This window comes from Rhinoderma darwinii, chromosome 4 (assembly GCF_050947455.1).
Source record: "Rhinoderma darwinii isolate aRhiDar2 chromosome 4, aRhiDar2.hap1, whole genome shotgun sequence".
Taxonomy (NCBI): domain Eukaryota; kingdom Metazoa; phylum Chordata; class Amphibia; order Anura; family Rhinodermatidae; genus Rhinoderma; species Rhinoderma darwinii.
The window spans coordinates 358,937,627-359,081,805 of NC_134690.1; the positions used below are offsets into that span (position 1 = coordinate 358,937,627).

At 42.5% G+C, this 144,179-nt stretch overlaps 1 protein-coding gene across 1 annotated transcript; it reads right to left on the reverse strand.

Moving 5' to 3' along the window:
• Positions 1–4,077: 4,077 nt before the first annotated feature.
• On the reverse strand, positions 4,078–89,781 carry XPO1 (exportin 1). The gene is made up of 25 exons (XM_075863009.1): positions 89,244–89,781; positions 47,291–47,422; positions 43,113–43,214; positions 30,588–30,660; positions 30,334–30,395; positions 29,955–29,999; positions 29,658–29,839; positions 25,561–25,609; positions 24,609–24,728; positions 24,384–24,512; positions 24,087–24,245; positions 23,724–23,921; positions 23,449–23,587; positions 22,995–23,176; positions 22,718–22,874; positions 22,460–22,623; positions 21,419–21,553; positions 19,132–19,315; positions 18,301–18,407; positions 16,516–16,710; positions 10,992–11,160; positions 9,480–9,614; positions 8,647–8,806; positions 5,650–5,746; positions 4,078–5,108 (listed from the first exon to the last, which is right to left on the reverse strand). The coding sequence occupies exons 2-25, from the start codon at positions 47,414–47,416 to the stop codon at positions 4,962–4,964; spliced, it is 3,216 nt and encodes a 1,071-aa protein (XP_075719124.1). The 5' UTR covers positions 47,417–47,422; positions 89,244–89,781; the 3' UTR covers positions 4,078–4,961.
• Positions 89,782–144,179: the final 54,398 nt, after the last annotated feature.

Here is a 144,179-nt window from a genome sequence, read left to right on the forward strand (position 1 = left end):
TTTCTGTGAATAGGAGATGTTCCAGGTAATCAGCTGAGAATAAGGTATAAAGCCTGCTGGAAAGTGTGACACCAAGTTCAAATACAGTGTACCCAGTAACTACACATTGTCTAGGTGCCCTGTCCAGTGGGACAGAGAAGTTTTTCTTATATAAAGGTGTTTGTTTGATGTCATTTAAGGGCCTGCCATTATTATTGTATGTACTTAGAACAACATTTATAGTGTATGCGGATGATGTTATCACCAGATTAGTATTTATTTTAACAATTGACAAGGGTTGGGGGTCCCCGGCCAGTGCCAGTAAATATGAACTAAAAGACTTTTAGTATGATGAACTCCATCACCGAATTGCGGCAGGCGCAGCCTGAGCCAGTACAACGCATTTATCATGAACTGACGGCAGTGTCACAATTCTAAGCAGCCGCCCAGACAAGTAACCTGCCAGAGGAAGAGGATAGATACGGAGGGCTTGTGGTAGTCACAATAAAACTACACTTATCAGTCTACGTGGTATCTCACCCCAGGCTCACAGCATGAGGTGCTATGTACAGCCCGGTGACGTATACTAAAAGACAGTGTCTGAAAGATGAGAAGGACCAAACCAAGTCCTGATGACAGCAGAAAGATCAAAGTAAAGACCAAAGACCTGAGTGAATCCGTCAGCAGTATCAAGTATTTTAATAAGTGATCAGGTGGAGGATAGTAATAAATCCCCCACTGGACACCACCGTGCAGTCTGACTCCACAGAAGACAGGAGAAGAAGAGGATGATGATGATGTACAGGACCGGCAATGAACTGATGGGACCCAAAACCTGAGGGTAATCGCATGAGATTGGCGATAGCATTATATTATTAGTGGAGGCCCTATTGTTTATGTTGTCTGAGGTTTATAATGTGTGTAAATATGCCGCGGCACTGCAAATTACAATCTGAGGAGTTTTATGTGGAGGTGTGAGGTGAAGGTCACTGGTTGTTGTCACTCATATGTAAGAAGTACATGGCAGCAATGACAGCCCGGAGGTTATGTTACCTGGGTGTCTTTAGGTTTGGGGAAGATGCTGCCCATGACCTGTTATATCTGCAGGGGTAGAAGTCCCATTAGGACAGTAAGTGACAGTGCGACAATTATTACCATTAATAAAATGTAGACTGAATTATATATATATATATATATATATATATATATTACAACCAGCAGCGGTTTGTAGATTATACCAAGACAACCATCCTGTGTCCTGAGGAGAATAGGGAAAGTTAGGACCACTCCGAAACCTTGGAAGTTCAGGAACAAAGGGGGGGGGGGGTACTCATAAGGAGTAGCTCGTCTCAAGCTGGTGAAGAAATCCAAAACCCCTACCCGCCTGGTTCGAGTGGTCAGTGGTAGGTTGATAGGCAAGACTCAGGGATAGAGTAATAATATTTTTAGGGGGGACTGTCAGGGATCATTACCATGTATATTATTTGCAAAAATATGATCCTTGCATAGATATATATATATATATATCTCTACCGGTATATTACACAAAGAACTGGAATGTAACAAAATGGACCATGTATCAGGAACACGCCTATGGAGGCACCGCCCCTGGAATGCAAGAGGAGTGTACAGTAGAACTTACAGCTGAGGCGCCAATGGGGCTTAAGCACATCCCACATCTCTAGGGAGGGAACTTGTGTTTCTTTCTTTGTTCAATAAAAAGTTTAGTTCTTACTTCCTACTTGACTGAGGGAGGATGTATACCAACTTGTCTCCTGGTATATTTTCTCCATGCATGCCCTCAGATTCCAACTTACGGAGGTGGTTATTCAGTGTGAAATAACAGGGAAAACCTGAAACGTCAGATTTGAAAAAGGAGGCTGTCAGGAAGGTCAAAAGTGGCTAAAGAGAGGAGGGGTTTATGGAGCAGGGAAAGCGCTGAAAGGGTGTGAGGGAAATCTGGGGATGTTCTACAGAGACTGGTGCAGGGCAACTAGATGTCTACAGTTCATTATCACCAATCTGCAACTAATTTAAAAAAAGTTAGCCAAGAATGTTTAAGTTTGTTTTTTAAATCATTATCCCTTTGTTGCCACCAATTTAGATCTGTTACCATATTTGCTGTTATCTTACCTTTTTCCTCCCACATTAATAAAATAAAAAAAAGCCCTCTAAGGCCCCACGCACACGGCGATAATTTTGGTCCGCAATTATGTACCGTAATTGCGGATCAAAGTACAGACCCATTCATTTCTATTGCCCATGGACACCTTCCCGTATATTTATGGGAAAGTGTCTGGGCTGTAGAAAGCATCCGCAAAAAATAGGACGTCCTATTTTTGGGATTTTACAGACTGTGCTCCCATACTTTATAATGGGAGCATGGCCCACAAATGAGGGTGACTGTCCGGAATCACGGACCGGGACTACGCCCATGTGCAGGGGGCCTAAGGCTGGCAACATTGTTTGTTGCAGACTTTTTTGCAGTTTAAGTTCTTCCTTTACATTTTCCATTCCTTTTAATCCACTCCCGGCTATCACATGAAATACTGCACCAAAATCTTTTTTTGGAGACTTGGGGGTGGGAGTTATGAAGCATTCTGCAACTTTTTTTCTATGCCAGAAAACTGGCGTAATTTGTGGAAGAAAAAAAAAAACCAGACTTTTTTTTTTATGCCAAAATTGTCAAACAGTGGGTGGGGCTTAGCAAAAGGAGGGGCTCCACAGCTCAGAAAATTGGATTTGATTTTCTGGTGCACCACCAGAGTTGTGCCGAATTTATTAAGAGGGGTGTGCCTCTTAATAAATTAGGTGCATCTTACTTACATTTTCTTTGGATTAAGGCTGGCATACGAAACACCAGTCTTAATAAAAACACCCCCCCATGTGTGTTTCTAGCCTATTAAATAATAATAAGTTAGGCCCCATGATCACAACTGGATTTTCATCTAAAAAAAAAAAAAAAAAAAAAAAAAAAGAAGGCTGCAAACTAGGTCACCAATATTTTGCATAGCAATGCTTCAGTCTACATCTGTAGGCGTCTATATTTACAGAAGCACCCATAGGCTTCTATGGGATAGTCTGTGCCGTACATACGTACCCCATTAGGGTCAGGAATCTGTACAGTGCTGCACAATAGGTTAGTGCTATATAAGAATTAAAAAAAACAAGAATTGTATAAAATGTTAAAATTCCAGCAGCTGAGCTTTCAGCAGCACCTAAGGAGCTATTGTTTCATGGTTATGGAAATCAGTGGTGGTCTAAAGTTGCTTAATCAAAAATTGTGACCTTCTGGCATGAATATGTAGTGACAGAAGATTGAGTTTTTATTAACACCCAAAAAAAAATCAAGTATGTGTGCTTCTCCTGTACATCTTTATTTTATTTATTTTTTTAAGATCAAAAAGCTCAATGGAAACTGAAACAGTCATAAGGAAATATTAGAAAAATATCCCCCCTCGAGTCACACACCAATCCTCAGTTTGATCTGACATACCATAGCAAATCCCCCCATATCTGTTGTAAAATGGGCCACGTCATTTGTCAGGGGGAGAGAACGGGAAAAAGTTAAAGATAAGCTCTTCCTTTTTGCTCTATAAACAGAGGAAAGATTCACATTGAGATGCCATAAAGTTTTCTCCCGTTTTGTACTGACTGGATCAGATTCGGTTATTGGCCCTAAAATATGGCTTTTGCATGGATCTGTATTATCAGCTGAGTAAGTGTGTAAAATGGTCTATAAATCCAGACATCAATTTAAAAAAATTTAATTAAATGCATTATGAATATAAAAGTATAATTCCTTTATACCTGTATAAATAGAACATGGATTATGAGGTATTCTGGTTAATTCAAAAGTCATAGAAAAGTATTATATATAAATATATATATACACACACACACACACACACACACGATCCAGTTTCTCTCTTTTTCTTGATAAAATAGTGTAGATAAAATGTATTACCACTGCATTTGTAAGGTAAAAGGTTTCAATTGTATATGTTGCCGTTAATTTCATTAAATAAAATTACAACTCCCAAAATTGGTATATGCAGTAAATATATAGTATTTCTCGGTTTCAGAAACGACAAGAAATAAATGTAAACCAAGTTTATTTTGCTTTTTAAGTAGTAGTGTTCTTAAAGCACTACAGCATGGTAAACAATGTAAATTAGTACAAGTCATCTCAAAAGCCAGAGTTTTATGAGTTGTTAAAAAGATGCAAGCCTACTCTAACAGGATAAATATTTATTTTTTTTTTTAACCATTTCACTTCTCGTTAATGAAGGCTCACAAATGAGCAACACTCCTCATTGAGGAAAACAAAAAGCTGTTGTCGACAAAGCGACAGCACACACACAAAAACAAAAAAAATGTGTAAAAATAACTAACTGTACTGTGTTCCCATACTTTCCAAAGTTGCTTTACAATGGGATGATATGCACATGATCTTGCTGCAAAAGTCTATCCAACTTGATGTATTTAGTCTAACACACTTTAACTCAAAATAATCCTGCTCATTTTACAGAGAATGCAGCAATGCCTTACTTGTCTCCCAAAGTTGATTTTGATTTCCATGACATTCCTTCTATGCTGCATTACCCACTAGAGAGAAAACTCAATCAAAAACGTGGATATTCTATAGGGGAGAAGGAATCTTTTGCAGCAATAAACTTGTATTAAATAAATTTGACCGCCCTTAACCCCACAGCCACAAAACGGGGAGAGTAATTTTTATGTATAAAAAAAGCCTTAATTCTTTATGTCATGCAAACCTAAAGATGACCAAAGCTTTAAACAATGGAAGGATATTTCACAGAAAATCTGTTATACAAAAAACGAATAAGAAAAAAAGGGGCACTAGGTGACAATTTACAAATTGGCATCGTTTTGGTCAAGAATCAAAGTGATGTTTTCCTGAACAAAACTGATGTTCAGCAGGAGGAGGGAAAGTAACGGCATAACTTGGCTTCTAAAATCTAATCACACATTTCTTCAGGAATCTCATGTGGGTTAAGTATGCCAGGAACGGACATCTGAAGTCTGTGTTTCTCTTCTTGGGCTTGCCGAAGGGCAGTTTCCCTTTCTTCCAGAAACAGGTCGGAAGTATCTTCTCCAGCATACTCCTGTGTTGGAAATCACAAGAACATCATTCAGGTTGTAAGTGTGGATATATATCAGGATAAATTATTATAAACATAATGTGCAACTTCATATTGAATATAGAAAACCTAACAAAAAATACTTAAATCAAAACCTATATACAAACACGACAGGTTTTTAAATATATATAAAAAAATAAAAATCTTTATTTGATCATACATTATAAAATATACATAAGTGAGTTAGAGCCAACAAGAACTTCACAAAACAGGAGGTGGATGACCTGGATGTGCAGACTGTGTCAAGGGCGTATGTATGTATGTATGTATGTATGTATGTATGTATGTATGTATGTATGTACTATACAAGTGTACCTATAAAGGCACAATTATCCCCTATGTAATAGATACAAAAAAAAACAATCATCCAATACATATACAGTATAATGTTCAAAATAACCCATGCCAAGAAGGATCAGTCCCAGGACACCACCACAGACTGTAGAACCACAGACCACGAAAGGACACTGAATTCCAAGTGAGTAATCTACACAAAAGCGCTTACCTTAATTTGTACAAGAAAGTCCCTAAGGTGTTCTTTAAATGCAGGAATATCCTGATTTAAACTGAAGAGGCCAGTCACAAAAAGTTTAACTTGTGCACTAAGGAGAGAAAAATCCACATTAGCCCAATACAATTTAAATCACAATATACAATATAAAAGTATTCCAATATACATTCTTTTATATTCCTGTCCCCTCCAAGCCCCCGCCCTCCCACATTCCCATACAAGGAATAACCCAATGTAGTATCTGGGTTTACTTGTCTGTTATGTGATACGAAGCAATACCTATCCCTTAATGTTGCCTCACTGTTAGAGAATGCAGAAAATACCCCTTAGATATGGGTCTCCATTACTTTTGATCAATATTTTCAAGACAATCCCCCCCCTCTTAATGTGCATTTTAAGGTTTCCCCCAAACCTCTTTTCATAGGCTGCTCAGGTTTTGAGAGCTATTTGTGGCACGGAGGTCAGATTTGCTCTTCACACTTTACGAGTAGCTAAGACCAGTGGTGGGTTATCATCTCCTACTATGTACAATTATTTCCCTGCAGCTTAACTGGTCTATGCCCATTAGCGGCTGGATTTGAATATGAACAATGCTGCCACAGCTTTGGCAGGAGGGCCAGTGGGTTCATATGAAGACCTGATTTATTCCAATATAACCCTGGGTTTCCCTCTGCTTCTCCTTTAGAAGTGGTGGTGGTGAAGCTGGATAGATTGTTTATCGTGTGTCACTCAAAGCCCCCTCTGTGGGACAATTATACTCCCTTCTAGATATGTTTGGGGAAAATGCTGATCAACTAATTAAAGATGGCATGGGGTTTCTTTCATTTACTAATCCCAAACGCAATGTTCTCTCTGTATTTACAACGAAGGCAGTGTTTAAGCACAATTTGCCATCTTGAATCCCTCTCAATGTCTTTCCTTAGGACACCAGACTTGGCCAAGCCACTCCCGAGATGTTAGGACTTTTTGTACTAGGTTTCTAATACTCTAAGGCCTCATTCACACGGCAGGGTTTCCCGGCCGGGTGCCGGCCGTTCATAATCGGCCGGCACCCAGCTGCATTAGGAATAATAGACCCCTAATGGGGCTATTCACATGACCGATTTTTTGACGGCCGGGAAATCCGGCCGTCAAAAAATAGGACATGCTCTATCTTCGCCCGGGTACCCGGCCCCCATAGAAGTCTATGGGGCCGGGTATTACACGGCCATCACCGAAATGTGTTCCGAGTGATGGCCGGGTTTCCCGGCGCTTGCACTCTATCTCCTCCTCCTCACAGCGCAGAGTGCATGTGAGGAGGAGGAGTTGATGCCATTCTGACGAATGGCATCGCTGCACACGGTGTGGCAGGGCCGGGGTGTACAGCAGTTCGAAGGGAGCGCTGCGCTGGCTCCCGTCCCCTGCTTGTTTTCCTGGCCCGGCGACACCTTCGATGGCGCCGCTAGTAGCAGCAGCTGCTGCGGCTGCTACTACTGCAGCGACGCCACTATAGCAGAGCGGGGAGGTATCTCCCCGCTCTGCTAGCCGCACTTTAGCTCCTTGAAGGAGCGGAATCCCCGTGTTTTCGGGGATTCCGCTCCTGGACAGAGCGCTTTATGTCTCTGTCCATATCTGGGCAGTGACATCAGGGGAAACTCCTGAAGCAGAATCCCCGAACACATCGGGATTCCCCTTCAGGAGTTGCCGCTGATGTCACTGTCCGGATCTGCCCGGCACGGATGCATAACTTTATGCAAACCGGCCGGGCAAAACGGCCGAATTTACCGGCCGACACTTGGGCTCGGGAACGACCCGGTCGTGTGAATCCCGCCTTAGCCTCTTCACACAGCATTATTTTGACTAGTATATTGGGAAGCCAAAACCAGGAGTGAAATATAAACAGAAAACCGTATAATAGAAACGTTTGTAACTCTTCCGTGTTTTGACCCAATACTTGTTTTGGCTAACAAAGACAAACAAAATACTGCTGTGACAGAGTGGCTTTTGTGATAGCCTATGGGGGAGGGGGGGTGTTCACACAGCGTTATTTTGTCAGGCAGCACAAAATTGTGCTCAAAACGTCTTCAGGAATTTTTTGAAGCAGATTTTTCTTGCCTCCCATTGATTTAAATGGCAGGTCAAAGGCGGAGCGAAAGGGCATGGCACTTTTTTCCCCCGCAAGCAACCAAAAGCCGCTCGGAGGAAAAAAGAAAATTTAGTAATTTTTTTCCACTGGTAAATTTTCAGAATGGTGTGGAAGTCGGAGGATCAGCCTAATCTCACTTACTGGAAATAAATCATAAACTCTTACATTCCAATGTATAAACAGTTATATATAAGTGAGGCAACTGGCTGCTGAAGATTTTACCACTGCTGTCTGCAATAGGGAACTGGGAACAATAAGCCAGGACCCCTTTATTATTCATTTTCAGGTTTAGGGTTTAATGTGCAAATGAAGTGGCATAAATGGATCTCTACATATATTATCAAAGAATAGGTGATATGGTCCTAACTATTTAACATCCTCTACACGGTTTTCCTTATAGCTCAATAATAATGTTAGGGGTGACCTGTAGATTAGGGAGTTTTGATAGATATTGGAAAGTTTGTATGTAACTAAAGAAATCAAAAGAATTTTTGTTTCCTGTATTACTTCATTGGCATAATTAATTGGCATCGGACGGTAAACTTTTTGCATGAAAAGCTCAATAGGCTTCGTGTAAAGCTGTCCTGTAACGCTAGGACATCTACACGAGGGCAGGTTTAACAGCTCTTACTGGGGCATCAGGTAACTGCAACACAGGGTGCTCCTGAAGTTCAGATTTTTTTTTTTAAAAAGAAAAATACATTATACAGTGAAAACTCTCCAAAAGACCACCTCTTTGAGAAGCCCACCCCCTTATCCAGACCAAATTTCTTGTGAAAGATCCAGTTCCAATGTATATTATGCATAATGGAAATCTTGCTTTAGTTTCCTTGGACCACAGTAGTGTTACACATTAAATTACTTACTCTTGCAAATGAGGAAATGCAGATTTTAGAAGATTGGCCACATATTCCTGAATAAATACTTGGTTATTAGGTGGGGTTGCAGGATTCAATGGTGCATTTATCTTTCCTTCCTCTACCAAGTTAAACATGTATGCCAGAATTGAAGCATGCATTGTTAAACCTACGAAAAAATAACAGACGTTTTATTTAACGCTACAATACTTTTGCATAACAAAGTAACAGGTCTTGAAAAAAGTGAGGAATTAAAGCAAAGTATTTGAATGTTTCGTATGGCCATATTCACACATTCAGGATTTCATGAAATTTGTGGACATTCTACTTCAAATGCCAGTTAATGGGGTATTTTATACCCTAATTCACATGCAAAAGAAAAAAAAAACAAAAAACCTGTTTTGAATGATGACCGCTCTGCAGATTTTACAATCTGCAGCATGTGCTTTATTTGTATGGATTTTGGATAGAAAAGCAGCGGATTAGCTCAATTGAATTACAATGGGGTTAAACCACTGGCACATCTGTGGCAGAAATACAGGCATCGGCCTCTTATTTCTGCCATTTATGGAAAATCCTGAGCGTGTGAACATAGCCTAACTTTTCAGTACTACATGCTGAACACCAAGACCATTTGCACTGCAATGTACATTACATAAACATGCAGCTACAACTAGGGATTTAATGGTAACTGAAGATCTCACTTGGCAGCAGGAAACTTCAAATCATTCCATTCCAGACTCTGCAGTCATGCTAATGGTGGTAAGTCTTGCAATGGCACACACACACACTTCTAATTTGAATGTAAGGTAAAAGCATACAAATGTACATAAAATACTTACCAGCTGTATGAGAGGTATCGGTCACGACAGAAAAGATGTGCTGTAATATATCGCAGAAGTATGTTTGATAGAAACTCTGTGCCGCAGCTTCCTCCTGAGCAACATTCTGCAGTAAAGTGTAAAGGATCTGTAATCCTGAAAATGACAATGACTAAGTAAGAAAAATATCCAATTGTTTAATGCGTACCTAACTTTTCAGAATAAGTTGGTGTGTTTACATGAGGAATAACACTATTTATGGCCATTATAGGACTTATGTGCCATTATTTAGCTCGGATTCCCAGCAGTCTGAACTAGTGGTTGGAGCCCAACGGTTATCATGTCTTCTATACACTGCACAGAGATAGAAAAGGAGAATCCTGCTCTCCTATCACATATACTGAAGCTGCAGCCACATAGAGATTATACAGCAGTAATCCAGTACTGGGGTGACAGAAATCTTACCAACAGTCTGTCTTGCTCTGCTCCCTCCCTCTACATTGATTTGTATGCAGCATGTCTGTTGCTGACTCACTCTGCTCCCTCCTCCTGTTCCCCCTCCCCTCTCCATAAACTTGCATGGACAGGCAGTGAAGTCACACTCCCATCTCACCTTCTGCAGCCAGGGAAAAACTTTGCTTGACAGAGGGGATGGACAGCAAATTACAAGAAGGGAAACAGGTGGCAGTAATTTCATACAACATTTGCATGGATAAAACAACTACATTTCATCGATAGTCTCCAAGTACATGATTCTCTACGGGACTGAGATTATTGAGCGCTGTACTCTGATATTTCCGTCATTCCCAAACTGAATATATGGAGCAGTAGTTTGCTCCCGTGGTTCCAGTCAAACTGGTGACATGGATCTCTCGTTCTCATGATTGCTGGGTGGTGCCAGTGGTCAGACCCGCAGCAACCTACATTTATCAACTATCCTGTAGATAGGTGAAATATTTCTCATGGGACAACCCCTTTGATAAGGAATTTCAACAACACAAGAAAGTAGACGTTTGAAGAATTCAGGTTCAAAAGAAAATAATGTAAATGCAGGCAGCACAATTCTTCATCAATCTATCACAAATATGGGTATAAGTCAATGCCCCTTTCCAGAATGCCTTTTTAGGACAGTTCATACCTACACTTGTGACTTGAAAGCTTATCCAGCTGGAATTAGAAACAATGAAGGTCTTGAATTAACAAAATAGTATCAATCTAAAAATGTCACTTTGTCTAATTATTATGCAACATAAAAACTGTATAAAAAGCAACTGCCGAGTCAAGATCAGGTAAAATATTAAGGGCATATTCACATGTCGCAATACTGTGATTTTTGCCAGAATTTATATCAAATTAGTTGCAAAAACTGGGATAGGACCACGATGTGTAAACAGACCCTAAAAGTGATCCGGTGGTCTAGAGATCATTGTTACAGAACTTGCAGAGGTGTTGTGTTGGAAGCCACAATAAAACCACTTATGCTAAAAGAAGACTAAAGAGTGAGAGGAGAGGTTTGATGTGATCTTTACATACCTGTGTCTGCAACGTTTCGCATTGTGTGTTTGAAAGCCCAGATTATGGAGTCCAAAACCAGCTTAAACTGTGCTGGGGGAATGGCCAAGAATGCAGGGAAACAATGCGAATTTACAGCTTGTAAGAGCAAGAAGAAGTTTGTCCGGTGATCTGGATATTCCTCAAAGTCCTGGACAGAATATATAAAAAAAATATATGATAATTTAAAGTTCTGTTCGCTTTTGCGCTAGCATTTCCATTATTCTGTTCCTTCATAGAAACAGAACAACGAAAATAATGGAAGCGCTAGATCAGTCACATGACAGTATTCAAAGATGGAAACTAGTCTAACTATGCATTATATGTACACATGCAAAATGTGGCTATTCTCCAGGACATTTTTCATCTAGGCACAAATCACAAAGCATTTTTTTCCTGCCGATTTTGACACTGAAACCGCTTTGGAATCAGAGGCAAAATAATTCCCCAAACTTCCCTTTATTTATTTCAATAAGTGTTCCTTTTTGCAGGTGGTTTTGATCCGCTGATGAAGAAAAAATAAATAAAGCGCCATGCCCTATCTTGGGGCGGATTGCGCTTGTGAATTTTATTGAAGGCAATGGGGAGGCGGAAAAATATGCATAGTCCGTTCGGAGCAATTTTTGACGCAGTTTTTAAATGAATTTAAAAAAAAATCAAAACCCGCATTAAGTTTTTGTGTCTGACAAAAGGATTTTCAGATTTCATTTAAATGAATCTTAAATTACTATATAAATCAAATTCTTATATTTAGATTTTTCAAGATATTAGTTTGCTATGAGTGAATGACACCTTGATTTATCTTTCAGTAAATACTTGTATGGCACATGAAAAGTGGATTTTTTTTCACTACACACAATTCATGGGAGACAAGGGCAGAACGTAGGCATATGAGGGTTAAAAAAAAAAAAAAAAGAAGGTTGTAATCCCTCCTACAATATATTTCTCATTCAGTCTTTCCGGTAAGCACTGACTAAAAGTGTGCAAAGAAGGCATCCGCCTTGCATCCCTGAAGCGCAGAAGCCTGATGGCACTCAGCCCAGGAAACTACAACTACACTAGTGGAGTGAGCCAAAATCCCAAAGAGGGGGGTTCCCTTCCAATGACCTGGTAGGCCTCACCAATAGCAAAGAGAATCGAGCAGGCGAGTGTAGCCTTAGAGGCCGTCAGACCCTTCCATGGAGTGTCTGGGACGATAAACAAAGAATCCGACCTGCGGAAAGAAGCAGTGAGGGAGATTTAAACCTGCAATGTGTAAAAAACATCCAGGTTGTGAAGAAAACGCTCCCTCAGACGAACTGGACTCAGACAAAAAGACAGTAGTGCAATATCTCCATTTAGGTGAAAGAAGGCGTTCACCTTGGACAAGGAGGGAGGGGGCTGTAAAGAGAACCACCTTATCCTGATTAAGAGCCAAGAACAGGTTTTTACAACTACCGGGAAAACCAAAATTTCAGGAGAGAAGGTGCAGAGAGATCTCTGGTAGAGGCTCAAATGAAGCAAATTATAAAACATCCAGAACCAAGTTGGCAGTCCCATGGAGGATCCCGGGATCAATAAGGGGGCAGAGTGAGCAACCCTCTGCAAAATAAAGTTGGATCAGATTTAGAGGTCAATGGACAAGAGAATTGTGGAAATCCCTTTGGCCTTAATCTATCTGCGAAGCCAGGGCAGAAGAGGGAATAGGTACAAGAGACTGAAGCAAACCCACAAAGGCACTAGGGCGTCGAGGCATACGCCTCGGACTCCAAGCTTGGTTGAATGAGCAAGGGGGACCTTGTGATTAAATTTGCACACCACCAAGTCCATGTTCAGCATGGCTCACCTGGAGCAAATCTGGTTGAAAACCAGGTGAGAGAGAGAGACTACACTCAGTCGACCCTTGGTAGCCTGGAAGGTCGAAGGAAGGTCTGTTCTTCAAGATTGCTGTCTGGTGGACAAAGGAGCGGTGAACCGACGAAACGGCGTAAAAACCAGTACTTCTGGCGTAAGTGACAGCTCTTTCTGCCTGTAGCTCGAGATGATCGACTCCTGCGAATGGAAGAACAGTTTAAGGGTTGTTTAGAAGCTGTGTCTATAGATCAGCACTTGAGCCAAGCCATTCTTTCGGATGGCGATGATGGAAGCAATAGCATGGGCTACTAGTTGTCCAACATCCAGAGATGCTTCACACAGAAATTTTGTCGCGCTAGACAGTTGGTGAGAGTTCCACCAGTTCCTCCTGAAAGAATGCCATGGCGGAGTGGTCTGGTCCACTCGTTGGAAGCCCTGCTGTTTCAAGCGAAAGCAAAATTTGGGCACAGGGTGAAGCCTGCAGCCTCAAAGGAATACCTAGGGATGGAATAAGAACAAAACTTGACAGCAGTCCAGTGGATAGATGATGCATCCACCATCGGTATGATGGTTGTCCTGGCCAAGCAGGAGACAAGGGGGTCCACCACTGTTGATTTAGACCATTCTGAAGAGACGTCCTCCGGAAAGGGATACAGAACAGTTTAGGTTGGCGGAAGAATTATTCTGGTGAAAGAAGGTTTCACCTCAAAGAGACTGTTCCACATCCAGCTCTGATTAGGAATCAAAAACCTCTCCTTCTGACAAAGCCTCTCTGGGGGGGATGGGACATAGGGGGGTAGCTGCAGCTCAAATTTGGCCCCTACATCACTAGGCGTGGGCAAAACTGCGGCGTGGCAGAGACGCTTAGTTAGGGGGCCGGCATGTATTGCACAGAGAAGTAGGTTGACCACATGAAAACCTGGCACTGTATTTAGTGCAGGCGTAAAAACCAGTAATGGTTGGTGGGGAGGTGGGTCTCCTTACCCCTCTGCTCCAGGTCCATTTTTGTTGCTCCCAATTTAGAGACCAGCAAGGGCATTCCCTCAGGTGAGGCGGGACACAGATGGGAAGCCGTAGAAAAGAGGTGCCCCTGAGGCTGGTGGGCGACAGAGGAGCTTATGCTCTTGTCTTCATTGGCAGGCGGACAGCAGCGCAGTGGGGTTGACACTGAGCCCACCTTCCCACCTAAAGTGGAAAAAAATAAACAAACATAAAAAAACCCTGACAATCTGCTGAACCAGCAGGAACATCTGACTCCTATGGACAGAGCAAACACTGAATAAGCCCAGTGTCTGTTGGTGGGGTATATCCTGTAGGACAGGCTAGCACTTTTAAATCTTCGTGTCAGGCCTCCTAGTGACAAAAATAATATACCCATGGTCTGTCCTCTCAATGATCCGAACGAGAACAAAATATTCTAGATCATACTTTTAGAACTCTACGTTTTGCCATTCCTCTTATGTTTAACAGCTATTTAAACATTTGAAGTAAAATTTTTATTTTACAAAACAGCTTTGATTTAACAGCTTTTACATAGGTTTTTATTAAAAACATTTTTTACTTTAAGATACAGCTTTTATGTATCCAGTATACATAGACGGCAAGATACAGATTCTAAGCTGAACACGTCAGGTCTGCAGGCCTCAGTGAGCACTGGTCCTGCGTGTCAGACACGCACGATCCACCGGTTATCGCTCACATAAGTTCATGAAACTAGATGTGATAGATCGTTGGATCCAACCAGTGCCCACCGAAGCAGTCAGTCCTGCAGACGTGATTCGGCCCAGACCGCAAGATAGAGCGAGCGAGATATATTGCTGTATCTCTAGATCGATATAGATGATATCTCCATCTCATAGAAGCTTTATCTCTAAATGTTAAAAACAATAGTTTTTTTTTTTTTTTTTACTAAAAACCTATTTAAAAGTTGCTCAAAATCACATTATATACTGGTTATAAAACCAACTTCAAAAAGGTTTACATAGCCTTTGTCAGTATGTGTAATACCCAGTTGTCAATGTATTCATAAATTTTAGAATGAACAGAGAAACGGCACAACGTAGTTTTAAGTGACCTAGAACTATTTTACGGGGAATACAAAGACATGTCAGGAGACCGATCCTCTAACCCCTTAATATCGAAGGTATTTGAAAACTTTAATGACCCAGCAATTTAAAGTTTCCATCGCCGCATTGAAAGATCTATAAAACTTTTTTTTTATGTTTCTGTCGACAGACGTATAAGGACTTGTTTTTTGCGTGACAAGTTGTATTTTTAAAATAGCACCATTTTGGGGTACTTCTAATTTATTGCTTAACTTTTATGAACTTATTTGGTGGGGTAATTGTGAAAAACGCCTGAAATTTCACCACTCGTGTCTGAGGGTATGTACGCACGACTTATGTTCGGCCGAAAAATCGGAAGCAGACATCAAACATCTGCCCATGTAAATACGGTGTTCTGTTCCAGTGGGGTGTTTTTTTACATGGCCGTTGCGAAAAGGTCCACGTAAAAGAAACCTCCGCAAAAAAATGCATGTCACTTCGAGCCGTTTTGGGAGCAGTTCTTCGTTGACTATTGAAAAACCGCTCCAAAAACGTCCGGAAAAAATGCAAGTTGCCCAAAAAAAACCTTCTGAAAACCAGGAGTTGTTTTCCTTTGAAAACTCCGTATTTTCAAATGTTTTTTTTAGTAAGCGCGTGCATATACCCTTAAATTTACACCGATTACCGTGTTGCCCAAATAACTTTATTTAGCAGGTCGTTACGATTGCGCCAACAGCAAATTTATCTCTTTTTTTTACACAGTAAACGCTTTCTAAATGTTTTTGTGTCGCCATATCAGAAGAAAAATAGTTATGGCTCTGAAGACCGCTGTATGAGGGCTTTTTTTGCGTGACTACTTGTAGTTTTTATTGGTACTATTTTGGAGTACATGCGACTTTTTGATCACTTATCAAATTGTTTTGAAAGCACGATTCACAGAAAATAGCAATTCTGGCATGTATTTTATTTTTCACGCCGTTCACCGTGCGGGTTAAATAATGCAATAGTTTTATAGTTGGGGTCGTTACAGACGGGGGGAGGGGGGTTATCAAATATGTAACTTATTTCATAAGAATTTTTGTAAGGGGAAAAAGTGGGTTTTCAATGTATTTTTTTTTACGTGGAACTTCTTTTTTTGGTTCATTATAAAACGTTATTACATTTTTTTTTAGTCCCACTGGGGGACTTTACTATGCGATCTTTTGATCGCTTTATAATACACTGCAATACTTCTGTATTGCAGTGTATTATGCCTGTCGAGGTAAGCGGGTGTGCCGGTGGGGTGAGGGGAAACCCCTTCGCACAAAAAACACTCCAATGCAGCGGTCGCCATGGACTGCCACATCCGAGGGGTTAAATATGATCGGAGACCACTGGTAGTGGTCTCTGATCGTTGCCCTGAAGCTCAAAGCTGATAGCAACAGCCTGGGCTTCAGGAGCACTCTGCCCGATGCGGGAACATTTTTGAAGTGCCGACGTGAAAAGGCTATGTGCCGGTTGTTAAGGCAAGAGTGGTAATAACTAGCTTGGCAAGCTCATTTAGTAACAAAAAAAAAACAAAACACCAGTTACATAAAAAGAAACATAGCTGTTGAAAAAAAAACAAAAAAGAAACAAACTTTATTTACCTTGTTGATCATATTTAACGTGCATTCAAAAACAGCGTCAAATATTTGAGGTATTTCAGCTGTAATATGGCCTCCGAGCTTGTTTACAATAGTAGCCATTGTGCTAAGTACTTCAGGCTCCCTGGCAGCAGGAACATTTCTCTGGTAATCAATAAGAACAGCATCCAACAAAGGGGGGACAAAGTTTTCTCCAACCTTAGTACAAGAAAAAAACAAAACAAAAAACCCCCACACATTTAAAAACAGTTCAGTTTGACAGAAATTCTTGCCTACTGAAATAATGAAAATGGTTATGCTAAATCATTAGTGAAACATTGTATAGTGCATTATCTCTGAAACAGTTTACTTCTACAAATAGAAGGGAGAGCAACTTTTCATGCAAACCGGGTGGATTGAGTAAGACAAATCTATACTTGTGTATTCTTTTCAGGGTGCCCATATACACATTGTGCTCGTACACCATGTTCAAGCCGTGCAGTCAAAGACCCCATGACAACGCCGCTGCTCATATGGGCAACCTTAGGACACGGGAGGTGTGTATGTGTTTGGGGAGGGGGTTATATCAAGCCTGTCATAGGACACATCAATTTACAGGATGGAAAATGGAGCTAACGTATTAAGATAAAATACATCATATACATTTGTCGCAACATGCTAGGCATGTAAAGCACTTTTCTCTGTTAAAGAGTCACTGTCACCTCTCCCGACACATCTTTTAGTAACTACTTCCCATAAAACAATTCTGGAATACATTTTCTTACAACTCTGCGTTGTGCCATTCCTCTATTATTCCTCCTAGAAATGTATTAAAATGACAACTGGGTGTTACCATTTAACTTGTCAAAGTGGTGTGTCCCGACATAGTCAGAATGTCAGCAGTAATGGGAGAGTGTCAATATGTGTAACGACACCCAGTTTTCAATTTATTCATAAATTTCTAGCAGGTATAAAAGAAGCACGACAACGCAGAAATCGAAGAAAAGATGCCCCAGAATTGTTATTTCATGGGCAAAACAATTATTTACGAAAACAGACATTGAGGAGATGACCGGTACTCTTCAAGCAACGTCGTGGCTGGTGTACATGAACATTAATATGTTGAAGAAATAAATAAAATAAGTCTGCTTAGCCATTTCCCTATTTCTCTCTAAAAGGGAGTATAAAATGAATATATTTAGCGCAGTATTTATTCTATTGTTTAGCGCAATTTGTGACTAGCAATGACCCCCATAGTATCAATGAGCATGCTCTCAGAAGCTTTAGTAGACTTTAACCAATTTGATTACATGAAACACGTCTGAGGTTATAACAAAAGTAAACAGTGTAAGGCTTTGCTCACATCTGCGTTGGGGTCCCGTTCTGACGTTCCGTCTGAGGTTTCCGTCAGAACGGGACCCTGAGCAGACACAAACGGACACTGATGGAAACCGGAGGTTTCCTTTCCATCACCATTGATATCAATGGTGACGGATCCGGTGCCCATGGTTTCCGTTTGTGTCTGTTGTGCACCGGACTCGTCGCTTTGCCAGAAGCAATAGCGTAGTCGACTATTGCTTTTGCTTCCGGCAAAACGACGGGTCCGGTGCACAACACAAACGGAAACCACGGGCACGTGCTCAGTCACTATTGAAATCAATGGTGATAAAAACAGAAACATCTGGTTTCCGTCTGTGTCCATTTGTGTCTGCTCAGGGTCCCGTTGCGACGGAATGTCAGAACGGAACCCCAACGCAGATGTGAACGAAGCCTTGTGGGTGCACGACACATGGAAATATAAACACTTACCATTTGGGGGTCATTCGACCTGCTCACCCAGCCAGAAATCAGTTTTAAAGTTTCTTTTTTAACTGTTCTCATACTGCGTATCAAAGGTTGCTTTGTGACCATTTCACCTGCAACAAAAGAATTTTTTATTTTTTTTTAATTAAACGCAAAAAGGATGATCTCCATTTCTAATGTGTTAGGTTGGGTTCACATCAGCGTCGTGCTTCCGTTCGACCTTTCCATCAGAGGAACCGATGAACGGAAAGCTAAACTGAAACCATAGCTTTTCGTTTGCATTACCATTGATTTCAATGCTAATGCTTCTGTTGCAATTTGATTGCGTTCCGTAAGGTTTCCTTTTTTTTTTTTTTTTAACCGGCAACAATAGCGCATATGACTACACTATTGTTTCCGTAGAAAACAAACATTATGTAACGGAAACCAATTGCAACGGATGCATTCCTATTGGAATCAATGGTAATGCAAACGGAAGCTATGGTTTCCGTTCATCGGACGGAAAGGTCGAACGAAACCCATGAACGGAAGCCCGACACTATTGTGAACAGACCCTTAGGCCAAGTTCACACAAAGTGGCGTGAAACAGCCTCCAAAATCCACATGTGTTACATGAAGATTTTGGTGAAGGGTAAATTCGCTCAATTTCTGCAACAGATTGGGCATGCTGCGGATCTGAAAATCAGCAGCATGCCTAGAAACCACTATGGTTTGTTAAAACCCATTCACTTAATTGTAATGTCTTTTGTTGCAGAATTTTTGTGGATTCCGCAACAAATGCGCGATGTGTGAACATAGTCTTGGATTCCCATCAGATTAAAAATTGATCATGCTTACCATTTGCTTGAATAGCTGCAGAAATATTTTCACTTAGGCACTTGTACACATTTAACATATCCAAGTAAATTCTTCCAAGTTGAATAACAAAAGGGTGACCGACTGCTTTACATGCCCTTACATTTGTTTTTAAAATGCTGCCAAGTTGTTTTACGGTTTCTGGATCTTTCAAGATATCAACATTCTATGAAAAAATAAAATAAAAATTAGTTGCGGACTTTAGGGCTTCCACAATTTGTTCAATGAAAATGACAACACAAACTAGTAAGAGTACTCACACGGTGCGATTTTGTGAGCAAGCGGCCAAAAACTGGACCGAAAAACGCATGCGGTTTTACGGTGATGTGTGCTAACCGCAAAATAGCAGTAAAAACACATGCATTTCTCAGTGCGGGTTTCAGTCGCGCAGAAAACACGCGCACTGTGTGAATACACACTAAGCCCAAACGCACACAATGCGTATTACGTGCGGATTTGCCACGCAGATTTCCTGCAGCAAATCCACAGCTCAATACAGTACCAGCAAAGTAAATGAGTTCAAATAAGCTCATCTAAACGTTGCAGAATGTTTCCGCACGTAAAGTGACCTGCGGTGCGTATTTTAAAATCAGCCGTTTCCGTCTAAGAATTGGATCGGGCAAGTTTATAAAAACGCACCAAAATTCGCAACATAAAATCAGCGCCTGTTTCCGCATCAAAATGCAAATGACGCACCATTAAAATTACCTGTGGTTTTGATGCAGATTTTCTGCACCAAATTACGCAGCGTGTGCACGTAGCCTAAGAGATGGCAATGCTAAAGATGGAATTGTTAAAAAGTATAATTAAAAATTAGCAAAGTTGTGGCGTTTTTTCCCCCGCGTTGTAGATGCCTTGAGTCTAAATCCACACATACAGCATTTTGCCATGGCGGTTTTTGATGCGTCCAGACGTTACATTGTCTATAGTGAAATATAAAATGCAGTACATACAACTGAATTTTGGTTTGTGGCGCTTCCATTGATTTTTTTTGTCAGTGGTGTTCTTATTCAAAAAAAACACAGCATGCTCTGGGTGTGGCATTTTTATCATAAGGTTCTCTATAGAACATTAAAAACAAATTGGAAATAAAGTATGTACAAATGTAAAAAAAAAAACGCCAAAAACCGGCATAAAAAAATGCGGTTACATGTTAAGCATTAAACCCTTGAATTTAAAGAGGACAGCGTCATACATTAGACATTACACCGCCAAAAGTGAAAAGAAAGTCACCTCCCATTTGGCAAGTTTAGCCAAATTAGCATATTTAGAAAAATGCACATAAAACTTTGCAAATAAGTTTTTGAAAACCGCCTTGAAAAAATAAAATAAAAAACACTATCAGTGTAATAGCGCCTAGTTAGGAGATAGGGAATTAATAAACTAGTGACAGATCCTCTTTAACCGCTTTACAAGTGACTGATATACAAGTCACGAGTGGGTGGCTAGTTCGCGCATCGTGACTGATCTATTCATATTCGATATATTGGAGCCAGCGCTGGGTTACTTTGGCAGGCGAGGAAATAAAGGCCCACCTACCCCTTAAAAAAAAAAAAGGAAAACACCACACATGCTGGTGGGCTTGCATTTTTTTTTGCATCAACACCAAATCTAATTTTTAATAAAAACAAATCAATATTATATGTACTCGAAAATGGTACCACAAACTAAAACACCATGCAAACAACCCATCATATGGCTATATCTGCGGGGGAGAAAAAAAAAAAGTTATGGCTCAGATTGAAGAGACCAAACTGACTTTTCTATAACGGAGCAAAAGTACTAAAGCCCCCCCCCCAAAACACACCAAGTTATAAACAATTAGATTTATGCAAATGACTGTTAAGACAACTGGGCGTGTTTTTACTTTACCAATTGGGCGTTGTACAGAGAAGTGTATGACGCTGACCAATCAGTGACCAAATCAGCGTCATACACATCTCATTGTTTCAGTGTGATTGTGCAGTGAAAGAAGCTGGGCTGGAACAATGAGAAGTGTGTGACGCTGATCGGTCACTGATTGGTCAGCGTCATAGACTCCTCTGTACAACGCCCAGTTGGTAAAAAGTAAAAACACACCCGGTTGTCTATTAAGAAAGTCATTAGCATAAATCTAAAATTGTTTATAACTTGGTCAAAAACGTTTTTTTCAAAATAAAAACCATTGTTATCTACATTACAGCGCCGATCACATTATGTAGGAGACAGGGCACTTATAATCTGGTGACAGAGCCTCTTTAAATGAAAATGTAACAGTTGCATTACCTACCTTAGTGGCTTGTTGAATAATACTATCCCACACTTGATTTGGAAGCAACATATATTTCTCTATCAAATGTTCTTGTACAGGTTGATCTGTCTGAGCTCCGATCATGTATCCAACTGCTTCATAAAATGTGTGAACCTGAAAATTTTATTTTTCAAAAAGCATTCAATTAGTAACTATACATTAAACATCTTAGAGCCTAATAATAGGGTACACCTAAACTTTGGTAGTTAAAATTTGAAAATCTACCTATCGAGAGACAGCTGTAGTTCACTGACTTGCATGCAACTCAATGTATTCCAATGGACTGCAGTTGTAGCTCAATTAAAATGGGAAAATCTCACTACAAAAAGTCTGTCTGTAACTCTGGTCTAAAGAGAACCTTTCAACACACCTTACCGATTGTCTAAGAGGGATCATCTCACTAGCACACTGAAACCTTGCATGCAAAACAGATGGTCAGCCAGTAAGTTGACCGCTTGGTAAGGGAGTAAGAATGCACCATTTGGCACAAAACACACCCTTGCCTGTTGCCACCCCTATGGCTAGTGCACCCATTAAAATAGTGCTTTTAAAGAGTCTTATAGACGTCCCAATGATAGCGAATAGATAAGACGCGCTAATACTAACCAGCAGTGAACCTTAAGATAGGCCATTATTATTATATAGCTGGGGGTCCGACTCAGCACCCCCGCCAATCAGCTGTTTCAACTGCTCTGGCACTCAAGCAATCGTTGCAGCCTCTTTGTTTAAATCGGGTTTAGCCAGGTTCGTACTTGCACATATTACTTGGCTTTCGGCTGTCCATGGTATTGCAGCGTTATCCCCTTCACTTTACTTTGACAACACTAAATACCATGCACAGTAGGAAAATAAACTCTTTAAAGTATCAACTCGTTTTGGCTTAACAAAAAACTGGTACAACCGATAAAATTTGACCCTACACAACATACACCACACACATTGAAAGCATACATTGAAATGCCACTATGGATTAAAATCTAACAAGAATAAACCCAAAAATGTTAAAAAGAAAAAGCTTACCTGTTGTGGTTGAAGGTCACATATTATAGTATTAATATTATTTAAAATTTCATCTATGAAAGGCATCACTTCCCCAACTTGCACTTGAACAAAATGCCTACGACATTTTTGAGCTATCTTAATAAAAGTATCACATGCCATATCCTGCACACCATCATGGGTCTCTGAAAAAAAATATTGTACCCAATTAGTACATACATTTCAGAAACTGCAAAAAGTCCACAAAAAAAATGAAATAAAAAAAAACCCATCACATACCATGCATAAATTCAAAAAGCTTGTTCACAACGGTCTTCAGAAATTTCCAATGGGCTCTTAAAAATCTGGGATACTGGCCAACAATATACATTATATTAGATGCAATTATGGCTTTATTGTCTTTCCCACGCTTCTGCTCACAGAGACCAAGAAGATCCTACGACAAAAAAAATGTAAAAAAAAATTTAGGGAACATATTGTAGTACGGACCTAAACTAATGACATCAGAAAATGTTGGGGCAAATCAGATATCGGACTGCTACTAAAACAAACACACTTTTATAACTGTAACAAGAAACCGCTTCTCATCCTCTTCATGCATGGCTCCACTAATTGAACCAATGGCCCAACACAAGGTATTCAGATTTTTCCAGGACCATTCTGATCCATTAACTTGATTGTGCAGTTTCTCAGTCATAATTCTTTCAGTATCTGCGTAATCCAAATGTGTAAGGTACACTGAAAAGAAAAAACAAATTCTCATTAAGGTCAGGACAGCACATCAACTCGTTCAGTAGAACCCGTGGTTTGCAACGGAGGTTACAATACTTTGGGGAATTCAATGCAGAGACAAATCGAAATTCTACAACTAATATGTGTGTGTGAACCTAGCCTTATAGCTACTCAATCACCACTGCAAAATTAAAACGATACATACGAATTCTCCAGTGTAAAAGGAAAATATAATTCATAAATGGCTCGAGCAGGTGAAAAAAAAAAAAAAAAGTTACCTAAGGTTTCTCTCATGTTCTTATACAAGTTGATAGAATCGGTGTCCTTCATAAATTCTCGAACCACTTCCCCCTGATCATTTTCTACGACAAGAACTTCCTCTGGTTTAGCCATTCGACTGACCATTAGCAAACGCACCTAAGAATAAAAAATGATCGCCATTTCAGAAACTTTCGTCACAATGACTATGCAAGCAGCTGAAGATGTAGATTTAATGTAGTTTAGCAAAAAAATTACCGCGTATTGAGCATAGCATTTTTTGATTGGCGTATACCTTTGACAAAACTGGCAAATACAGCTGTCTTCTTGGCGGGACATCAAAATGTTGACTGCCAGAAAGTAATGGTGACGTTGAAGTTGAAAACGGACTCTCCCTGTACAATTCAGCAGCGAGATGGTTCCAATATTCGAGACATATTTTGAAGATTTCAGTTTCTTCTACTTCAGACACCAATAACATGTAATGAAGAGCCTGAATATGGTCAGAAATTTTTTTTTAATAAAAATAACGAAACATACAAGACAATCGCCAAAACAATGATTGTGTAATGCAAGTGGGCTTTTGATTAACAACGTTGTACTTCATGAAGGAAATGTCATGTGACGCTAAATATTCCCATGGGCAATGTAAACCAACCTCCATCAGCGTTTCCCTCAAGTTGAGCCTCTTTTCTATGAGTTGTCCATGCTCTTTAAGGAAAGTACACAGGAACAAGCTGAGATTCTGAATGAAATTCTGCTCATCATCTTTTCCATTGGAATAAGCAAGACGGATATTTGTATTTAATGGCAACATCTAATTGAGGGGAAATAAATAAAATTGTAAAATCCATGAGCTCTCTGAAAAACTAGAATGTGTATACATTTTATTTAGGTTTTTGAATTGGAGAAAAAAAACAAAAAACAAAACACTAACAAAATAAATATATCTTACCTGTTTAAGTTGCATCATCGTCAGTGTGAAGAGAGTCACAAATTGTTCTTCATATTGGCTGACACTAACACCAGCTATTTCAGTTAGACACTTTAAAGATACATTTCTGAACATTGGAACATTTAGAAACTACAAAAAAAAATAAAAAAAATAATGTTAGCCGATTTCTTCAACATGGAGCTTACACAAGCCCCCGCTATTTTAACATAACATATATCCAAGTACCTTATATATTAATGTGCTAATCAACTTGGTCTCAAATATGTAACCGAGTGGTATCCAGTTAAGAAATCGCAGAAGTGTTTCCAAGGTTGCGTGAACAAGTGGAGCATTTTGTGAGTTTTCCTTTAGGTAAAAAATAAAAATGAAACTTTTATTAAAAAAAAAATATAGCTTTAAGTATAATATAGTCAAACATTATGGCAGCATGGATTTTTCTCCCAAAGTCTGTTATAGTATTTTGACAACTTGCCCACCAATGACATAAGATTGATTGAAAGATCTGCTATAAGAACACCAGGAGCACCGGTACATGAGTCCTAGAACCATATGACATGGATGGCTCAAAATATCATTCTACTATATAGAATTTATTTATTTTGCAAATAACTTTGTAAATATTCCTTCTATTAAGGAAGATTTTTGCTAAAATGTGTAGTCCAAATATCAGTGGAGAAGATATTTTAGGGTTTAATCTGTCAGCATGTCTACTCAGGGGACCACTATTATAAAAAGGTGTAAGGCCTCATGCACGGGCCGTGATTTTCGGGTCGGACGTCCGCAGAGTCACCCGTGGGCCGCCCGCAAATCTTGGGCTGTACACATGGCAGCGTGATCTAATTTCTATGAGCCTGGCCTACAAATCACGGCTGTAATAAGACCTGCCCATTCTTTTTGCAGTCCAGGCTCCTGGGCCATGCATAGACTGTGGAAACCACGCTCATGTGCATGGGCCCATACAAATGAATGGGGCCGCAATTCACCCGCATATTTGCAGGTGAATTGCGGCCGCAAAAATACGTTCCGGTGCATGGGATGGGGCCTTCGTTGTTAGATTTAAGTTCGGGGTTGCTCCTAATTTAACAAACAGGTGAGGATGAAACACCATGAAAATATACAAGTATGAAAAACACAGGGTTCGTTATACACATACACAGTGATGAACATATAAACTTACCATAACAAACTGGCACAGTTGAAATATCTTTGAAAATTCATTGCACATACTAAAGGAGAAAAAAAAAAAAAGTCACAAGGTATATTACAAAAGTTGTGAAAAGCAACCAACAAGCAAAAAAAAAAAACAAAAAACAAAAAAAAAAAACTCATCTAAAATTACGGCTCATTTATAAAAACCTCTGGACAAGTTATCAATCAGGGCAGTTTTTCAGAAAGAAAGTGATGTTCTAATGAAGTACAATTGCACGGAATTTTACCTTTTACTGAAATAGAGAGTAGCAATCTATTATATAACCGAGAAGGACTTGGTGTCCGAAGCTCACAGCCTAACCGCCGGTTAGGGAGATGTGCGATGTGAGTGACTCGGTGCAGACAGGCGCGGTGATGTCACTCCATCTCACCTGCCTTCGGCAAGCCGCTCACAGCACACTGAGCACAGTGCAGAGGCGGCAAAGGATCCTCCACCCGGCGGGGGAACGGGGATAGGAGAGTATATGTTATTTTTCTATTTGGTCCGTACATATGGGGGCATTATACTGTGTATGGGAGGGAGGGAGGGGGGGCGGCGCTCGCATTATACTGTATGGGCGGGAGGGAGGGGGGTGCGCATTATACTGTGTATGGGAGGGAGGGAGGGGGGTGCGCATTATACGGTGTATGGGAGGGAGGGGGGCAGCTATGGGGGGCATTATACTGTGGGGGCTGATATGGGAGGCATTATACTGTGGGAGGAGTGGATATGGGGGGCATTATACGGTGTGGGGGCAGCTATGTGGAGCATTTATATATATTAACAGACCAGTGCATTCCTTTTGCTAGCAAACCCGTGTAACAGGTTTTCTATACTAGTATATGTATGTCATAGTCACCCAAATGGCGGCGCTTAAAGGAATCTTCCCATGAGGGACATTTATGACATATCCACGGGATGTGTCATAAACGTAGTTAAGGAAGCAGTGTAGCACGCGAGCTACGCTGTTTCCGTTACTATTCAGTTCTATGGGAGTTAGAGTTTCCGTAACTCCCGACCATGTAATCAGAAAGCGGCCCAGGAGTCAGCATGAGCACAAAAAGCTAGAACGGGCTTTAGGGGACCCTGTTCTAGAGATGTCCCATAAATGTCCTTCATGGGAAAACTATTTTAACTTCTGTTTGTGGGATTAGTGGGAGTCCCAGTTGTCCCCAGACAGTTATGGTATATCCAATCAATATGAAATAAAACTTCTTATGGGAAAATACCTTTAAAACAAATAGCCAAAGAGTTTAGCTTAGGCTTAACATTGTTCTCTATAGCTTGGCATCTTTAAATGGTCTGCATATGCGTAGACTATAGATGGATGTACAATGTTTTTGGATCAGAGGGCCTCTTTATTGGCTAGATTAGGCCTGCAGCGGATTATTGAATGGGATTTACCACAAGAAATTCTAAGTACAAAATAAGATTTTTCTGTACTGAGATAAAGTTATAACCTAAAGCCCAATTCTGCACAACTGAAAGATTTAAAAAAAACCTTCATGTTGTGAAGTCCATCAGGTGGAGTGTTGCCATGAAAATGTTGTGTGGCTTAAAAAAAAACAAAACAAAAAAAAATATAATCTACTTCCTACCTGGCTTGAATAGCGCCAGTTGTGTGTGTTTCGATGGATTTGGTCATTTGGATTCACACAAGGTCTTCATGACAACACTGCACATGACAGAAATCAGACCAGGAAATGTTGTCAGAATCGCTCAGTAGTGCAGCCTTGGGCTTTGAGTGTGTGACTAAAGAATTGTGTCTCAGCATAGAAGATTTCCCCAAAAATGTTTTTCACATTTTAGTATACACGTGCCCTCATGGTTTGTTTTTTTTGGTAGATTTCTTTAAATGCACATCTGTGTTACAATTCAAGTCCTCTGCGCATTTACATAATTTAAAACACACCCCAATAGTAGTAGTTAAACAACCTCACTCCATGTAGCATTGGTGCTTGAACCTGCCCCTGTATCAGTCAGGGCTTATTCACACGAACGTATAATACGTCCGTGCTACGCGCGTCATTTTCACGCGCGTCGCACGGACTTATGTTACTCAATGGGGCAGTTCAAACTGTCAGTGAATTTCACGCAGCGTATGTCCACTGCGTGAAACGCACGACATGTCCTAGAATTGGCCGTGTTTCGCGCTGCACGCACCCATTGAAGTCAGTGGGTGCGTGGAAATCGCGCTCGGCACACGGAAGCACTTCCGGGTGCAGCGCGTGATTCGCGCAACAGCTGTAAAATGCATGAATGAAAATGGGAAAGCACCACGTGCTTTTCTGTTTGTAAACAGAAAACCAGAGTGTCATCAGGATGCCGGCTGCGCGAAAATCACGCAGCAGCGCACCATATGCTGATGACACAGACCTTTTGCGCATCCAAAACACCGTGTTTTTTTGCGTGTGCAAAACGGACACGTCCGTGTGAATAAGGCCTAAGTATTGATTTTTTTCTGTCATTTGTTTAAGCGTAGGGACTCAAGACAACGCAGGTTGCTAGTTTGTGTATTAGCCAAAATATCAACTAATACCTCATGTTTATCATGTATATTTTTATAGGATGCAGACAGCTCTTTTAATGCTTGAGGAGACTGGGGTGTCACTAGTGTGGTACACCTAGAAAGTGCTGGGCAGCCCATCTTCTCTAATAGTATGGCATGTTTAATAGGCTGGAAACCGGCATGTGCACTACACGTAACAGTATGACTGGCACCCTTATATAAGCCTTATCTGTGTGTAATAGTACGAAGCAGCCACCCACCTCATGAAAAGTAGGTGTAAGGGTATGTTCACACGGCCTATTTACGGACGTAATTCGGGCGTTTTTGCCCCGAATTACGTCCGAAAATAGCGCCTCAATAGCGCTGACAAACATCTGCCCATTGAAAGCAATGGGCAGACGTTGTCTGTTCACACGAGGCGTACATTTACGCGCCGCTGTCAAACGACGGCGCGTAAATAGATGCCCGCGTCAAAGACGTGACCTGTCACTTCTTTGGCCGTAATTGGAGCCGTTACTCATTGACTCCAATGAATAGCAGCGCCAATTACGTCCGTAATGGACGCGGCGTTCAAGCGCCTGCACATGCCGTTACGGCTGAAATTATGGGGATGTTTTCAGGCTGAAACATCCCCGTAATTTCAGCCGTAACGGACGCCCTCGTGTGAACATACCCTAAGAGTGGTTGGCTGTTCATCAGTATTTTGCATCTGTACAACCTCCCTCCATGTAGCATTGTGGCTTGTCTGTATCCTGCTGGGATCTGGTACTTTAACCTGCCCTTGTATCAGTAAGTATGACCTTTTACTTTTAAAAAAAAAAATTCTCCCAATAGTGGTAGAGTTTGGATTTTGTAGTTTGATATTTGTAGGTCAACATAGGTGTAATATTTATTCAGAGCGGATACAGATCATTAAACACGATATTCAGATATAGCAGTTAGGCCCTGTGACATTTGTGTTGGACCCTATAGTAAATCAATGGGGTGTCGGGTGATACTCCTATCCATTTTACGGAAGATCCAGCAGAGCATTATAGCTTCCATTATATGCGGAAGCCAGAAAAGCAGATGTTAAAGGGGTTTTCCCATCTTAGACATTTATGGGATATGCCATAAATATCTGATAGATGCTCCCAGCTCTGAGACCCTCATCTATCTCAAGAACAAGGATGCTCTCACCCAATACCAAACTAATGAGGCCCCTGCATTCAGGCAGAGTCTCAGTGGAGAGGTGGCCAGGATTACAGAAACAGCCAAGCTCACTTTGCTACTTCCTTTCCGTAAGTCCTTTTCACTTCCATAGGAGATACGAGAACAGTGTAGCATGGCCGTTTCTGTAATCCTGGCCACCTCTCCCTAGTGCCTCCTGCCTGGAAGCTGCAGCTGCCTCGTTGATGGGAATACCCCTTTAACAGAGCCTTATTATGCACAGTCCCTTCATATATTTTTACCATAACACACATCTATACAAAAAATAAAACCACATTGAGTTTACAAATGTAACAATTCATTCATTTCTAGGAGACTATTTATGAGTTGCAATAAACCTGTAGTCATCTTTGAAGTAAACATTTACCTGTCTTTTAAGTGTTTGGCCTTCACTTGAGTTATTTGTCCACTGGAAAAGTCAAAAACTTCTTCACTCAAAAGTTTCAAAATTACCATATTGTTCTGACAGAGGCTCTCGCTGGTTTTACTGGCTCCTACAATATCACTGATGAATGTGGGCCAATGTTTCGGCCATTCCTGTTTCAGTATCTGAAATGGATACAGTAGCAACTCAATTAGATTCATTGATCAACAAGGGGAACATCTCTTAAAGTCTCCCGTTCACCACTTAGTCACGTATTATATACACTTTAGCACCTCTTACCTGAACAAGTATCATGTTCAATTTTCCAATGTACACATTCTCTTTCTATAAGAAAAACATAAAATTATTATGGTTCTCCTAACACCCATAAACCCCTTGATGCACCATGACGTGCCAGTACGTAATGGTGCAGGGAGAGAAGTATGGAGTGGGCTCACGTGTAGGTGTCAGCTGTTTATTACAGCTGACAACCAGCACTAACAGCGATCAAGTGGATCCTGGCCATTTAACCACTTAAACGCTGCGGGCAATAGCATTTAAGCAATTAGAAAAATGGGGTGGTTTTGTGAAAAATGGAAAAAAATAAAAATAAAAAAATGGCTTTGACTTCAAGGGGTTCATTTGCTCCATAATTTCTTTTTCAAAGCAAGTTACTTGCCTCAACGCATGTCGCATCTGAAGAGGTCTTTATTATCAGTCCAACTACATATTTCTTTATTCCTGGAAAGGGAGAGCAAGAACGAAAATTTAATATAATTTAGAGCTGAACTGTAAGACACTTGGGTCGACTTGAGCAGCGATAGCTATTAAGCAATTCCATCAATCCTCGGAAAAGAATGTAATATAAATTATTTTCCACAGCCACAATAATTGTACCAAATACAAACATTTCAGTTTAAAATAAGCAATTACCTTCACATTGATTTCGAGGAAGAATTTTCCATCGTGTTTTGATCACAGTTTCCAATATTTGCAGTCCATAGTACTAAAATTGGAGAACAAAATCATGTAAGCAGATGATGGCTACAAGAATTTTTTAATCACTCACAAAACGCATTCATTCAACTCATTCATTCGAACACCAAAGACAGTTTAACTATAACATAAGTCAGCTACAGGCCCATAAGTTTCCATGCAATTAGAGTTCTTAATGTAAACTATTGACTATTCGACACACCAGGAAGCTTCAATTAAAAACTCTGTAGCCAGATAGGCAACTACAATAAAAGTAAAATGCAAAAAAATATATATATTGAGGGAAGGAGAAAAAATAAATTTTTTTGCTCAAATTCTACAGTTGCATGAGTCTCCTACTTATTTTACATAATAATTCTGCCACTGGCAACAGACTTCACTGGTGTGAAATGATGAGCTCAACAAGGTATCCCGCAGATAACTACCCAAACCACCCACAGTATGTGAAACACTAACTTTCAGAAGAACTTTTATACTGTCAAAAGGAGTGCAGAACACATTTACCTTTCAGGTATTTTTATGTAAACAACTTATAGATATATATATTAAAAAAAACAAAAATACAAATATTTAAAAAACGAATAAAACCTCTAGACCGTGCAATGAGATGGGGGAGGGGGTCCCAGTGGTGGAACCCCCAGAAATCAGAACTTTATAACAACTCTGTGGATAGTTGATGGGTATTCACACTAAGCATATTCAATTTTGTAGCAAAACATTCAGTATAATTTGTAATTTATTCATTTCAACTTCTACTCATTCTGGGTTTAGGAGTCCAGTTTGTGGTCCTGCAGTGATTGACAGTCTTCCCTGTATGACTGGAATACAGAGATAGGAGTCTAGTGCGCGGTCCTAATCACTGACATAAGCCCAGAATGAGTAGGTTAAAATAAATAAGTTACAAGTTATACTGAATCTTTTGCTCAAAAAAAAACACATCAACTTGCTCAGCTCCCCCTGCTCTATAACCTGCTACCCGCAGATTGGATTGCATTTTCAATGTGACAGGTTCCCGTTTAAGTAGATCTTCTTTCATGCAATAGAAGGGAAGTAAAACTGAAGTACATCTAGTGCTCAAGCTGTGGTAATTTTGTGGTATGACAGCACACACACACACAATGCAATACCTGGAGTCTTTTCCATTGGGAAACATGGAGACGTTTTGAGAGCAACACCGTTAACGAGCATGGCTTAAACAGTTAAGAAAAATGACCATAGCAGATGGCAGCTTAACTACTGCTGATTACAAAGAGCCTGTGGACATATACTGTAGACTTATGACAAGTGGTGGACGGCCCCACAATTGACAACCAAAATATTTTTTTTTTATCATCACTGCATTCTTACAGATTGGAGCAGTGTGAAACTAATTATTCTTTGGCTTTTCAAGGGATCCATAAATACTACATGGAATGGGTGAGGAAATATTTAACCTCACATAAGTAGGTCAGAGAAGTTTACTGGCACCGAGTCTTGAAGAGTCAAAATGATCTGTTTATCCTCAGGCAGGTTAAAGCCAATCATAATATAATAATTCTTGTACTTCTTTTAGAATGTCGATTGAGGGCGATTGGACACACACACACAACTAGCTTTGTCTATTTAAAAGGTCGTGCCCAATAAAGAAATTTAAGGCATATCGTGAGGATATGAGATCAATTTTTGGTTGATGGGGGTCTGAATGCTGGGAACCCCCTCCAAACCTGGGATTGAAAGGGTGCTAAGGCCTATACAAAATTTTTCCCTCTTGGCTACCGGCTGTGCAGGGAAAACCAGCAAAGGTTAGTGATGCTGCCTCTACATTCTCTGTTCGATGGGGGTTCTGGCAGTGAATTCCCTCACAGATAATATAGTGATGGAATATCCTAGAGATATTCTATCACTTTCTGTAATAACACTTTAAAGGCTATGTACAGCTTTTGAAAGTGTTTTGTTTTTTTTCCCCAATAAAATTGCCAGTGTGCTACTTCCTAAATACATTTTATAAAAACAATAAACCTTGAGATACAGCTGCTTTGTATACAGAGTAGCTGTATCTTGCTCTGTATCCGTCAGGTCAGCAGGTACGCAGGATTGAGCGGCTATTGATCACATCCAAGTTCATAACTTAGGTGTGATCGATTACAGGTGGATCCTGAATCAAAATCACCATATTTCTATGGGGCTATTCACACGGCCGGTGTTTTTTTTTTTTGTGTTTTTTTTCTTTCAACGGACCACGTGAACGGCCAAGGAAAAATTAGGACATGTCCTGTTTTTGCCCGTTTTTACAGATCTCTCAAAAGACTCAAGTCTATAAGGGATCTGTGAAATCATGTCAAGCACGGATGCAAATCACGGCCGATTTCATATCCGTTCGTGCGACTAAGCCCTAACAAATTGACTGTTTTTACTGTTAGTCATCAGTTTGGTGGTGGCCACTGTTGCAAAAGTGCAGCCATATTGCTTTTCATCTCAAACAACTTCTCTGCAAATTGTCATTGTAATAACTTGAAAATGCTGACAAAATGGCAGGTAGATATTTTTTTTTTTTTTTAAATCTCACCAGTACATATACTGGAAAACAACCATCTATACATTGTGCAGAAATCCACAGACAGTGGGAGCAAGGTTGGATTGTGTCAGGGCAAAGCAAGGACACCATTCCCAACTATAAACTTCGTGAATTGTTTCCCTGATGTAATCTGACCCAGTAAATATATGGCGCCAGTCCAGAGAATTATTACAGCCATCTGAAAGCACCCCCACAATCAACGGAGCTCCCAAACGGCTTTCTGCTCCATGGGAACTAATAACTGGTAGAATTCTGAATTTACCTGTCTAAACAGCCAATAAATCCTTTGCTTATTTCTCTTGTACAGCTTTATAAAAGGGTGTTCAACGCAGTATGTAGATTTAAAAACCTATTAAAAAATGTTATTACACAGTGAAACGATCTGTTAAACCGGGGTATCTGGGCATTATAAAACTAATTTTACTTGCAAATGGCATCATTTAGCAAAAAACAAAACCGTAAAAAATAAACCCCTGGTCTTTGTTTATACACTGGCTGGAGTTTTGTACCCGCACACCAAAAAGAATTCACTTTCTCTAAATTACGCCATTTGCACATATATGCAGCTCCCAGATCAACGTGCTCTAAGACATCCTAGATTGTAGCTATGGCTGCGATCCAGGTCTTGCTTGAAAGTCAAGAATCTTAAAGACCTGGATTGCAGAGGGCAGCATAAAGTAATAAGCATTTCCTTCACTATTACTTTCCAAATATCAGTAGTTTTTATAAAATTATTTTTATCTCCTGCAGTCCGTATTCATGAGGTGACCAGCCCCACACTCGCTCTGACAGCTTGTTTTCCCAATACTGTGCACAGGAAGAAAGCTATCAGTAGCAGGTGAGCACAGCTAGCCATAGCTCCTGAAAAATCGAGGACTACATAAAAAGTGCTTTTTCCTTTTGCACAATATAGGGAGAAAGCTGTCAATCATTGGCGAGAGGGCAGGGCTAGCCGCAGTTCACAAATATGGGAACTGAATTTTAGAAATATGACTGATCATTTAAAAGTAAGAGACGAAAACAGTCTAACTACTTTATGCTGCCCTAAGATAGAGTAGCATAAATCTGGCGACAGAATCCCTTTCCCTACCAAGGACTTATCATGCGTTCTTGTAAGAAAGCACTTCAGTAGCAGAGGACATATCGGTTACATCTTTGCTACTAACAGCTGCGATCTAGGTCTTCTCTAAGATATTCATCCTAGTACGTAGCTAGAGCTGCGATCCAAGCAGAGTTAGAGCAGGTTGAAGTGGAAGCTGAATATATCAGCAGCTCTCACTTCAGCCGGTGTGGAGGAGAGGGGGACCAGCAGGGGTATGTGCTGGAAGGGCGAGGAGTAGAAACGGATTCTCCTCCTGTACGGCTCTAGATCATCCTGAGGAGTATATCAACTTATCTTCATGTTATCACCCCCTTTATCAATCAGAGAGCATACTAGTTCTCTGCCACACATGGCAGGTTCCCCCCCCAGAAAAGGAGAAAATTAACATTAGCTGACCAGCACCTGGATCGCAGCGTCAAATAAAATCGCACAACGAATTGGAGCAAACACAAATATTAACTGTTTCAACAGCTGGTACACGCTACAGTCAAAGCAAAAACTATTACTAGAAAGTAATGTCGAATACATTTCTGATGGATGGAAAAGATTTCCATCCATCAGAAAATACATTTTCACCCACTGACTGTCGCCATAAACAATTGTTTCCAACTAGTTCCACTAATAGAAAAATATGTATTCGTTAAAAAACTAGATTAAGTTTAGGTGATTGCAATTATCGATTAGGCAATGGTCACACATCGTGGCCAATTTGTGTTTTTTGCCTCAATTTTCGCAGAATCTCTTAAAATGAATGGCAAAAAAACTAAAATGGAACCGCAACATGTGAACACAGCCTAAGGCCTAATCTAGACGAGCGTGTTCGGTCCATGATATACAGTCCGTGTGTCGGCCGCATTTCCCGGACCGAACACACTGCAGGGAGCCGGGCTCCTAGCATCAGTTATCTAGGACGCTAGGTGTCACTGCCTCTCCGTGGAACTACTGTCCCATACTGAAAACATGATTACAGTACGGGACAGTTGTCCCGCAGCGAGGCAGTGACACCTAGCATCATAGATAACTTGGATATCGCTGCCATTATATTTGGCGCCCGATATGTAAATAACCCCCTGAACGGTCAACGGGGCCCGTACTGGCAAGGGGGCATGTTACTATGGCTGTGACACTGTCCAAACAGATATGGACAGTGTTGCAGCAAGAGCGAGAAGAGCGTGTGCGGGCACACTCAAGCGTTCAAAGATTAGTCTTCTGCCGAACTGGCAAGGGGGCGTGTCACTGCTATGGACAGTGTAAGAGCTGTGGATAGGAGAGTGCGCTCTCATCTCTTGCGAGAGATCAGTCTTGACTGCCAAACTGGCAGAGGGGCGTGTCTCTGCTACGAAGAGTGCAAGCGCTCCCCAGCTCTTACACTGTCCGTAGTAGTGACACGCCCCCTTGCCAGTTCAGACTAAGTACAAGACTGATCTCTCACGAGCTAGAGAGAGCGTGCGCGCTCTCCTCTCCACAGCTCTTACACTGTCCGCAGCAGTGACACGCCTCCTTGCCAGTTCGAAGACTAATCTTTGAAAGCTGAAGAGTGAAAGAGTGAGAGCGAGCACGTGCACTCCCTCCTCGCTCTTGCTGTAACACTGTCCATATCGGATTGGACAGTGTCAAAGCCATAGTAACACACCCCCTTGCCAGTACACGCCCCGTTGACAGTTCAGGGGGTTATTTAAATATCGGGCGCCAAATATAACTGCACCGATATCTAAGTAACAGAGGGAGGTAGAAAGAAAAATGTAACGTGCCCCAGGGTTTGTGCAGCCCTCCCCATTACATGCTGCACATGTATGGGGAGGTGTACGGTTCTCTTTAACGGTTAGCCATAATCATCAACATTAAAAGAAAAAAATGCTGGAAATAGATCACTCTGTGTGTAATGAATCTATATAATATAGGAGTTTCACTTTAATGGAATTTCTGAAAAATTTACTTTTTGATATTCTAATTCATTGAGAAGGACAAGTAATGTGTAAGCTATATAATAAATTTTTTGGGGTGTGAATATAAGAAAGTGATTTTAAGCATTGCTTTTTTTTCTTTTGATTTTTTTATCCTGTTCATGTTTCATGCTAAATAAAATTCAGGTTATTAACCCTTTCACGCCGCAGCCCTTTTTCAGATTTTCATTTTAGTTTTTTCCTCCCCACCTTCCAAAGGACATAACGCCTTTATTTTTCCGTCGATATAGTACTATGAGGGCTTGATTTTTGCAGGACGAGTTGTAGTTTTTCGTAGCACCATTTACTTTGCCATATAATGTACTAGGAAACGGGGGGAAAAATATTTTTGGGGTAAAAAAATGAAAAAAAAACAAAACAGTGATTCCTCCATGGTTTTTTGCACGCCATTTTTACGGAATTCACTGTACAATTAAAAGATGTTAAAGAGGCTCTGTCACCAGATTTTGCAACCCCTATCTCCTATTGCAGCAGATCGGCGCTGCAATGGAGAGAAGAGTAACGTTTTTGGTTTTTTTTAAACGAGCATTTTTGGCTAATTTATGACCATTTTTATATTTATGTAAATGAGGCTTTCTAAAGTACAACTGGGCGTGTTTAAAGTAAAAGTACAACTGGGCGTGTATTATGTTCGTTACATCTGGGCGTTTTTACTTCTTTTACTAGCTGGGCGTTGTGTATAGAAGTATCATCCACTTCTCTTCACAACGCCCAGCTTCTGGCAGTGCAGACACACAGCGTGTTCTCGAGAGACCACGCTGTGTCTTTGCACTGCCAGAAGCTGGGCGTTCTGAAGAGAAGTGGATGATACTTCTATACACAACGCCCAGCTAGTAAAAGAAGTAAAAGTAGTAAAAACGCCCCGATGTAACACACATAATACACGCCCAGTTGTACTTTTACTTTAAACACGCCCAGTTGTACTTTAGAAAGCCTCATTTACATAAATATAAAAATGGTCATAACTTGGCCAAAAATGCTAGTTTAAAAAAAAATAAAAAAAACTTTACTCTTATCTCCATTGCAGCGCCGATCTGCTGCAATAGGAGATAGGGGTTGTAAAATATGGTGACAGAGCCTCTTTAATTTTATTCTATGGGTCAATACGATTACGCCGATACCAAATATGTGTCGTTTTTTTTTCTATATTTTACTACTTTTACAAGTAAAAAAGAAAATTTATTTTGTTTCGCCAAATTCCGAGAGCCATAACTTTATTTTTCCGTCGATTAAGTGGTATGTGGGCTTATTTTTTTGCGGGATAAGCTGTAGTTTTTAATAATACCATATTGGTGTATATGCGACGGTTTGATCACTTTTTAATTCATTTTTTGTGGGAGAGGAGGTGAACAAAAAATACAGATTGTGGCGTTTCCAATTTTTGTTTTTTACGGTGTTCACCGTGCGGGTTAAATAATGATATATTGTGATAGTTCAGACTTTTACGGACGCGGCGATACCAATTAGGTTTATTTATTTCATTTTTTACTATGCTCTAGGGGGAAAATGGGATTTTTCTTAACTTTAATTTATTTTTTTCCCCACAAAAAAAACTAACTTTATTTAACTAATTTTTTCATTTTTTATTAGTCCCCCTAAGGGGACTTCAACCAGCGATCGTTAGATCGCTTGCACGATATACTGCAATACTAATGTATTGCAGTATATCGTGATTCTGACCGTCTCCTATTGAAAGCGGCATTTAACGGGTTAAACAAGCGGGATCGCGCTAAAACGGGATCCCGCTCGTAACCCGGAAGTGTCGGCTGTAACACACAGCCGACACACTCGCTCTATGGAGCGGACTCAGCCCGTGAGCCCGCTCCATATTCCCCCACCCGGCGTGCGGCGTATGTATACGGCAGATGTCGGGAAGGGGTTAAGGTAGCGTAGGCTCTCCGTATTTATGTAATGTCAGGAAATATATTTTATGCTAATTAATGACTTTCTGCCCTTTATATTTTTGTTACATTTTTTTAAATCTCATGAAGGGTTAACTTTATTTACAACTTTATATTATACTTATAAAATATTAGCATACCCCTGTATGCTAATACATTACACAGTTTCACAGGCTGCTGTTAGGGCAACACAGTGCGCCCTAACAGCAGACTTACAGAACAGACAGCCTTGGGGTCCTTTCTAGCAGTATCCAATCACATCACAATGGTTGCCATTTTTTATTTTTTTTAAATACTTTGTCGCCATATTTCAAGACCCATCAAAGCGGCATGAGCTTGTTTTTTTGCAGGGAGAGGTGTATTTTTTTATTACTATAATTTTCGTGTGCTTACGAACGTTTGATAACTTTTTTTTTTTTTTTTGGTGAAGCAAAAGGCCAGAATTTTATTTATTTTTTTCCCCTATGGCAGTCAGTCTGTGGGTTAAATAACTTGATATTTTAATAGTTTGGTTTTGCATTAAAAGTCTAGTCATGTTTACTTGTTTGTTTATATATTATTACGTGAAAATAGGAAAAGGTGTGTATATGTTTTTTTAAATTATATTAAATATTTTGTTCACTTATTCCCTCTAGAGGACTTTAACATACAATCACTGGATCGCTTTTTGCCTTTTTCTATGCATTATTACATGACCAGGTAGTTGCTACAACATAAGGCTCAGTTCACATGTTATTCTTCAGGCATGTCGGAGATATGTATCGGGATTATTCCCAGGGGTATGCCTCCAACATATGCCACTGTATGCATGCGGTGGCCATTGACTCCCACAAAAAAAAAAAAAAACACGGCGTGTTTTATTTTTTTTACTATGTCCATCTGCATAGAAATAAAAACAAAAAAACAAAATATATAAATAAATATAATATAATATATATATATGCAAAAAATGGAGCATAAAAAAATAACCGCTGCCAACATCCAATAGAGGAGAATCCAGTAGTTCAAAACAAAACTACATTTATTAGAACAAAACATAAAATGGACTACGTGTTTCTACGCCGAACCGGCGTCTTTATCAGGTCAAACACAAATTAAAGGAACAAACTGCTTAAAGAGGCTCTGTCACCAGATTATAAGTGGCCTATCTTGTACATGATGTGATCGGTATTTTTTATTTTGAAAAACGATCATTTTTGACGGAGTTATGACTATTTTAGCTTTATGCTAATGAGTTTCTCAATGGACAACTGGGCGTGTTTTACTTTTTGACCAAGGGGGCGTTGTACAGAGTGTATGACGCTGACCAATCAGCGTCATACACGTCTCTCCATTCATTTACACTGCACATAGCGACATAGCTATATCGCCATGTGCAGCCACAAACACACTATAACGTTACTCAAGTGTCCTGACAGTGAATATACATTACCTCCAGCCAGGATGTGATGTGTATTCAGAATCCTGACCACTTCTGTAGAGTCTGTGTGAGACTACAGCACAGAACAGCGAGATCTCGCTGTAAATGACAGCTTACAGCGTAATCTCGCCCACTTGGTCAAAAAGTAAAACACGCCCAGTTGTCCATTGAGAAACTCTTTAGCATAAAACTAAAATAGGTCATAACTCCGTCAAAAATCATAGTTTTTATAAATAAAAAAAACTGCTGTAATCTACATTACAGCGCCGATATCATGTACAAGATAGGCCACTTATAATCTGGTGACAGAGCCTCTTTAAATAATAATTAGCAGTGCAATCAGGTAGCACACTGACGAAAAGTGTGCTACCTGATTGCACGGCTAATGATTTAAGCAGTTTGTTATTTCTTTCATTTGTTGCGTTTGTGTTTGACCTGATGAAGACGCCGGTTTGGCGTAGAAACGCGTAGTCCGTTTTAAGTTTGTTCTAATAAATGTAGTTTTGTTTTGAACTACTGGATTCTCCTCTATTGGATGCTAGCAGCGCTATTTATATATATATTTTTTTGAAGCTTTATTTTTTATATATAGACCATGCTTTTCTATAAAATTATAAAACAGGTATGCAGACGCAGCGTATGCCAAAAGGACACTTTACCATATGCTGTGTGCATGGTGGCTATGGGCACTTCGAATTATACATCAGGAAATACCTCCAACGTGCGTGAAAGACGAAGTGTGAACTGAGCCTAAGTTGCTACTATATTTTACAGTTCATTTTGACGATTATGAAATAAACAAAATTAAAAAAAGGTTTTAAACTAAATTTTAAAAAAAAAAAGAAAAAAAAAAGAAAAAGTTTCTAGAAAGGTCACCAGGAGCAGCAATACATGAAAGGTAAATTTTGCAGAGTCTGCATTCTAACAGCTTGACCCAGGATAAAAGCTCTTACTACAAAAAGGTTAGTTATTATACAACAAAGTCGATCCATATATAACTTCAACCAAAGGGATCATATAAGCACTTCACACAACGTGCTGACAACTTATCTGCTGTTGGTGCAGTTATTCAATTCTCATACAAAATATTACATACTAAATATAATCATTACAACATAAACTTTAAAAGCCTAGTTCACAAAACATGTGGCAGTTTAGCAGGATATAATTTTTATTTTTCAAGACTAATGCGTTAGGGCAGTGTTTCTCAATTTTTCTAAGCAAAGTACCCCCTACTCAAATGATATCACAGCACCGCAAGGATATAAACATACACTGGATTGCAAATTCAGAACTTAAAATGACTTGTCCTGAGTTTTTGCAGTCCGGATTTGCAGCCCCAGCACAGATCCGTGGAAACCACAGTTGTGTACATGGAGCCATAAGAATTAATGGATCTGCAAATTTATCCGCAAAAATGAGGATAAATTGCGGACACAAACGCACTGTCGTGTGCATGAGGCCTTAGTTAACTTTCCCGCAGTAATGACGCGCCATTCCATGCAGTCAATCACTGGCCTTAGTGGTGGAGCTAGCTCGTGCGTCACGAGACTGCAGATGCCAGCGATTGGCTGCAGCCATCATTTGCATGTCATCATTGCAGGACAAGCCAACAAAGAGCAGCGAGGAATTTAACAGGAAGTTTTTTGTTTTAATGAACTTTCCGGCTCTTTACAACTTTTTTTTGCAATCGATCTATCTACAAAACTGACAGCTGTTCCATATATTCTACATTTTTTGTTGTGAGAAATTTAAGTAACTCTAAATTTGGATTTTTATGGTTTCAATCTCCTGTGCGGATCCATTTTATAAAGACTTGTAGCTCTGTTTTTCTAATTCGAATTTTTTTAATTTAGTTTAGCTGTATAAAGGGAAGCAATAAAAATCGGAGCTCCATCCCTTTCAAAGATCTATTATAAAATTTATGGACCAAAAAAAATAAAAAACTGTTCAGAGTTATAGGTACACTAACTTAGTATATTTTATTTGCTAGTAATTCAACACAACAGCAAATAGGAATGGCAGACTGTATGAACATGATCCCTGTGGCAGAAGTTTCGATATACTCAATTATACCTAGTAACTGGCCCCCAAACCCCCCCCCCCCCACCAACACCCACCCATGAAACAAACAATTGATGAACAGAATTCAGTTAAAGGGAATGAAAAGGGTAGACCTTGTGGAGGCCTGCCGTCAAAGCCTAGCTGTGTCAGTTGCACAGGAAGACACCCCTTTTCTTCCTATTACAAGCAATCAACATAATGGAACATTATGATTAATATCAAGAAGCGTTAACAGCTTAATAAATAAAAATTGCATAAAAGCCAAATGTAATAGTGCAGAAAATTTAGCACCAAATCATTTGCAGTTTATGTAAATTGAAGAGTTCTTTACCTGCTGCTTTCTTTCTGTTCCGCTAATCATGTCATTTTTTTCACAAGACAATTGAGATTTTTTTTTATAATGTACTGTTGATAAATCAACTTAAACATTAGTAATGTCTGTCAGTATTTAATAGCAGAAAAAAAACGTCCAGGCAAGAAAATACTGTTAACTATGGTTAGCACTTTGGAGGAAGATTAGAGAATGATTTGCCAAGATAAAAAGCCTTAAAAACACCATAAGTATTAAATATACAAAGGGATGGTTTATGTAATATGCAGCAAAACCAGCAAGAATCTGTCATACATTGTATACAATTACACGATCATTTTAGATTGTAAATTGAATTTATGTATTCACACATCTACATTTTTGCAGTTCCGCCCAAAAATTCAAATCCATGTGATTTAGAATTAAATATTAACGCGTTGAACAAAAACGACAAATAGTCAAAGACACACATTTAAAGCATGATACGTTTATTACGAGATCACCAATGCCTATAAAAGATGTGGTCAGGAGAAGTTTAAAGTGCTTATGAGGATCCAGATCTATCAAGAAACTTTGTTAAAAAGAGTAAAAGGGAAAAAAAAAAAACCCCCCAAAAAACACCTATGTTCACGTTTTAAACTAATTAAACAATGTTTAAGTTGGCGAATTATACACTCAAAGCAACCAAAATCTGTCCTTTTTTTTTTAAACAATATAATTTGGAATATCTATTCTGCAGATAAAAGGTTCACAACTTAAATTCTCAATAGCCCTTAGGAGCGGAGGAGGACTGTAGAGTTGCTGTACAGGTATTACAAAAAATATGATGAACTCTAAACAGTCTGCACGAATAATGGCCACGTGAACACTTTTAAAAAACATTTTTATATAATTTCTAAATAAAATAATTAGTGAAACCATAATCTAGATTATTTAATAGACTTTGTCTTTGTTAAAGAGAATGTGAATCACTGAAAGTTTATAAAAAAACAAACTTGTCTTGTCAGATTAAAAAAAAAAAAACAAAAAAAAAAAACCTGGAGCCGAGCGTTTAAGAAACCTTCCTCAAAGCAGATTACTGGAAAAGGGTAGAAATGCAAAAGAAAGTTTTGTTTTCTTGTTTTTAAATTTGTCAACATGTCCTTACTTTGGTGTTCATGTTCTGTGAAAACTCAAGAATGGTGTCTACTCTTGTCCAAGCGTCTGGATGTTCTTTTAAGTGGGTTAATACTTCCTGTGCCATTCTTTGCTATGATTTAATACAAAAAAGAAAAAATAAAGCAGACTTCATATAGACCTTGGTTACATACGTTCTACATCAAAAATGCCCTGTGTAAAAAAAACTAAGTCTCAAAAATTATATCAAATACAATTACTTATTTTTTAAGGTGATTTTTACAATGTTTAAGTGGTTTCAAAAACTGTGAAATTGAGTAAATACACACACACATATATATATATATATATTTAACTTTTTAAGACACAGTTTCCGTATACATCGAAGCCGTATCGTTCAGTCAAAGCAGATTCAGTCAGTTCAGTTGGACTGTGCTCGGCTGAAGGCTTTCCTGCGTGTTTGATGCAGCTAATAACTATCAAATCTAAGTTCATAACCAAGACTTGATTATTAGCCAGATCCTGCTATGATGGAACCATACAGCTTCTATGTATACAGGAAATATAGAAGTTCTTTTTACTTACTACACAAAAGCCAGTATTAAAGTTGCTGGAATTCCATTACAACATTGATTTAAAGAAAAATATTTCTCTTGAAAAGGTGTAATATACTTCAATGGTAGGACAAAGAATATATAAAAATAACAGCGAGTGTGAGCCCCTGTTCTTGAAAAAGCACCAAGTGACTATTAGGATTACCATAATTGCTAGATAAACAAAAAAATAAAAAGCGAGATAGCCACCCCCCAGTAACTAGCCTCATTATACCCCTGAGGACGCTACCTTTGTAGTGAAACATGTTGGGGGAGCAGGGGGCGATCTCGCTTTTAATTTGTTTATCTAGCAATCATGTTAATCCTAATAGTCACTTGGTGCTTGTTCAGCGTTCTGCAGCCGCTGACTGATATACGACAGCATGGGTGTACTATATGTATCCACTCCAAATATCCTAGTAACATACTTTAAAGGGAATGTGTCACTAGAATTTTTTTTTAGTTAAACAGTTAGTGTATATTAGACATTGTTATATTTTTTTTAATTTTTTCCCAAGTCAGGAAATATTATAAATTAGATTCTAATTTATAACATTTCCCTGTGCTGGTCACTAGAGGGAGCAATTCCCAAAATTGCAGCATTGACATGTGGTAAAGCAACCACATTGCTTTATGCTGCAAATTTGGTGTAAACACACACGTTCTAGTGAGCTCACAGAATCCCCCCTCCCTTATCCTGGCTAGTGCCAGGAGAAAGGAGGGGATTGAATGTTCAAGCCTCCTACACTGTACCGCCATTTTTTGAGCGAATACACAGTCTAGTAGGCTTACATACAGTGGTAATCACACAGTAAAACACGAACATACACAAACATAACTTACCTGCTCCTACCGCTCCCTCCGGTCCGTACGCTCCCTTCAGAACACAAGTACGGAAGCCGCGACTGGAAGTAGTCATCTTACTGTCCGGTCGCGGCTTCCGGTCCACAAGAAAATCGCGCCGGATGTCGCTCGGCCGAAGACCTTCCATTTGGACTGCGTGGGAGCGGCGCATGCGCCGTTCCCACACAGACGGCGTACACCATAGTGAATGCGAACGGCTCCCGTTCGCATTCTCTATGGGGATGTATGTGCCGTATTCCATCTCTGTATGTGTCGCGAATCGATACATAGAGATGAAAAAAAAAATGGCAACCCCCATAGTGAAGAAAAAGTTAAAAAAAAATAATATTTTTTTAAAAATAAAACACTAAAAGCAAATTGATCTAAAAATTTTTTTTTTCGCAACACCCTTCCTTTAAAGAGGCTCTGTCATCACATTATAAGTGCCCTATCTCCTACAGAAGGAGATGGGCGCTATAATGTAGGTGACAGTAACGCTTTTTATTTTGAAAAACGATCTATTTTAAACCACTTTAGGAGCGATTTTTAGCTTTATGCTAATGAGTTTCTTAATGCCAAAGTGGGCGCGTTTTTACTTTAGACCAAGTGGGCGTTGTACAGAGGAGTGTATGACGCTGACCAATCAGTGGCTAATCAGCGTCATACACTTCTCTCCATTCATTTACACTGCACTAGCGATATAGTTATATCGTTATGTGCAGCCACATACACAAACACTAACATTACTGCAGTGTCCTGATAATGAATATACATCACTACCAGCCAGGACGTGAGGTTTATTCAGAATCCTGACACGTCTGTAGCGTGTCTGTGAGATTTACAGCAAGGCAAACGTAATCTCGTTTGAAATGACAGGTTACATCGTAATCTCGCGAGATTACGTTTGCCTTGCTGTAAATCTCAGAGACGCAACAGACGTGTCAGGATTCTGAATAAACATCACGTCCTGGCTGGTAGTGATGTATATTCATTATCAGGACACTTCAGTAACGTTAGTGTGTATGTGGCTGCACATAGCGATATAGCTATATCGCTAGTGAAGTGTAAATGAATGGAGAGGAGTGCATGACGCTGATTGGTCAGCATCATACACTCCTCTGTACACTTGGTCTAAAGTAAAAACACGCCCACTTGGGCATTAAGAAACTCATTAGCATAAATCTAAAATCGCTCATGAAGTGGTTTAAAATAGATCGTTTTTCTAAATAAAAAGCACTGCTGTCACCTACATTATAGCGCCGATCTCCTTATGTAGGAGATAGGGCACTTATACTGTGGTGACAGAGCCTCTTTAACTCACTACACATTGCTAGTCTACATTGACTAATTTTAACATTGTGCGTTCTGTGTCTTTTTTTGGAAATGTCTAATTTATGTTAATAAAAGTTATATTTTAGTTTACTTTCTGTGTCTGGCACTATTTAGAAGTTGGAAATCAGGGTTTTTCTGTGCCTTTGGCATATTAGTATTCTGAATTGTTTCATATACCCACCAACTACCAGGGTCATTCCTCGTTCTATTGAGCCCCAGTTCTTAGCACAAACCATACAGCTTGATTATTAATGAGAACCTTTCACTAGCACATACATGCGCAGCTGAGTGCACCATGTCAGTGGAGCGTTTTTCATGGAAAGGACAGCAGGGCGTGATACTTAGCACTCTGACCCTGTCCAATCAGCTATGGACAATGTCAAAGCTGCTTATGCTGTGTGATCTCTCTTGCGCGTTGGCGCTGCGGAACAGAGGAGGAGAATTCACATTCTTCTTCTCTTCCGTGGCGGCAGAGCTGTGCAAGCACGCTCTCCTCCCCCCTCCAGCTCTTGTCAAACAGTGATGACAAGACTGCTTTCCTAAGAGATCACACAGCACAAGCCGCTCTGACACCATCCATAGCGGATTGAACAGTGTCAGAGTGCTAATTATTACGCCCCCCCCTTCCCTTTACAGAAAAAGAAATGCCCCACTGACCGTAGCGGGGGCTATTTACATATCGGGCGCCAAATACAACAGTACCGATATCTCCAGAACAGCAGAGGCTAGGCAGGTAGTTTAAAGTGCCACACGGTCTGTGCAGAAGTGCCTATAACATGGTGCACTCAGCTGTACTACCAATAATTGAAAATACCTGCTTGTAGTAATACAATTGGAACTTTCATTGTTTAATTCAGAGGGATACAAATCTGTCCTGGTCATGTGATGGACAGGTAGCTGTGTGATCACCACATGACCTTGAAAGATTTGTATACCCTAGAAGTAAACAATGAAGCTTCCTATTAAATAACAGCAAGCAGAGACCTTGAAAACGGGGAGAAAAGTCAAAGTACATTAGAAAATTGTATAACTTCATTATACAATTAAAAATCTTATATGCTGGAAACAAATTACACCTTAATCATCAAGCTGGAAAATGTGTTGCCAAAATATATCCCAAATTAATTTTATCAGTAACGGATATAATAATGGGACTGATCTGGTTGACTGCTAGGGGCAACTGCTCCACTAATTACACATTTGGGGACTATCTACCCTTTTATTAACAGGTTAATTGCCCAATTTTCATCAGAGAACTAAATCGCTATGTTGGCTAAGTCTCGATCCTACTGTTAGCACAAAATAATCACCAATCATCCATTCCCGAGGTCTTCTCTAGGTCATGACCTGTATGCATATTTTGTTTAGAACACCATATGCTAAAAAGTATGGTGTATAAGAAAAAACAAAAGAGAAATATATAACAGAAGTGCCAAGTTACCTGTGCACCTTCTCCATGGTATAAGCAATTCACCACATTGTCCAAGAGGTTGATGTCCAGTTTCTGGCTGAAATCCAGCAGCTGTCGAGCTGCATGGTCTGCTAACATGGTCATAATTGCTGGCATAGATTACTGCAATATAACAAATTACATGTTAAATGAGAAATACATGGATGGTGAAAAAAATAAAAATAAAAATAAAAAAAATATATTTAAATCCTGAAAAGGCAGACACTGTTACTGACCATTCACATCAGCATCTGGCTCCGTTCAGGGTTTCCATTCATCTATTCCGTCAGAGGAGCAGATGAACGGAAAGCCAAACGGAAACCAAAGCTTCAGTTTGCATTACCGTTTATTTCAATGGTAAGGTTTCAGTTGGTTTCCGTTTTAACAGAAATAGTGTAGTTGACTACGCTATAGTTTCAGTGAAAGAGAAAATGGAAACTTTACAGAATGGAAACAAACGGAAACCAACTGAACCGGAAGCATTACCATTGAAATCAATGGTAATGCAAACAGAAGATATAGTTTCCTGACGGAATTGCTCCAACCAAGCTCCTCTCCAATGTGAGAGGACGGCTCAGTGAGGAGGAACAGGGGGGGGGGGGGGGGGATCAAGGCTCCCAGAGATTAGACCATTATCACCTGTCCTGTGGATAGAGGACTAGTCAATTCTAGGAATATCCCCTTTAAAGAAGCGCCACCGAAACGTGAAAAAATGTGCTCTTTATCTGTAAAAAGGTCTAGAGCATCTTAACAAAAAAAGATTCCCTTTTACTAAAGCAAGGCAGTCAAGACGATGAGCGATTTTAGGGTACAGTCACACGGTGTATATGCTGTGGCTAACATTACAATGTAATCCTATGGGAAAAATATTCTGCAACGCAAGAAAGAAAAAAAAATCGGAGTTGCAGAAATCTTTTCCCATAGCAAATTTCCATTTCGGATTTCTGTCAAAGAAAAAATGTATAACATGCAAACTTTTGTTTATCATACGGATTTCACCCTATGCATTGCAAAGGGTGAAATCTGCTGTTAACCCGTTAGTGACCGCCAATACGCCGAGTGTCTGTCTCCGATGGCAGCCGGGGGCCGAATAAAGGCCTCCAGGTGTGCATGTAGTATAGGCCTGCTAGGTCATGCCAGAGACATGGCCTAGCAGATGCCTGTCCGTTTTAAACAAATACATGCGTTACAAAAGTATTGCAGTGTATTATAAAAGTGATCGGATGATCGCATATTAAAGTCTCCTAGTGGGACTAGTAAAAAAAAAAGTTTAATAAAGTTAATTTAAACATTTTTTGGAAAAAAACAAAAACACTTTTTCCCCCCTTACAAACTGCTTTACTATTAAAAAAACAAAATAAAGCAAAAAAAGTTACACATATTTGGTATCGCCACGTCCGTAATGACCCCCGACTATAAAGCCATTACATTATCTAACCCACACGGTGAACTTCCAAAAAATAAAATAGAAAACCATGGAAAAATTGCTGTTTTCTTTGAATCCCGACTTAATTTTTTTTTTTAATAAAAAGTGATCAAAAAGTCACATCTACTCCAAAACGGTACCAATAAAAACTACAAGTCGTCGCGCAAAAAAAAGCCCTTATACAACTGCATCGTCGGAACAATTAAAAAAACGTTACGGCTCTTTTTGAAAAAAAATGGGTGACATCACTCCCAGCCAGCTTCTTTCACTGCAGACACAGGGTGACGTCAACCACAGGTCCATCAACCTTGGCATCGGAAGAGAGAAGACAACACAGCTCCAGGCGTACAGTTGAATTTGCAGCAGCATCACCATGTGCAGGTAAGCATAGTAAACTCCCTAGAGACGAGCATATTAACCTTTTGGACGCCTTTCAGCCGATGTATCTTCTCTGACCGACGCCAAGGTTGAAGGACCTGTGGGTGACGTCACGCTGTGTGTCTTTAGCGAAAGAAGCTGGGTGGGAACGATGAGAAGTGTATGATGCCGATTTGTCAGCATCATACACTTCTATTCACAACGCCCAGTTAGTAAAACAAGTAAACACGCCCAGTTGGTAAAAACACAATACACGCCCAGTTGGAAATACGAAAAAAAAAAAAACACGCCCAGTTGTCCATTTCAAAGCTCATTTGCATAAATATAAAATTGCTCATAACTTGGCCAAAAATGATAGTTTTTAAAACAAAACAAACGTTACTGTTATCTACATTGCAGCGCCGATCACATGCAATAGGAGATAGGGATTTGATAATCTGGTGACAGAGCCTCTAAGGTTTAAAATAGGCTGGTCATTAAGGGGTTAAAGTCTGACACATCCGAAACATGATGCAGATTAGAAAACGTGCAGCATGCCCTCAATTCTACGCTGATTTTTGCTGCTACAGTGAATGGCGTTGTCAAACGTAGAGTAATTGCTGCGATCTCCGGCCAGATGTAGTCTAGAAGTCAATAGGGAATTAAATACTACAAACGGTGCGCTTTTTGGGTGTTTTTTATTTTGTCTTGCTTTTTTTTGGGCTCAATGACATTTTTTAATAAAATTGCAGCAAGACTGGCTTTGGTGTTTTGTCAAGCATTTAGCTGCACTTCCTCCCATAGCCCTCCATAGGTGTTTTCTTTTGCCTGTGTGTGGTGATTTGTATGCCTTTATGTTTATTTTATAAATTATGTGTTACAAAGCGGAACCTTTGCAATACATGATATATCACATGATTAGAAAACTAGTTGACACACGAAAATAAAACATTTGCAAAATATGCCACCAAAAGAAAAAACCCTCACGTACCATTTTACAAAAAAAAAACACCAAAACATTCACACAAAGTGTGAAGAAAGCATGAGGGACAACTTGGATCTGCTTGAAGCTTCTTCCTGAAGTGCGAGAGCACCCTTTCAGTCAAGATGGCTTCACAATTTCAGCATGCTTCAGACCGGAGATCTACCATCATTCATTGCTAGTTCACAGTGCACACAACTTGTTTTTTAGTGATTTGCATGCAGAGAAGTGTCATTTTCACACCACACTATACAGAACCTGATGCTGGCAAAAGTACCTACATTAGAGCTGCTCAGCTAAACCATCTGTACAACTCGCTTGGCATATACCCTATGGATATAAGAAGGGTGACCCCCAGATAATAACACCGCCAAATCATTAAACTGCTTTTTTTTCTTTTTAAAATGGGTACCATGAAATACTAATACCTGCAGCAGCTGAAAATACAAACAAACAAGTGCCGTTAACCCCTTTAAAGTCACGATCGAGAAGAATATGTTCTATGGGAAAACATCAATGTCCATAGAGGGCCCCCAAGGTTGTCTGACCATATTTCCTATTAGGGCATACTATCCGTATAAAGGATCATGCACTGTAACGGTCCTTTTACACGGGCCAATTATCTGGCAAACGATCGTTCATAGAACGCTCGTTGCCGATAATTGCCCTGTGTAAACAGGGCAGCGTTCAGCAGATAAACTAGCAAACGCTCATTCATCTGATGATAGTATAGTTTTAAAAAACTAAAATATTTTCATCGTCGGCAGCACAGCTCCCTGTGTAAACACGGAGACGTGCTGCCGACACGACAATGTATGGGGGCGAGTGATCAGAGTAACGAGCGATCGTCCCCATACATAGCTCCTTGTGAAAAGAGCAAACTAGTTCCGATCAACGAGCTGTCTCGTTGATCGGAGCTCGTTTACACAGCCCAGGACGGGCCGTGTAAGAGGACCTTGAAGAAAACCTTTCACCTCCCCATACATGTACAGCATGTAATGGGGAGGGCTGCACAAACCCTGGGGCACTTTACATTTTTTGTCTACCTCCCTCCGTTATTTAGATATCGGTGCCATTATATTTGGCGCCGGTTTTTAAAGGAAGGGTGTCGCAAAAAAAAATTTTTTTTAGATCAATTTGCTTTTAGTGTTTTATTAAAAAAAAAAATATTTATGTGTTTGTGTTTTCTTTTTTTCTAAATTTTCTTCACTATGGGGGCTGCCATTTTTTTTTTCATCTCTGTATGTGTCCATTAACGACACATACAGAGAGGGAATACGGCACATACATCCCCATAGAGAATGCGAACGGGAGCAGACAGAGCGTACGGACCGGAGGGAGCGGCAGGAGCAGGTAAGTTATGTTTGTGTATGTTCGTGTTTTAGTGTGTGATTACCACTGTATGTAAGCCTACTACACTGTGTATTCGCTCAAAAAATGGCAGCACACAGTGTAGGAGGCTTGAACATTCAATCCCCTCCTTTCTCCTGGCACTAGCCAGGATAAGGGAGGGGGGATTCTGTGAGCTCACTAGAGCGTGTGTGTTTACACCAAATTTGCAGCATAAAGCAATGTGGTTGCTTTACCACATGTCAATGCTGCAATTTTGGGAATTGCTCCCTCTAGTGACCAGCACAGGGAAAGGTTATAAATTAGAATCTAATTTAGAATATTTCCTGACTTGTGAAAAAATTATAACAATGTCTAATCATGTATACACTAACTAAAAAAAATAAAACAATTTCTAGCAACACATGCCCTTTAAAATAACCCACGTGTACTGGCAAGGGGGAAAAAATCCCCCTATGGGAGGGCATGATAAAAACAAAACAAACAAAAAAACAGTAACTAAATACACAATTTTGTGTTTTGGGCCTTGATTGACCAGCCTATTTTAACCCCTTTAGGCTATGTTCACACGGGGTCTTTTGCCGAGTTTTTTGACGCGGAAACCGCGTCGCAAAACTCGGCAGAAACGGCCCGAGAACGCCTCCCATTGATTTCAATGGGAGGCGTCGGCGTCTTTTTCCCGCGAGCAGTAAAACTGCCTCGCGGGAAAAAGAAGCGACATGCCCTATCTTCGGGCGCTTCCGCCTCCGACCTCCCATTGACTTCAATGGGAGGCAGGAGAAAGCGTGTTTTCTGCCCGCGGCGCTCAATGGCCGCGGGCGAAAAACGGCGCGATCATTGCTATTCACACGGAGTATTTTGGGGGAGGAATATCTGCCTCAAAATTCCGTTTGGAGCTTTGAGGCAGATATTCCTCCCCCAAAATACTCCGTGTGAACATAGCCTTAGGGACACAGCCTGTTTTGGCCTTGTGGACACAGCCTATTTTTTCAAATCTGACATGTGTCACTTTATGTGGTAATAACTCCGGAATGCTTTTACCTATCCAAGCGATTCTGAGATTGTTTTCTCGTGACATATTGTACTTTATGTTAGTGAAAAAATTTGGTCGATAAATTCAATATTTATTTGTGAAAAACTTCAAATTTTAGCAAAAATTTGCAAAAATTAGCATTTTTCTAAATTTAAATGTATTTGCTTGTGAAACAGATAGTAATACCACACAAAATAGTTACTAGTTAACATCCCCTATATGTCTACTTTATGTTTGCATCATTTTTTTTCACGTACTTTTATTTTTCTAGGACGTTACGAGGCTTAGAACTTTAGCAGCAATTTCTCATATTTTCAATAAAATTTCAATAGGCCATTTTTTCAGGGACCAGTTCAGTTCTGAAGTGGCTTTGAGAGCCTTATATATTAGAAAGTCCCCATAAATCACCCCATTTTGAAAACTGTACCCCTCAAGGTATTCAAAACCACATTCAGAAAATATTTTAACCCTTTAGGCGTTTCACAGGAATTAAGACAAAGTAGAGGTGAAATTTACAAATTTCATTTTTTTTGCCGAAATTCATTTGTAATAAAAAAAAAACTGTAACACAGAAGGTTTTACCAGGGAAACGCAACTCAATATTTATTGCCCAGATTCTGCAGATTTTAGAAATATCCAACATGTGGCCCTAGTGTCCTAATGGACTGAAACACAGGCCGCAGAAGCAAAGGAGCAGCTAGCTGATTTCGGGGCCTCCTTTTTTTAGGAATGTATTTTAGGCACCATGTCAGGTTTGAGGAGGTCTTCTGGTACCTAAACAGCCGAAACTCCCCCAAAGTGACCCCATTTTGGAAACTACACCCCTCAAGGCATTTTTCTAGGGGTATAGTTAGAATTTTGACCCCACAGTTTTTTTGCAGAATTTAGTGGAATTAGTCTGTGAAGATGAAAATCACCTATTTTTCTGTGGAAACATAGAATTTTTTCATTTTTACAAGGAATAAAGGAGAAAAAGCACCCCAAAATTTGTAAAGCAATTTCTTCCGATTACGGCAATACCCCATATGTGGTCGTAAACTGATGTTTGGACCCAGAGCAGGGCTCAGAAGGGAGGGAGCGCCTTTTGGATTTTGGAGCGCAGATTTTGCTGGATTGGTTTTCAGTGCCATGTCGGGTTTGCAACGCCCCGGAGGGACCAAAACAGTGGAAACCCGCCAAAAGTGACCCCATTTTGGAATCTACACCCCTCAAGGAATTTTTCTAGTGGTATAGTGAGCATTTTGGCCCCTCAGGATCTTTTTTAGAGCTAGGGTGACCAAAAAACAGCGATTTTGGCGCTTTAAATTCTTTATTTATTACAGCGTTCACCGTGCGCAATAAATTACGTTTTAATTTATTCTGCCGGTCGGTACGATTACGCCGATACCATATGTGTATAGTTTTTTTTACGTTTTGCAGCGTTTGCACAATAAAATTAAGTTTCTATAAAATAATTTATTTTCTGGGACACGCTATTCTGAGCCGTAACTTTTTTATTTTTTCGTCAAAAAAGCTGTGGGAGGTCTTGTTTTTCGCGGGACGGGTTGTAGTTTTTATTGGTACCATTTTGGGGTAAATGCGACTTTTTGATCACTTTTTATTCTATATCTTGGGAGGGGTGGTGACCAAAAAATAGCGATGCTGACAGTTTTCCGTTTATTTTGTTTGCGGCGTTCACCGTGCGGAAAAATTAACATTATAGTTTCATAGATTGGGTCGTTACGAACGCGGCAATACCAAATATGTGTACTTTTAACGGTTTCATTTTTTCCCTATAATAAATGACTTATTATAGGAAAACAAAATCTTTTATTTTTACACTTTTATAAAACATTTTTATTAACTTTTTTTAACTTTTTACACTTTATATTTTTGTTTATTAACTTTTCTATTACTTTTTACACTTTCTTTTTTTTTGACCTGCAGCTTTGATCGCTGCTAGAATATATTACACTACCTAGGTAGTGTAATGTATTCCAACTGTCAGTGTGACGTCACAGTCACTCTGGCAGTTGGTCTACGAGGATCAGCAGAGGCTGATCCTCATAGGCTGACATAGATGGCAGATCTGGGGGCCGTTGTCTGGCCCCCGGGTGCCATCACAAGCATCAGAAGCCCCCACGATTGCATGGGGGCTGCTGATGCGCTACAAACCCGCTACATGCGGAGATCGCAATCGAGCCCCGCATGTAACGGGTTAATTGCCGAAATCAGCGGCGATGAGCCGCTGATCGGCAACACTGGTGAGTGTCAGCTGTCGGAGACAGCTGATCTCCAAGTTCCCGATGCACACTGTCGCCGACAGTGTGCATCGGGAACGGCACAGTGACTTTCTGTCACTCTGACAGGAAGCCTATCAGGACCAGCCGAAGGTTGGTCCTGATGGGCTTCTGTCCATGGCAGACCCGGAAGCCATTGTTTGGCTTCCGTTTGCCATACTAACTATCGGCAGACCCCGCGATTTCGGACGGGGGTCTGCCGATATGTTAGAAACCCCTAAAATTCGACGATTGCACCCGATCGCCGAATTTAAGGGGTTAATGCGCCGAAATCAGCGGCAAAGGACTGCTGGCCGGCAAGAGGGGAGTGTCAGCTGTCGGCGACAGCTGACCTCCTGGTTCCCGGTGCACACTGTCGCCGACAGTGTGCACCGGGATTAACTCAGTAACTGTACGTCCTCGTGCGGGAAGTAACCTCCCGCAACGACGGACAGTTACGTCCTGGTGCGGGTAGGGGTTAAGCCCTAATGACCAAGCTATTTTATTTGTTTTTCTATAGTCGCATTCAAAGAGCTATAACTTTTTTATTTTTCCGTCTACAATGCTGTATGAGTACTTGTTTTTTTGCGGAATTAGTTGTACTTTTAAATTGCACCATTTTAGGGTACATATTTTTTGATTAACTCGTATTAACTTTTTTTTTGGAGGGGGTGGGGGCATTAGAAAAAACCCTGAAATTCCACCATTGTTCTATGCGTGTTAAATTGACGTCGTTCACTGTGCGGCGTAGAGAACACATTACCTTTATTCTATGGGTCGGTACGATTACGACGATACCACATATGTAGAGTTTTTTTATGTTTTACGACTTTTGCACAATAAAAACACTTTTGAACTAAAATTATTTGTTTTTGCATCGTCTCTTTCCAAGAGCCGTATTTTATTTTTTATTTTTCCGTCAATCTAGTGATTTTTTTGGGCTTGTTTTTTTGCGGGACGAGACGTAGTTTCGATTGGTACTGTTTTGGGGTACATGGGACTTATGGATTAATTTTTATTATGACTTGAGGGGGGCAATGGAAAAAAATAGCAATTTCGAGTTTTTTTTTACGGTGTTCACCTTGCGGTTTAAATTACATATTAACATTGAGTCATTACGGTCGCGGCAATACCATGTGTGTGTGTACATTTTTTACACTTTTAGGCCTCATGCACACACTTATTTTTTTCCTCCCGTAAATACGGGTCCTTGGTCACACGTATTCGACCCGTATTGCACCAGTATTTTACGGACCCGTGCCCGTAAATACGGGTCCAGTGTCACCAGTATTCCACCCGTATTTACGGGCACGTTTTCGATGCAACATTGCACTGAACTAATCAGCAGCCCCTTCTCTGTATCAGTGCAGGATAGAGAGAAGGGGCAGCCCTTTCTGTAGTAAAAAGTAAAAGAAATTCATACTTACCCGGCTGTTGTCTTGGTGACGCGTCCCTCTTTCGACATCCAGCCCGACCTCCCTCTATGACGCGGCAGTCCATGTGACTGCTGCAGCGGTCGCATGGGCTGAAACATCATCCCGAGAGGCCGGACTGGAGGAAGAAGCAGGGAGTTCTGGGTAAGTATGAACTTCTATTTTTTTTTACACATTGATCTATATTGTGATCGGTAGTCACTGTCCAGGGTGCTGAAAGAGTTACTGCTGATCGTTTAACTCTTTCAGCACCCTGGACAGTGACTATCCCCTGACGTCGCCTAACAACGCTCCCGTAATTACGTGTGCACACACACGTAGTCACCCGTAATTACGGGAGCCCCATAGACATCTATGGGAATACCCGTGCCGTTATTACAGCCTGAAGTAGGACATTTCATACTTTTCAACGGCACAGGCACCTTCCCGTAAGTATACGGGGAGGTACCCGTGGCCAATAGAAGTCTATGGGCCCGTAATTACGGGCGTTTTTACGTTCGTGTGCATGGGGCCTAACTAAATAAAACCGCTTTTTATGGAAAAAAATGGATCTATTTTTTTACTGTCATTTTTATTCATCTTTATTTCACATTTATTACTTATTTTATTAGTCCCACTTGGGGACTTTACTATGCAATCTTCAGATCGCCGCTATAATGCTTTTTATACAAGAGCATTATTGCCTGTCAGTTTAAGGGTATGTGCACAAGACCTCTTTTCAGACGTAATGGAGGCGTTTTACACCTCGAATAACGCTCCAATACGTCGGCAAACATCTGCCCATTGATTGCAATGGGTCTTACGATGTTCTGTGCAGACGAGCTGTCATTTTATGCGTCGCTGTCAAAATACGGCACGTAAAAAGATGGCTCGTCAAAAGAAGTGCAGGACACTTCTTGGGACATTTTTTGGAGCCGTTTTATCCAACTATTGAAAACCGCTCCAAAAACGGCCGCGAAAAACGCGAGTTGCTCAAAAAAACGTCTGAAAATCAGGAGCGGTTTTCCCTTGAAAACCGCTCCGTATTTTGTTAATTGTGTGAACAAACCCTAACTCTGACATGCAATCTATTAGGACATGCCTCCGGCATATGCCCAGGGCAGACCTGGGTGCCTTTATCAGGCCCCCGGCTGCCATGACAACCCATCGGAGACCCACGATTGCATTTGCGGACCGTCGATGGGTGACAGAGGGAGCGCACGACCTCTGTAAACAAGTTAAATGCTGCGGTCACTATTGACGGCGGCATTTAGCAGGTTAAACGTCCGCGATCTAAGTAAACTTCGATCGCAGGCGTTGGAGCAGGAGCCCAGCTGTCAGACAGCAGAGCCCCGGCTCCAGCCTGCACATGACACCCATGTAGGACTTAGGCGGGATTCACACGACCGGGTCCCGCCCGAGTATCGGCCGGTAAAATCGGCCATTTTGCCCGGCCGGTTTGCATAAAGTTTTGCATCCGTTACGGGCCGGGCAGATCTGGACAGTGACATCAGAGGCAACTCCTGAAGGGGAATCCGCTTCAGGAGTTTCCCCTGATGTCACTGCCCAGATATGGACAGAGACATCAAGCGCTCTGTCCAGGAGCGGAATCCCCGAAAACACGGGGATTCCGCTCCTTCAAGGAGCTAAAGTGCGGCTAGCACATAGAGCGGGGAGATACCTCCCTGCTCTGCTATAGTGGCGTCGCTACAGTAGTAGCAGCTGCTAGCGGCGCCATCGAAGGTGTCGCCGGCCCAGGGCGCTTTTAAAACAAGCAGGGGAAGGGAGCCAGCGGAGCGCTCCCTACCACCTGCTGTACACCCCGGCCCTGCCACACAGTGTACAGCCATTCGTCCGAATGGCATCAACTCCTCCTCACATGCACTCTACGCTGTGAGGAGGAGATCGAGCGCAAGCGCCGGAAAACCCGGCCATCACTCGGGACACATTCCGGTGATGGCCGTGTATTACCCGGCCCCATAGACTTCTATGGGAGCCGGGCGGCCGGGTACCCGGCCGAAAATAGAGCATGTCCTATTTTTTGACGCCCGGTTTTCCCGGCCGTCAAAAAATCGGTCGTGTGAATAGCCCCATTAGGGGTCTATTATTCCTAATGCAGCCGGGTGCCGGCCGATTTATGAACGGCCGGCACCCGGCCGGGAAACCCTGTCATGTAAATGAGGCCTTAGACTGGGCCGCTGTGAAAACGCAGCAGCCTAGCCCAAGGCCCCTTAGTGACCGACGTGAAAAGACAATGGTCAGTGGTATTCCAATACTTTTTTTTTTTTTAATCACTGCAACGCTTCTCAATTTATTTATTAATGCCCCTGAATATCGTTATATACATTTTTATTTACCATTATTCTCGTTAAATAGATAAAGACTGAAGCAGAACTGAATTTCTGCCAAAATAAAAAGAATGTAAGTTATACCACAGTGTAAACGTACCTAAGAATGCCACCTACATGCAGTACAACTCGCCCCATAAAAAGCAAAGTCTCATACAGCTATGGCAAACAAAAAGTAAAAAGAGCGCTGGGATGCAAAGAGGAAAAAAAAATATTAAAATACATTTTTCTGGTCCTCAAAGCCACAATTGTCCTTGTCCTTAATGGGTTAAACAGCTGTTTACAAAAGAGAAATATATATATATATATATATTCCTAGGAGCTCCATAATGGCACCTTGTACAGTCTATGCAGAGGAGTTAATACAAAGACACTGGCAGCATGCATCTTGTAGTTTACAGAAAAACTGCAGTGTGGTTTACTGCAACTAGATTACAGGCAGTTTAACCCTTTTGCTGTTAGTGGTTTTGGGCCAGTTTGTGCACTTATGAAAGAGTAAAACCTGGGGTTAAAAAATAAGAATTCTAGATAAATACAGAGCTCATCTACTTTCGTTCAAACGGTGTATTAAAGTAGCAGCAGCAAACACAGAAGTGGATACAGAAGAAAGGAGATGCAGCCCTTTTTGTTTTTTTTACACACCTTTGTTTCCTTACGGATCCACTTCTGGATTTGGCAAAAATAAAAAGAAAAAAAAAAAAGAAAACGAAACCAAAATTTGCCACAAAAACTGCACGTCTGATCATGTGAGTGGATAGAAGTCACCCGGGGGCAAAAAAAAACAAAAAAAACAAAAAAAACCTCTGCCTCCCATTGAAATCAATGGAGGGTGCTTTCGGTCGTTTTTTGGGCGCCGATTCAGACACTGTTTACACATTAAAAAACTGTTAACTGGGCCTAACCGTTTTGATAAAATAGCTGCATGAAAGTTTACATTTCACCAAAAACTTCATACAACACTATAGGGCTGTGGACACTTATGTAAAGACATATAATGTGAAAGTTTTACCTTTCCCACATACAGTTTACATACCATTCTTAAAATGTATAAATTAAGGCCTCATTAACACGACAGGGTCCGAGTGTCGGCCGGGAAAATCGGCCGTTTTTCCCGGCCGGTTTGCATCCGATTTGCATCCGTTCCGATTCCGTTCCGGGCTGAGTTGCCGTTTTTACCGGCCGATTTGGACCCGATTTGCATCCGTTTTTTTCCCTGTCCGTTTTAAAATCGGATGAATTTCATTTAAATTTGTTGCCACACACAGCCCTTTGTAGATAATGCCACAGCGCCCCTGCTGGTGATGCCACCCACCCAGCCCCCTGCTGGTGATGCCACCCACCCAGCCCCCTGCTGGTGATGCCACCCAGCCCCCTGCTGGTGATGCCACCCAGCCCCCTGCTGGTGATGCCACCCAGCCCCCTGCAGGTGATGCCACCCAGCCCCCTGCTGGTGATGCCACCCAGCCCCCTGCAGGTGATGCCACCCAGCCCCCTGCAGGTGATGCCACCCAGCCCCCTGCAGGTGATGCCACCCAGCCCCCTGTAGGTGATGCCACCCAGCCCCCTGTAGGTTGCACCCATCCCCCTTCCAGGAGACGTCACTGACTTCAATGTCCATATATGGCCAGTGTAGTCACTGACTTCTCCTGAAGAGGAATTCCCTGCCACAGGTCGGGAATTCCGCTTCAGAAGTGAGTGACGTCACTGTGTCCATATATGGACAGTGTAGTCACGCACTTCTCCTGTAGCGGCATCCCCGGCCATAGAGTCGGGGATTCCGCTGCAGAAGTGAGTGACTTCGCTGTGTCCATATCTGGACAGTGTAGTCACGCACTTCTCCTGTAGCGGAATCCCCAATCCCCGGCCGGGGATTGGGGATTCCGACTCCTACAGCGAGCAATAAAAGACCCTCCTCCTCCTCACATGCACTCTGCACTGTGAGGAGGAGGAGGAGGAGAGAGAGTGCGCGAGCGACGGTAGACCCGGCCATCACTCGGGACACATTCCGGTGATGGCCGGGTATTACCCGGCCCCATAGACTTCTATGGGAGCCGGGCACCCGGCCGAAAATAGAGCATGTCCTATTTTTTGACGGCCGGTTTTCCCGGCTGTCAAAAAATCGGTCGTGTGAATAGACCCATTAGGGGTCTATTATTCCTAATGCAGCCGGGTGCCGGCCAATTTATGAACGGCCGGCACCCGGCCGGGAAACCCTGTCGTGTGAATCCCGCCTAAAGGAGGAATGTGTCACTAGTTTATAAATTCCCCATCTCCTACTTAATCTTATAGGCGCTGTCATTCTGATTACAGTGTAATGTTTTCTCAAAAACTTTTATTATTTGAAAAGTTATGAGCATTTTTCGAATCATTTGGCTATACTTGCCAAATGGGAGGTTACTATTTTTCACTCTGGGCGGTGTAATCTTTTCTGTATGACGCTGTCCAATCAGCGCCACACAGTTCTTTTCCCAGCCCAGCAACACAGCCTGATCAAATAGTATTAGGGCTGTCACGATACCAGAATTTGGACTTTGATACCGATACTTGTGTAGTATTGCCATTTCGATACCAAAACAATACTTTTCCAACAGGAATAATAAAAAAAAAAGTTCTTCCATTTTGTGATGTGAGGCGCGAGGTGTGGTGATGAATTGTGCCTCACATTAATAGTAATTAACCCCATTAGGTTTCTCAGTCATAATGGGTTAATGTGTAAGGTACATGATGGGGTTAATTACTATTAATGTGAGGCACATGGAGGCTTAATTTATCACACCTCCTCGTGCCCCACATTAATAAGTGAAAAGTTTTTATATTACTTTTTTTTCACAGCGTACACAACAAATGCAAAAACATTGTGGTGCAGGTTATTACGGCCGCGCCAATACCGAATGTGTGTATGTTTTTATGTATTGACTTATTTTAATCCCTTAATGACCAGCCTATTTTAGACCTTAATGACCAAGCTATTTTTAAGTTTTTCAATCGTCGCATTCCAAGAGCTATAACTTTTTTATTTTTGCGTCAACATAGCTGTATAAGGTCTTGTTTTTTGCGGGACAAGTTGTATTTTTTAATAGCACCATTTTGAGGTACATATTATTTATGGATTAACTTTTATTAACTTTTTGGGGGGAAATAGAAAAAAATCTGACATTTCGCCACTCTTTTTTGCGTCCTAAATCGACACCGTTTACAGTGTGGTATAAATAACACAACTTTATTCAGCGGGTTGTTACGATTGCAACGATACCAAATTTGTATAGTTTTTGTACGTTTTACTACTTTTACACAGTAAAAACGCTTTTTTCTCAAAATTTGTTTTTGTGTCTCCATATTTCCTGTTAGGGCATACTTAGGTATGTGCAGCCTCTTTTAGTCCCCTCTAGCAGAGGCTACTGGTAACTAGGGATGCACAATGCATCGAAACTTCGATACTGTGCATCCCCAAACTGTTTGATACCGTTATTTCATGTATTTCGATAAGAAGCTGTGTGGCCGCACGGCTTAGTATAGTAATACATGAATGTATGAGAGCGGGGCTGCGGCTGTGTGATAGTCATTGCTCCGCTCCTGAGTCCTGACAAATGTGTGCGCGGTCAGGATGATGCGATGCGGCCAGCGCTGCACTAATGAGTGGCGACACTGAAGACAGAATATGGCGGGCACACTACAGAACACACCCATATTCTGTCTTCCGTGCCTCCTCTCATTAGTGCAGCGCTAGTCGCATCACCTCATGCTGACCGCGTGCGCACTTGTCAGGAGCGGGGCAATGACTATTACACAGACGCAGCCCCGCTCTATAACGGCGAAGGTCAGAGAAACCTCTCATCTCCGCCGCTATTTCCCTGAATGCCGTGATAAAACCTGACTGCAGCATTCAAGAGGAAGTGAGAAGAAGGGGGGGGGGGGGGATGCCCCTTGGATCGCATCACAGGAATCCCTGTGACGCAATAGAGGGACATACCATATATGACCGCCCAGGGTCCATTGAAGGACCCCAGGGCTGTCCTACCATATTTCCTGTTAGGGCATACTTAGGTAGGTACAAACAACTGCCTGTGTACTATCCGTACACAGGCTAATGTACTGGCATATAGATATATGCCAGTACATTCAAGTTTAGAAATAAAGTAAAAGCAAAGTCATATTAAATAAAAACACTTTTTTTTATACAATAAACATTAAAATAAGTCTCAATACATAAAATATACACATGTTGGGTATTGGCGCGGCCGTAATAACCCTCACAACTATTTTTTTTGCATCAATTATGATGTGTATGCTGTAAAAAAAACAAAACAAAAAAACTGCTTTTTCACTTATTGTGGGGTACGAGGTGTGACGAATTTAACCTCCATGTGCCTCACATTAATAGTAATTAAACCAATCATGTACCTTACACATTAACCCATTAGGACTGAGAAACATGATGGGGTTAATTACTATTAATGTGAGGCACATTCAAAATTCATCACACCTCGCACCGCACATCAAAAAATAGAATTTTTGTTTTTATTATTACTGTTGGCAATGATTCGTTTCGGTATCGAAATCGCAATACTACACGAAGTATCGGTATCGAAGTCCAAATTCTGGTATCGTGACATCCCTACTGGTAAAGATTTTATCAACCCACTATGATTGTGTGACTGATAATGACAAGGTATTTAAATATATTGATCAGGAAAAAGAAATCGGACACTTAAACAAAAAAATAAAAAAGGGTATATTATAAAGATAATCCCCTCTTAACCCTCTCATCACTAGACTGGATATTTACGTCAGGAAGGGCTAATATAAAAGTGGCGCCAGCTCACAAGCGGAGCGGGCGCCATAGCCAGGTCTCTGTTGTGTTACACAGCAGGAACCCAGCAGCAATGCTTGCGATCAGACATCTCTCATCACAAGCATTTAAGGGGTTAAGGCTACATTCACAAGTAGTAGATTTGTTGCAGATTTTCCATCTATATCTGCGGACGGAAATTCTGCAGTGTAAGGGCATATTGAGGCAAGCGTGTCAGTTTAGCGTCCGCAAACTGACAGTTTTAAATGCGTGTGAAGCTGTGCATTTCGTATCTACGTTTTTCATGTCAGAAAAAAAAAAAGCCACTCTTCGCAATAGAGCCGTTAAAAACGGGCTGCACAAGCATGAAAGCACTGCGGGTTTTTTTTTTTTATACGTTTTTCTCCCCGAACGGGCCAATGATCCTCGTTTAAAAATAAATAAATAAAAAAGGACGTGTGAATAGTCACCATTGACTATAATGAGTCCGTGTGCAGGCCCTTGAAAACATGAACAGCACACACACGTTAAGTATATTCCCCTAAATAAGCCCTAATACAGTAGCCGCAAAGTGTGAGATTTGAACAAATCTCATCAACAAGTTGCGAAAATGTTCTGTGCAGAAATCGACCTGCGGTGCTAGAATGTGCATGGATTTGTTGTTGATTTGCCCTATTAAGTTTATTACAGAAAAAGAAATCTGCAAGTACAGATTAGCTTAACCCCTTAGTGACCACTAATACGCCTTTTTACGTCGGTCACTAATGGGCTTTAGGCTAGGCTGACGCCTTTTCACGTCAGCCTAGTCTAAGTCCTGCACGGGTCTCCCGTGCAGGCAGGTGCCGGGGCTCTGCTGTCTGATGACAGCTGAGCTCCTGCTCCAACGCCCGCGATCGAAGTTTACTTTGATCGCGGCCGTTTAACCCGTTAAATGCCGCCGCCAATACCGACCGCGGCATTTAACTTTGTTTACAGAGGGAGTGCGCTCCCTCTGTCACCCATCGGCGGCCCGCGAATGAAATCGCGGCTCTCCGATGGGGTGTCATGGTAGCCGGGGGCTTGATAAAAGCCCCCAGGTCTGCCCTGGACATATTCCTGTTAGGCCTCATTCACACGGCAGGGTTTCCCGGCCGGGTGCCGGCCGTTCATAAATCAGCCGGCACCCGGCTGCATTAGGAATGATAGACCCCTAATGGGGCTATTCACACGACCGATTTTTTGACGGCCGGGAAATCCGGCCGTCAAAAAATAGGACATGCTCTATCTTTGCCCGGGCACCCGGCCGCCCGGCTCCCATAGAAGTCTATGGGGCCGGGTATTACACAGCCATCACCGGAATGTGTCCCGAGTGATGGCCGGGTTTCCCGGCGCTTGCGCTCTATCTCCTCCTCCTCACAGCGCAGAGTGCATGTGAGGAGGAGGAGTTGATGCCATTCTGACGAATGGCATCGCTGTACACTGTGTTGCAGGGCCGGGGTGTACAGCAGGTGGAGGGAGCGCTGCGCTGGCTCCCTCCCCCTGCTTGTTAAAAGCACCCTGGCTCGGCGACACCTTCGATGGCGCCGCTAGTAGCAGCAGCTGCTGCGGCTGCTACTACTGCAGCGACGCCACTATAGCAGAGCAGGGAGGTATCTCCCCGCTCTGCTATGTGCTAGCCGCACTTTAGCTCCTTGAAGGAGCGGAATCCCCGTGTTTTCGGGGATTCCGCTCCTGGACAGAGCGCTTGATGTCTCTGTCCATATCTGGGCAGTGACATCAGGGGAAACTCCTGAAGCGGAATCCCGAACACATGGGGATTCCCCTTCAGGAGCTGCCGCTGATGTCACTGTCCGGCCCGGCACGGATGCATAACTTTATGCAAACCGGCCGGGCAAAATGGCCGATTTTACCGGCCGACACTCGGGCTCGGGAACGACCCGGTCGTGTGAATCCCGCCTTAGGACGCGCCGGAGGCACGTCCTAACAGATTGCCTGTCAGATTTACACTGACAGGCAATAATGCTCTGGTATACGAAGTATACCAGAGCATTATAGCAGCGATCGGAATATCGCACAGTAAAGTCCCCTAGTGGGACTAATAAAATAAGTCAAAGTGAAATAAAGATTATTAATAAAAAGTACAGTAAAAAAATAAATAAAACCATTTTTTTTTCCATATAAAGTGGTTTTATTTAGTAAAAGTGTAAAAAAAAAAAAAAAAAAAAAAAAAAAGTACACATATGTGGTATCGCCGCGACCGTAATGACTCCATTAATAAAGTTAATATGTAATTTAAACCGCAAAGTGAACACCGTAAAAAAAAAAAAAACCATGGCGAAATTGCAATTTTTTTCCATTGCCCCCCAAAAAAAGTAATAAAAATGAATCAATAAGTCCCATGCACCCCAAAACAGTACCATTCAAAACTACGTCTTGTCCCGCAGAAAACAAGCCCAAAAAATCACTACATTGATGGAAAAATAAAAAAAATTACGGCTCTTGGAAAGAGACGATGCAAAAACAAATAATTTTTGTTCAAAAGTGTTTTTATTGTGCAAAAGTCGTAAAACATAAAAAAACCTCTACATATGTGGTATCGCCGTAATCGTACCGACCCATAGAATAAAGGTAATGTGTTCTCTACGCCGCACAGTGAACGACGTCAATTTAACACGCATAGAACAATGGTGGAATTTCAGGGTTTTTTCTAATGCCCCCACCCCCTCCAAAAAAAAAGTTAATACGAGTTAATCAAAAAATATGTACCCTAAAATGGTGCAATTTAAAAGTACAACTAATTCCGCAAAAAACAAGTACTCATACAGCATTGTAGACGGAAAAATAAAAAAGTTATAGCTCTTTGAATGCGACTATAGAAAAACAAATAAAATAGCTTGGTCATTAGGGCTTAACCCCTACCCGCACCAGGACGTAACTGTCCGTCGTTGCGGGAGGTTACTTCCCGCACGAGGACGTACAGTTACTGAGTTAATCCCGGTGCACACTGTCGGCGACAGTGTGCACCGGGAACCAGGAGGTCAGCTGTCACCGACCCATAGAATAAAGTTAACATGTTATTTACGTCGCATAGTGAACGGCGTCAATTTAAAAACGCATAGAACAATGGCGGAATTTCAGTTTTTTTTATAATCCCCCCCCAAAAGGGTTAATAAAAGTTAATATAAAAATTATATGTACCCAAAAATGGTGCTATTAAAAAGCACAACTAATCCCGCAAAAAACAAGTCCTCATACAGCTATGTAGACGAAAAAATAAAAACGTTATAGCTCTTTGAATGCGACTATAGAAAAACGAATAAAATAGCTTGGTCATTAGGGCCTAAAATGGGCTGGTCACTAAGGGGTTAAATAAAAAACAAAGTGAAACGATTAGCCCCTTCCCGACATTTGACAGAACTGTACGTCATTTGCTGGGAAGAAGTAGCAGGCTGCACCATGCCCAGCGGGTGTTACTCTCAGAATATGGAGACAATTTATTAAATTCTTTTAACAAATGGTTTCTTTGTAAAAGTAGTACATCATAAGAATCTATTTAAAATTGGTATAGCCATAATCGTATTTACCACAAAATAGAAGTTAACGTCGTTTTTAACTGCATGGTGAACGCAGTAAAAACAAAACAATGGAGGAATCACTTTTTTACAGCTTTTAGAAGGAAGGGACATATTTTTTTTTAATTTTTTTTTAAGAAACTGAAAAATGGCTGTGGCAGCAAGGGGTTAAAATAAAAACATACTTGCCACTATGGTTGCACGGTATATTGAAGTATCGATGCCGTGCACCCTCAAACGGTTCAATACTGTAGATTCATGTACCTAGATACTAAGCTGTGCGGCCGCAGTATTGTAATACATTAATATAGTCACTGGCATGTTATGATGTGGTCCTAAAGACAAAGAACATGGCAGCCGCACTGCAAAACACCCCCATGTACTGGCGCTATTCCCTTAAATCCACGATCAAAGCAGACTGTAGCATTCACAGGGTAAATAAGTGAATAACTCCCCCCCCCCCCCCTTTGATCGCGTCGCACGGAACCCCTGTGACACGATCAAGACATATAACATTTATGGCCAGAAGTACTACAGGGTATTATAAAAGCAATCAAACGATCACATAGTCCAGTACTATAGTGGAACTAAAAAACGATATAACAAAAAAAAAAAAAAAAAAAGTTCATTTTTTAATTAAGTTAATTTTAAAAAAATTATGTTTTTATATTGCAAAAGTAGTAAAACATTAAATATAATATACATTTGGTATAGCCATAATCATAACGACAAAGAATAAAGTTATATTTATACCACACGGTAAACGGCGTAAATTTAAGATGCAAAAGCGAATGGCAGAAGTTCAGCTCTTTTCACTACTCCCCCAAAAAAGTTAAATCAATAAATTATACGTACCCCAAAATGGTGCAGTTATGATAAAAAACACGCCCTCACACAACTGTCTACAGATTTTTTTTTTTTTTTTTTAAATGTATGGCTTTCAAAATCAAAAACGGAAAAAAAAAAAAAAAAAAAGACTGCTGTCATTAAGGCATAAAGTAGGCTGGCCACTAAAGGGTTAAACGAAGCCTTCTGTAAACGTCATTACTACTATTACACTAACAATTAACAAGCCAATGGTTTCAAAACATCTCCTAAAAGGGCCGATGTAAAGTTAACAGCAGCATGTGACAGCTCGTCAGCAAGTGCAAATCATTAACACGTGGTTAAACAATACAGAGCGCCCAGTGATGAGCCTCTGGGGATTTAAATAAAAAAACGCATTGGATAATAAATAGGGAGAGAAAGAAAAACAATGCTTTTATACAGATATTGAGTGCTAAACCCCTCCCCGCTTTGGCCACTTGACCTTCCCGACAGCCTCCTTTTTCAAATATGACATGTTTCACTTAACGTGGTAATAACTTTGGAATGCTTTTACCTATCCAAGCGATTCAGAGATTCTTTTCTCGTGACATATTGGACTTTATGTTAAAGAGGCTCTGTCACCAGATTATAAGTGCCCTATCTTGTACATGATGTGATCGGCGCTGTAATGTAGATTACAGCAGTGCTTTTTGTTTAGAAAAACGATAATTTTTGATGGTTATGACCTATATTAGCTTTATGCTAATGAGTTTCTCAATGGACAACTGGACGTGTTTTACTATATGGCCAAGTGGGCGTTGTGGAGAGAAGCGTATGACGCTGACCAATCAGTGTCATGCACTTCTGTCAATTCATTTACACTGCAGATAGCGATATAGCTATATGCAACCACATAAACACACTATAATGTTACTGCATTGTCATGAAAATGACTATACATTCCCTCCAGCCAAGGACGTGGTGTGTATCTCGGTCAAAGTGGTTCGGCTCAGTAGCAGACTTCTTTATGCTATGATGCTCGATGGGGTCAGGAATGTCCGGGGACTAAGGGAACCTAGGAAACGCCAGGCGATTTTTTACTGTGTTAAAGAGGCTCTGTCACCAGATTTTGCAACCCCTATCTGCTATTGCAGCAGATAGGCGCTGCAATGTAGATTACAGTAACGTTTTTATTTTTAAAAAACGAGCATTTTTGGCCAAGTTATGACCATTTTTGTAGTTATGCAAATGAGGCTTGCAAAAGTCCAAGTGGGTGTGTTTAAAAGTAAAAGTCCAAGTGGGCGTGTATTATGTGCGTACATCGGGGCGTTTTTAATACTTTTACTAGCTGGGCGCTCTGATGAGAAGTAACATCCTCTTCTCTTCAGAACACCCAGCTTCTGACAGTGCAGATCTGTGACGTCACTCACAGGTCCTGCATCGTGTCGGCCACATCGGCACCAGAGGCTACAGTTGATTCTGCAGCAGCATCAGCGTTTGCAGGTAAGTAGCTACATCGACTTACCTGCAAAAGCCGATGCTGCTGCAGAATCAACTGTAGCCTCTGGTGCCGATGTGGCCGACACGATGCAGGACCTGTGAGTGACGTCACAGATCTGCACTGTCAGAAGCTGGGCGTTCTGAAGAGAAGTGGATGATACTTCTCTTCAGAGCGCCCAGCTAGTAAAAGTATTAAAAACGCCCCGATGTACGCACCTAATACACGCCCACTTGGACTTTTGCAAGCCTCATTTGCATAACTACAAAAATGGTCATAACTTGGCCAAAAATGCTCGTTTTTTAAAAATAAAAACGTTACTGTAATCTACATTGCAGCGCCTATCTGCTGCAATAGCAGATATGGGTTGCAAAATCTGGTGACAGAGCCTCTTTAACCCCTTCCCGCACCTGGACGTAACTGTACGTCCAGATAAGCAGTAACTTCGCGCACCTGGGCGTACAGTTACGTCCGCGCTTTAAAAGTTAACCGCCGCGCGGCGCTACACCGCAGCGGCGGCTAACTGTGCAGGGTGTCAGCCCTGCTCTCCCCGTTGCCGATCAGCGGCCTGTCGCCGCTGAAATCGGCAATTAACCCCTTCGATGCGGTGGTCGATTGCGATCACCACATCAAAGAGGTTTACAGCGGATCGGCAGCCCCCCACATGTATTTGCGGGGGCTGGCGATCCTTATCATGGCAACCAGAGGCCAGACAATGACCTCCGGGTTGCCATGTACGGAAGCCTCGGAGGATCAGCCTCCGGCCGTTCCTCCTCTGCTTCCTGTCAGTGTGACAGTTACGTCACAATGACAGTTAGAACACATTACACTACGTGTGTAGTGTAATGTGTTCCAGCAGCGATCAGAGCTGCAAGTCTAAGTGTCCCCTAGTGGGACAAGTAAAAAAAGTAAAAAAAAGATAATAAAAATGTTTTGAAAAAGTGTAAAAATCAAAGTTAGAAGTGACATAAACAAAGAATGCTTTTTTTCCTATAATAAGACTTTTATTATAGGAAAAAAATTAACACGTTAAAAAAAGTACACATATTTGGTATCGCCGCGTTCGTAACGACCCCAACTATAAAACTGTAATATTATTTTTCCCGCACGGTGAACACCGCGAAAAAAATAAACGAAAAACTGCCCGAATCACAATTTTTTTGGTTACCAACCCTCCCAAAATATACAATAAAAAGTGATCAAAAAGTCGCATGTACGCCAAAATGGTACCAATACAAACTACATCCCGTCCCGCAAAAAACAAGCCCTTACACCGCTTTTTTGACTGAAAAATAAAAACGTTACGGCTCTAAGAATATGGTGACACAAAAATTAATTTATTTTATAAATAAGTGATTTTATTGCACAAACGCTGCAAAACATAAAAAAATTATATACATCTGGTATCGCCGTAATCGTATCGACCCGCAGAATAAAATAAAATGGTCATTTATAGCCCAGGGTGAAGGCCATAAAAAAAACAAATAAAAAACATTGTCAGAATTGATGGTTTTTGGTCACCTTGTTTGCCAAAAAATGGAATAAAACGTGATCAAAAAAATTTCTGGTACCCCAAAATGGTACCAATGAAAACTACAGATTGTCCCGCAAAGAATAAACCCTCACACAGCTCCGGTGGTGAAAAAATAAAACCGTTCTGGCTCTCAGAATATGGCGATGCAAAATGTGCAGCGTGTCCAAAAGCAGATAAGATCGGGCACCATTTATAAGTGCGACACCGGCCACATATCTGCGGATTATTATTTATTTACTGCATTATTATACCCTCTTATTATACCCTGATGTACCCCGCACAGATAACATGTACCCTGATGTACTCCGCACAGATAACATGTACCCTGATGTACCCCGCACAGATTACATATGCCCCCACATTATAAACTGAAACACCAGTAAAACCCCAAACAGAACAACTACCAAGCAAACTCTGCGCCCCAAAAGCCAAATGGCGTCCCTCCCTTCTGAGCCCTGCAGCGTGCCTAAACACCAATTTACGTCCACAGATATGGCATCGCCATACCCGGGAGAACCCGGTTAATATTTTGAGTTATTGGTCTTCAGTGGCACAAACTGGGCATAACATATAGTGCACTAAAATGGCATATGAGTGGAAAATTGTAATTTTCACTCCGCACCATGCGCTGCGCATTAACCCCTGCGCGCACCATGACATAGCATGTCGTAGTGTGGGGGGTGATGTATGGAGCGTCTCACGTAAAAAAATAAAGAATTTAGAACGGCAAAATCGCTGTTTTTTTGTCACCTTGGCTCTACCTAAAAATTTAATAAAAAGTGCTCAAAAAGTTAAGTTGCACCAATAAAAACGACCGCTCGTCCCTCAATAAATAAGCCCTCATACCGCTCTATTGACTGAAAAATAAAAAAGTTGTGGCTCTTGGAACGCGGGGAGGAAAAAACTAAGAAGGAAAAGAAAAAAATGGATCACTCCAGAAAGGGTTAATTACTTTCTAATGAAAAACCATTTATGACCACACGTGGGGTATTGCCGTACTCGGGAGAAATTGCTTTACAAATGTTGGGCAGCTTTTTCCCCCTTTATCCTTTGTGAAATTGAAAAAAATGCAACATTTTAGTGGAAGAAATGTCGATATTCATTTTCACGGCCTAATTCTAATAAATCCTGCAAAAGACTTGTGGGGTCTAAATGCCCACTATATCCCTAGATAGATTCTTTAAGTGGTGTAATTTCCACTTTTGGGGGGTTTCCCCTGTTTTGGCCTCTCAGGGGCTTTGCAAATGCGACATGGCACCCAAAAAACATTTCAGCTAAATTTGAGCTCCAAAAGCCAAATAGCGCTCCTTCCCTTCTAAGCCTTGCTGTGGGTCCAAACAGCAGTTTATTACCACATATGGCATATTTCCGTAATCGGGAGAAATTGTTTTACAAATGTTGGGGTGCTTTTTCTCCTTTATTCCTTGTAAAAATTAAAAATGGCTACCTTTTTTCAGAAAAAAAGTTGATTTTTACCTTTACAGAATAATTCCAATGAATTCAGCAAAACAACCGTGGGGTCAAAATGCTAACTTTACCCCTAGAAAAATTCCTTGAGGGGTGTAGTTTCCAAAATGGGGTCACTTTCCGGCGGTTTCCACTATTTTGTTCCCTCCAGTGCATTTCAAACGTGACACGGCACTGAAAACCATTCCAGCAAAATCAGAATTTCAAATCCAAATGGTGCTCCTTTCCTTCTGAGTCCTGCTGTGGGTCCAAACAGCAGTTTATTACCACATATGGGGTATTGCTATAATCAGGAGAAATTGCTTTACATATGTTGGGGTGTTTTTTCTCTTTTATACCTTGAAAAAATTAAACATTTCTACGTTTTTTCAGAAAAAAGTAGATTTTCATCTTCACAAACTAATTCAAATAAATTTAGCAAAAAAACTGTGGGTTCAAAATGCTAACTATACCCCTAGATAAATTCCCTGAGGGGTGTAGTTTCCAAAATGAGGTCACTTTTGGGGGTCTTTATTGTTTTGGCCCCACAAAACCTCTTCAAACCTGACATGGTACCTAAAATATATGCTAAAAAAAGAAGGCCCCAAAATCCACTAGGTGCTCCTTTGCTTCTGAGGCCTGTGTTTCAGTCCATGACCGAACTAGGGCCACATGTGGGGTATTTCTAAAAACTGCAGAATCTGGGCAATAAATAATAAGTTACATTTTTTGGGAAAAACCTTCTGTGGTATAGATTTTTTTTTATTACAAATGAATTTTGTATAAAAAAAATGAAATTTGTAACTTTCACCTCTACTTTGCTTTAATTCCTGTGAAACGCCTAAAGGGTTAATACACTTTCTGAATGCTGTTTTGAATACTTTGAGGGGTGCAGTTTTCAAAATGGGGTGATTTATGGGGACTTTCTAATATATAAGACTCTCAAAGCCACTTCAGAACTGAACTTGTCCTTGTAAAAATCGCCTTTTGAAATTTTCTTGAAAATGTGAGAAATCGCTGCTAAAGTTCTAAGCCTTGTAACGTCCTAGAAAAATAAAATAATGTTCAGAAAACGATGCCAAACTAAAGTAGACATGTGGGGGATGGTAACTAGTAACTATTTTGTGTGGTATTACTATCGGTTTTACAAGCAGATACATTTAGAAAAATGCTAATTTTTGCAATTTTTCGCTAAATTTTGGTGTTTTTCACAATTAAATACTGAATCTATCGGGCAAATTTTGCCAGTAACATAAAGTCCAATGTGTCACGAGAAAACAATCTCAGAATCGCTTGGATAGGTAAAAGCATTCCGGAGTTATTACCACATAAAGTGAAACATGTCAGATTTTAAAAATCGGCTTCGTCCTGAAGGCCAAAACAGGCTCAGTCCTGAAGGGGTTAAGCAGAAATATTATGAAGGGGAGACTGCTGGGAGGTTGCTTGCTAGGATGGCACAGCCACAAGGGGGTAATAACTTCATTCATGGCCTTAGGGGGAGGGTGGAGACGGACACAGGGCAAATTCTACAAGAGTTTAAACAGTTTTATACCTCGAGAGTGCATTACACTACACAGCAACTGGAAGATTATCTGGGGCACATTCAATTGTCTATTCTGGGGTCTGAGGACAGAGAAAGTTTGGTGGCACCTATTTCCCTGGAGGAACTGGAAGGGATATGGCAAATGAGAAAGCTCCAGGTCCAGATGGTTTGCCTGGGGAGATTTATAAGGAATATAGGAATTAATTGACTCCACAATTCTTAAAACACTCTGCTGGATAGTTTTGTAAGAGGCAAATTACCGGATTCCTTATATGAAGCAAGGAGAGGAAAGATAACCAATTACCAGAATCCTATAGACCGATATCCTTGCCGACATCAGACATTAAAATACTGGCCAAGGTTAAATTTAAAGATACGGTAGCGGAGTTGCCGTTGTGGTCCAACCATGGATTGCCTCACTTTTTGGGATTTCAGGATCATGCATTCTGGGAGGGTTTAGAGGTGACGCAAATGAAGCATTTGAGTACTGGAGATGGACACGCGTTATCAGCAAGGGAAATACAAGATACATTCCAGGTGCCAGAGAGGGATACATTTAGATGTGTACAGCTGCATCACGCTCTCAGGGCCCAATTCAGACACGCTCAGACTTTGATTTCTTCCCTACCCTTTATAGGGGTGCTTCGAACACAAGGCCCGCGGGGCCTGATATCAGTAGTTTACACGTTCCTGCTGTCTCAAAGGTTAGCACATGCGGGATGTGCGGTGGAACTCAGATGGAAGGGGCTGATTCCGAACCTGACTGAGGGGGATTGGCTTGATGCAATGTCTTCACACCTTGCGGTTTCACCAGCGGCTAATAAAATGACGCAGCTATATATCATCCATAGATGTTATATAACTCCTACCAGGCTATTGCATATGGGCAGATCTTCCTCGGCTAGTTGTAAAAGATGCCAGCATGATCGGGCAGACTATGACCATATGGTGTGGCACTGCCCGGTAATAGCTAAATTCTGGAGAGAGGTCACTGACTTTCTCTCATCAGTAACAGGTAAACGAGTCCCCTGTGAGCCTGGGCTATGTTTGTTGGGTCTGATCCCACCAAACTCCTGGTCACACTATGAAGGTATATTTTTACGGGAGACCCTGTTCATGGCCAGGAAGGCTATTGCACTTCGTTGGATGGGTGATCTGCACCCTACGGTTCCACAATGGAAATCACTGCTCAACTCAGTAATACCTTACGCTAATCTAGTATACAAACATAGGGGATGTCCGTATAAATTTCTGGAAGTGTGGGGTAGTTGGTGTTCATCGCCTCTTGCATCATTTAATGTAGGTGACCTCAGGTCCTCCCTAAACAATCTTGGGGTTTAATTGAGTAAGCAGGGACGGGGTAGCGGGCCCCAACTGGGGGGGGGGGGAGAGGTTCGATAGGGGGTTGGACGAGATCAGTCCAGGATTGTACAAGTATTTATAACAGGGTTGTATATATTTGTATTGCTTTTGTTCCTATAAATGTAATGGTTATACTCAATAGCATACCGGAAAAGGTTGTACCACATCTTATTCTCATTGTGTAACGGAGATCGATGTTGTTGTTTGTATGGTTATGTTACATTGAAATAATGGGTTTCTTGCATGTCACCCAAAATGCTATGTTTATCATACCTTGTGCACTGTGTATTTTCAATAAAATGAGTTTAAAAAAAAAATACTGGCCAAGGTTTTAGCGTTAGGGCTAAATAAGGTGGTGCAGCAGGTTGTGCACGACGACCAATCGGGGTTCATGCCATCCAAGTCCACGGCAGTAAATCTTAGTCGGCTATTTCTCAATCTTCAGGCAGTACCGGATGACCCTGTGGGGAGAGCTGTGCTAACACTAGATGCTGCTAAAGCGTTTGTGTAGAATGGGGGTATTTATGGAAGGTTATGGGCAAGATGGGATTTGGTCCTAATTTTGTGAAGTGGGTGCAGTTGCTATACGTGGCTCCTACGGCCCGAATACAGGTGAATGGAGCGCTGTCTGGAAGGTTTCCATTGGCAAGGGGGAACGTGCCAGGGGTGCCCACTGTCCCCATTGCTGTTCGCTCTGGCGGTAGAACCATTAGCTTGTCTCAAGACAGGAGGAGCGCATACAGGGTTTGAAATATGGGGACTTGGAGGAAAAAAAATCTCTATATGCGGACGATATTCTGATATACCTGACGGACACTGAGAACACTCTGGCTGTGGTACTGGACACGATCACTAGATTTGGCGTATTTTCAGCTTTAAATATTAACTGGAACAAGTCAGCTCTTATGCCACTTGACACGGTCAATACTGTGGACGATGGAGTGGGACCCCGTGTCCCGGTAGTATCTGAGTTTACGTACTTGGGGGTTAAGGTGACGTCACGGGTTAAAGACTATATGACTTTGAATGTCTTGCCACTGTTGCCCAAGGTGGAGACCTGGAATAGACTCCCTCTCTCTGCTCTGGGGAGGACCAACTTAATTAGGATGATTCTTATGCCCCAGGTACTGTACATTCTCCACAATTCCCCAGTATGGCTACCCAAACACTGGTTTAGACGACAGCATAATCTCTTTCGGGATCGGTTCTGGAAAAAGGGGGTGCCTAGAATAAAATTGGAGAAATTACAATTGCCAAAAGATGAAGGGGGTGTAGTTTTGCCGAATGCCTGGATATACTACCTGGCTGCCCAGAGCCAACATTTTAACCCCTTAAGGACACGGCCAATTTTGGCCTTGAGGACAGCAATTTTTTTTACATTTCCCTCTTTGCATCCCGACGCTCATAACGCTTTTATTTTTTGTACGACGTAGTTGTATGAGACGGTTTTATGCGGGACGAGTTGTACTTTATGTACGTACCATTTTTTGGTACAAATACATTATCGTTTAATTTCTATAAATTTTTAATTAGATTAAAATGCAGAAAAAAGCAGTTGCGCAGCAGTTTTAATATTTTTTTTTTTACACCACACACCGATCATAAATAATGCTATACATTTGTTGTACAGGTTGTTACGGTCGTGGCGATACCAAATACGTCTATATTATTTCATGTTTTGGGACTTATATTTTTAAAAGTTTATTTATTATAAAAAATGTGTGTTTGTGCATTTTATTTATTTACCATTATTATTTTTTTACATTCATTTAACTTTTTTTTTTTAATCCCATAAAGCGATTTATCATTTTGATTTTGTAACTGCAATGTACTGGCATAGATCTATATGCCAGTAAATTAGCCTGTGTACTGATTGTACACAGGCAGTTGTTAGGGCATACCTCAGTATGCCCTAACAGGAAATATGTTCAGACAGCCCTGGGGTCCTTCACTGGACCCTGGGCTGTCTGGCCATACGAGTTGTGGGCTTTGATCGCGTCACAGTTATTTTCTGTGACGAGATCAATGTGCAGTTCCCCCTCTTTGAACGCCACGATCAGCTGTCATCGCGGCGTTCAAAGGGTTAACAGCGGAGAGAAGATGTTTCTCTTCTCTCCGCTGTCAGAGCGGGGCCGTGGCTGTGCATTACAGCCGTTGCCCCGCTCTCGATCGCACACAGAGACAGCAGAGACTGCTGTCACACAGGACGAGTACGCTCGTCCTAATGCGCGAAGTGCTCGCCGCTCAGGACGAGCATACTCGTCCTGTGTCGGCAAACAGTTAAAGGATGGGAGGACGAAGAACTGGGGATCTAATGCACGTTTGTCGTATATGGGGGGGGGGGGCTTAATCTGCTGGAGGGGCTGGAAGCGCATACCTACAAGAGAATAGCAAGTACTAAACCGACATTGCTCTTGATACATAAAGTCTGGTGGCAGTGTAAACAGATCTTGAGTATAGGACTGTGTACTAAATATACTCCCATATGGCATAATCCGGTTCTGTGGGAGTTGTATCAATTGGAGGGCATGCGAAAATGGGAAATGGCAGGGGTTGTAAGACTGAGTCACTTGTATAGTGATGCCATACTACAGTCCTTTCAGTAGTTGAAAGACCAATTCCAACTGGAACACGGTATGTTCTACCAATATCTGCAGATACGTCATGCCCTGCAGGCGGCTGTGGTGGACCTGACGGTTTGTGCAATGGGGGGGGGTCTTAGAATATGTGGTTAAAGAGGCTCTGTCACCAGATTTTGCAACCCCTATCTGCTATTGCAGCAGATCGGCGCTGCAATGTAGATATGAGTAACGTTTTTTTTTAAAAACGAGCATTTTTGGCCAAGTTATGACCATTTTTGTATTTATGCAAATGAGGCTTGCAAAAGTCCAACTGGGCGTGTTTACAGTAAAAGTCCAACTGGGCGTGTATTATGTGTGTTACATCGGGGCGCGTTTACTTCTTTTACTAGCTGGGCGTTCTGACGAGAAGTATCATCCACTTCTCTTCAGAACGCCCAGCTTCTGGCAGTGCAGACACACAGCGTGTTCTCGAGAGATCACGCTGTGACGTCACTCACTTCCTGCCCCAGGTCCTGCATCGTGTCGGACGAGCGAGGACACATCGGCACCAGAGGCTACAGTTGATTCTGCAGCAGCATCTGCGTTTGCAGGTAAGTCGATGTAGCTACTTACCTGCAAACGCCGATGCTGCTGCAGAATCAACTGTAGCCTCTGGTGCCGATGTGGCCGACACGATGCAGGACCTGGGGCAGGAAGTGAGTGACATCACAGCGTGATCTCTCGAGAACACGCTGTGTGTCTGCACTGCCAGAAGCTGGGCGTTCAGAAGAGGAGTGGATGATACTTCTCGTCAGAACGCCCAGCTAGTAAAAGAAGTAAACGCGCCCCGATGTAACACACATAATACACGCCCAGTTGGACTTTTACTGTAAACACGCCCAGTTGGACTTTTGCAAGCCTCATTTGCATGAATACAAAAATGGTCATAACTTGGCCAAAAATGCTCGTTTTTTAAAAATAAAAACGTTACTGTAATCTACATTGCAGTGCCTATCTGCTGCAATAGCAGATAGGGGTTGCAAAATCTGGTGACAGAGCCTCTTTAAGGCAAACACATCTAAAGGTCTGATCTCGATGGCTTATAAGAGCTTGCTATCCAAACACCTGGGAGATCCTATGGAGCTGGCGAGAGTGAAATGGGAGCGGGATACAGGCTCCTTGCCCAAAGAGGAGTGGGAGGAGATCTCAGCGTCATCTTACCATCTTTCTCTTAGTATTGGCGCAGAGGTGGTCGCAACTTTTCTTGACACATAGAGTTTACAGAACCCCCTGGGTGCTAAAACAGATGGGGCTCAGATCGGATGCTAAGTGTCCTAGATGTCCGGAGGAGAAGGCGGACATTTATCATATGTTCTGGACATGTGGGGCCTTGCGGAGCTTATGGGGGGGGGTGATATTGGAATTGATAAAAAAAAAAAAAAAAAGGTATACGATATGGAATCGGCGGCGGATCCAAAGGTGTTGTTGCTGGGAGAACTGGGGAGGGGGGGGGGGGGGCGACAGGTTGGAATGTTTGGCAATTGCAAAAATTCTATATCAGACTGGAAAGTGCATCGCTAAACACTGGTTGGATGAGGAGCCTCCTGTGCAGAGAGAAATTGTGGGAATGCCAAATCATAATATTCTGATGGAGTATAAAACATTTTCGAAAAGGGGTAACGTGAAGAAATTTGATAAGCAGTGGGGAAGATGTTTCGCCTGCCCAGAGGTGTGGTCATCTGAACTGAGCAGAATACAGACGCAAGTCTTATATGGGATCATTTGTAGTCGCATCAAGAGCAGACTGGGGAGGAAACGTTGGGTCATGCCAATGGAACTGATCTTGTACCAAGTGTAACTGTTAGAGATGCTAATAGGGGGCTGTGCAGGCGTTGAGGGGGGGGGGGGGGGGATGTAATGTTGGGATTTTTCTGTCATGCTGGAAATGTTGTATATAATGCTGATACAGTTGTTATCTGACTGTCAATGTCTTTTTGTTCTTGTTAATAAACATTGGATTGATTAACCCCTTAATGACCGGGCCATTTTGCACGTTAATGACCAAGGATTATTTTTTGTTTTTTCACGGTCGCATTCCAAGAGTCGTAACTGTTTTTGTATTCCGTCTATATAGCCGTATAAGGGCTTGTTTTTTGCGGGACGAGTTGTATTTTGTAATTGTATCATTTTTAGATGCTTATAACATATTGATTAACTTTTATTAACTTTATTTTAGGAGAGAATTGAAAATAAGCAGCTATTCCAGCATTCATTTTCACGTTATAAATTTACGCCGTTTACTATGCAGCGTAAATAACATGTTAACTTTATTCTATGGGTCGGCACGATTACGGGGATACTAAATATGTAAAGGTTTTAGATGTTTTTTCTACGTTTGCACAATAAAAACCCTTTTAGAAAAAAATTACTTGTTTTTGCATCGCCACATTCCAAGAGACGTAACGTTTTTATTTTTCCGTCGATGTGGCCGTACGTGGGCTTAATTTTTGCGGGCCAATGTGTAGTTTTCATTAGTACTATTTTGGGGTACATAGGACTTATAGATTAACTTTTATTTTATTTTTTATGGTGGGAATGGGAGAAAAGAGAGAATTTTGCCGTTGTTTTTTGCGTTTTCTTTGGACGCCGTTCATCCGGCGGTTTAATTAATGTGTTCATTTGATTGGTCAAGTTGTTACGATCGCGGGGATACCATATATGTGTATGTGTGATTTGTTTTGACAGTTTTACTAAATAAAATTACTTTTTGGGCCAATAAAGTAGTTTTATTTGACTTTGACTGTAATTGTTTTGTTTTTTTTCCACCAACTTTATTTAACTGATTGTCATTTTTTTTAAAAGTCCCACCAGGGGACTTCACTATGCGATGTGCCGATCGCATATATAATGCTTTGGTATACTTAGTATACCAAAGCATTATTGCCTGTCAGTGTAAAACTGACAGGCAATCTGTTAGGCGATGCCTCCGACATCGCCTAACAGACAGATGCTGAAGGCAGACCTGGGGGTCTTTGTTAGACCCCCGGCTGTCATGGAAACCCGACGGCGACCCGCGATTTGTTTGCGGGGGCGCCGATCGGGTGACAGAGGGAGCTCCCTCCCTCTGTCAAACACATTAAATGCCGCTGTCACTATTGACAGCGGCATTTAATGGGTTAAACTGCCGGAATCGGCGCGCGCTTCGATTCCGGCAGTTGCAGCAGGAGCCAGGCTGTGTATAACAGCCGTGCTCCTGCCGCTGATCGCGTGGGTACAGTCTCAGTACCCGCGCCATCACAGGACGGATATATCCGTCCTCCTGCGCGAACTAGCAGCTGCTGAGGACGGATATATCCGTCCTTCGGCGTTAAGGAGTTAAAAAAAAAAAAGAATGTCAGGTTTGAAGGGCTCTTGCGGTTTCATCACAGTGGAAATCCCCCAAAAGTGACCCAATTAGGGAAACTAGACCCCTCAAGGAAATAATCTAGGAGTATAGTGAGAATTTTGACCCCACAGGTTTATTGCAAAAATTATTGGAATTAGGCCGTGAAAATTAATATCTACATTCTTTCAAAGAAAATGTGGAAATTAGAGAATTTGCTAAACCTACAAGGACTAAAAGGAGAAAAAGCACCACAACATTTGTAAAGCAATTTCTCCCGAGTAAAACAATACCCCACATGTGGTCATAAACGGCTGTTTGTACACACGACAGGGCTTAGAAGGCAAAGAACGTCAATTCGTTTTTGAAGCTCAAATTTAGCAGGAATGGTTTGCGGAGGTCTGGTCACATTTGCAAAGCCCTCGATGGGCATAAACAGTGGAAACCCCCCCTCAAGTGATGCCATTTTCGAAACGACACCCCTTAAGGAATTTATCCAGGGGTATAGTGAGCATTTTGACCCCACAGGTTTTTTGCAAAAATTGGAAGTGGCTATGAAAATTTAAATCTACATTCTTTCAAATAAAATGTAGGTTTAGCAAATTTTTTCTCGTTTCCACAAGGACTAAAGGAGAAAAAGCACTGCAATGTTTCTAAAGTAAAACAGTGCCCCATAAACTGCTGTTTGGATACACAGCAGGGCTTAGTAGGTAGGGAAATAGCACCAACTCACATTTGTAGTTCAAATTTAGCAGGAATGGTTTGCGGGGCGGGGGGGGGGGGGGTACGTCGCATTTGCAAAGCCCGAGGGACCAAAACGAGACTACATTTAGGAAACGACACCCCTTGAGGAATTCATCTACGGGAGAAGTGCGCATTTTGACCCCATAGGTGTTTCATAGATTTTATTAGAATTGGGCAGTGGAAATAAAAACAATCCTTTTTCTTCAATAAGACGTAGCTTTAGCGCAAAATTTTTTATTTTCTCAACAAATAAAAAGGGGGGGAAAAAAGAAAAAGAACCCCAACATTTGTAAAGCAATTTCTCCCGAATACAGCAACCCATATGTGGTCAAACTGCTGTTTGGGCACACAGTAGGGCTCAGAAGAGAGGGAGCGCCATTTGGCTTTTGGAGTACAGATTTTGTTGGATTGGTTTCTGGGCGCTATGTCGCATTTGCAAAGCCCCTGTGGGACCAAAACAGTGGAAACCTCCAAGAAGTGACCCCATTTTGGAAACTACACCCCTCAATGTATTCACCTACGGGTGTAGTGAGCATGTTAACTCTGCAGGTGTTTTGCAGAAAATGTTGCAGAGTGAAAAGGTGTTTTTTTTTTTCACAGATATGCCAATATGTGGTGCTCCGCTTGTGCCACCATAACAAGGACAGCTCTCTAATTATTATGCTGTGTTTCCCGGTTTTAGGAACACCCTACATGTGGCCCTAATCTTTTGCCTGGACATTCGACCAGGCTCAGGAGTGAAAGAGTACCATGCGAAGTGGAGGCCTAATTTGGCAATTTAAACAGTATTGGTTCACAATTGCAGAGGCTCCGATGTAAAATAAAAGAAACCCCTGAGGAGTGACCCCATTTTGTAAACCGCACCCAGCAAAACATTTATTAATGGCTGTAGTGAGCACTTACACATCACAGATCTTTTCCATAAATTATTGCGCTGCACATGGTGCAAAGTAAAAATTTAAATTTTTCCCTAGATATGCCATTTCAGTGGCAAATATGTCGTGCCCAGCTTGTGTCACTGGAGACATCCCAACAATTGTTAAAAGGGTTCTCCGGGGTATGGCGATGACATATGTGGAAGTAAACGGCTGTTTGAGCACAGATTAGGATTCGGAAGGGAGGGAGCGCCATTTGGCGTTTTGAGCGTGGATTTTGCTTGGTAGTAGTTTTGTTTGAGTATCAGGGTATGTGCACACACACTAATTACGTCCGTAATTGACGGACGTATTTCGGCCGCAAGTCCCGGACCGAACACAGTGCAGGGAGCCGGGCTCCTAGCATCATACTTATGTACGATGCTAGGAGTCCCTGCCTCGCTGCAAGACAACTGTCTCGTACTGAAAACATGATTACAGTACGGGTTAAGATTTGACAGCTCCCTGCTCTGTTTACTTATTCCGATGCCGCGACGTAAAAAGTCTATGGCATCGGAATAAGGCCCGTTAGTGACCGACGTAAAAACACGATGGGCACGTCACTAACGGGTTAAGGGATTACACGGTTTTAATTTTTTTTACAAGTCAGGAAATATTATAAATTTGATTCGAATTTATAACATTTCCATGTGCTGGCCACTAGAGGGAGCAGTTCCCTGAAATTGCAGCATGGTCATTGTGGTAAAGCAACCTCATTGATTTATGCTGCAAATTTGGGGTGGACACACACTCCTCTAGTGTCCTCACACAATCCCCCCTCCCTCTGGCTAGTGCCAGGAGGAGGGGTTTGAATGTCTTCAGACCTCCTACACTGTGTGCCACCATTTTCTGAGCGACTGCAGTGTAGGATTAGATACAGGGCTCAGCAGACAGTATAAGGCTGGATTCACACGAGGTCATTACGTCCGTAATTGACGGACGTATTTCGGCCGCAAGTCCCGGACCGAACACAGTGCAGGGAGCCGGGCTCCTAGCATCATAGTTATGTACGATGCTAGGAGTCCCTGCCTCTCCGTGGAACTACTGTCCAGTACTGAAAACATGATTACAGTACGGGACAGTTGTCCAGAAGCTACGAACGAGCTTCATTTTGGTCTGTGTGGGAGCGGCGCATGCGCCGTTCCCACACAGACGGCATACGCATCTGAGAATGGAACAGCTCCCGTTCTCATTGTCTATGGGGTTGTATGTGCCGTATTCCATCTCTGTATGTGTCGTTAATCGACACATATAGAGTTGAAAAAAAAAATGGCAGCCCCATAGAGAAGTAAAACGAATTTAAAAAGTAAAAAATTAGAACACAATTAAATAAAATTTTAGTTATTATATTAAAAGCAATATAATACAATATAATAAAAAAAAAAAAAAAAAAAAAAAATCATGACACCTTCCCTTTAACCTCCTGTCCAATCCCTCATCCATTCTTTATCCTGCAGCTCTGATCCAGATACACTACTGCGTAGAAGAACAATCTTACCAAGATGTCAGTGCACAGACAATTTCCATTACAAAAAACATGGAATAATTAACTATAAGCTACTAAACAAGAACATTGATCAGATAAAAGGATGCACAACTAAAGCAAAAGGAACCTAAAAAAAAAAACAACCCGTGGACCCTCAGAAACACTGGCTCATGTATAACTGTTCACATGAGCGACATTGGAAAAAAGAATGTTTACGAGACGTAAACTACAAAAGCACCAAAAACACAACAATACCAATCCACTACCGACTAGACAATCCTAGTTTCAATAAGTCAGTGAAACAAGTTTCTTTCCAAAGATAGAACCACAATGAAGTGTACACAGGCTCGAAAAGGAAAACAAGAACGAAACTTATCCCAGCACAAGTGATTACTACTATTCTCGCACTGCATCATGCAAGACAACCAACTTGCTTATGCATACTCAAACCTCTTGTATTCACTTATTAAAAGGGGTTTCAGCAAATTAATGTTATTTTTAGTATAATTAAGTTACACAATTTTCCAATATACTTCTGCATTATTCCTGACAGCTTAACCCGTTAGTGACCGCCAATACGCCTTTTAACGGCGGCCACTAACGGGCTTTATTCTGAAGCATATGCCTTTTTACGGCGCTGCATCAGGATGAGTAAACACAGCAGGGAGCCGTCAAATCTCCCTGCTCTCCTGCTCTCGGCTGCTAGAGGCAGCTGAGGGCTGGGAGCGTCCCTGCTCTGCCGTGTGAGATCGATATTAGTATCGATCTCACATGTTTAACCCCTCAGATGCGATGCGCAATAGCGAGCACCGCATCCGAGTGGTTTTGGAGAGCGGGACGGAGCTCCCTCTCTCTCCCACCGACACCCGATCGCCGAATGTCAGTGTCTTCTATGGCAGCTGGGGGCCTAATAAAGGCCCCCAGGTCTGCCTGGAGTGAATGCCTGCTAGATCATGCCTCTGGCATGACCTAGCAGATGCCTGTCCGTTTTAAACGGACAGGCAGTAATACACTGCAGTACAGAAGTATTGCAGTGTATTATAATAGCGATCGGAGAATCGCATAGTGAAGTCCCATAGTGGGACTAGTAAAAAAAAAAGTTTAATAAAGTTAATTGAAAAAAAAAATGTGACAAAAAATGAAAAACCCAGCTTTTCCTCTTACAAAATGCTTTAATATTAAAAAAAACTAAATAAATGTAAAAAGTTACGCATATTTGGTATCGCCGCGTCCGTAACGACCCCCACTATAAATCTATTACATTATTTAACCCGCACGGTGAAAAATTAATAAAACTATGGAAAAATTGCTGTTTTCTGTGAATCCTGACTTAAAAAAAGTTATAAAAAGTGATCAAAAAGTCGCATCTACTCCAAAATGGTACCAATAAAAACGACAAGTCTTCCCGCAAAAAAAAAGCCCTCATACAACCGCATGGGCGAAATAAAAACGTTACGGCTCTTCAAACATGGAGACACAAAAACAAATAATTTTGAAAAAAAAAGCGTTTTTACTGTGTAAAAGTAGTAAAACATACAAAAACTATACAAATTTGGTATCGTTGCAATCGTAACAACCCGCTGAATAAAGTTATTGTGTTATTTATATCACACGGTAAACGGCGTAGATTTAAGACGTGAAAAAGCGTGGTGAAATTTCAGGGTTTTTTCTATTCCCCCCCAAAAAAAAAAAGTTAATAAAAGTTAATCAATAAATAATATGTAAATCAAAATTGTGCTATTAAAAAATACAACTTGTCCCGCAAAAAACAAGACCTTATACAGCTATGTCGACGCAAAAATAAAAGTTATAGCTCTTGGAATGTGACGATGGAAAAAGTAAAAAATGGCTTGGTCATTAAAGGGAATGTGTTGCCAGAAAAACATGTTTTTTTTAAAAAAATTAAACATTTAGTGTGTGGGTGATTAAACATTGTTCAAATTTTTTTTTTTTTTTTTGCACGAGTCCAGGAAATATTATAAATTATTTCTAATTTATAATACTACCCATTTTTGGTCACTAGATGGAGCTGTTCCCAAAATTGCAGCATTGCAACATTGGGTTAAAAGCCCTCGCTCTAGTGAGCTCTCAGCATTCCCCCCTCCTTTATCCTGGCTAGTGCCGGGATAAACGAGGGGTTTGAACGATGTTACCTCCTACACTGTGTGTCGCCATTTTTTGAGCTAAGCCACAGTGTAGTAGGTTTACATACAGTAGTAAACAAACACGAACATACATTGAAATCTCTTACCTGCTCCTGCCGCCGCGGCTCCCTCCGGCCCGTCCGCTCCGTTTGCTGCCGCTGGTGCAAGTGCACAAATCCGGAAGCCGCGACCGGAAGTAGTAATATTACTGTCCGGCCGCGACTTCCGGTCCACAGGAAAATGGCGCCGGACGGCGCCAATTTCGAATAGGACTGTGTGGGAGCGGCGCATGCGCAGTTCCCACACAGACGCCGTACACTGCAGTCAATGGGACGGGAGCCGTTCGCAGTCCCTATGGGACTGTGGCTGCCGTATTCCATGTCTGTATGTGTCGTTAATCGACACACACAGAAATGGAACAAAAAATGGCAGCCCCCATAGGGAAGAAAAAAAGTGTAAAAATAAGAAAAAATAAAACACAAACACACAAATAAATATAAACGTTTTTAATAAAGCACTAACATCTTGAACATATGAAAAAATTTTGGGGTGATGACACTGTTCCTTTAAGGTTTAAAATAGGCTGGTCATTAAGGGGTTAAGATCTTTGCTTGTTGTTATTCAGTAGGAACATTCGTTGTTTACTTGCAGTGTATAAAACTGTCCATGGTCATGTGATGGACACAGGTGCCCAGCTCGTTACAGTATGTGTATCAGACAGGTCTTCTAACAATCCCAGCACCTGTGTGTCCATCACATGACCATGTAACGATCCCAGCACCTGTGTGTCCATCACATGACCATGTAACGATCCCAGCACCTGTGTGTCCATCACATGACCATGGACTGAATTGTATACACTGGAAGTAAACAAGGAATGCTCCTTCTGAATAACAAGCAAGAGATCTTGAAAACTGTCTGGAATTAATGCAAAAGCATATTGAAAAATTGTCTAACTCAATTTTAGAAAAACAAAACCGTTTGCTGAAGTTGAACTCTCCCTTTAAGAATAAATCTTAAATTCCTTAGTTCAGGGCTCTCTCTAGATCTAACATGTACTGTATTGGTGCCATTTTAATTTATGTTCTACAAATGAAAATTTTAAGATTATTTATACACATTCACAAGACAGGAAGGCATTACACCAATACTTCAGTTTAGGCCTCGTTCACATCTGCGTTGCAGACTCAGTTAGTATGCAGCTAATAGCGGAAATTGCGCAGCATGCTGTGCTACTGTATCCGGTAAAACCACGGACACCCCGACGGACAACTGACGGAAGCCATTAAAGTGAATGGGTTCCATCTGCCTCATTTGGTTCCCGTCATGCAACGGAATCGGCGCTTGCAGGTTTTTCAATTGTTCTGCTCCTCTGACGGACCAGAACGGAATGGCGAATGCTGGTGTGAACCCAGCCTTACAATGATGGTAATTAAAGAAATCACGTGAATGCACACTGACTTTAGGTTTCCATGTGTGCACGGAACTATACTCATTTTACCTGATGTAGACAGATAATACTTAAAAAGTAACTGCCATTTCAGCAAACTTGACACGCCATAGTGACATGTCAGAAGTTTTGATTGGTGGTGATCCCGGTACAGAGACCTCCACCGATTGCAAAAACAAAATGGGCAGAGCAGCTCACCCAAGCGCTTTGATTGTCGATCACAGCCGAAGAGGCAGAGTATGCCTGAAGAGGGGCACACATAGAAAGTCCAAGCGATCAGGTGTAACACGTGCCCATAAACGTCCTACATGAGCCCGTTTTCAGGCATACTAGGATTGCTGATCGTAGTCGAAGAGGCAGAGCGCTAGGGTAATCAGTTCTGCCTGTTCATTTTAGCAGTCAGTGGGGGGTCTCTGCAACGATCACCACCAATCAAAACTTCTGACATGTCAAGTACAGAGTACCAGAACAACTTTCTAATATACTTTGTACTTCAACTCTCAACTGTGTTAAACATCTCCCCTGAGACCTAGAAAGAAAGTATTTGTTTCCATCCAAAAGGCTCAAACCCTGTCCAGACCTAATACATCCGACAGCTTGTTGAAGTATCCAGTCTAGGTCATCCCCCAAAACTATCTCCTGACTGGAAAGTCTGCTGCACTATGAAAAGGTAATATTTATCAGCCCAGGATTAACAAGATTGGATACAATTATAGCAAATTCAGCTATAGCACAACTCCTACAGGGGGGATTCAGTCTCTGGAATGTTTTGATTCACTGAAAGCCAACAAAAAGGTATTTTAAGTGAATCAAAGTACATGAGAAAATTGTATAACTCAAAACGTATAGGCTTTATTTACAGTGATCCCCTGGAGATGTATATTTGCATAAAAACGTGCGGCGCTACAGAAGACGACAGCCCGTAAGACTGATCGTAAATGATGGAAAGCCGCGAGACATCCGTGCATAAAGAATGCCAGTAGGTGGGTGAGACAGAGGGCAGCACGTTGTGGGTGACAGGTAGCCGGGCAGCTCTGGAGCAGTGCGGCCGTGCGTCTCCCTCACAGAGCGGCCTCTCCCTGCCCCTCCCTCCTCCATAGCACGTGATGCGCACGGAGCTCTCCACACACAGTGTAACATTTCTGGAAATTTCCACTCCGCCAGCAACTCGTCAAAGCCCGGGAGGACAAATGAGCCAGTCCGCTCTGCCCCAACTCAACCCAGCCGGGGCTACAGCTTCAGGAAAGTCCCCTAGAAGCCTGAGGCCCACTAGGACAGCTCTTTCTCAGCTCTCACCCGATTCAGCCGGCTCTTCGTCATAGGAAAATACACGAGGGTTCCCACATCACCCCCCTCCCCCAAACATACTAAGTAATTAATGGCAAGCTACAAGTAGTACTTACCTTGTGAGAATGACACACGTGGGTGACACAAAACACCACAACTCGCGTGTGTGTGTGTGTGGTACACACCCCCCTCAGTCACACCGTCACGTACACACAACATGGGGTATCGAGGTAGGAACATAGAATACACGAAATAGCAGGCCCTGGCCACAGCCACTTACCGAGAGCGGGAGCTGCCTCTTCTTCAGACGTGGGGGGAATATAAGGGGAAATAATCCAGCGACACCCAGCAGAATAACCCCCTGACCAGCGCACATAGAACTAGCAAGGAGTCTCCTCGGTCCAGGGTGTATAACGACAGAATGTATGGCGGGGTTATAGGTGGGCAACGGGCTGCTGTCCGCCCTTGGGCTCCAATGAATGAGGAAAAGAAGGGGGGAGAGTCTCTAGGCCTCAAGCCTTACACACACAGTCAGTTCAGAGCAGGGAGGTGTAATGAATGGCTAATAGAATCTCTCCGGGGGCACTAACACATTGTACCAAAGCCTTCCCGGGCGGCTGACTGCAAGGCGGGATCTGTGTTTTTCAAGTTTCTCGTCGTAACTGAGGCGCGCAGTGGGAGCAAGCGGGCGGGCAAGCTGAAAGAGGCGCTTCTTCTGCTCTAGTGCCACACACTCGCAACCGGCTGAAACCGGTTCAGACTGGGACATTCCATCTCCGTTTAGTTCTCAAGCCCATGGCGCCGCTGAGCGTTTGGAAACCTGTGTAACTCCGCCTCAATCGCACGCTCATTGGCTGGGAGCCTAATAAGAGGCTAGCTGATTGGTTAACAGTCGAGTCTATCAACTTACACATTGTTAACGCCCTCTTTATTTTTTATTTTTTTCATTTTAGCTCATTGCCGCGAAGCGACTATGGAAGAGGTTGCAATGACGTATGGGCTGCTTGAGGCTCTCATTGGCTATCCTGAGATGCCAGTCATGGGCAGGGTTTGATTACCGTAGAAACAGAACCTTTTCCCCGCCAGTGTATGTGCTGTACGCATGTTTGGTACCCAGTGACATCCAAGTGTGTTTTACTTATAGCAGAAACACTTACCTAGTCTGTACTAGCACTGAGTGGCTAAAACGCATGGTCGTCATCGGGCAAGGTTTGGTTGCCGTGGAAACGGTACCTTTCCTCTGCAGCTGTATACGCTATACAGTTGCTAATGTGCAGCTTTGGCGCCAGTCTCACTAGTATAAATGTCTACTTCACATTATATTTCCTATTCCTTTTAGGACTGGTAAGTTTAGTAGTACAGATAGTTTATATGGTTTGTAGCGATGAGTCCCCTTAGGTTGTTTTCATAGTGCACTCATTTAGGCAGATGTTTTGTATCAGTTTTCCAATCCATCCTTCAATGACATCACTGATGGTATATGACTAGGATATGCCACTAATGTCCGATCGAGAGGGGTTCAACTGCTGTAATCCCCAACTATAGCTAGAACAAAGGGGCAGAAACACTTGGAATGCACCGCGCCACTCGTCACCTGTTGGATCCGCTTGGCAATTATGGTTAAGGGTAGTCCATGTGGTCATCCTGAAAAAAGGGACGTAGCACTGCATTACGGCAGGAGTCACAGTGGTTAGACCCCTGTGGATTGGAAATTGGTGGCCAATCCTAGCGATACGCCACCAATGTCTTTGACGAGACAACCCCTTTTGAGGCCCAGCTGGGAAAAGACTTCTCAACAACCACATTTTTCTATGACACCGCAGAGGACATCGGCGGGCTCTGGGAAACGTGGTTGATGAGGAGTCACTGGGCAAGGCTTTTCATAAGATGCCTAGTGCTGTGTGGACAGAGGCTGTGAAGATGGCTACACCCAGGGAGATTCACTGTAGTACACTTTCCCTTGGCTAACGAGTAAATTTACATATCGGGCACCAAAAGAACGGGGGGAAAATTATCCAGGAACGGGGAGGAGCAGAGATAAATAAAAAACGGCGATGGAAACAGGGAGGGAGCGAGCTAAGGTAACATACGTAAATTAGATTTTAGGACCTAGTGATAAGTCCTCTAACTTTAAAAAAAAAATAAACTTATGTTTTTGTGTCATTGCATTTAAAGACCTATAACATTTTCATTTTTCCGTTAATGGAGCTGTATAAGGGATTCTTTTTTTGCGAGACAACCTGAACAGGCCACTCACGTTGAGGACCTTGCACCTGCATGTATAAGGAACAGTGCAGGAAGGGGTTAAAAAAACCGGATAGCCCATTCCATAGTGCCCTTTACACAGAATTTTCCAAAAAGGGATCAGGATCAGTAGAAGATAACAAATGCGGTGGTGTCACAATACTCACCTTTTTACAATTCAGCACTGTCAGAATGATGAGGACAATGCTGCAGCTCAGATGCAGACAGTCTCACGAGAGGTCACATGTGACATCAGGAACCTGGAAGAGGCAGCAAATTTAAACCAAAGCCTTTCCTGTTCCCTAGCCCAGTTCTACAAGCCCAATGGGGTTGTGTTCTTTTATTTTATTTTTTGATGGATTTCCTATTACTGACTCGGATTGACCCTGACATTTCTCTTGTTGCTGAACTTTGCTCCAGCTAATACACTTTGTGATTAAACATGATCCCCAAAAGAGTTGAATGAAGGTATAGTCTGTGATTGGTTGGTCATATCACGCGACGTCTATCTGGATAAAACTAGTAAGTAATATTAGTGATCCTTTGAAATTGGGAAAAATGTACATGAGAGTAGGGTTTATAATAGTGGAGTAGCTTGTTTGCTGCTGTATGAATTTAATATTGTATATGGTATTGTATTTTTTTCAAATTAAATATGAGATATGCAATGTACATACATTAGATATACTATTGGTACTCTGGAATTAAAGGAATTGTCTCAAGATTAAATGTTATCCTCTAACCACAGGATAGGTGGTAACATACTGATTGGTGGGGGTCCGACTGCTGGGGGTCCCGTTCTTCCGAATGGATGGATCGGCAGGTCATGCATACGTCCTTCTGCTTTTTTCATTCTCTATGGCACTGCCAGAGATGTCCGGCAGCCCCATAGACAGTGAATGAAGCGGCAGTGAACATTCGTGACCTGCCACTCCATTCGTTCAGAGGAACGGGACACCCGTTCTTATGATCAGTGGGGGTCACAACAGTCGGACCCCAACTGATCAGCATGTTATCACCTATCCTGTGGTTAAGGGATAACATTTAATAGACAACCCCTTTTAACTTTTATGTACCCACTTTTATATATTTTTTTTGTTCATGTTTTATATAATTAGAATTGAAGAAGCATTCTGGTGAAATCCCCCCTCGTTTGAAAATGGGATTAAGTGAAAGGTAGTGAGGTGTATAGGCTTACCGGGCACTTTATTTAACTGTTATCGAGGCTCTCATAGACTTGCCTTGATGGACTGAATTCCGGTACCTACAGCAGATGCTGTAGGATTCACGGAGTCATAGTAGGGATCATGTTACCCATCGGCTTCCCGTAATGCTTACATGTCCCAGAAGAAGCCGACAGTTCAAACCCGGGGTCGGGCAGGTGTATGGCGGGCCACATTTTTTTCCCCTAAAACTGCTTATTTTATATGAAGATTATGATGTAATAACCTTCCATTTATTAAGAGTTGTTTTTGTGATATCACCCTATGTCCAGCTTTTGTTATGGGCAGTTGTAATAATTTTGTCCCTTTGTGAAAGACAAATATTTAATTAAAGGGGTTGTCCACTACCAGACAACGGATGACCTATCCACCAGATAGGTCATCAGTACATGATCTCTGGGGGTCCGACACCCGGACCCCACACCGATCAGCCGCTCCGGCTGCCTCCAGGCACCGGAGTACATGCCAGAAGCAGTTGGCTCCAGCCACGGAATAGTGGCCGAGCTGCAGTACTGCAGCTTTTCTACTATTCAGTTCTGCAGAACGACCGTTATACTATGTATGGAGCCAACTGCTTCAGGCTCCGTACATCACATAATGGGCTATAACATCCGGTGCCCGCAAGCCTCCGGAGCAGCTGATCGGTGCGGGGTCCGGGTTTTGGCGGAAGAGAGGAGGTTTTCTTCTGGTGGAGGAGAGGAAGTTTTCACATGTGGGATCATTTGAAAGTCTAAGAATAGAGACAAACGTAGAGCGGTGAGGTGTTGTAATATAGGTAGTACACTTCGCCAGTCCATGAGAACTGACTCCAGCTGATACTCCTCCCTTTCAACTTACATGATGATGGCATTAGCAATGCAAGGCAGTGACATCCGCTCCATGATGAATTAAATTAGACACACCATGTCTTTGGCTTAGGTCACCTTCTCTTGCAGCTGCAGGTCCTGGCATTCAATCTATAGGTCTAGCACTCCTTATGACCTCACCACCCACTACGCCCCCACCTATGATATTATAACCTGTTCTGGGGCCATAAAGGGGATACGTCATTGTCACTGACATTATTAAATTTGACATAATTTACACTATGTCATCGCATGCACTAGTGCCCTAGAAGGGGACACACCAACCCATGTCACTTACGACTCCCCCTCCACATAATCAGCAGTAACATTGACCCCTGTAACATATCACCTGCTAAAGAGCCTTAAAGATGAAGCTTTATGCCTCTGGCTTCAGCCACCTCTTCTTCCTGATGCATCTGTTGTGACTGTCTAACAGTTTCAGGTACTAGAGTTCATTTAATAGGAGCGACACCACTTTGAGGTCATTGCCCTCCACTACGACCTCACCCTCATTCTGGGGACAAGTCAGGCAGTGTCAATGTTTTATTTACCAGGTGCTAGTGGTAGATAATTTGACCTGATGTAAGTAATGGCAATCTGGGTTTAGACGTACTAGATGAGAAGCTTCCATTTCTCAGAAGGCAGCAGTACAGTGAAATAAAGCACGTTGCAACTTAGATTTTTTTTGCAAAAAACATTGTTACTTTATCAAAAGTATTTGATTGACATAAATGATTCGATTGACATAAATTATATGCAAATAAATTTACATTTTAACATCACCCATAGTGCCAAAGTCCATAAGAAATCCAAATGGTTTTTTTTCCAGTGGATTATGGTTTCTGTGCGGAGACTCCACAAGGAGGGAGGATTGGCGTCCTGCTACCCCGCTTCAATGTTTTGGGGTCTGCCCCCTTTCTCAAGCAGTGCTGACCACGACATTGAAGTGGTTAGAACGAGGAATGAGGCTCACTCTGTCACCCCATCAGCGCACCACAAACGCAGCCGAGGGCCTAACAATGGCCCCCAGGTCAGCAAAACACAGAGGCAGTGCCTAATAGGCTGCCTGTCAGTTTTCCACTGACAGATATTATACATTGCATCACAGAAGTTTTGCAATGTATTATATGAGAGATCAGAAGATTAGGTGTTCATGTCCTAAGTAATAAAAGGTGTAAAAAAAAAGTTTTAGGAAAATATATAAAAAAATATACAAAAGTCACCTTTTTTCCTGTACACAGCAATTTATTTTAGAAAAAAAAAGTGTAAAAATAAAAAAATATATAAATATTTGCTATTGCCAAATTCGTAAGAGACCGAATGATAAATTGAACACAATGTTTTTTCCACACTGAGAAGGCTTGGAAAAAAGTCTAAAAAACAATGCCACAGTTGCTGCTCTTTGAACATCCCGCCTCCCAAAAAGCAGATGTTCGCCAAAATGGTACCAGAGAAAACTACAATTCGTCCTGCAAAAAAAAAAAGGGTTTTTATTGGACAAAAGTAGAAAAGCCTAAAAAACCTGTGAACATTTGGAATCGTCATAAACGTAGCGACTAACAGAATAAAGTTATCATGTCATTTATATGTCATTTACACTGCACTGAACTCCGTAAAAACAACACAAAAACAATAGCGGAATTCCTGTTTTTTTTACATACCTCCCCCTAAAAAAGAGGCAATAAAAGTTATACAATACGTTATATGTACCATAAAATTGTGCCATTAAAAAATAAATGTTGTCCTGCAAAAATAAGCCCTTAAATAACCACTGAAAAAAAAAAAGTTATGGCTTTTGGAACGTGGATATGAAAAAAGAAAAAAATTGCTGCGTCCTTTGGTCCAAAATAGGCCGCGTCCTTAGGGAATGAATCAGTAAGGGCTCTCTTCACGCTGGCGTCAAAGCTTCTGTTTTGATCAGTCCAGAGACAAACCCATTTTGAATAGATTAAAATGGAAGCATAATTGATCATAATGGATCCTATTAAACTTAAACGGGATCTGCCAGGTTCTAGTTTTATTTGTTTTTTGTTTCTTTTGCGAGGTAGAATAACATACATACATACATACATATATACATACAAACATTCAGTGCCTAAATAATACCACCAGTGTGGTGTCCTATTGCCATTTTTCTTTGTAGTTGTTTGTAGTTGTTCAGCCTTCTGCTTTTTCTATAATGGTTAGATGCAAGTTAGCAATATTTTCTCAAGACAGTAGTAATAATCTTTGTCTGAAATTGATTCTTTCAATTTCTGATTTTGACAGGATTCTGGCGATAACGGCTGATGTTGAAAATGTGACTTTGCACTAATATGTGAAAAATAAATTATAAATCAGTCATTTGCTACATGTACACCGTACACACACATTCATATACACTTCTTACCCAAATGTTTATACTGATATATGTGTTCTTGGTGAATCGGCTTCTGCTTGCTAATGACGATTTAGGCACTTGGGACCCTGCACAATTGCCCTTACCCTCAGCCCGAAGAAAAGAAGAAAAAAATTGGATTTATGCAATCATATATTGCTGTGTATTATCAGGAATAGGGAACTGAACTGAGCTACGTCAACATTATTTGCCGAAGACACTTTTGTAACAAAAACGATCTAAATTGCCTGCAACTTTATTCAACGCAGATTAAAGGCTATGAACACCTTTGAAGATACTTTTTTAATAAATCAATGTTTTACATGATTTGTAACAACTTTTAAGTTGAATTTTCTAAAAAATGTTTTACTCTTTAAGATATAGCCTATATGTATTCTATATAACATAGAAGCTGTATCATTCTATCAAAGCCATGGACATTAATTCAGCTGAGCTGACACGCAGTACCAGCTTTGAGCCAAGCCATCAGCTCTATACATGGCAAACTGCCTAAAAAGCACCAATACTAGAGAATGCTGCTTTTTGGAACACCAAACCCCTCCACCCCCCACAAGTAAAAACACGTTGTAGATGGTGAACTTCATATTTTCCGGCTAACAGCAAACATCTAGCTGCTGCTTTTTTGCTTACAGAAAACGCTGGAAAAAACATAATGAGGTTCGAAAAGGTTGTGCAGCAGTCACAGGGGGAGATCAATGTCAATCTGCGTCTCTACTACACTCAGTGTTGCTGCAACTATTTTATGGGCAATGTCTTATCACAGTGGTGCTTTATAGTACTGTATGTGTTCACCTTCGGTATAGCTATGCGCAGGGGTGGAACAAGCTCTCTTGGTGCCCAAGGTAGGGTGTTCAGAATGTGCCCCCAAGCAGCTTTGTTACAAAGTCAGTTAGATTGACTGTAGTGTTCATGCCAGTATGTACGGTATGTGACCACTGTGGATGGTGATTATCATCGTTTCAGCAAGGTAAACGGAGACCAGCAGGGGATCACTGGACCACACGTGTAAGAATGGAGAAGGGTTTTTAGAAGGTGAGTAGTTTTTGTTTTGTTTTTTAATCGCAATATTTAGTTTTTCAGTTTTTTTAATGAAAATCTGGAAACCTCTTAGATATAAAATGTATACAAAGAGCTGCTAGAAGCTGGTGAATCACTTTCTATGTAGAAGACAGAAACTTTTTTTTAGGGTCGTTTACATCACATACTGTGTACAGTAATAATTGAACAGAGCCACCTACACCTGAAATCCAAAGGAGAAACTTGGTCAAGACCAGTTCAGTTCATGTACTGTGGTATAGTTAGAGTGCAGTACAGTAAATATAGTACAGTAAGAGAGAAGTACAATACATGTGCAGGTTGTAACGTCCATGGCAGCAGACCATCGTTCCTACTCACCCCCCGACGGCCGCAGCCAAGGACTTGTGAGTGCTGGTCGGCATCTCCTTCCTTGGAGACGCCAGCTCTCGCTTCGCTCCACTCTGGAGTGTCCCGTAGGGTGCATGTGTGCGCACATGTAAAATATTGTTAATTAGCCATAAACACTAGACTATAAAAAGGGCTCTGCACTTTCACTCCTTGCCTTTGTGTTGTTTGTATTCCTATGTTAGTCTTGAAAATGGTCCCTTAGTCGTACCCTGTGCCCAGTGTTCCCGTGCCCTGCTATCAGTATCCTGTGCTGTATTTGTTCCTGTGCCCTCTCTAGTGTTTGTAGTCGTGTTCTGCCGTCTACTATGCCTGCTGTCTTACACCACGTCTGGTGTCATCTGCCACGCCTGGTACCTCCTGCCACGTTTAACGTCACCTGCTGTCAAAGTACCATCTGTGCCTAAGCCTCTGCTACTGTCTGGACTATTACAGGTACCCTTGTGCTTTCATTTTGTATATTCTTGGTACACTGTTGTTTGGCCAGCTGCTACTCCACTACGGCGGTGTGGCCTAGTGGGTCCACATACCCACAGATCATGGCACAGGTAGATAGCAGTACAGTACTTGTAGCACAGGTAGAAAGAAGTACAGTACATATAATACAGATTGCTGTACATTACATATAGTATAGATAGAGAGCAGTACAGTACATATAGATATATAGCAGTACAGTACATGTAGTACAGATAAAGATCAGTACATGGACATGTACAAAGAAGATAAAGGATTAGATCCAGCGCTGGAAATTGGTGCATCTGGTAAAAACAGGAAACTTCTTCCAAGTTTTATTTTCGTAAGTTTAAAAGCAGTGAAAAGTAATGGAAGCGGGTTTAGTCCAGAGTACAGCCTATTATCTTTCTAACTATCCTCTGTACTCTGGACTAAACCCGCTTCCATTACTTTTCACTGCTTTTAAAGTTACGAAAATAAAACTTGGAAGAAGTTTCCTGTTTTTACCAGATGCACCAATTTCCAGCGCTGGATCTAATCCTTTATCTTCTTTGTCTATGCAAGTATGTGTGCCGACACGAGGACCCGTGCGCTAACCACTATACCTATGATAAGGTGAGCTGGAGGAATCCTCCCTTTTTTTCTGTTCTAATACTACATGGACATGTAGTACAGGTAGATAGCAGTAAAGTATATGTGGTACAGATATAGACCCATGAAGTATAGATAGATACTAGTGTAGTACATGCAGTACAGGTAGATAGAAGTACAGTACCAAGTGGCAGATTAAGTATACCATTGGCCCTGGGCTGTTCCCCAAACTTGCCCCCCCTCCCCCTTCTAGACCACCGCCCAGCTGCCCTGTTCTTCCCCTGTTCTTCAGTTAACACCACCTTTCTGTGAGAGCATTGACAAATAAATGTTAAGGTTCCCCTTGTCAGGGCTGTGTCCCTACATACTTACAGTCTCTAACCATCACTGATAGCATTGCAATATGTAGGGACACATCCTCCTGACTAGGGGAATGGTAACATTGATTTGTCTACTAGTCCTATCCCACACAGACTTTTTGTGGAATACAAGGATTTCCTACAACAGACATGTCAGGAGAGGTGACAGCTCCTCTATAAATCCAGTGACTCACAGGTGATGTCTTCTTCTTCTCTTTTCTTCTCCATCTGGTCCAGACATCATGACGACTTCTCCCGGCCAGGATCCATTTTTGCAGAATTTGCCACTCTGCCAACTCCTCATTTTTCCAACACTTCCGCATCTATAAACGAAGATAACATTCTCATGGGGCCACTCACTATGCACCTAAATATGCCCCTGAATATAATAGTACCATACACTGTGGCCCTGAATATAATAGTACAGTACACTGCGCCCCTGAATAGAATAGTACCATACATTGCGCCCCTGAATACAATTGTGTGAAACACTGTAAGGTAAAGCACCACACACACACACACACACACACACACACACACACACACACACACACACACACACACACACACACAGTGAGCCCCCTGTAGATAGGGCCACTCACAATGCCCCTTGTAGATAGTGCCATTCACAATGCCCCATGTAGATAGAGCCAACTGTAGATAGTGTTCCCCATAGAGTTCCCGGTTGATAGAGCCCCCTGTAGTTAGTGCCTCCTCTAGATAGTGCTACCCCATAGAGTCCCCTGTAGATAGTGCTTCCAACACTACTCACTTGTCCCCATCCTCGGTCTCTTCTGATCAGGCCTCATCCAGCAGAATGACGCAGGCTGCATGATGACATCATCGAGCCGCCTGCATTATTGGTAAAGCGCCGAATGTCGGGGCAGGGAACTAGACTAATCAATATAATTGAGTGCAGGGGAACGGTATTGGGTTCCACTTCTCCCCGGTTCTCCGAACCAGCTGTAATTTTAACTAATCGGTTTGGGAAAACCGGGGTGACCCAGCTGGATCCCATAGGCCCCCTGAGAGCCTCTGGCCCCTATGATGATCCGCCATTGATAGTACCTGTAGCACATGTAGACAGCTGTACAGTACGTATAGTACAGATAGATAGCTGTACAGTACATGCAGTATTGGTAGAGAGCAGTACAGTACATGTAGTACAGTTAGCGGGCAATACAGTATATGTAGTACAGGTAGTTAGTGGTACAGGTTCAAGAGAAGTACAGTACATGTAATACCCAAATGCCATTATATGCTGAAACACTCACCAGTTCTGTACCCAAAGTTTCATTCATTGACGGCTACTTTTTTATGGGGTAAACTTAGCTTGGAGAAACTGCAAATGCCTAGACTTCAAGGTGGTTATACTTTTCCCTACCCGCTTCTTTATTATGTGGCGGACCACTTGAAATACCCTGAGGCATTGGGTTTTAGAAGACACTATGCCTAATTCTAAGGCGCATTTAGTAAATTATCTAAATATACCACATTGTTGGGTCTTATTAGAAGGGACCTTTAGACCTACACGTAAATTACTTCCTTTACACAAATTGGCGCTTCAAGTGTGGCAAGCGTGTGGGTCATTGATGCAATTTCGAGATGTTACTGTAGACATACAGATTTCAAATAACATAAGTCAGTCAATTTCCCATCATATCATTATATAATTAATTTTTTGGTGAGAGACCCTTTTTTTCTGGAAAGACCAGCAGATGCGATAAAATGGAGTGGAGGACATGTCACGCTCTGTGTCTCAATGGAAAACCTTAGTTACCAAAGCCGTAACATGAAAATTTTGTGTTTAAAAACCAGCGTCATCCTCAAAAGTTTGTGAAAGTGTGGGCAAAGTAGTATTCCTCATAGAAGACAGAAGAAAAGTCTAGCGACGTACGGTGAGTAAAAGGAAATCCTTGTTTACACTTTATTTAGGTAGTCAATGACATGTAACACACGGGAGGAAGAACGCAATAAGGTGGTCATCCAAAGGCAAAAAATAGAAGTATTCCTCATGTCTTATCCAGGTTTCAAACTCTGAATTAAGTATGGCTTTATTCCAGCAACATACTATGAATGTATAATAGTATCCCTCCTCTATAATGAATACTTGTCACATTGTACAGTATATTGGAAACAAGGTGTTTTATAACTATATTTGTGTACTGTATATTAGGCTTAATTTTTTGACGGACACGTGAGCTCTACGAGCAAGGAAATTTTGCTGATAAATTCTTTCAGAATTTGGGACAGATCTGGTCTCCATCATCTGCCAGCCAAGGGAGAGGTTTGCTGCCCTAACTCTTGCAAGCCTTTTTATAGGATTGCAGCCATATTATTTTGATTTATGAAACTTAAAATATGTCTTGATCTACTGTTGGCTATATTTTAATACTCGTAATTAATATATGCATAAAATACACCTAAGGCTGTGGAAAAGTCCTGAAAAACAAGTTGATGATACGGGAAGCAATTGCCATTCCACCCAGACATACCAGGCTAAGCGCATTCAAATGTCTTGCTTAGGGCCTTGAAACTTTTCCTCCACCTTGACCATAATAAAGAAGACCAGCACGAAGAGAAAGATAGGCATTAAAAATTCAAAATGATGCCTAGAATACAAAATGGCTTCCATCCTACAACTAAATATCATAACTTTACCATTGATAAAAGTCATTCTTATTAACCACAATTAGGATCTTCTGGGCCTGTAAGAGTTCCTTGAGATGTTATTGATTGCATCAAACTAGACAATGTCAATTTAATTCAATTTATGCTGCGGAATCTTTGCTCTTTTGTTGTGTGTGAATTCAATGGGGAGATAAGACCTGCAATAAATAGCAAATGTTGCGATTTTTGAAGCTTCGATTCCACTGCAAAAATCTCAACTCAGAAAACAAAAAGCAAACTTTTTTGTTTAAAAGCCAATTACTTACCCCCCAGGCGTGGTCATAATGATGCGCCCCTCTGTTCTCCGTGCACCCTGGCTTTACAGACTGCAGCATTCACACGGGCTGCAGCATGATTACAGGAGGCAGCGCTGCATGGAGAACAGAGGGACGCATTGCTATGACAGCACCCGGCGGTAAGTGTTTGCGTTTTTTCCCCAGCACTTTCCACAGCGGATATTCCGTCCGAAAATCTGCACCAATTTTCGGTGCAGTTTTTCAATCGGAATTCCATGCAGGTTCTAGGAGGGATATGCTGGATACTTTTACACAGCATATCCACCTTGTGTGAACATACCCTTAGGATGGCAAAGTTCAATCAACAAAGGGATCCATTTAGTCGTGTAGACTAGGATCATGTGCTGTTAAATGAAGATACGAGGCCTGTAGATATTGGTGACTGTAATAGGGCCAACAGAGGATGGTGCAGACCCAATGTGCTGCCAACGGATTTGGCGTATGGCTAAACTGGGGAGCGGAGTCTAAGAGATAGCTAGGTGTTCACCCTTTAACCTCCATATGAAGATGTGGAATTAACCGCTAGAATCCCCAGGTCGCCAGAGTTGTCTCAGCATGGTCGACCTGGACAGGTGAGATACACTAAAAGCAGGGAGATATAAGGTCCGAACTAAAGTGTAAGTCAGAAAAGCAGGAGGAGTGCGGCAGCAGAGGAGTCCGGGCGGCCAGGAGGAGTGGCGTGGTGATGGCCCAGACATAGAAGACGCCGATGACTGGCAGGAGCGGGGAGGTGACTGCTGGACTAGCGGCCATGATGGTACGTACCCTCTTAACAAGATGTCTAAGATTAAAAAGAAACCAATATAGCCAGACATAAAAGACGTAATATGACAAAAAGATCATTTAAAGAGGCTTTTCACTTAAAAATGGCTATATATTGGAAAATCAGAAGTTGAAGCAGTAGCAAAAGTTTGGTAATTATATTTGTTTTACTTTCAGAGATATTGGAATTTTTTATGGTGATGTTGATTGTAACATTTGAATTTGAGTTTTTGAACTGAATCCAACAAATCTTGTTGGACCTCAATGACTTATAATACAGTCGGTTAGGTTTCCGCCGGGGTTCTGGTACTTTTTTAAGAGCAAGAATAGCATTGCAGACAACTGAACCCTTGATGGAAAGCAAATAATACTATTTACAGAGCCAAATTTATATTCACAGCCTAAGTGACAGGAGACAAACAGTAGTTATAAATGGTGCTCACTTATAATGGCTAATAAACAGTGGAGTGTCTCAAAATTCTGAATTGGGCCCGATTTTTAAAAACATATGTTTAGAATAATAGAAAGGAAAATAACAGTTTTTGTAGAATATTTAAAACCCAGAATAATTGTAAAATATCAGGAAAACACCTTGGCTGCCTGCACGGGCAAATAGTATATTAAGGCTACACCCACACGTTGCGTATTCTGTGTGGATTTCCCACACAGATTTTCCTGCAGCAAATCCGCAGCTTAATACAGTACCAGCAAAGTAAATGAGATTCCAAGTAATCTCTTCTACGCATTGCAGAATTTTTCCGCATATAAATTGATTTGCGGTGCATATTTTAAAATCTGCAGAATGTGAATTTATCTTGTTTCCATCTCAGAATTGAATCTGAAAAGTTTATAGAAAAAAATGCACCAAAACCCGCAGGATAAAATCTGCACCGTAATGTAAAAAAACGCACCTAAAAACACATTAAAACACTGCAATATTAAGTGCGTTTATCTGCGGTTTAAATGCGGATTTTCCATATCAAATTACACAATGTGTGCATGTAGGCTGCAATAATAGTATGGCAGCATACACATTAAATGGATAACTGGGGTAACAGAGCAAGAGAAGAACATTGGTATACTGGGTATTAGTAAGCTAAGCAGCAGAACTCAATGTCAAGCGCCAGTTGCAAAACCTAGTAATATTTTGCATAAAAAAAGAGATAAAGCCTAATATTCAAATATAAAATTGCCCCTCTAAAATTTCTTGTAAGACTTCATCTTGACTATGGGGTGCAGTTTTGGGTTCCAGGCTGTAAGACTCCATGTACATGGCCATATTACAGATCTGGGATGTCTAGATCCGTAATATCGTGCAAACAAACTCCTATGGGACTGTACTGTAGCTCTGTATGCCGCAGGGGAGAATAACTCTGTAATACTGTGCCGTGCAGGACTCCATAGAGCGGAACACGGAGAGCATACTGCCCTGTAATGTGCATGAGGCTTAAAAAGGATAAAGGAATGCTAGAGATGATTGAAATGTGTCAACTAGATTCAGAAAAGGAGTGATGCAAGGCCCCATCATTTCTATAGTAAGTTATAAATACCTCCCCAAAATGAACTAAAGGGAAATTCAACAGCCCAATCCTCTCTTCAGACATCTGCTGATGGGGGAGAGTCAGGACGCTGCCATACACATTAGATGGTCTGCCAGTCCTACTGAAATTGGCGGGTTTGGCCAATATATATCTAATGTGTAGGGCCAGCTTAAGAGTTTTCTGGCGCAGTACAGAATTCATGTTTCCTTCAGTAATTGAAAATCGTCCAGGTCCTGAGGCAGCTAAATATCTCCATGCTATCACCTTCCTCCACCATGTTTGACTGCTGGTATGATGTTCTTGGTATGGAATTATGTATTTGCTTTCCACCAGACTCTATGGGACCTGTGTTGTTTGACTCTAAAAAGTTCCACTTTTAACTCTCTCACTCTATTTAAATCTCACTTGAAGCATTATTCCAAGTGGTTTAGACATCGTCCTGTTAATTTGGTTTGCTAATGTGAGATGTACGTTGATGTTTCTGTAATACCTTACTACTGTCCCATTTATCCCATTTTTGCTAGTCTTGCTTCATATTGTGGAGCCATAAATCAAGGCTGAGGCTAGAGAGACCTGAGTGGCCTGCTTTGCTTGGATGTTTTTCTGAGGTGCTTTGTGATGAGTTGATACTGTACCCTATGACTAATTTTGGCTAGATGGTTCTTGTTGGAATTTTCCCCTTGTTCCCTTTATTTGGACATAATGGCCCACATTGATGTAATTTATGCCAGTCAAAGTGGAGGAGCTAGTTAGAGTTATCTAGATTGGCGCCAGAAATGTGCTCCTCTTTCGCTCAAAGGGATATTTTGATTCTAACTAATTATCACCCATCCACAAGATTCGGCTTGTCATTCGGTGGAGACCCTCAACCTTAGGTCTCATTTACACTTGCCTATTTTGCATCAGTATTTGCAAGCCACAACCAGGGGTGAAATCTTCACAGAGAAAAAGTATAATGGAATTATTAGCACCTCTTCCATGTTTTGGCAAACAAATACTGATGACCCATTGGGTCCTTTGACTCCCGTCACTGACAACCCCAACTTTCCGGCCAGGGAGGCGCGTCTCTCCTTCCTGGGTAGGTCTTCCACCAACCCCATGTATTTCTCTCAGGTTCTCTCTGATGTATCTCTGCTCCCACTGGCCACGATCTGCCCAGTTGATACACCGTTGCCCCGTCATATATTTGCATACTCCCAGTTAAAGCATTTTTATAGTGTCACTAAGCGTAGGGCTCATCTTCACCAGTCGCTTACTGATTTTGAGCGGTTGTGCGTTTCCACCCGGTCCCCTGAGCACGCCATCTCCACACTCTATAAACTACTCCTATCCCAGCGATCCCCTCATCTCCCATCCTTCTGTAGGGCCTGGGAGACAGAATTGGACGCGACCTTCTCTGACGCTCAATGGAGACGGTATTTCTACCTTTCCCAGAAGGCCTCAATAGCCATCCAAGCCCAGGAAACCAGCTACAAAATTATTTCTAGGTGGTATCGAGTTCCTGCTGCCCTGCACATATGATATCCGTCTGTACCTGACGAGTGTTGACGGTGCGGGCCGTCGGGGGCTTCCATGTCTCACATTTGGTGGAGTTGCTCTAATTTGCAGAATTTTTGGGAGACGGTTCTTAAAATTATAGTGGAAGTGACTGGTGTTTCGGTCCCTAATTCCCCAGAGGCGGTCCTTTTATTTATGTTCCCTATGCCGCTTCCCATTTACAAATGTTCTTTAATTAGACATCTCCTCCAAGCCGCCAAATCAGTTACCCCTCGTAAGTGGAAAACAGCAGTCCCTCCGCTGCTGGATGAGTGGTTCCAGGAGGTCGCTTTGATACAGCGAATGGAACACCTTCTGGCTTATTCCCCGGCCTATTCTATACGGTACAAGGATACCTGGTCTCACTGACTAATGTTTGTCTCTTCTTCCACCTATCGCAATGCAGTGGCCTGAGAAAAACATCCTTTCCCATGAGACTTCATCACTGTAGAGACTACAGGCCGGTGTATTACGGTTTGTTCGCTCTACCATCATCTCTGACAGGCGCATAGCTGCTTCTTCTCATTTTATCTAGGATGTTCAGGTGCTGGAGCGCAGGTTCGCCACAACCTCCCTTTCTTTTCCTTTGCCGTGTTTGTCTCCCATCCTATCTTTTCCTTCCCTCATTGTGTCTATTGTGAGTGGTCTTTGCTTCCTGTGATTGCGCATGTTCTTACCATTGCATTTTAGGAGGTCTGGGGGGCTGGATTGGTGTATTTTCTTTTCTTTTTGTTACTATGCTCATTTCCTTTTAGCTTCCTCAGACTGCTGTGATTGTATTTTGCGCTTGTTATGGCTTGTGATGTTCACTCTCCTGTTTGGGCTGTGCCCTTCTTGTCATGTTCTTTTTATTATGGGTACAAATTTTTCCCGATTGTGTGTATAATTGTTTGTATTAAAATCAATAAAAATGTTGAATATGAAAAAAAAAAAAAGGGAAAAAAATAAAAGTTGGAAAACAAATACTGATGCAAGTGTGAATGAGGCCTTAGATATGCAGTTACTGCCCGACATATGGTATACAGGACCCCATATTCTTGATATTTGCTACTGAACACCGGTAAGAGAGTTCCTATCTGACTATGGGATATATTTGTCTGCTAAAAATAGAGTTTTATTCAAGTATGTATTGAATTTGGTTTGTTTTTTAAATACTTTTTTGCACTTTTGGTATTCGTGAGCTTTTATATTTTTATATATTTTAGACATATTGAATTCATTTTATGTTTTATAAGCTACTTCATTCCCTAAAACCAATATACTTGGAGAGGTGATTTCTTGTTATTTAGTCTACCACGTGTGAACATAGCCTAATTGATGAGAATATCATCAGAAACTTGGGACGTATTCACGTGGTCCGGTTTTGTCTTTTTCTGTTATTATTCGAAAATCATGGGGGAAAAAAAGTACAAAATCTGCCCCTGCGGATACACCCTTGTGTAACTCCAAATGGAGTTGAAACAGATGGAAACTTAGCTGAGCAGCAAAAGTGAGATGATATAGGCTGCCTGCTCCTAAATGGAGTTATCCTGTGATTTTGAACAGCCCATACAATAAATAAGCTTCAACTTGACATGCCCTGGCTACTTGTCTCGTTCCTTGTGGTTCTAGGGCTGTTTTCACACACAGCATTTTGATGCTTTTTCAATAGCATATTTCACAGCGTTTTTGACAAAAATGAAACGCTCATAAAAATGCCTGGAAAAATGCCTTCTAAAATGCATCAAAACGCCGGGTCAAACAGCCTTAGAAACAAATGGCCAGTTGTTTGTTTAATGTCTATAGTGAAATATGAGAAAGCCTACATACACAGCATTTAATTTCTGGCTTCAATATATTTTATACTGTTTTTGGCGTCAGTGGCGTATTTATCAAAACTTTAGCATGCACTAGCGATGGCATTTTTTCTGGCATTTTCTCCTTTGGCTTTATAGAGCCTCAAAAACAGCAGGAAAGACATGCACAAAAGTAGAAGAAAAAGTGTGTGGGAAATAAGCCTGAAGGATATCAGAATATGTCATTAGTAGAAGTGCCGGTTTTCTTTTAATAATAATGTATGACCAGAACCCACTCATACCTCTCAACATGTGGTCATGTAGACTGTGAAAGGGACATTAAGGGCTCATTGTATGAATCCGTAATATGGCATCCATAGACTGCTAAGGACTCATACTCAGTGGTGGATTGAGTAGGCCATAGGCCCTGGGCTGTTCCCCAAACCTGGTCCTGCCTTCACCACCACCGCTGCCCTGCCGCATTGTGTGCTAGCATTGCTGTGCTAGCATTAAAAAATAAGGTTTATGATTCGCCTTGTCAAAGGGCTGTTTCCCTACATGCTGAGAGTCCCCAACCATCGCTGACAGCATCACACTGTGTAGGGACACATCCTCCTGACAAGGGGAATGGTAACAGCCATTTGTCTATTAGTCCTGGACTACACAAAGACTTTTTGTGGAATACAAGCATTTCCTATAAAAGACATGTCAGGAGAGGTGACAGATCCTCTATAAATCCAGTGACTCACAGGAGATGTTTTCCCAGATTCTAGTCATTCTTTTTCTCTTTCCTTCTCCATCCGGTCCAGACCCCATGACCACTTCTCCCGGCCACGATCCAATTTCTGCAGAATTTGCCAATCGGATGTCTTCAGCTCCTCTTATTTCCAACATTTACACGCCTGTAAACAAAGAAAAAATCCTCATGGTGCTGCACACTATGCCCCTAAATATAACCGCACCGTACACTGCGCCCCTGAAAATATTAGCACCATACACTCCACCCATGAATATAATAGAACCATACACTGTGCCCCTAAATATAATAGTACCATACAATATGCCCCTGAATACAATTGTGTCAAACACTGTAAAATAAAACATCACAAACACAAAGTGCCCCCTGTTGAAAGTGCCACTAACAATGCCCCCTGTAGATAGTGCCACACAACCCCATGTAGACAGAGCCACATAACCCCCTGTAGACAGTTCCACACAGCCCCCTGTAGATAGTGCCACACAACCCCCTGTAGACAGAGCCACACAACCCCCTGTAGACAGTGCCACACAGCCCCCTGTAGATAGTGCCACACAGCCCCCTGTAGATAGTGCCAGACAGCCAACCATAGATAGTGTCACAAAGCACCCTGTAGATAGTGCCAGAGTCCCCTGTAGATAGTGCCACAGAGCCTCCTGTAGATAGTGCCACACCCCACTGTAGTGCCACACACACCACTGTAGATAGTGCCACAGTACCCTCTGTAGAATCTGACACCCCCCTCCTACATAGATCGTGTCACACAGCCTCCTGTAGATAGTGTCACACTGCCCCCTGTAGATAGCGCCACACTGCCCACTGGAGATAGCACCACACTGCCCACCTGGAGATAGCGCCACTTCCCCCCCTGTAGATAGCACCACAACCCTTCTGTAGATAGCGCCACCCCCCTGTCCTCGTTCCCATGCCGTCCTCTTCTCCCGCGATCCAGGCCTGGTCTCTTCTGAGCATTGCGCTGCTGTGGCTCCAGCAGGTCGTCAAATTATATCACCGCGCCGCCTGCATCACAAAAAAGCGCTGAATGGCAGGGAAGGGTACCCATGGTTCCCTTGCCTTGCCAGCGCTGTCAATTGTAATGGACATGGATACAATTGAGTCCTATGTAAGGGCCTTCCGGCCCTTGTCACAGGGGGCTTTCTGCCCCATACACAAAGCAGTTTTGTTGTATATTTTTTTTTTGCTGCGTTCGCGGCAAAAGATGCAACAAAACTGTGATGTGGTTTTATTCTTTTGGCAGCCATGGGCCCCCCAGGAGCCTCAGGCCCCAGGTGGTCGCCCTAAACGGACCTATGGGGATCCACCATTGCTCATACTGTACCTCAGTCACACAGAGAATTTTTCTTATAGATTTTCATTATGTTGCTTTGCTTCTGGGTAGAATAGGGTGCTGTATAGGGGCGCTATTCAGTGGCACACATAGGGGCATCACACAGAGTGCCTACAGTTTAGGTTCATTGTATGAAAGATTATAATTTTAATGCAGATCCTTCTTCTTCAACAGTCTTTCATTTAGAAACTATGTAGTAATGAATCAATGCAAATGTATTAATGAGTTTCAAAAGAGGGATATTTCAGGAGCACAGAGGGACTAGGAGTTATGTGTCCTCCTATCATTAGTGTTCTTTATAACAGTACTTCTTTCATTGCTGTATCATTTTCTACTATGGGTATCTGATATTCTCTTTCTACATCAGTATTGCTATGCTAATTGCTTCTGTTTCTTTGGGAATTTAGTTTTTAATGTTTCTTTCTAAATAAAGAATTTTTAAAAATATCCTTCAATTTACGGGAGGTGTATTGCAGCTGTATTGCTATAAAGTGTGAGCTGCTTGGGCATGCAATTTGCTTCACTGCTGTCTTATTATATAATGTCGTTCCTACATTGGGAAAAGCCCAGTCAGCTCCTGGTGTTCATCACCTGAATTACAGGTAGTGTGTGTTTAGTGTGTAAGTAAGTCGGTTATGTAAGTAACATTTGGCTGACCGACCTTATTTTCACAGCGACTCCCTTTTCTTTCACACTCCTTGTACATAATTATAGGGTTTAATGTGCTGTAAGCAAGATTTTATTGCATGCGCTGGAGGCAGCTACGTTACTTCACTGCAGAACGTGGACGCATTAATAATTAATTAATTGTCTAAGCCTTTCACCTGTATGTGGTGATATAGTTAAAAATCCTATAATGAATAGGTTCAAAGGACATTTTAGAAAGGAAATGGGAAAACTGTTATGTCATTATCTGATATGTCTTCACCTCCATCTGCAGAAATGAAACTTAACACAGAGAAACCGTAACTTAGCAAACAAACAATCTACTGTAGGAGCTTATGTTTACATTGGCCATAGTGTGATCTTTTGCTTATTTCATTTTGTGGAACCTTTCCAATTAGGCAACAAATCACCGCTAAGTCCTTGTTTACAAGTGTCAGATTTAACATGGATCCGCTGACAATCTGCATCCCATGCATGTGAATGGGGTTTCCGCAACCCCGTTTACATGCAACGTAAAATTTCTGTGCAGATTTTTGTCTGCGTGGTGGAAAAACTCAGCCGCAGATAAAAGTTGCATGCTACTTATTTCAGATGGAAACGCAGAGGATTAGACACATTGAATGACAATGGGGCTTATCCTCATGCGGTTCTGTTGCACACCTGCAGCACATCCACAGCAAATCTGTGGCAGTCAGTCTCGGATTTTTGCTGCACAAATACAAGTCAGATTTTAAGATTTATGACAAAGGGTAGATAACATTAAGGAAGATGCCTAAAATGAAATGTTAACACAAAATCTGCTACTATAAATTTGAATTTTAATGAAAGGAATTTCCTAATTGGTTCTCCCTGCTCAGTCTTTTGCTTCTGGTGAAATTCTACATTATCATGCAGTTTTGGCTGGAAAGAAGTGCCAGATTATGAGATTTTTTGGCATTATTAGAGCCAGATTGAGGCTAGGGCTTCATAGCGACTTTGGCCACGACACATGCCGTGTGTCCAAGATTACTGTGTTGCGCTGCACACATCGCAGTAATGTAAGCGAATGTGGCCGTGTTGCGTCCCGTAAATTGCCACAGCCGTGACTTAACAGTCGCAAGAATTTCTAAAAGTTTGGACTTTTTGCAATGGTTGCACAATTAGCGGGTCACAACGCGGTCACATACACTTACATTACTGCGATGTACGCAGCTCGAGATAGTCGCCGTGTAGCCCTAGCCTAAAAGAATTTAGCTCTGTTCAGTTTCGGCCTAACAATTTGTTCATTATAGATATATTTTCTATTCATGAGGGATAACCAACACTGCTTTGCAAATCATGCATTTGTTCAGTGCTAATCTAGCCACTTGCTTCCCTGTCTGTTCTTATCTACATTATAGTAAGTAATAAATGAATGTGAATGAAAAAAATAACATTCAAGATAACCAACATATATTTCTTTCATTACTGTTGTCCTACCCGGAAGCTTTTATATCCCATACTCACAGTTTTGCTCAGCATATATGTATTAGAACTAGTCATTAACCTAAAGACCTGCTGAACAAGATATTAAAGGCTATGTAAATATTTGAAAGGCACATTTTTTTTATTTTTAATAAAAAGGCGTATCAGTGTGTTTTGTGTAACTTTATGAATAAATACTTTATAAATAATTTGATAAATAAATGTAACGTCTATGGCTGGGGGTTGTCATTCAGACTTACCCCTTGACGGCCCCAGCCATGGACATCTCTCTTCACGGCGTCTGCTCCCTCCAGGGAGACGCCGGCACTCACTTCCAGGTCCTCGGACTGATTCCCGCAGGGCGCGCGCCCCCGCGTGTGCACGGCCTTAAAGGACCAGTACGCGTCCAGCTGTCACCCATCAATTATTAGCCCAAATGGCTGCTGTACTATAAAAAGGGGCTCTGCCCACTGGTTCCTTGCCTGAGCATTGTTGTATACCTAAGTCTTGCAAATGGTCTCCCAGTGTTTTCCAGTTCCCAGTGTTACCCGTTGATGCTGCCTGTACCCTGTATCCCGTGCTATCGTATCTACAGTGAAAGTCAAGTCGAGTCTTCCGCTGCATCCACGGTGCTACCTGCTGAGAGAGTCAAGTTGAGTCTTCCGCTGCATCCACGGTGCCACCTGGTGTGAAAGTCCTGCTTCCGCTACAGTCTACATTGCCTCAGGTACCCATTCCGAAACTATAGACATTGTTTTGTACCTTGTTGGCCAGCTGCTACCCCGCTACACGGTACGGCCCAGTGGTTCCACACGCCGTGACAGTACGCTCAGGCCATGGACCCCGCTGGCCAAATCAAAAGCCTGTCATCCTCCCAAGCCATGCAGACAGACCTGCAGGATCTGCAAACACGACAGGATCAACTCTTTGTGGCAGTAGACTCAATGGCACAGCAGCTAGGTGCGCTAGTTACTTCTGTCACCACTCCTATTTAAGCTCTTCCGATCGACCTTCCTGCTACACCTCCTGGCAGTCCCAGTTCGGACCCTCGGTTCTCGCTGCCATTGCCACCTCGGTTCCATGGAGACGCAAGTTCGTGCAGGGGTTTTTTGAATCTATACCAAATCCACTTCACTCTGCACTCCTGAGCATTTCTTTCGGACGGAGCCAGGATCGCCTTCATTATATCTCTACTTTCCGGCAAGGCCCTGGCATGGGTGAATCCAATCTGGGACCGGCAGGGACCCAAGACCCGAGACTTCCAGGGGTTTGTGCGGTTGTTCCGTTCCGTATTTGAGGAGCCTGGACGAGCCTCGTTGGCAGCCACTGCTATCTTGAACCTGCGTCAGTAGGACGCCTCCGTGGGCGAATACACCATCCAGTTCTGGACTCTGGCAGGAGAACTGTCCTGGAACAATGAGGCCTTGGTAGCATCCTTCTGGCATGGCCTATCGCCCCAGATCAAGGACGAACTGGCTGCTCGAGATCTCCCAGCTGCCTTGGATGACCTGATACTACTGGCTACCCGTGTGGACCTAAGGCTCAGAGAGAGATCTCAAGAGATTCTACAGGACAAACGGCTTCCTAGACTGGCGCCAAACTTCCAGCAACCCCTCTTGCCTTGTTCTTCTGCTGCGTCCGAGGTTCCGATGCAGATGGATCGGCTTAAACTGTCCATTCCAGAAAAACAGCGCAGGCACACCCCTGGACTCTGTCTGTACTACGGCCTCGCTGGCCATGTCATGCGTCTGTGTCCCCAGAGCCCTAAGAAACCCCAACGTCTGGGATTAGTTGGAGAGACAACCCTGGGCGCTACTACACTTAAAAGAGAACTCTCGTCCAAACTGTTTATTCCTGTGACCATCGTCGCTGGCGAGAGACCTCATCCAGTCCCTGCCTACCTGGACTCTGGCTCCGCAGCCAATTTCATCTGCCAAGACCTTGTGGATCTTCTTCAATTGCCTACTGTTTTGCTGGAGAGACCATTGATCGTTGCCTCGGTAGATGGACTGCCTTTGCCTGACCCAGTATTGTCTGTGACCAAGCCATTAAGACTTCAAGTGGGAGCTCTTCATTCTAAGCGCATCTCCCTATATGTCCTGTCCAAGGCCGTAAACCCTGTGCTGCTGGATTTGCCTTGGCTCCGTCTTCACGCCCCAGTCCTGGATTGGAACTCTGGAGAGGTTCTCCTGTGGGGTCCCAAGTGTCTCGACCACTGTCTGGGGCATGTCCATCCATCCCAGCCTTCCCTGCATCAGTCATTGGCAGGGCTGCCTCCTTGTTTCTCTCAGTTCGCTGATGTCTTCAACAAAAAGGAGGCAGAGACATTGCCCCCACATCGGGAATACGATTGTCCTATCGACTTAGTTCCTGACTCGTCCCCTCCTTGCGGTAAAGTATACCCTCTCTCCTTGCCAGAGACCCAGTCTATGTTGGCCTACATTAAAGAGAATCTGGAGAGCGGCTTCATACAAAAGTCTTCATCCCCGGCCTGAGTCGGGTTTTTCTTTGTCAAAAAGAAGGATGATCCCTTCGACCCTGCATTGACTACCGAGGCCTCAACCAGATCACGGTGAAGAACAGGTACCATCTGCTGTTGATTTCGGAACTCTTTGATCGTATATGGCGGGTGAAAAATTAAATCCGGATCTGTCAGGGTGACGAGTGGAAGACTGCATTTAACACACGTGATGGACACTACGAATATTTGGTCATGCCCTTCGGCCTGTGTAACGCTCCCGCAGTATTTCAAGAATTAGTGAATGACATGTTTCGTGATCTCCTCTATGTTTGTGTTGTGGTGTATCTCGATGATATCTTGATTTTTTTCCCCAGATCTTGTGACTCATCAGGGCCATGTCCGGCAGGTGTTGCTTCGATTAAGGGAGAATCATCTTTACCCCAAGTTGGAGAAGTGCGTTTTCTAAGAGAAGTCTCTACCCTTCCTGGGCTATATCATCTCTGATCAGGGTCTCAAGATGGACCCTGAAAAGGTCAAGGCTGTCCTGGAGTGGCCACGTCCCCAAGGCTTAAGGGCCATACATCGCTTCCTGGGATTCGCCAACTTCTACAGTCTGTTCATTCCCAACTTCTCTTCTTTGACAGCCCACATCTCCACCCTCACTAAAAAGGGTATGAATGCCAAGGTATGGACTCCAGAGGCGGAAGTCGCATTTAAAACCTTAAAATAGGCCTTCACGTCTCTACAGTTTTCATTGGAGGTGGATGCCTCCTCTGTTGGTGCTGGTTCACTATTGTTCCAGAAAGGTTCGAGAGGCAAGACGGTGGTATGTGGTTATTACTCTAAGCTGTTTTCTTCTGCAGAGCGCAACTACTCATTGGAGATCGGGAGTTACTGGCCATCAAGCTGGCCCTGCAGAAGTGGAAAACCTAAGGGGAAAAAAAAGAGTACACAGCGCCACATGGTGCAAGATAAACCTGATGGAAAAGGTAGAAAAATGTAAAGAAAGGTGATAGCGCTCACCTTTACAGGTTGTACAAATCAGGTACAACACTGATGTAAGCATGTAAGAAATTAAACAACTAGCTGCTACTCCCCAATCCAGAAACCGGTATCATGGAAGCGTGGTACCGCAATGTAATAGTAAAATTGGAAAAAATGTATGGATATCCATACATTTTTTCCAATTTTACTACTGCAGAAGTGGAGACACCTACTGGAAGGCGCAGCTCATCGTCTCGTGGTCTTCACGGACCACAAGAACTTGACCTACCTACAGACGGCTCAATGCCGGAATCCTCGTTAAGCCAGATGGTCATTGTTTTTTGCACGGTTCCGGTTCGAACTCCTCTACCGACCTGCCGACAAGAATGTGAGGACCGATGCCTTGTCTAGGTCATTTGAGACAGAGGACACTGTGGAGTCCCCACAGAATATTATCGATCCTTCCTGCATCTACTCGGTTAACCCTCTGCAGGTTAGAGACATTCCTCCGGGAAAAACTTTTGTATGTCTGGCAGACAGAGGAAGGATCCTTCGCTGGGGTCACAGTTCCAAGCTGGCAGGTCACGCGGGTGCCCATAAGACCCGAAAACCTAATTACCCGTCAGTTTTGGTGGCCCACGCTGCCCAAAGACGTCATGGACTTTGTCTCCTCCTGTACGGTGTGTGCAGCAAACAAAGTTGCCCACTCCAGACCAGCCGGTCTGCTCCAACCACTGCCTGTGCCCGATGCCCCCTGGCGGCATATTGCTATGGACTTTGTCACAGATCTGCCTCTCTCTGTGGGATGCAGTGTGATCTGGTTGGTGGTGGATCGTTTTTCTAAAATGGCTAATTTTGTTCCTCTGACTGGCCTGCCTTCTGCTGCTCGACTGGCTGATCTCTTCATTCAACACATCTTCCGTCTGCACGGATTAACCCCTCCTCAGCTTACCATCCTCAGTCCAATGGACAAGTTGAAAGGGTTACCCAAATTATGGAGAACTATCTGCGGCACTTTGTCTCCAGACGACATGATCACTGGGTGAAGCTGCTCCCGTGGGCGGAGTTCTCTTATAATAACCATACCAGCGAGTTCACCACCTCAGCCCGTTCTTCATAGTTTACGGCCAACATCCGCGAATACCCCTGCCTGGCTCTACTATGTCCCAGGTGCCTGCAGCCGACTCTACCTTCAGGAACTTTCTGCAGATATGGCAGCAGACACGATCTTCTATTCTGCTGGCGGTGGACCGCATGAAGAGAAAGGCAGACACTAGAAGACGAGAATCTCCCCAGTTTCTTCCAGGTACAAAGGTCTGGCTGTCTTCCAGGAATATCCGGCTGAGGGTGCCATCTTGCAAGTTTGCTCCCAGGTTCCTTGGACCCTTTGAGATTCTACTACAGATCAATCCTGTGTCGTACAAGCTTCGACTGCCTCCTACCCTCAAGATCCCTAACTCCTTCCACGTCTCCTTGCTAAAACCTGTGGTCCTGAACCGCTACTCCAGGACTCCTAGTTCCGCAGTGGCTCCTGGCGGTTCATCCGGAACTTTCGAAGTGAGGGAAATCCTCACTTAGCAAGGAGACGTGGAAGGAGTTAGGGATCTTGAGGGTAGGAGGCAGTCGAAGCTTGTACAACTCAGGATTGATCTGTAGTAGAATCTCAAAGGATCCAAGGAACCTGGGAGCAAACTTACAAGATGGCACCCTCAGCTGGATATTCCTGGAAGACAGCCAGACCTTTGTACCTGGAAGAAACTGGGGAGGTTCTTGTCTTCTAGTGTCTGCCTTTCTCTTCATGCAGTCCACTGCCAGCAGAATAGAAGATCGTGTCTGCTGCCATATCTGCAGAAAGTTCCTGAAGGTAGAGTCGGCTGTATCTAGCGCTATTCACTGAATCCATCAGTCCCGCGGACCTGACGGGTTCAGTGTCGGCAAATCCTGCATGTGTCTAACATGCAGGAACCACCTGTAATCTTTTACATTTAAGTTCATAACTTCGATGTGATAGTTTACAGGTAGATCCTGTGTGTCACAGACACGCAGGACCCGCTGTCACTGAAGCCGACAGGTCAATGGGACTGATGGATTCAGTGAAAAAGCGCTAGATACAGCTGCTCTGTATAGGGAATACAGAGCAGCTGTATCTAAAAAAGTATTTACAAAGTTAGACAAAACACACGGATACACCTTTTTATTAAAAAAAAAATATTTTTGCATTTCAAAGGTGTACATAGCCTTTCAATTCCAAGAGTGGCAAATTAGGATGGCCTTCACAATGTATTAGTTTTTATGTATAGTTGTGATTTAACTGAGATTTTAGAAAAGTTCACAGTGTATATTGGTATATGTGGCGGAAATAGCCCCAGGGAAAACACCAAACATGTCCATGGGCACTGTATGACATCCAACCGGCCTGGTATAAAGGATTACAAAAAACATTGTCAAAGAAAAAGTTTTCCTTGTTTGCCCTTCTAGGATCCATTCCTAGCACCGCCCAAATTTTTTTATGTATACCGCACTGTATATGTAAAGGATCTGCCAGGCACAGCTTCTTTATCAACGCCCATAGGTAATCAGTCTGCACCTGCTTCTAGGTCTGTGAGATTGACTCCATCTTCCACCACTCAGGATGGCAGGCTTAGGAGTGGGAGAGCCTATCGCAGCCTGGCCAGACGGAGCTAGCTCCCGCCCTCTGTCTATTTATACCTGCCTTTCCTGTTCCTCCTTGCTTGTGAATCTTCTCTGTTGGTTTCCTGGCCCTGCTGCAGCTTCTTGTACTATTTGTCCCTGCTTCGTATTGACCCTGGCTTGCTGACTACTCTCCTGCTCTGCGTTTGGTACCTCGTGCTCTCCTGGTTTGACTCGGCTTGTTCACTACTCTCTTGCTCTGCGTTTGGCACCTCGTACTCTCCTGGTTTGACTCGGCTCGTTTACTACTCTTGTTGCTCACGGTGTTGCCGTGGGCAACTGCCCCGTTTCCCTTAGGTTCTGTGTTCCCTTGTCTGTTTGTCTGTCGTGCACTTATTGAGTGTAGGGACCGTCACCCAGTTGTACCCCGTCACCTAGGGCGGGTCGTTGCAAGTAGGCAGGGACTGAGTGGCGGGTAGATTAGGGCTCACTTCTCTGTTTCCCTATCCCCATCATTACATATTCACAAGCCTATATACCTAGTCTACCCTGGTCCCTGACACTACTATGGACCCCCTTGAGACCCTGGCTCAGCAAATGCAGGGTCTCTCCCTACAGGTCCAGGCCCTGGCTCAGAGGGTCAACCAGCCTGATGCTACCATGGTAGTGCCCCTCACCTCACCTCTTGAACCCCACCTCAAGTTGCCTGACCGGTTCTCAGGGGACCGGAAGACTTTTCTCTCCTTTCGGGAGAGTTGTAGGCTCTATTTTCGCTTAAAGCCCCACTCCTCAGGTTCTGAGAGCCAGCGGGTGGGTATAATTATGTCCTGGCTCCTGGAGGGGCCCCAAGAATGGGCCTTCTCCTTGGCTCCTGACGCCCCTGAACTTTCCTCCGTTGATCTTTTCTTTTCTGCTCTGGGACTCATTTATGACGAGACTGACAAGACTGCCTTTGCCGAGAGTCAGCTGGTGACCTTACGTCAGGGTAAGAGACCTGTTGAGGAGTATTGTTCTGACTTTAGGAAGTGGTGCATAGCTTCTCGGTGGAATGACCCTGCCTTAAGGTGCCAGTTTAGGTTGGGCCTGTCGAACGCCCTGAAAGACCTGCTAGTTAGCTACCCCTCTTCTGACTCCCTAGACCAGGTTATGGCTTTAGCGGTACGACTTGACCGACGTCTCAGGGAACGACGACTTGAACGTCTTGGTGTTTTCTCCTCTGACTTCCCCATGATGCCTCCCGAGGTTCCGTTGCTTCGTTCTTCCACGGAAGACTCGGAGGTACCTATGCAACTCGGGGCCTCCGTGTGTCCCCAACAACGTAGAGATTTCCGCAGGAAGAATGGTCTCTGCTTCTACTGTGGGGATGACAAGCATCAAGTGAACAACTGTCCTGGGCTTAAGAATAAGAAGCCGGAGGAACTTCCGCGCCTAAGTGATCATCGGGGAGGTCACTTGGGCGCACAGGTATTTCCCGTAAATATGAAACGTAATAAAATCTTGCTTCCCTTTCAGGTCTCTTTTGGTGGTAGGTCTGCTACCGGCAGTGCCTTCGTGGATTCAGGGTTTTCTGCTAATATCATGTCTGTGGAATTTGCTATGTCTCTAGCTATGCCTTTGATTGATTTGCCTAAACCTGTCCCGGTAGTGGGTATCGACTCCACTCCTCTTGCTAATGGTTAATTTACAGAGCATACCCCTGTTTTTTAACTCCTTGTTGGCTCCATGCATTTGGAGCAGTGCTCTGTACTGTTAATGCAGGGATTATCGTCCGATTTGGTTTTAGGCCTTCCCTGGTTGCAGTTGCATAATCCCACGTTTGACTGGAATACTGGGGATCTTACCAAATGGGGTAATGAATGCTTGACGTCATGTTTTTCTGTTAATTCTATTTCTCCTCCTGAGGAGGTGAACACGCTACCTGAGTTTGTTCAGGACTTCGCTGATGTTTTCTCTAAGGAGGCCTCCGAAGTGTTACCCCCTCATAGAGAATACGATTGCGCTATCGATTTGGTACCAGGAGCTAAGCTCCCTAAGGGTAGGATATTTAATCTCTCTTGTCCCGAACGTGAAGCCATGAGAGAGTATATCCAGGAATGCCTGGCCAAGGGTTACATTCGCCCCTCTACTTCTCCGGTAGGTGCTGGCTTCTTCGTTGGGAAGAAGGATGGTGGTCTTAGGCCATGCATTGACTATCGAAACTTGAATAAGGTCACTGTGAGGAACCAGTATCCCCTTCCTTTGATTCCTGATCTCTTTAATCAGGTTCAGGGGGCCCAATGGTTCTCTAAGTTTGATCTACGGGGGGCTTATAACCTTATCCGCATCAAAGAGGGGGATGAGTGGAAGACTGCGTTTAACACGCTCGAAGGTCATTTCGAATACCTCGTCATGCCCTTTGGGTTGTGTAATGCTCCCGCGGTCTTCCAGAATTTCATAAATGAGATTTTAAGAGACTACCTGGGGGTATTTCTTGTAGTGTACCTTGATGACATACTTGTGTTTTCCAAGGACTGGTCCTCCCACATTGAGCATGTCAGGAAGGTGCTCCAGGTCCTTCGGGAAAACAAACTGTTTAAGAAGACCGAAAAATGTGTGTTTGGGGTGCAGGAGATACCATTTTTGGGTCAAATCCTGACTCCTCATGAATTCCACATGGACCCCGCCAAGGTCCAGGCTGTGGCGGAATGGGTCCAACCTGCCTCCCTGAAGGCGTTACAGTGCTTCCTGGGGTTCGCTAATTATTACAGGAGATTTATTGCTAACTTCTCGGTCATCGCTAAGCCTCTTACGGATCTCACTCGCAAAGGTGCTGATCTCCTCCACTGGCCTCCTGAGGCTGTCCAGGCTTTTGATGTCCTTAAGAAGTGCTTTATCTCGGCCACGGTGCTGGTTCAGCCCAACCAAATGGAGCCGTTTATCGTGGAGGTTGACGCGTCCGAGGTGGGAGTGGGGGCTGTCTTGTCCCAGGGTACCAGGTCCCTCACCCATCTCCGTCCCTGTGCCTACTTCTCCAGGAAGTTTTCGCCCACTGAGAGTAACTATGATATTGGCAACCGCGAACTCTTAGCCATTAAATGGGCATTTGAAGAGTGGCGCCACTTCCTGGAGGGGGCTAGGCACCAGGTAACGGTCCTTACCGACCACAAGAATCTGGTTTTCCTAGAATCTGCCCGGAGGCTAAACCCGAGACAAGCTCGATGGGCGTTATTTTTTACCAGATTCAACTTTTTGGTTACCTATAGGGCTGGGTCTAAAAATATTAAGGCTGATGCACTGTCGCGTAGCTTCATGGCCAGCCCTCCTTCGGAGGAAAATCCTGCTTGTATTTTGCCTCCAAGTATAATCATTTCCTCTATTGATTCTGATTTAGTCTCTGAGATTGCGGCTGATCAAGGTTCAGCTCCCGGGAACCTTCCTGAGAACAAGCTGTTTGTTCCCCTGCAATTCCGGCTAAGGATACTTAGGGAAAATCATGACTCCGCACTATCTGATCATCCAGGCATCCTGGGTACCAAGCACCTCATTGCCAGAAACTATTGGTGGCCTGGGTTGCCTAAAGACGTTAAGGCCTACGTCGCCGCTTGTGAAGTTTGTGCTAGGTCCAAGACTCCCAGGTCCCGACCAGCGGGCTTACTACGTTCTTTGCCCATTCCCCAGAGACCTTGGACCCATATCTCCATGGATTTTATCACCGATTTGCCTCCATCTCAAGGCAAGTCGGTGGTGTGGGTTGTAGTAGACCGCTTCAGTAAGATGTGCCACTTTGTGCCCCTCAAGAAACTACCCAATGCTAAGACGTTAGCTACCTTGTTTGTCAAACACATCCTGCGTCTCCATGGGTTCCCTGTCAATATTGTTTCTGACAGAGGGGTACAATTTGTTTCATTGTTTTGGAGAGCCTTCTGTAAAAAGTTGGAGATTGATCTGTCCTTCTCCTCTGCCTTCCATCCTGAAACTAATGGCCAAACTGAGAGGACTAATCAGTCTCTAGAACAATATTTAAGGTGTTTTATCTCTGACTGTCAATATGATTGGGTCTCATTCATTCCCATCGCCGAATTTTCCCTTAATAACCGGGTCAGTAACTCGTCAGGGGTCTCCCCCTTTTTCTGTAATTTTGGGTTTAATCCGCGGTTTTCCTCCATTTCACCTGGTAGTTCCAACAATCCTGAGGTAGTGTAATGGCAGGGGGTAGGGAGACGGACAAGTGAGCCCTAATCTACCCGCCACTCTGTCCCTGCCTACTTGCAACGACCCGCCCTAGGCGACGGGGTACAACTGGGCGGCGGTCCCTGTGCTCAGTAAGTGCATGACAAACACGACAAACATACAAAGGAACACAAGCAAGGAAAAGGGGCAGTTGCCCACGGCAACACCGTGAGCAACCAGAGTGGTGAACGAGCCGAGTCAAGCCAGGAGTGTGCGAGGTACAAAACGAAAAGCAGAAGAGTAGTCGGTAAGCCAGGGTCTGTATGGAGCAGGATCAAAAATAGCAGGAGCTGTAGCTGGGCCAGGAAACCACAAGGAAAGAATCACAAGCACCGAGGGACAGGAAGGGCAGGCTTAAATAGACCGAGGGCGGGAGTTAGCTGAGTCTGGCCAGGTTACGATAGGCTCTCCCACTCCTAAGCCTGCCAGCCTGAATGGTGGAAGCAGGAGTCAGTCTCAGGGATGTATTCTCAGGTGCTGACTGATTATTTCTGGGAGTTAACCCCGAAGCTGTGCCTGGCAGATCCTTTACAGGTAGAAGTCGTTAATCGGGAACTGTGCACAGTCTGGGCCCAGGTTCAGAAGAACCTAGAGGCGTCCCAGAGCATACAAAAAACTCAGGCAGATAGAAGACGTTCTGCTAACCCCTTGTTTATGGTCGGGGATCTGGTGTGGCTATCGTCAAAAAATTTGCGCCTGAAAGTCCCGTCCAAGAAGTTTGCTCCCCGGTTTATAGGGCCGTACAAGGTCATTGAAGTCCTCAATCCTGTCTCCTTCCGACTAGAGTTGCCCCCATCTTTTCGAGTACACGACGTGTTTCATGCCTCCCTCCTTAAATGCTGCTCCCCGTCCTTGGCTCCCTCGAGGAAACCTCCGGTCCCTGTTCTCACCCCTGAGGGGGTAGAATTCGAGGTGGCCAAGATTGTGGACAGCAGCATGGTCCAAGGCTCCCTCCAGTACCTGGTCCATTGGAGAGGATACAGGCCTGAGGAGAGGACGTGGGTACCCGCCCGGGATGTTCACGCTGGGATATTGGTCAGGAGGTTCCACCTTCGTTTCCCCAATAAACCAGGTCTACTTACAAAGGGTCCGGTGGCCCCTCATAAAAGGGGGGGTACTGTAAAGGATCTGCCAGGCACAGCTTCTTTATCAACGCCCATAGGTAATCAGTCTGCACCTGCTTCTAGGTCTGTGAGACTGACTCAATTTTCCACCACTCAGGATGGCAGGCTTAGGAGTGGGAGAGCCTATCGCTGCCTGGCCAGACGGAGCTAGCTCCCGCCCTCTGTCTATTTATACCTGCCTTTCCTGTTCCTCCTTGCTTGTGGATCTTCTCTGTTGGTTTCCTGGCCCTGCTGCAGCTTCTTGTACTATTTGTCCCTGCTTCGTATTGACTCTGGCTTGCTGACTACTCTCCTGCTCTGCGTTTGGTACCTCGTGCTCTCCTGGTTTGACTCGGCTTGTTCACTACTCTCCTGCTCTGCGTTTGGCACCTCGTACTCTCCTGGTTTGACTCGGCTCGTTTACTACTCTTGTTGCTCACGGTGTTGCCGTGGGCAACTGCCCCGTTTCCCTTAGGTTCTGTGTTCCCTTGTCTGTTTGTCTGTCGTGCACTTATTGAGTGTAGGGACCGTCGCCCAGTTGTACCCCGTCGCCTAGGGCGGGTCGTTGCAAGTAGGCAGGGACTGAGTGGCGGGTAGATTAGGGCTCACTTGTCTGTTTCCCTACCCCCATCATTACAGTATATATATTTTTTTATTTTACAATGGTGGTCTACCACAATGGCAAACAGTTGCAAATGTCAGAGGCATCTGTTGGAGGTATACGTTGGGAATATTTTGTATATGTTAAATGAATGCCCTAAATGGCATGTGAATCAGGTGGCATTAGGTGGCAAACTGGTACTTTGTTAAGTTATCCTCACATGAAGCAGATTTGTTGCAGAAATTTCTGCAAATGAAATCTGCCCCATATATTTGAATGCATATAAAAATCCCATATTTATGCTGGAGAAACAACCACATTCAGATGTACCGAATGCTTTAGTAGTCACAAAAATTTCTGCAACCAATCGGCCATGTATGAACCTACCCTTAAAAGTGTGATTTAGAACTCAATTTCAAATTTTAGCCACATTAGACTGGATCACATGCAACATTTAGTTCTGTGTGTTGTGGTGTTTATTTCAGGTGCTTTGACTATAATGGGGTCCATCGTGGTGTATGTTATTTGGACGAATATGATGGAACTGCCAATGAAGGCTCCAAACTGAGCCTCAGACATTAGTGTCAACTCCTTATTTGTGTGTGTAGTGTGTGCTGCCTTTTGTAGGCTTTGATCAGTTCAATAGATCTGTCATCTCTCATTAAATAAACGATGCTGACAATGGTACAGGTACCATATAGGGAAAGAGAAATGGAGCAGCATAGATATCCTAGGCAAGTGGCATGCTGTCATAAGTCGGACAAAACCTGGGAAATAACCGTATTTCTGCTCTATCTAGAACATGGGTTCTTTTGAAGCATGAGTCTGTGTCTATGAGCCAGAGAAGCTAGTATGGGAAATAGTGTGAGAGTGTACTGGTCTACCATTCCCGTTCTCCTGGACTCCATCCAGATCTGCGGTGCATCCTGTCTTCTCCCAAGTATTCCTGATGAGGGAACAAGCTGTTTGCAAAGTTTACCTTTAAGTAGTTGAGTTGAAAGACAGCATTTAGAAATTATAATTTGAATAATATCATATAGAGCAGAATTTTTTACTATTACATCTGCAAAAGGATTTCCTTTTCAAAATCCATCACGTTTCGCTATCTAGACTTGACACTTAGTCATAAAGATTGCTGTGTGTAGCATGAGAGCTTGTAGTAAGAAGTGAGGACGTTTGTATGTTCCTAAAGTACACCATAATCATGTATTACAATAAACACATAGCATAAGAGAGTGTGTATACACTGTTTCGGCCCTAATATTAAAACAGCCTGCCTAAAATTTTGTAGGTCCCCCTTACGCCACCAAAACAGCTCTGACTCATGGACTACACAAGACCTCTGAAGGTGTCCTGTGGTATCTGGCAATAAGATATTAGCAGCAGATCTTTTAAGTCCTGTAAGTTATTAAATATGGCCTCAATAAATCAGACTTGATTTTTCCACATGATGTAAGAGAAAACTTAATTCATCAGACCACGGCACCTTCTTCCATTGCTCTATGGTGCAGGTTGATGTTTACGTGCCCATTGTATGCACTTTTACCAGGTGACAGGACTCTGCATGGGCATCAATGAGTCGTAGACGCCCATGACCCTGTCCCATGTTTACTGGCTGTCCTTCCTTGGACCACTGTCCTTCTTTGGACTGGTACTAACCACTGCTTACTGGGAACACTCCACAAGACTCACTGTTGCTCTGATCCAATCGTCTGACTGTTATTGGGATAGGTTATGGTGTAATGGTGGTGCCTCCACAGGGATGCCACGGAAAAAGAGAAAATTAAGCAGGAAGTTAGCATAACCACTTTAACATTTACTTTCAGCTTTTGCTGCGTCTTCATGATTCAGGCCTATCACCCCTCTTGTAGTTGGTAGTGGCTGGCTGCTAACTAAAAAGGCCCCTTTAGCCCTATTGTTTGAGAGCCACTATTTTTAAGTCGTTTTGTGTGGCTGGACACTGCAGGCTCACTCCTCGGTTTTTCACATAATGAACATCTCCGTTACGTTCCACGTCTAACCACCTAGATAGCATTCTTCACAGTGTAGACTACATACCCAAGCACTGCTTGCTCTCCGGGACCCTGCTGCAGCTCAGCCCGTAGCAGAGATAAAGCCTAGCCAGGTTGTCACCAGTCTTCGTATGATGCCTCAGTCCCAGTTTTATCTCAGACTCAGCGCTCCGCTAGTCCAGTCCACCGCAGCAACCGAAATGGCCAGAAACTCACTCCCTTAAAAGCCACCACTTTCTCTTAACTTTGGCTCACAGATGAAACTATAGGTTTTTGGAACACTAATCTAGGCTGGACTGTGAGTAATTTGGGATGGGATGCATTCAAAGTATATATTAACAGGGTGGTTATACGAGCAATCTCCTCACATAGAAAGGAACTAGCTAGGCAACGTACAGGCTTGGAGGCTGAACTGGTTGTGGCGGAGGAGGAATATCTTAGGACTAGGGACGCCTCGGCCTTTACTACCTTCACAGCAAAGCAACAGGAATATACCCTTTTACTAACGGAACTCACCAGGAAGAAAACCTTATATTCCCAAAAGAGGGTTTTTGAGCAGGGGGATAAGAATGGTCTTTTACTGGACAATTTAGCTAGAGAGAACACCACATAAAATCCTATTTTATAAATCATCTCATCTACTGGGATACCTGTTAATGACCGCTTGGCTATCAATGAAATCTTTGCTAAGTTCTATTCTGATTTATATTCCTCTAGGGTTTCAAATAATCCACCTGAACTGAAGGCATATTTAGATACCATTATGTTTCCCACCCTAAATAGTGAGGATGTTAATTTTTTGGAAGCTGATCTAACCATAGAGGAAATAGTAGAGGCTGTTGGCTTCTTTACAAACAGGAAAACCCCCAGTCTGGACCGTCTGCCAATAGAATGGTATAAATTGGATATTGACCTGATTGCCCCCACTTACTAACCCTTTTCCAATCCTTAAAGAGGCTCTGTCACCACATTATAAGTGCCCTATCTCCTACATAAGGAGATCGGCGCTATAATGTAGGTGACAGCAGTGCTTTTTATTTAAAAAAATGATCTATTTTTACCACTTTATTAGCGATTTTAGATTTATGCTAATGAGTTGCTTAATGCCCAAGTGGGTGTATTTTTACTTTAGATCAAGTGGGCATTGTACAGGGGAGTGTATGACGCTGACCAATCATCGTCATTCACTCCTCTCCATTCATTTAGGCAGCGCATAGGGATCCTTTTAGATCAGTATGTGCTGTCTTATACTAACACATTAACAATACTGAAGTGTTTAGACAGTGAATAGACATTCCACGGGATGTCTATTCACAATCTCTGCACTTTGTTACTGTTTCTATGGTAGTTACAGCAGAGGAAGCGTGGTCTCGTTGTAACCTGTCATTTACAGCGAGATCTCGCAAGATCACGCTTCCTCTGCTGTAACTACCACAGACAGAGTAACGAAGTGCAGGGATTGTGAATAGAATCGCTCTGGGCACATTACAACTACCGACTGAGCAGGATGGGCTGGCCTTCCCGAATCTCTGCTTCCTTGCTAGCCAACTGGTTTATGTCTGGTGGTGGTTTACTCATAGACACTTTAATCCCTGTACTGAGCTAGAGGCTTCACTTCTCGGCTCTTATAAAGCCCTGGTAAACTCTATTTATAAACACCCCCCCCCCCCCGAACACACGCTGACAGTCCCAATGCAGACTACTCTGAAGGTTTGGCAGAGATCAATGCTGCTTTTTAACTCAGAGGAGTGGTCCTGGTTACCTAGGACCCCGCTTTGGTATAACCCGCTTCTGCCACAGTTGCAGAGACTTCCTGGTCCTGGTAAGTAGGCAGCCTTGAAGGATGTGGTGGTAGACGCTAAAGTGGCCACCTTTGTACAACTTAGATCCAAACACTAGATCCCGACTCATCTTAGGTCCCGCTACTTCCAGCTTCGACGTGCTCTTTGGTCTCAATTTGTGGGATATAATGTTAGACTTTGTACATCCCTGGTGCAGGATTGGGTGACGCAGGAGACGTTGGCTAATCCTTTATCCACACTTTACAGCCAATTATTGACTGTATCGTCTACTAAACTTGATAGAGCCATGGACTGATGGTCTCCGACTTTCTCTACCATTTCCGCAGATGATCATAAGGAAATGCTATCTCCTTTAACAGGTCCCTTCATATCTACGAGAGATCGACTTATTCAACTAAAGTTTTTTCTCCAAATTTACTTTACCCCTTCCAAATTATTTAGAATGGCACGTATACCTACCCCTGTCTGCCCGCATTGCCAGGGAGCTGATGGCTCTCTCTTACATATGTTCTGGGAATGTCCAATTATTAATAATTTCTGGGCTGAGGTATTAGAATTTCTTGAAACTAAAGTAGGACTTCCTTGTATACTTGAACCCAAAACTTGTCTCTTATTATTGGTGGAGGACATTATACCTACTATACTAGTTAGATCTCTTATGACATTCCTATTGTTTAATGCTAAAAAGAACTATAATCTTGAATAGGAAACATCAAAAGGTTCCTACAGTGTCAGCATGGATTGCGTTTGTTAATTCTACCCTGCCACTTTTTAAACTTACTTATGAAGCCTGTGGATGCCCTGATAAGTTTTCTAAAGTGTGGAGCTCTCGGAAAGCCAATTCTCATACTAGCTCATAACTGGTCATTGCTCGAGTTCAACTTTGCTGACATCTCTCTACCAGTAATTGGTCCTCACCAGACATTGTTGTACATATTCTCCTGATAAAGAAATGCTGTTAGTTAAGGTTTTGTTTTTTTTTTGTTCCTAAATATAAATGCATATTGATATGTGAAGAAATGTATCCATATCTTTTTTTGTTAATAATTGACCTTATACAGGTCCTTCTCAATGAATTAGAATATCATCAAAAATTTAATTTATTTCAGTAATTCAATTCAAAAAGTGAAACTCATATATTATATAGATTCATTACACACAGAGTCATCTATTTCCAGCATTTTTTCTTTTAATGTTGATGATTATGGCTAACCGTTAATGAAAACACAAAATTTAATCTCTCAGAAAATTAGAATATTATATAAGCCCAATTTCAAAATTGATTTTTAAAACCGAAATATTGGCCTTATGAAAAGTATGTACAGTATATGCACTCAATACTTGGTTGGGGCTCCTTTTGCATGAATTACTGCATCAATGAGGCGTGGCATGGAGCCGACCAGCCTGTGGCACTGCTGAGGTGTTATGGAAGCCTAGGTTGCTTTGATAGCGGCCTTCAGCTCGTCTGCATTGTTGGGTCTGGTGTCTCTCACCTTCCTCTTGACAATACTCTATAGATTCTCTATGGGATTTAGGTCAGGCGAGTTTGCTGACCAATCAAGCACAGTGATACTGTGGTTATTAAACCAGGTATTGGCACATTTGGCAGTGTGGGCAGGTGCCAAGTCCTGTTGGAAAATGAAATCAGCATCTCTATAAAGCTTGTCAGCAGAGGGAAGCATGACGTGCTCTAAAATTTCCTGGTAGACGGCTCCGTTGACTCTGGGCTTGATATAACAAAGTGGACCAACATCAGCAGATGACATGGCACCCCAAACAATCACTGACTATGGAAACTTCACACTGGATCACAAGCAACTTGGATTGAGTGCGTCTACACTCTACCTCCAGACTCTGAGACCTTGATTTCCAAATGAAATGCAAAATTTGCTTTCATCTGAAAACAGGACTTTGGACCACTGAGCAACAGACCAGTCCTTTTTCTCCTTAGCCCAGGTAAGACGCTTCTGACGTTGTCTCTGGGTCATGAGTGGCTCGACACAACGAATGCGACAGTTGTAGCCCATGTCCTGGATACATCTGTGTGTGGTGGTTCTTGAAGCACTGACTCCAGCCGCAGTCCACTCCTTGTGAAACTCTCCCAGATTCTTGAATGGCCTTTTCTTGACAATCCTTTCAAGGCTGCGGTTATCCCTGTTGCTTGTGCACCTTTTTCTACCACACTTTTTCCTTCCTCTCAACTTTCCATTAATATGCTTGGATACAGCACTCTGTGAACAGCCAGCTTCTTTAGCAATGTCCTTTTGTGGCTTAGCCTCCTTGTGGAGGGTGTCAATGACTTTCTTCTGGACAACTGTCAAGTCAGCAGTCTTCCCCATGATTGTGTAGCCTACTGAACCAGACTTTTGGACTATTTAAAGGCTTAGGAAACCTTTGCAGGTGTTTTGTGTTGATTAGCTGATTAGAGAGTGACACCATGAGTCTACAATCTTGAACTTCTACCCAATATTCGCATTTTCTGAGAGACTACATTTTGGGTTTTCATTACCTGTTAGCCATAATCTTCAACATTAAAAGAAAAAAATGCTGGAAATAGATCACTGTGTGTAATGAATCTATATAATATGAATTTCACTTTTTGAATTGAATTACTGAAATAAATTAAATTTTTGATAATCTAATTCATTGAGAAGGACCTGTACACCTGGTACTATTGTTCTTCTTACTCTATGCAACATTATTTTGTACTTTTGTATCTGTACCGCTTTTTGCTGTGAGGGCTTAAAAAATTACTTTAAAAAAACCAAAAAAAAACTTTAGCTCACAGATGCAGTTTAGGTCACTTCCCTCTGTTCTCTCCCAACCGTGAACATTATTTGGCGGGCTAAACATCCTTTCATACAAAAAGAGCTGCCCCAGGCATGATGATCACCCTGTTATGGGACTCTAGCAAACGCAGCCAAGATGGCGTCCGGCCCGTGCATCCTGGCTTCAATGCTTGTAACACAACAAGCCAGCTTTCGCCTCACCTTATCTATAATAATGTCACAGCAACAGTTGAGTCCAGTTTCTTTGTTGTCAGATAGACACCAAATTTTCTTTAGATAACTTGTTCCCGTCAAGAAAATGCCTGTTCCCTTAACCCCTTCCCGCTCCTGGACGTACTATTAGGTCATGGCAGCTGTATCGTTCGCGCTCCATGACCTAATAGTACGTCTCGGGAGTAACGGCCGTTTCGGCCGTCCTCCCGACTCATACAGGAGCTGTGACAGCTGCTGTCTCGTACAGCAGCTGTCACAGCTCCTACAGCGGGGACCGATCGCTGTGTCCCCACTGATTAACGCCTTAAAAGCTGCGTTCAATAGAGATCGCGGCTTTTTAGGGGTTAAGCTGCCATGCCATCGCTGGCCTGCTACACGATAGCGGCCGGCGATGGTGACTATGGCAACCGGACACCAAACAATGGCGTCCGGCTATGCCATAGACGGAAGCCTAGTGGGTCCTGACAACGTCAGGACCCACTATGCTTGCTGTCAGTGAGTAGCTGACAGTTCTAATACACTGCACTACGCAGAATAGCGATCAGGGCCTCCTGCCCTCAAGTCCCCTAGTGGAACAAAGTAATAAAGTAAAAAAAAAGTTAAAAAAAGATGTGTAAAAATAAGAAAATAAAAGTTTTAAAAGTATTAAAAGTAAAAATCCCCCTTTTTCCCTTATCAGTCATTTATTATTAATAAAAATATATAAACAAACAAATAAACTATACATAATTGGTATCGCCGCGTCCGTATCGGCCTGAACTACAAAATTATTTCGTTATTTATCCCGCACGGTGAACGCCGTAAAATAATAATAAACCGTACCACAATCACAATTGTTTGGTCACTTCACCTCCCAAAAAATGGAATAAAAAGAGATCAAATAGTCGCATGTACCGAAAAATGGTACTGATCGAAACTACAGTTCGTTACGCAAAAAATAAGTCCTCGCAACGGCTTTATTGATTGAAAAATAAAAAGTTCTGGCTCTTAGAATAAGGTAACACAAAAAGTGAATGATTTTTTACAAAACTTATTTTATTGTGCAAACGCCATAAGACATAAAAAAAACTATAAACATATGGTATCGCCGTAATCGTATCGCCCCGCAGAATAAGGTGAATATGTCATTTATAGCGCACGGTGAACGCTGTAAAAAAAATAGAATAGAAAAACAATAGTAGAATTGTTGTTTTTTAGTCACCACGCCACCTAAAAATAGAATAAAAACTGATCAAAAAGCCGCATGCACCCCAAGAAAACTACAATGGATTCCTCAAGGGGTCTAGTTTCCAAATTGGGGTCACTTTTGGGGGGTTTCCAATGTTTTGGCACCACAAGACCTCTTCAAACCGGACATGGTGCCTAATAAAAAAGAGGCCTCAAAATCCACTAGGTGCTCCTTTGATTCGGAGGCCGGTGCTTCAGTCCATTACCGCCCGAGGGCCACATGTGGGATATTTCTCTAAACTGCAGAATCTTGGCAATACGTATAAAGTTGCGTTTCTCTGATAAATCCTTTTGTGTTATAAAAAAAAATGGTATAAAGAGGATTTTCTGACAAAAAAAAAATAATGTAAATTTCACCTCTACTTTGCTCTAAATTTCTGTGAAACACCTAAAGGGTTCAAAAACTTTCTAAATGCTGTTGTGAATACTTTGAGGGGTCTAGTTTCTAAAATGGGGTGTTTGATTGGGGTTTCTAATATATGGGCCCCTCAAAGCAACTTCAGAACTGAACGGTAACCTAAAAAAATAAATAAATGAGGCAATACTTCGCTTCTTACATTATACTGATAATGAGCCGTGCCCACCCCGAGATGACCCCAGTTTTGACCGTTTGTATAAACGGAGACCCCTATTAGACAGTTTCAGTGGCCGGTTTTCCCAAGCATACACCTCCGAGAAGTGTATTTCTATTGATGAGTCCCTGGTACATTTTAAAGGGAGGGTTCAATTCCGCGAGTACCTGCTGGGTAAGAAGGCAAGGTATGGCGTGAAGATGTATAAGCTGTGCTAGGGTGCATCAGGGTATACCTACAGATTTAGGATATACGAAGGAAAGGCCACGCCCAAACCAGACTGCATCCTGGACTACAATAGGTACATGGGAGGGATGGACTTGTCAGATCAAATCCTGAAGCCCTACAGCGCCATGCGGTGTGGTATAAGAAGCTGGCCGGGCACATCATACAGATGGCTTTGTACAATGCGTACGTGCTACGTCGATGTGCAGGCCAGAACTTTCCTGGAATTTCAAGAAGTGATTATCAAGAACCTAATCTTTAGGGACCAAGAAGGGCCACACGCATCGTACCAGGGCAACACTTTCCAGGAGAAGTTCCCCAAACTGGCAAGAAGGGAAAAAGTCAAAAGAGGTGCAAAGTCTGCTATAAGAGGGCGATAAAGGATGACACAATATATCAATGTGACACGTGTCCCGAATAACCAGAGCTCTGTATGAAAGAGTGTTTTAAAATTTATCATACATCCCTTGGTTTATAATTTACCCCAATTTTACTTACCCTGATGCACTCCGCACAGCTTATCCCCCCTCGTCTTTCCCCTCTGAGCCCTGCTGTGTGCCCAGGCAGCTGATAACAGCCACATGTAGGGTATTGCCATACCCGGGAGAACCCACATTACAGTTTATGGGGTGTAGGTCTCCGGTCAAAATGCTCACTACACCTCTAGACGAATACCTTAAGGGTGTAGTTTTTAAAACGGGGTCACTTCTTGCGGGTTTCAACTGTATTGGTACCTCAGGTGCTTCTGCATACATGACTTCGCACTAGAAAATCCCCAGTAGGCCAAATGGTGGTCCTTTCCTTCTGAGCCCTCCCATGGGCCCAAACAGCAGTTTATCACAACAAATGGGGTATTGCGGCACTCAGAACAAATTGCGCAACAGAATGGGGTATTTTATTTCTTGTGAAAATAAGAAATTTTCAGCCAAAACTACATATTATTTGAAAAAAATAATTTTGTTTTCATTCCCAGCCCAATTCAAATAAGTTATGTGAAAAAACGATGGGGTCAAAATGGTCACAACACCCATAAATGAATTCCTTGAGGGGTGTCGTTTCCAAAATGGGGTCATTTGTGGTTGGTTTCTATTGCTTTGATACCTCTGGGGCTCTGCAAATGCAACATGGCACCCGAAAACCAATCCAGCAAAATCTGGACTCCAAAGAACAAATAGCGCTCCTTTCCTTCTGAGCCCTCCCATGGGCCCAAACGGCAGTTTATCACCACAAATGGGGTATTGCCGCACTCAGGACAAATTGGGCAACAAAATGGAGTATTTCATTTCTTGTGAAAATAAGAATTTTTCAGCTAAAATTACATATTATTGGAAAAAATATATATTTTTTTTAATTCCCAGCCCAATTCAAATAAGTTCTGTGAAGAAACTATGGGGTCTAAATGGTCACATTACCCATAAATGAATTCCTTGAGGGGTGTAGTTTCCAAAATGGGGTCACTTCTGGTGGGTTTCCATTGCTTTGATACCTCTGGGGCTCTGCAAATGTGACATGGCACCCGAAAACCAAACCAGCAAAATCTGTACTCCAAAGAACACACAGCGCTCCTTCACTTCTGAGGCCTCCCATGGGCCCAAACGGCAGTTTATCGCCACAAATGGGGTATTGCTGCACTCAGGAGAAATTGGGCAACAAAATTGAGTATTTTGTTCCCTGTGAAAATAAGAAATTTTGATAAAAAATTACATCTTATTGGAAAAAAATTTTTTTATGTCACAGCCCAATTGAAATAGGTGCTGTGAAAAAACTGTGCGGTCAAAATGCTATCAACAACCATAAATTAATTCCTTGAGGGGTGTAGTTTCCAAAATGGGGTCAATTCTGGTGGGTTTCCATTGCTTTGATACCTCTGAGGCTCTGCAAATCCGACATGGTACCCGAAAACCAATCCAGCAAAATCTGGACTCCCAACAAACACGTAGCGCTCCTTTCCTTCTGAGCCCTCCCATGGGCCCAAACGGCAGTTTATCACCACAAATGGGATATTGCCACACTAAGGACAAATTGGGCAACAAAATGGGGTGTTTTGTTCCCTGTGAAAATAAGAAATTTTGATCACAAATGACATTTTATTGGAAAAAAATGAACATTTTTTCATTTCACAGCCCAATTCAAATGCGAGCTGTGAAAAAACTGTGCAGTCAAAATGGTAACAACAATGATAAATGAATTCCTTGAGGGGTGTAGTTTCCAAAATGGGGTCACTATTGGGGGATTCCTACTGTTTTGGCACCTCAACACCTCTTCAAACCTGGCATGCTGCCTAAAATATATTCTAATAAAAAAAGAGGCCTCAAAATGCACTAGGTGCTTCTTTGCTTCTAGGGCTTGTGTTTTATTCCACGAGCGCACTAGAGCCACATGTGGGACATTTCTAAAAACTGCATAATCTGGACAATACATATTTAGTAGTGTTTCTCTGGTAAAACCTTCTGTGTTACAGAAAAAAAAATGAATAAAATTGAAATTCAGCAAGAAAAATTAAATTTGCAAATTTCACCTCCACTTTGCTTTAATTCCTGTGAAATGCCTGAAGGGTTAAAAAACGTTCTAAATGCTGTTTTGAATACTTTGAGGGGTCTAGTTTTTAAAATGGGGTGTTTTATCAGGGTTTCTAATACATAGGCCCCTCAAAGCCACTTCAGAACTCAAGAGGTACCTTAAAAATAAGGCTTTTGAAATTTTCTTAAAAATATGAGAAATTGCTGTTTATGTTCTAAGCCTTGTAACATCCAAGAAAAATAAAAGAATGTTCAAAAAACGATGCCAATCTAAAGTAGACATATGGGAAATGTGAACTAGTAACTATTTTGGGTGGTATAACTGTCTGTTTTACAAGCAGATGCATTTAAATTCTGAAAAATGCTATTTTTTCAAAATTTTCTCTACATTTTGCACATTTTCACCAATAAACACTGAATATATCGACCAAATTTTACCACGAACATGAAGCCCAATGTGTCACGAGAAAACAATCTCAGAATCCCTTGGGTAGGTTTAAGCATTCCGACGTTATTACCACATAAAGTGAAATATGTCAGATTTGAAAAATGGGCTCTGAGCCTTAAGGCCAAAACTAGGCTGCGTCCTTAAGGGGTTAAGGTTACCATGACTATGGTTCTGGCTTCTGGGCGTGTCTGTTTTACCTTGAGCCTATCTCTTTTGTCTGTCTTTCTGCCTCCAGGTATAGAATTTGCCTCCTCCACCTGTCAGTGCTTGTGAAATTTCATGTCTTCTGGTGTCTGATCAAGCTTCCTACATTCCCTGCACTACTGACTTCTGGACCTTTTGGAAACTGACCTCGGCTTGTCTCTCGTTAACCCCTTGTTTGCTGATTTTGGATTATCTGCTCCTGGACGGTTTTGACCTTTGCTATTCCTGATATCCGCTTGCCTTCTGATTTGGACTTTCTGTTTAAACCCTGGCTGTCAGGTTTCCTGCTCAGGTTAGTCTGCATTGCACCTCCTATCCAACACTGGACTCTGCTGCTTAGGACTCAGGTCGTCTTAGCAGAGTCCATCCCACCTTTCGGTCGGCTCTGGCGAACACCTTAGGCTCGCCTTAGACACTGTTGATCAGAGTTGTGACGGATTCGAGGTTGCAGTTTTATGTGCACGCTCTCTCCAGGCACTCTCCAGCATCCTTTGGGGAATCGTTTAAATTGCAATTCCATAACAATTCTGTCATGTTGCATATCCGGGCCAGTGAATCCATATGCCAGTGCCACCTATAATGGGGAAAACGACAGAATATGGTGACATAAAACAATTATTTTCTTTTAGCAAATATTTTTTTTTTTATAAAAGTGGTAAAAAAACAAAAAACATATAAATTTGGTATCGCCGTAATCGTATCAACACATAGAATAAGGTGAACATGTGTTTTTTACTGCCTGATGAACGCCGTAAAAACAAAACCCCCCAAAAATTGCGTAATCTCTGGTTTTTGCCCATTTCACTCCACAAATATTTTGTGTTTTCAGTTTCTCATTACATTATGCAGTATAATAAATGGTGCCATGGAAAACTACAACTTGTCCTGCAAAAAAAAAAGCCCTCATGCAGCTATGTCGATGAAAAAATAAAAAAGTTATGGCTTTTGGAAGGCGGGGAGGAAAAAAATAAAATAATAAAAAACTAAGGATGGCCGTATCCTTAAGGGGTTAAAGTCTGAACCATTACATTATTTATCCCGCATGGGGAACATCGTAAAAAAATAAAAAATAAAAAATAAAATCCCAAAAATGTAATAAAAAGTGATCAAAAAGTACCCAAAAATATAAAAAAATAAAACCAGCTCGTCCTGCTAAAAATAAGCCCTCACGCCACTCCATCGATGGAAAAATAAAAGAGTTATGGCTCTCAGAATATGTCTAAACAAAATTTTTTTTTTAAATAAATGTTTTTTACTTTGTAAAAGTAGTACAGTATACAAAAAACATACGCTGTAATTGTATTGGCCCACTGAATAAAGTTGACATGTTTTTTCTGCACAGTTAACGCTGTAAAAGCGAAACCCAAAAAACAACTTATGGTACATTAAATTGTAACTAAACTTTCAAGAAACTTCTGACATGTTATAGTGACATGTCAGAAGTTTTGATCAGTGGGGGTCCAAGCACTGAGACCCCCCACCTATCACTAAAACGTAGTGGCAGAAGGCCGATGTAACCGTGTATGGGCCCATAGAGTTTCTATTGAGTTCGTACACCGTTACATCGGCTTTACGAGAAAAGACGATGAGAAGCGAAGCGGCTCAGTGCTCAAGCGAGCGCTTCTGTTGCTTCGTTTTAGAGATCGGTGAGGGTCTCAGTGCTCGGATCCCCACCGATCAAAACTTCTGAAATGTCACTATGACATGTCAGAAGTTTGTTGAAAGTTTAGTTACCCTTTAAATGGTGTCATTAAAAACTCCAACACGTCCTGCAAAAAAAAAAGCCCTCATACCGCTATGTCGACAAACAAATAAAAAAGTTATGGATTTTGGAAGTCGGGCAGTAAAATTTAAAATTAGAAACCGAAAAATGGCTGCAGCGGCAAGGGGTTAATGTTATCGCTGAACGTTGTACGTGTTGTTTTCTGCAAGTTCACAGACATAATCTCAGTCACTAGAATGTGGTGGTGGACATGGTTTATTCCCAGTAGTTCATGTCATTTACCTTCATGTTAATGGAAAGGTTAAAATATTGAATAAATGGCAGGAGTCCATGGACATATCCTGTCGTGTGTGAACATGTCAAGCTGTTTGTAGTTGTGTAACAGTATGGGGACTGTTCATCTGGCACTTGTTAGGTTTCGGAGCAACACGTTACCTAAATATTATTGATGACAGGTTCACATGAGAAAGATCCCAACCTGGTGGAGACAATACCCCTACCAACATATGTTAAGGGTGACCTTTTCTGTTCCATCTGGGTTGCTGTGTTTTTAATCACAAGAATAGAGTAGTCTACAGTGCTACTCTAGCCATGAGAACACAACAGAACCTTAACAAAAACCTGTCAGAACCCATTATAGGTCAACGCTTTCCGTCCGGATTTGTTTAGATCCGTTTAAAAAGAAGTACAGGCATGACAGTAGTGTAAAAAGGGATTTAAAGGGGTTGTCCTGGATTAGAAAAAAAGGATCTGCTTTTTTCCCCAGGAAACAGCGCTACGTCTGTCCGTGGGCTGGCTCTGGTATTGCAGCCTATCCAAGTAAATAGTAAATCCACATAGGCAGCAAATCAAAAGCATTGTTTTCTGATTATTTATCTTATTTTAAATTTAGCATAAGGATAAGAAAAATGCATGAGTGTGATGTAGACTTTATATCTGTGTCTCTCTATGTCAGGCATGCAGCATAACACATAGAAACAATCGTTACATTATTAATAACTGCAAAGTTTGATTATAAAAAAACACAGCGTTTCAAGCATTTTTAATGGTGTTTTTTTACATTTTTATTTTTGGTGGCGTTGTTTATTTTGCATCATTTTCTACAAATATTTTTCCTTTTAGTTTTTGAAATCCTATATAGAGAAGGCTATGGGAAAAACGCCATACCTACAAGCATGCTTTTTTGGGGGGAAAAACAACAACACTGAACCTGAAAACGCTACTAAAACGCCACAAACCATAATGCTGTGTATTTATGCTTTGTAATATTTTACTATAGACATTAACATAGTCACATCGGGCCACAGCGTTTTTAAACGCGCAAAATGAAATGAAAAATGCCACTGAAGATATGAGTAAATGCTGTGTGTGAAGCGATCCTAATACAAACACATACCCGGAGACTTCACTTCAGTGCTTTGTAGCATGCTCTAGTGGCAAATAGTGGTATTACAATTAAAAATCTGCACATGGTCAGATTATTTGAATACAACATATGCTATCCTTTTGTCATATTATAGGTGATTTTTCTGTCATTATAATGTACTATTATGTAATTAATAATATAATGAACTATAAAGTCAATATCCTACATTCACCAACAAATTAAATAAATAAAAATACCAAACTTTAAAAACCTTAAATAATAAAGAGGAAGCCTCAGTTCTGGGAATCAGTGAAAGGCTTCTTTTAGGCTTCGTTCACATCTGCATCAGGGCTCCGTTCTGACGGAGCCCTGACTGACACAAACGGAAACCATAGGATTTCGATTCGATCACCATTGCTTTCAATGGTGACAGATCCGGTGACAATGGTTTCCGTTTTCTACGTTGTGCAAGGGTTCCGTCGTTTTGACGGAATCAATAGCGTAATCGACTACGGTATTGATTCCGTCAAAATGACGGAACCCTTGCACAACTGAGACAAACGGAAACCATTGGCACTGGAACCGTCAGTATTGAAATCAATGGTGATGCAAACAGAAACCTATGGTTTCCGTTTGTTTCAGTCAGGGTCCCATTCTGACGGGAAGCTCCGACGGAAAATCAGAACGGCAGAGTGCCAGGCTCATGAATATAATGCACTCATAACTATGACTCTTATCAGCTATTATTGGCTATTTTTGTGCCTTTTCTTATAATAGCTAGTCTGACCTGTCATGATTATATTATGCCTTTAAGGCCAGATTCAGACGAACGTGTGCATTTTGCGCGCGCAAAAAATGCTGCGTTTCGCGTGCGTGACAGCAGCGTGTGGCATGCGTATTTGGCGCGTTTGTGCGTTGAATACGCACGTACGACATGCGTTTTTCCCGCGCTTGGAAAAAACGCAAGGAGGTGTTAGGTTTTCGCCAGCCTACAAAAAGGCCAACAATGCAACACCCCTGCTTGATTTGCGCACCTGTGATGCAGCATTTTTGACCTTTGTGCGACAGAGTGTTTCTGATTACAACCCCTATTTGCGGTTATTTTGCATGCTCAACTGCATTGATGCCATCTAGCTCGCTGGCCCGTGTTCTGCTAGCATGTATGGTTTCCCGGAGATTTGGGGAACGCCGTCCCATGCTACTGCCACACTGGCGTAGAAGAGGTAGGATTTGGGTTCATCCAATTGTGGCCCAACGCACCTCAAAAGGCCATTTTCATACCCTGTATGCTGACCTCCGTCGTCACCCGGATAAATTTCGCTCCTTTTGCCGCCTGTCTGTCGGCGCCTTTCATATGCTGCTTGAGCTGGTTCGGCCAGGAATAACCTACCAGGACACAAACATGCGACGCTGCATTTCCCCAGAGGAGCGGCTCCTTGTCACCTTGCGGTATGTGATGTTTGTTAATCCAGGTTACACAGTGGTTTATGTGTTTCATGTCCTACCTAACATGTCTGTTTTGTTGTTTGTGTTTCTGATTTCATGTAGCTTTTTGGCCACAGGCAATAGCTAACATTCTCTTCATTTCGAATTCCTTCTTGGGGTGTCCACAATTTCCGGCATTGTCACATCAACCTGTGTCGTCCTGTGGCTGAGATTGAAGAGCACCGTGATGCCTCAGCCAACGGCCCAACACTGGCTTCGAATAGCCGAGCAGTTTGTTACCGACACACAATTTCCACACTGTATTGGTGCACTCGATGGGAAGCACATTCGTGTCAAGAAACCCCCCCACTCTGGCTCGAGATACTTCAACTACAAGCAGTTTTTTTCAATAGTCTTGCTGGCCTTGGCGGACAGTAATTTATGCTTTACCATCGTAGACATCGGGTCGTATGGGAGCTCTGCTGATGCCCGCATATTTCGCTCGTCCAGAATGGCCCAGCGCCTAATGTCAAACCAACTTGATGTTCCCGAACCTAACATCCTCCCTGGCACCAGCGGACCACCAATCCCATATGTTATGGTTGCAGATGAGGGTTTTGCCCTCACACGACAAGTAATGCATCCATTTGCGAGGAGGGGCTTGGATTACCGTAGGCGCATGTTCAATAACCGGCTAAGCAGAGCACGAAGATGTGTGGAATGCGCCTTTGGCATCATGTCAAACAAGTGGAGGGTCTTAATGACATCAATGCAAATGTCACCGGCCAATGTGACACGTGTGATCAAAGCGTGTGTTGTTCTGCATAACTTTACCTGCATCCATGATGCCAGTTATGATGGGGAATATATGTTAACAACTGCACCCACCACCAACATTGTGCAGGCAGTTCGCGCAGGGCGCCCAGCAACATCTGGGCTCCGAGTGCGGCAGCAATTTGGCGAGTATTTTGACAACCCAGCAGGAGCTGTACCCTGGCAGCACGTTGCCATTTAAAGTGTTGCTAAGTTATCATTATTGGAGAGAAAGGTCGTTTCTCCCTCTAGTCCTTTTTTGTTTTGGGGGGGGGGGGGGGGAGTTGAGTTAGTGACTCGCAATACTTGAGGACCCTTGACGTGGGTTGCGAGCTTAAATCTGGAGGGATTTGTAGTTCACATTTTTGTGCCCACCAAGTCATTGGCACAACATACCCTTGTGTAGACCAATGTTTTCCTGTCCTTTGTCAGCGGCCCTTTGTGCCCGAGGTAAGCTAGTTGTGGGCAACAAAATACTAACACCTTAGTACCTGGAATTACAAACCCCTACTGATAAACTAATACCTCAACGATGGCGTAGATAAATGTGGTACCCTGCAAACCTGTTAAGACATGTGACCTCATAGCGTGAGAAGCAATACTAATTTGGGAGATATGTAAAAGAAGGATTGTCCACACGGATTGAAACAAATAACTTCCTAGTTTATGTTCTTGTCACATAAACAACAAAAAAACAAACAACATAGTTGTATAAAATACCCAATCTGGTTTTTGCACCAACATGATGCTATAAACATAAAACGTAACACAACCCTGTGAAGGGTTTCCCCTATTTGAATATAAAGGGCCTTGTTCACGCACACCTGCAAATCCTGGTAGGAATGCGGCGGAAAGGTGTAGGCGGACACATCAGCACCACTATGCCGTCCACGGCCCTGATGAGGATGGTCCTGAACAGCATAGTGGTGAGGAAACTGGGGCTGGTAGCCGTGAGGCTGGATGGGAGGCTGATAGGTGTGGGCAGGTCGGGAGTAGGGAGGTAAATGACGGTCAGGGCCAGCCATCGGACAAGGGGAGAAGTAGCTACGCCCTGGGCGAGATTGCAGCATATGCACGATGGGTGGGGCAGGTTGCGAGGGGCCAGCGAAATGTAACCCCGCAGAGGGCACTGGGACAGTACGCCACTGCTCAATTGCAGTGAAGCACTGCCCTGGACTATGCGGGGGTGTAGCACTGTCGATCAGCGACAGTATGTTGGACTGGAGGCGCCTCAGCCTATGCTCCGGTACCCGGCACATTAATGGGGCCATGCTGCGGCCAAAAAAAATCGCAGTTGTCCTCATCTGTGGCGCGGCGCAGGTAGTCCAGGACACAAGCGTCCACCTGTGCACCTGCGGACGGGTTCAGTGGCCGTCTGCGTCGGGGTGCTGCAGGCGCAGGTGCCACTTCCTTTGGTGGGCCTGCTTCTGGCGCCGAGGCTACTGGGGCAGGCTCCTCTGCTGTGGGATCCGGGGTTAGGGTCACCAGGGGAGCGCCGGCTTCGGACACCTGAGACGACTCGGCCCGTGCCTCCTCTTGAGAGTCGTCCAGATTGTCGCTAGTTCTAGAATAATTGAAACGATTGTTGAGTAACACATTTTACTGTTGGAAAACCCTTCCTCTTTGCCGTATATGACATTTCAGCAAGGTTACTTTTTAAAAAAGGTGAAAGGTCGATTACTTACTGTCGCATGTCCATGATGTCTCTCAAGAACAGCAGCTGGTCGTAATATATATAACGGCGCTTCTTGGTGCCACCATCTCCGCTGCGCCCTCTGGACCCATATTCCCGGCTGAACTGGTCGCGTGTGCTTCGCCACCGTCTCTTGACATCATCCACTGTAGAATGAACAGAACAAAAAATTAACACACATGATGTTACTGCCCACACAGGCACTGCTTAGAAACGAGAGGACGCCACCTACACAGAAGAACAGACTTAGTAAAGCTGCGAATGAACCGAAACGTTGGGCATGAGAGGAACTGTTACCACAGGGACACACTAGTGAATACGGATGACATTACACATATATCTATCAAGACATCGACTCACCAATGCGTTGACGGTCGCGGGAGATGCACTTGGACCACTCCTGCTGGAAGAGCGCCTCCGCAATCTGCTCCCATGCCACATCCTTCAGTGTCCGGTCATGGTATGACTCCTCACGGTTGTGTTCCATACCTCCGGCCTCTCCTGCACTAAAATTATGAGCTGCTCCACATCGATGTGGCGTGGCATGGCTACAACTTGCATGTGCTGCTGGAGTACGGTATGTTCTCTTTTCAAACCAGGGCTCTAAACAACTTCCTGGTTTCAGCTGGTTTGGCCAAGTTTGCTCTAACTCATTAGCATAGAGACAACCAGTCTGGCGTGAAAAACGCGCGTTCCACGCAGGTGCCTCCGTGTGGCATGCGTGATTTTCACGCACCCATGACTTCAATGGGTGCATGATGCGCGAAAAACACAGAAATATAGAACATGTCGCGAGTTTTACGCAGCGGACTAACGCTTCGCAAAAAACACGGACTGTCTGCACTGCCCCATAGACTTGTATTGGTCTGCGCGAGCCGTGTGAAAACCAACGTTCGTGTGAATCCGGCCTTATAGTAACTGACAGTACTTACATTCCTTCTTCCGGAGTGCAGCGGCGGTCCTGATGTCAAGACGCTATGTGCTGCGCACAACATCCCGACCCTGGCGGGAGTCAGGACCTCTGCTGCGGCCGAAGAGGAGGGTAAGTATTATATCATTGTCTGCTGAAGCTGATGGGTCGGGGTCCGAATCCCGAGACCCCCACCAATCAGCTGTTTTGAAGGGGATGCAGCGCTCGTACGAGCGCTACTTCACCCTTCATTGCGGTCCCTTTCTCACACTGAATCGACGGAACGTACGAGCGCTGTATCCCCTTCAAAACAGCTGATTGGTGGGGGTCCCGGGAGTCGGGCTCCGACCCATCAGCTATTGATGGCCTATCCTGAGGATAGGCCATCAATGTTTAGGGACTGGACAACCCCTTTTAAGCCTACAATGTGTTAGGCTTAGATACAGGGTCCAACAAACCGTATCACACATGCACTTGGGCCCTGAATCTAAGCCTACCATGTGTTAGGGGGGATTCACACGAGCGTGTATTCGGTCCGTGCGGGCCGCGTGGTTTTCACGCGGCACGCATGGACCAATACAAGTCTATGGGGCAGTACAGACAGTCCGTGCTTTTTGCGCAGCGTTTGTCTGCTGCGCAAAAAGCGCGACAGGTTCAATAACTCTGCGTATTTCGCGCATCACGCACCCATTGAAGTCAATGGGTGCGTGAAAATCACGCGCACCACACGGAAGCACTTCCGTGGGACGAGCGTGATTCGCGCAACAGCAGTGAAAAGGATGAATGAAAACAGAAAAGCACCACGTGCTTTTCTGTTTCCAAGCATCCAAACGGAGTGTCTTTGCGAGGAGCGAACCCCGACAACCGAGGCAAACTTCACCGGGTTCGGCCAAACTCGTTTTGGCCGAACCCGGCAAAAAAATTTCCGGTCCGTGACGTTGGGAGAGATTCACTGTG

Excerpts from the sequence above, each read along its gene's own strand:
- XPO1 (XM_075863009.1), bottom strand. The coding sequence starts at position 47,416 with ATGCCAGCAATTATGACCATGTTAGCAGACCATGCAGCTCGACAGCTG. Across the intron at positions 24,246-24,383 it reads CGATGATGCAACTTAAACAG|ATGTTGCCATTAAATACAAA; the intron begins GTAAGATATATT and ends CCCCTCAATTAG. Across the intron at positions 11,161-16,515 it reads CGTTAAATATGATCAACAAG|GACTTTGAGGAATATCCAGA; the intron begins GTAAATAAAGTT and ends TATTCTGTCCAG.